The 144179-nt window shown below is 43.3% G+C and overlaps 6 protein-coding genes and 2 pseudogenes across 9 annotated transcripts; 4 read left to right on the forward strand and 4 right to left on the reverse strand.

Moving 5' to 3' along the window:
* Positions 1-23949: 23949 nt before the first annotated feature.
* Positions 23950-26516, reverse strand: LOC133891746 (rac-like GTP-binding protein 7). The gene is made up of 7 exons (XM_062332486.1): positions 26248-26516; positions 26034-26121; positions 25546-25655; positions 25378-25441; positions 25114-25178; positions 24860-24925; positions 23950-24530 (listed from the first exon to the last, which is right to left on the reverse strand). Exons 1-7 carry the CDS (start codon positions 26344-26346, stop codon positions 24429-24431), a joined length of 594 nt encoding a protein of 197 aa, XP_062188470.1. The 5' UTR covers positions 26347-26516; the 3' UTR covers positions 23950-24428.
* Positions 26517-28841: 2325 nt separating this feature from the next.
* LOC133891762 (uncharacterized) lies at positions 28842-31947 on the reverse strand. Of its 2 annotated transcripts, none has more exons than XM_062332506.1 (4): positions 31585-31947; positions 30167-30246; positions 30028-30086; positions 28842-29263 (listed from the first exon to the last, which is right to left on the reverse strand). In XM_062332506.1, exons 1-4 carry the CDS (start codon positions 31873-31875, stop codon positions 28959-28961), a joined length of 735 nt encoding a protein of 244 aa, XP_062188490.1. In that variant the 5' UTR covers positions 31876-31947; the 3' UTR covers positions 28842-28958. The 2 variants fall into 2 exon arrangements, with proteins under 2 accessions (XP_062188490.1, XP_062188491.1); XM_062332507.1 differs by having other exon boundaries at positions 29082-29258.
* Positions 31948-57449: 25502 nt separating this feature from the next.
* Positions 57450-61064, reverse strand: LOC133890897 (pentatricopeptide repeat-containing protein At4g17616). The gene is made up of 2 exons (XM_062331523.1): positions 60198-61064; positions 57450-60093 (listed from the first exon to the last, which is right to left on the reverse strand). Exons 1-2 carry the CDS (start codon positions 60273-60275, stop codon positions 58102-58104), a joined length of 2070 nt encoding a protein of 689 aa, XP_062187507.1. The 5' UTR covers positions 60276-61064; the 3' UTR covers positions 57450-58101.
* A 33-nt stretch (positions 61065-61097) lies between these two features.
* Positions 61098-65118, forward strand: LOC133890898 (protein FAR1-RELATED SEQUENCE 6-like; annotated as a pseudogene).
* A 3467-nt stretch (positions 65119-68585) lies between these two features.
* On the forward strand, positions 68586-69986 carry LOC133891307 (protein EXORDIUM-like 7). Its single transcript, XM_062332025.1, has one exon. It carries the CDS (start codon positions 68603-68605, stop codon positions 69623-69625), a length of 1023 nt encoding a protein of 340 aa, XP_062188009.1. The 5' UTR covers positions 68586-68602; the 3' UTR covers positions 69626-69986.
* A 16698-nt stretch (positions 69987-86684) lies between these two features.
* LOC133891717 (uncharacterized) lies at positions 86685-90952 on the forward strand. Of its 2 annotated transcripts, XM_062332455.1 has the most exons (4): positions 86685-87659; positions 87774-88194; positions 89107-89432; positions 90674-90952. In XM_062332455.1, exons 1-4 carry the CDS (start codon positions 87147-87149, stop codon positions 90722-90724), a joined length of 1311 nt encoding a protein of 436 aa, XP_062188439.1. In that variant the 5' UTR covers positions 86685-87146; the 3' UTR covers positions 90725-90952. The 2 variants fall into 2 exon arrangements, with proteins under 2 accessions (XP_062188439.1, XP_062188438.1); XM_062332454.1 differs by having other exon boundaries at positions 86685-88194.
* A 7358-nt stretch (positions 90953-98310) lies between these two features.
* LOC133890519 (protein CHROMATIN REMODELING 4-like) lies at positions 98311-114163 on the reverse strand. 2 transcript variants are annotated; one of them, XM_062330913.1, is made up of 11 exons: positions 113783-114163; positions 112257-112502; positions 109891-109992; positions 109119-109796; positions 108266-108316; positions 105381-108089; positions 104964-105118; positions 104088-104202; positions 101656-101723; positions 100929-101538; positions 98311-100635 (listed from the first exon to the last, which is right to left on the reverse strand). In XM_062330913.1, exons 2-11 carry the CDS (start codon positions 112473-112475, stop codon positions 98599-98601), a joined length of 6744 nt encoding a protein of 2247 aa, XP_062186897.1. In that variant the 5' UTR covers positions 112476-112502; positions 113783-114163; the 3' UTR covers positions 98311-98598. The 2 variants fall into 2 exon arrangements, with proteins under 2 accessions (XP_062186897.1, XP_062186898.1); XM_062330914.1 differs by lacking the exon at positions 113783-114163 and adding an exon at positions 112591-113696.
* Positions 114164-118277: 4114 nt separating this feature from the next.
* On the forward strand, positions 118278-128259 carry LOC133890161 (peptide-N(4)-(N-acetyl-beta-glucosaminyl)asparagine amidase-like; annotated as a pseudogene).
* Positions 128260-144179: the final 15920 nt, after the last annotated feature.

Consider the following 144179-nt stretch of genomic DNA (forward strand, 5'->3'; position numbering starts at 1 on the left):
TTATCCTTGGTTATCGAGATAAAAAACGAGTAGCAGCAGGAGAAGAAAGAAGGAAGAACAAGACGATAGGAGCTAGGTAAAAAAATAGTAGATGCATGTTGGTATTTGATCAATTGTTTGATGTTCTCAATCGGTCATGATCCTCTCATATTTAAAGAGTAGCAGGTCTTAGCCGTAAGAGATCAGGATTCCTAATTCAAACCGAACGAGACTTACGATATGTTTCGTCTATGCCTACCTAATCTCTAAATTTATATAACAAACATATATTTCCTATATGAACACTTAAAACTCACATATATTTACCCGAATACGCTTTAATGTAGTTCGGTCTTCTTATATTCGACCAACACTTCTATCGATTCGGAGACCAACTGCATGAACAAACCATGATAACTGGTTGCCTGATCATTCATCATGACCACTGATCGTGTTCACTAGTTTGAAATTACTATTCATTGGTATGAAATCACTGTTTCCTGGTTAGAGGTTGCTGTTTATTGGCCAAAAATTACTGTTCACCTGGTCGAGCACTATTTTGCCTGGTCGGTTACTGTTCATACAGTCGTGTTACTATTCATTTTCTGGTCATGGGACTATTTATCTGGTCACGGTACCAGTCGTCGCTGCAATGGCATCTATAAATACCAAATCTTATTATCAACATATGCCTCCCTCTGTTTTTTTTTTGTATGGGTAAAGCTTGCATACTAAAAAATACATCCATACGCAATAATCATGAACAGCTTATTATCTATTTCCATCCATCATTTAGGACGATGATAAATGATACGTCAGCTATGTATGCTTTTAGGGCGATAATAAATAAACATCGGCCATATATCTTATGCTCTCCTAATAATGTTTCTAATACAGCTGTAAAAGCCAATCCTATGTACCTTGCCTTGGCAATACCTGACTAAACTGTAAAGATTTATAAAACAGCATCCAAGGATCACACCAAAATCAAAAAAAATAATCAAACATACCTGAGCATAGTTTCCACGATGAGGACATCGGTGGAACAGGTAATGAACACAGATGATGTGGCTGCCAAAGGTTTTGATGATCGTGTGCAAACCTGTGATTTTGTGGTTGTTTCTTGGATTCCTTCATCTTCAAATTTGCCTTCGGTGTAGTTCTAGCAATGGATGCTTGAACACTACCCTTAGTCTGAACTTATGTGCTACCTTTAGGAATCCACATCTTCTTCTTGTAACTAACCACATCAAGCTCGTGCTTTTGATTAGTCACATCAATTGCCTTCTTACTTTCTTGCTTTGAACCTGAACTGGAACACATGCATTCGGCTGCATCATTTATCATTGAGCTACTGGACCTTTCCTTTTTGCTAAGCCTGATGTCAATAATTCTTCTTCTATGTGTTGCTTTTACTTGTCGCATACTAATGTAGGAGCTCGAACCAGATGTGTGTTTGGACCTACATAGCTCTTTCAAATGAATTCACACTTATCAGCTCCTTAGGTACAATAGTTAGCTTCTCATCTCTTGACGGTAAATCTAAACTCTTATCCTTATTACCATCCCTTTTAACATGATAAACTTGTTTGATCACTTTCCTCTTCCTTTGATTTTTGGATCGATTTCTTTGATCAAAACGGTCATCTCTAGGATGAGATATTCTATCAAACACTAGTGACCTAGGTGTTGTCCGCCCTGGATGGAATAACTCAAAAGGTATCGGAGGTGATGTCGATGGACCATACCAGCCCCACGGTGGACAAGGAGGAAATATTATAGGAAGAGGCCCCCACGGCACGGGCATTGATGGCCCAAAAGGAGGATATGGCACTGCTGCATGAAATCCTTCCCATCGCCGATCTCGACCACCAAACTCATACTTTGGAGGTGCTCTCAGCTGGTTAAAATTATCAAACCAACCAACAGCATTCGGGCCAGCTTTCTTCCTCTCATACTTAGCTAGAAGTTGTTTGAATGCCACCTTCGGCTTTGCATTTGGTACAGCTCTAGCAGTTGATGCTTGAACCTTAAACTTAGTTTTAATATTCTGACTACCTTTAGGGACCCAAACCATCTTCTTATTGTTGCCTATAATGTTGTTAGCTTTACTAGTTCTATCATTATTAATATTTCTAACTATTGCGACATTCTTGCCTTTTGTTGTATCAGCCTATTTTGGCCGAATCAACACTTTCTTATTTTCACTACCAGACATACTTACAGGGAGAGATTGCGTATCTACTTTATGCCCTCTGTCTCTAGATGGTTTGCAAACTTCAATCGACCATAACTAATAGCCGATTGTACTTGCCGGCGGAACACATTGCAATCATTAGTAGTATGAGTAAATAAATTATGCCATTTGCAATACGTACGCTGTCCTAATTCTTCACATGAAGGTATAACATGATGACCAAGTATCTAATATGTTTCTCTTATAATAAACTATCAAAAATCTGGTCACACATGTTAAAATCAAATGTATAGTTTTTCTTTCTTAGCCGATTCCTTTGCGGAGATGGTTTCAAAGCTAAACAAACAAATGGTTCAGATTTGATATTAACCCACTCAGCTACACATTTACTTGTATTCATCTTGTCCGATATCTTAGAGTTATCTTCTACTATATTAATATCGGTCTCTTCAAATTTCAGCTTCGACCTTGTATCTCTAAATCCAAAATAATCACAAAACTTATGCTCCATTTGTGACCAAGTGTAGATCGAGTGTAGAACAAGTAAAGTAATCCATATAAATATACTATCTAGCAAAGATGATGATAGGAATAATCCTAACTTGAATGTATTACCATTATCAGCCTTCCTATATGACACAATAACTTGGCCGACGAATCCCCTGATGATTCTACTATCTTTACCCGTGAATTTTGCAAGTTCTTGCACTTTAAAACCCCACGGGCATGGAACCGTATTACTATGATCATTAATGAACCGTTGGTATGCGATAGTAATCAGCCTTGTGATATTCATACTCGAACCTAATTATTTGCTTACATTATCCTCTTTACCCAATCTTTCAGAATCATAAAGCATAGAGTCTATAATATCATATTTGGAAGTAGATAACGTAATTTCATATCGTACCTCTTTTAGCAGGGCATCAATGGATGAAATCTCTTTTATTAATGACACAATGCTTTGTCTTTTGATAGCACGAAAGTAGCTCCTTCCGATGTTCTTGCAATTCCGCTTCAATCGCGCTATTGTCTCCTTCAGATAATTCATTAAGCGTAGATTTGTTACCACTATTTACATCAACTATGACCGAAACACCTTTATTTCAGTCTTGATCATCAATTGTTTTAGCGCAAAAATCAGATGGTAGCACCATAGCTTCCTTTATCTCAAGCATAGCCGTCAATTCAACAGTAGTCGGCTTTTGTTCTTTACTTTCAATTACAACCGACTCATCTTTTTTTAAAATCGACTTTGACTCCACATTTGAATTATAGGAACTCACAATCTTCCACACTGAATCAATTAATTCTTTTCTACCTTTAGACCCCAAAAATATTTCACATAAACTACGTGCTTCATCTATGTTCATGTCAGGTTGCCCTCCCCCCCTGGTACTTTTAGGCTCTATATGTTGCTTGGCTGTGAGCTGAGTAGACACAGAATCAGCTTGTTGTTTTGGGCTAAAAATATGTGGCTTTAGGGTATCACAAGAATACGACGTTGTGGGCTGCACATATGATATATCTTGTTGGGGAACACTGAAATAAATTTTCGGCAATGGATTACAAGGAATACAGGAAATTTGGGGTAGTGTGGGAGATACACTATATGCTACAGTGTTGTACGGAGGTACATGCATACTTGCTGAATTCTCATCTATACGGCCCATCAGTGGTGTATGGAGCCGAATTATACACATTAGGTGTTGCCTATGGTGTTGAAAAAGCATAGGGTGTAACCTCCGTTCTAGTGACGTATGGTGTAGCATATGGTGATTCAATATAATTAGCCGAATGATCAACATTACTACGGCCATACATCTCATTTATTGGTATAACTTGTTGTGTATGCATAAACGGTGAAACACTTGCCGATGAATCAAGAGGTCCAATTTCTTGTTGTACACTACTAAAATTATTAACAAGTTATGGCTCATAATTATTGGCCGAACCCATCATATCAATTATGTTGTAATGATTATTCATTGGTATGCTAGTTTGTGACACACTAGGTGATGCAAATATTGCTGATGAATTAGGAGGTACAGATTCTTGCTGCATGCTACTAATATTATTAAAATTTGATGTACTGGTATTATTCAACATGGTATATTGTATACCATTACCACCATATAATCCTTGCACAATACTTTCATGACTATAGAACACAGGCATAGCAGCATTAACAGATATATTTAATGTACTTGCAAATTGTACCTCAGTCGTGGTGTAGATGGATGGCGTGATAAAGTTGTTGGAGTTGATCTCGAGTTCATATTGTGCCATGGCTGAAGAAGTCGATTCCCCAGCGGAGTCGCCAAAATGTGTTGGCACAAAAATATGGATGCTCGCGCCAACACACGAGCACCTCGTGTGCAATCCATAGCACCACGTGCAGTTTGTTCAACAACGGAGATAACTATTGCGCTTTCGCGGCAACGAGCGACTGATTTACAAGCAAACCGGCAACAGATAACTAACCCAGCGAGTAGCACCAGGGAAGCCCAGTGTGGCACTACGACGATGGATCTTCGTCAGCAAATCACACCCGGGAGGGACCCCGTTAGGGCACGAGTAGCCGGCGGCTTTTCCTTGGTCGTCGAGATCAAGAACGAGTAGCGGCAAGAAGAGGAAGAAGGAGGAACAGGACTACAAGAGCTAGGAAGAAAAATAGTAGATGCATGTTGGTATTTGATCGGTTGTTTGATATCCTCAATCGGCCATGACCCCCTCATATTTAAAGGGCAGCAGGTCTTAGCCGTAAGAGATCAGGACTCCTAATTCAAACCGAACGAGATTTACAGATATGACTCGGTCATGCCTACCTAATCTCCAAATTTTCTGTAATAAACATATATTTCCTATTTGAACAGATAAAACTCCCATATATATACCCGAATACGCTTTAATGTAGTTTGGCCTTCTTATATTTGACCAACTCTTCCATCTGTCTGGAGACCAACTGCATGAACAAACCATAATCACTGGTCGCCTGGTTATTTGTCATGACCACTGATCATGTTCACTGTTCTGAAATCACTATTCACCTGGTCGAGCACTATTTGTCTGGTTGATCACTGTTCATCCAGTCGTGGTACTGTTCATCTGGTCATGGTACTATTTATTTAGTCACAATACTGTTAATCTGGTCACCTATTAAGTTAGTCGTCGCTGCAATAGCCACTATAAATACCAAATCTTATCATCAACAACCAGTATAGCTGCAGCATATATTTTTAATGGATTGTCCCTGTTATAAAAGAAAAAAAAAAGAGAAGGACTCTGCGTCAACAGAATTTTAAGATAATGAAAAGTAAAAAATCACATTAACTTCTAAAATTGACCAAGAGCATAAAAAACGAAGATTGGCCTGCTTATTGGAGGTTAGAATTGAGAAGCAGAGCCACAACTTCCAAATAAACGACAAATATTTGGTCACCACAGTCAGGTCTAGGCCACCTGGTGGCCAAGGAGGGAACCTATGCCTCCATTGAGGTTTCACATGGAGGATTGCAGCCGAAAACTCGATAGGAATTTTATGGTGGGTGTGGGAGTAGATAGACGGAAGATACCTCTCTTTGAATTCATGCCTTAATAAGTGATCATACATATTGTCTGGTTTTGGGAACTTTTTCTCATTCTTGCAATCATAACATGGACACTACATTATTGTTCTACCCCGACCTTCCATATCCACCACCGCAGCACTCATGAAAGACTTCACCCGGCTCATGTACTCCTTACAAGTACGACAATCAAGGTACATCCAACTTCGGTTTGTCATCTACAAATTAAAAGAATATTCATTGTTAATAGAAATGACAGAGTACATACAATTGAATAAGTATAAAAAGTCTAACTAAATTTAACTAAATTAAGTGTGTGCATGTGTTCTAGTGAGATTCAAGCCAACAATTAACATCCAAATATGATTCATGTTATCTATAGCGAAGGATCCTAATTTTTACATAGGCAAAGATATGTCCTAATCTCATTCAAGGACATGTGGCCCGAGTGGGTTTCTATGCTCTTGTATTATTCTAGAGAAAATTTTGGCAGCATCTCCCGCTGTTCTCCAAATACACGTCTCGACAATGAGCCAAGAGGGTATGTATCCAGAGAACAATATGAAGATTTGAAAGTGCACCTAGGCCCCCTAAGTGGGTTTTGCTGATTAGTGACAAACGATTAAGGGACTAATGAGTTTATTTAGATTATGAATAGGTTTTAGTCCCATTGGTGAATTTAATGGACGTTGGCATCCCTCAAAAAGAAAAGAGAAGCGGATTGTAGTTGCTCAATAGGTTTTAATTGATTTTATCTTTTGAATTTGAGTTTAGAAATGCCATACTATCAAGAGGGATTCATTTGATAGTCTTGATGGTGTCTTAGTACTCAAAGTGTCCTTTAAGAACCAAAAGATGAGAGACACAGTCACCCACGGACACCGGGAAAAGGGCTGAGTTGCCTGAGTCCGGAGTCTCCGGGTTGGGCTGGATACTTCGGGGTCTGGAATTTTAGCCCGGAGTCTCCGAGTGAGACTCTGCCAGAGAGTCTTGGTTAATCTTTAAATGTTTTAGGCCGGAGTCTCCGGGTTGGGCCGGAGTCTCCGGGGTTCTAGTATTTTGGCCGGAATCTTCGAGTAAAACTCCACCAGAGAGTCTAGGTTAGCCCTTAAAATGTTTAAGGTCGGAGTCTCCGGACAAGCTCGGAGTCTCCGGGTCAGTTCAAATTTCGCCGTAATGGCTAGTTTCTGACAGCGTTCTGTGCTCGAGTTTCTGTGTTAGCCGGAGTCTCCGAGTGAGTCCGGATACTCCAGTAAAAGTCAACCAGCACAGTAACGATTAGTTTTTGGGGGAAGGGTATAAATACCCCTTCTCCCCCTCCAATTGAATGCTGCTGCTTTTCCTGAGCTACTTGTGGACAAACACCTTCAAAGCATTCAAGAGCCCTCCCAAACCCCATCTAGAGCCTTGTTTCTTGCTAGACTTGAGATTTAGGGTTTGGTGAGTGAGATTAAGAGCTTGAGAGCAAAAGGCAAATCTTTGAGCATTCGAGTTATCGTCAAGCTTTCGATTCGCAATCTTTTACTCTTGGAGCTTCGTGCTCCTAGATGGTGAGGCGTCGCCCGTAAAGCACCAAAGATTTGTGGAGTACCATGGGAAGTTTGTAATCCATCATCAAGTTGAGTAAGAACCCTAGCTTGATCTTTGTGGTCGCTAGGAGAGGATAGGGTTGAAAGAGACTCGGCTCTTTGTGAGCTTCTCAACGGAGACATAGGCACTTCTTTATGGAGTGACCGAACTTCGGGATAAATTCTTTGTCTCCTTTACATTCTTGCAAAGTTACTTTGTTCTAGTTGTTTTTGGGGATTCTCCCAATCTTTGTGCTTGTGAGTCTCTAGCTGCAGATTCTTGTTGAGAAGAAGCTCATACACCCAGTAGGACCTGTGGTGACCTTTAGATCATATAAAATTTCTCTCAACTTACTTTGATTTCGCGCTCCTGTATAGGCTGGATAATCCGGGTTAGATCGGATACTCCGGACCTCGGAGTATCCGGACTCGACAGGAGTATCCGGGTCTGTTTTAATCTGCTGCAAAGTTTTAAATTTCAGGAACGCCTATTCACCCCCACCTCTAGTCGACATCAAGTACATTCAAGATTGCCACCAAAATTCTCTCTAGAAAAGAGCACAAAAACCTACTCGAGACACATATAAAGATTTGGGAGAAGGAGCACAATTGTTGATTCCAACTCAATCCTTAGAATCTACCATATAGGAGCAAAAAGGAGGAGGACAAAAGGGGGATGTAAACCTGCAAATGCCAAGGGACAATCCACATGTATCAAGATTTGAGAGAAGGAGCAGTAAAATTGTTGATTCCAACTCAAACCCTATATTCCACCAAATAGGAGCAAGAGGAGGAGGAAAGCTAGGGGATGCAAACCTTCAAAGGCCAAGGGACAATCCAAACTTCAAATCACCAAGATTTTTGTTGGTCTTTAACCGAATCGCCACAAAATTGCCCCATGTGACTAGTAGTCGGCGGTCAGACACTATCTATGCGAGCTGCTCAGTGTAGAAACCGAAAATAGGAATTACTCATTAGTGGCGGGTAACAAAAATAGTTGTTACTAATGACTCAATCAGTAGTGATGGGTGTAGTTATCACCCATCACTGATGAGTTGTCCCGGAACTATGCTGCATAGAGGCTATCTTTTGTGATGTGTGCCGTCTCTATCCATCACTAATGACTCTATCATTAGTGATGAGCATTCATATGAGTTGTCACTGCGGTCTTTAGTGATGGGTGATTTCCTCTCCCATCACTAATGACATGCCATTAGTGGCGGGTCTTGACCGGGTCCCAGCCCGGGGTCACATTAGTGATGAGTTGTCGCTAGAACATTAGTGATAGTTTTTGAGTGGCCATCACTAATGCGGTGTCTCCTATGTTCGTTTCTTTTGTGCTGCCAGCTGTTGCATCCGACCACACGACCATCGTGCCATCCGATAATGCGGCTCTCATGCGGTCCTATGACACGACAAATGTGAAGTCCGACAACATGTCTCTCATGCCGTTCGATAAATTGCCATGTGTTATGCTATGAATTAGATCCAGACCCTAAATGTACAAGACTAAGTCTCGTAGGATTATTTTCCATCCTAACTCTGTTGTATGGGTACAACGCATGTGCCAGCACCAGGGAGCTGGTACCTGGCCGCTCCATTCTACTTGCCCTTGCCATTTGTGTTGGTTGGTCAACTGGAATGTAGTAAGGGTGGAGCAAGGATGACACCGTCAAGGAGTGTCATAAGACCAACTAACCTTATTTTTGTGTGGTTCCTACACAAATACAAAGGGTCTATTTATTTCAGCTGTGGCTTTTGGGCTTTTACTGAAAGTTGGCTTCTAGCTTTTGACTTTTTACTGTTGGCTTTTACAAGATTTTTTAGCTTCTCAGCACACCGAAAACCAGAGAAGCACCTCTTAACTAGCTTTTTAGCTTTTAGTTCATTTCATTAGAAGCCAACTTTTCAGCTTTTCAAAAGCTAGCTTTTTAGAACCCTGTTTGTTTCAGCTTTTAGCTTCTGCAGAAGCTAGTCAAAAGCTGAAACAAACATGGCCAAAGTTTTGAGTAGGAGTTTTACAAATGTCATCTTTGAAGTGGCATGGATCCAAATGTAACAAAAGGTGAATCTAGATAGCACCCAGATGTTTTTTGGACCCAACCACTACAAGAATTTAATTTTTCCTATAGTTTTGATAGTTTTAATACTCTTCAGTATTTTTCTTGAGTACCTGGAAGTTTTTCTCGTAACAAAACACCAACAACATCACATAAAACAAGCTCATTTCCCACAGTACTTAGATAGTAGTAGTGAACACCATGATTTTTAGATATTAGACCTGAACCAACTGCTTATATTTGAAGTAACTAAGAAAATTACTTCACTGTTCAGTTTCATTTTGCCTAAAAACACTTGAACATCTATTTGAGTATTTATTTGATTTGATTCATGAAGTCAATAAGTGTATCTACCTATTGACTTATACTACCATTACTTGAATATCACATCAAACAAATGATTGACTACCTACAACTTATAGGCATGAGAAAAAAATGTTGAAGAGGTTAAAAACACATGAATTTTTCTCACTTCGTCCTTGGTAGACACAACAGAAGAAGAAAAGCAGTGAAGGAAAAAAAATATACTCTCGCATGATACTTAGCAATACTTGAAAAATAAAATACAATAAATGTCATCTGAGCCTCGAAAGCAATCTGGACTCTCTGGATCCATTTCGAGCCCTAGGCCTAGGGTCAAAGTTGATCTGAGTTGACTTCCGCCCCTCGTCTCCCGGCAGCTCAGCACACACCCTTGTCCCTTATCATGATCGGCGAGTTGGTAGTGGGCGTGAGAGATGAGCAGATACTGCTTCGACTACATTAGATGGCTACCGTGGCTTTGGCTATTATTACCGCGTGACTGAGTATTAATATCATTCCGTAAACAATTATTCAGCAAGAGTTAGTTACTTGTCAAAATTAGGACAACTAAGCTAGATTAAGTTATGTTTGCTTGTATGTAATCATGATTAAGGATGTAATCCGGTTGGGAGCATATACCCACCATGGCGTGAAGAACATGTACTCTCTATTATGCTATTTTCTACAGAATAGCCAAGATGAATGGAATCCTTCATTCGTCTCAACTTTCCCCCTTCCAATTTCTCTGAATCTTTGCTTGTTCTTGCTAGATTGCGTCCCCAATTCGTTCAATTGAGTCATGGGCCTGTCAATTGGTATCAAAGCTAGACGTTTCTCAGATCATTTGGTGACTCCATCGATCACCAGCGAGGGTTGCTCGGTGCATGTCTGGGTGTAAAATTCTGTGAGCTAGAGGTTATCAGAGTTGGGAGGCGACGACGATGAGGTGGATTCAGACCAAGGTTGCTAAGCAAGTCCTAGTGTAGAATTCCAGAGTCGATCTCCATCTCAGGCAGCAGTAGAAGCTCACAGGGTGGATCTACATGGGGAGGAGTCTAACTCTGAGACGATACATTATATAATCAAGGTATGACTCATTACACAAAGACATCAGCGAGTGACATGTCTTTAGGAGTTGCCACCAAGCCACCAAGGCGAGGTCTCACCACTAACCTTTCTTCCAATCATTTATACGGTGTCTTCACTTTGGAGCTTTAGTCACAAAGACAAGGGTCTTCACGTCCCCGCACAATCTTCTTGCCGCCGCTCCACACCAAGTCGGAGGGTCAACAAGTTACCAGTGAGTCACCAAGACTCTAAGGTGTCAAAGTACCTCTCGGTACACGGTTGGATAACTCCTAGGTGGAGGTGAGCCACTCTGAAACCCTAGCTGCAACCCTCCCCATGATCTCCCAAAACCATAGCTGCGCGCGTGGTGCTAGCAAACCGGCACCTGACGATCCTTCCCAATACGTATAGATACCATAGAGGCACTGCTGCTATTGTGGCGTTGATCTCTCAATGTGAATATCGTGACATACTGCTCGGTTAGTCGAGAACTTGTTCAGCTTGTCAACATACCTACTCGGTGCTGGTCGCAAAGCACGATGCGACCACTCGGAAATAGTCGAGGAACATGGTGCGACCACTCAGAACTGATCGAGGAACACGGAGCGACCACTCAAAACTGGTCGAGGAACACGATACAACCACTAGAAACTGGTCGAGAACTCGATGAACCTGCTCGGAGCTGGTCGAGAAACTAGTCGAGGAGTATGACCGTTTGTGTGGAGCTAGTCGTGGAGCTGATCGAGGAGTTGTTCAAGAAGGTTGACACGCATGATGTTGGATCGGTCTACTGCAACTCTTCTTCCTTTTCATTGCGTGTCGATGGTAACAATCTATGTCCTACTAGCATTGTTTCCTTGTTGAATATGGTAGATTTTTTTTTATTTTATAGTAGCGTAGCCTACCTGCTCCCTAACAATTTCAACTACTACATATCCTTGGAGGATAGGAACAGACCGAGGCACTTAATGACATAGAAATGTTCAGTGAAGTGATTATAATCAAGGGCTCATGGAAATACCATTGAGGCACTTAACGACATAGAAATGTTTAGTGAAGTGATTGTAACCAAGGGCTCAAGGAAATACCCTTGAAGGGAAGAAAATGTACTTACAATAACATGCAGTAGCCTCTTCTGAATAGCTTGATTGGAGCTTCCTACCTTAGCAAATTGGATTACTGACTATCCCAATACCCTCCTCCTTCCTCTTCCTAAACCTACATCGGATCATACCCCTTGTTTTGTCCAAATTGGCACCAAAATTCTGAAAGCTTAGATTTTCAAGTTTGAGGCTTTATTGAAATTGTTGAAGGAGCTTGGAGGGCTCCTACCAGGGAAACTAATAGTGCCAAGGTTATCTCTACAAAGTTTAAACTGTTTAGAAGGGTGCTAAAGAGGTGGAGCAAAAGCTTGTCGCACAACATATGTAATAAGGTCCTTCAAGTGTTGGAGTTAATTGAAGAGAGGAAACAACTCTTCATCCAAAAGAACAATTTTAGAGCGATTCTAAAGAAACATATCATCAAGCTTCTCCATTGCAAAAATGAATATTGGAGAAAAATGTATACTATCTGTATCGGGGGTTAATCCCTGACAATGTATCCAGGGTATGTCAAACGATGGGTGCGGTGATCAACGTTTCCGGTGGTTGTTGGTGTATGTGTGTCAAAGGAACACAAGAACATTAGGATTTATCTAGGTTCAGACCTCATCTAGGATAACAACCCTATGTCTTGTGTATTTTCTTATGAGTTGGATAAACTCATCCAGAGTGTTCTCCTTTACAAGCCCGGTCATTCCCCCTTTATATAGCAGAAGGTGAGGTGTACATACAAGCAGACCGTGTTAAATACGGTGGCTGCCTTATACCTGACGAAAACATCTACTCCTAGGTCATCATTACAGGGAGTGGGCACGCTCGGCCTGCCTTGGTCGTTCTGCATGCCCTGTCCCATCCGTCAAATGCTGTCACATCTGCCTGCAAGCTCGTCACGCTCGCTTGCCAGACCGTCCCATAGTATGGTCCATGACTTTGTCCGTCGAAAGGATGTCTAGGGAAGGAAAATGCAGGAGTGGATGGCATTAAATGCCATTCGACTGGTTAGGTGTGTACGTGCCCTGTGACCAGCAGGAGATGGTCGCCGGGTTTCCATCTACGATCATGGGACTGGCTACGCGAGCCCCACATGGTCGTGTAGTGGGGCTATGGTTTTGAAAATATCAACTACCAGCTGGTATCTATCGGTGTGGGCCCCCCTGATAGGGGACCCCTTATTCTTTACAACGACAGTAGACCCCAAGCTCCATCACTGATGGGGTAGACTGAGTGATTCATTGCATGGTTCTGAGGTTGTTGGACACCATTCAGCTGTGCTCGGGCCTGTTCAAATCACTTCGGCCCCGTGTGAGCATAAGTTCACCCAGGGAGTGGTCGTTGACACGCCCCGCTTTTGTGGTCGACTTGGGAAACCTCATCTCAAGGGGAGTTTAAACATCCAGATAGAGAGAGAAATCATGAGGGGAGAGAAAAATGTGAATGACAGAGAATCATTGGAGAGAGAAACATTAAATATCGTTGGATCCGAGGGAGCTTCAGTTCCCCACACGTGGCCTTTCGAATTTTGAACCGACTGGACTCCGTGACTATTGGGATATCACGCCGGCCCTATAAATTGGAAAGCCAAAGGTTCCCTATGAATCCTTTCACCGCCTCCCATAGCTTTCAAGCCTTTGTGCTCAGAGCCCATCTTCTCTGTCCCCGTTCTTGCACCCGCAATGGTGCCGCGCACCGGCAATGAGCCAAATTTCCCTAAATCCAAGTGCAACACGATGAGGATGAAGCAAATGCGCGACAACCAATAGCCCCCTCACCACTTGTCCTCGGGGTACTGAGCCGATGAGAGCGTACCAACCCCCCATCAGGGGGAGATCATGATGTTTGTCTCCATTTTCTTGGCTGGCCTTATGCTGCCCTTCTCTGAATTCTTCATCATCGTCATTTCCTTCTATGAGATCTGCCACCTCCACCTCAACCCTAATTTCATTATCGTGCTGAGTGTCTTTTCTCATATGTGTAAGAATTTCATCGGGGTCGAGCCACGTCTCGATCTCTTCAGGTTTTTCTACACTATTAGGTTTTAGACCGGGCCAGCCATCGAAAGCTGCAGGTTTCGTCTCCATAACAGTGTCGTAGGCTCCTACCTTGATATGGGTCTCAAGTCATCGTGATCGGGCTGGAGGGAGGATTGGTTCAACCTCATTACCGAAGACTCTTTGGACAACATCCGTGTGCTGAGCAAACCGACACAAGTCACCGAGAACTGGGGGAATGCCTGCCATGACAACTCTAAAGCTTATGACCCTCACCAAATGGGTCAAGCAGCTTGGAGATGCTTGGCTGACGGGATCAGACATTGCCCATGATTTCATCAAACGACAGTTCTGCCCCTTGCGGAGGAGAGTGCATCCGACATATTGAAAGTACTTGATGTCGACTAGAGTAGGGGTGAATAGTCATTTCTAAAAAATAAAACTTTGCAGCGGATCAGACAACGTCCGGAAACTCTGGCTCAATCCGGATACTCCAGGTTTCGAAGTATCCGAGTTCACCCGGATTATCCAGACTATACAGGAACTCGAAATCAAAGTAAATCTAAGCAAGTCTAGTTTGGTCTACGAGTTACCACATGCTCTATAAGATGTATATGCTCCTTTTCAACAACAACCTGCACTCAAATACTCACAAGTAACAAGATTGAGGCAAATCCCTAAATATCAACTTGAATGAGTAAAATGCAAGAAAGTAATGGAGACAATGATTTATTCCCGAAGTTTGGCCACCTCACAAAGAAGTGCCTACGTCTCCGTTGAGGAGCTCACAAAGAGTCGGGTCTCTTTCAACCCTATCCTCACCCAAGCGACCACAAAGATAGAGATAGGGTTCTTACTCAAATCAAGAGTGATACAAACTTCCCGTGGCACTCCACAAAGATTGGGTGCTCTACGGGTGACTCCTTGCCATCTAGAAGCACGAAGCTTCAAGAGTAAAAAATGCAAATCACAGCTTGGCAAAGAACTCAAATGCTCAAAGATTGAATTTTTGCTCTCTTGCTCTAGATTTCACTCCCCAAACCCTAACTCTCAAATCTTGAAAAGATCAAAGCATCGGAGGGATTTGGGAGGGCTATTGAATGCTTTTAAGGTGTTTGTTCGCAGGTAGCTCAGCAACATTAAATGGAGGGGGTGAATAGGTATTTATACCCTTCCCCTAAAAACTAGCCGTTACAGTGCTTTTCGAATAGACCCAGAGTATCCGGGTTCACCCGGAGACTCCGGGTAGCATAGAAACACACGCATCAACCCTGTCAAAAACTAGATGTTACAGGACTTTTACACTGACCCGGAGTATCCGGGTTCACCCGGAGACTCCGGGTAACACTTATGAAACAGCCGTGATCTCAATCCGGAGGATGTCCAGAAGGTCCGGAAGTATCAAGACCCGGAGACTCCGGACCAACCCAGAGACTCTGGCTTTAGCACCTTCGACGGACAGAGACTCTTTCTCAGAGTCTCACTCGGAGACTCCGGGACACTAACAGAATCTGGAGTATCCGAGCTAACCCGGAGACTCCGGGTTCAGACAACTCTGCCATTTTTTGCTCCAGTGTCCGTGAGTGATTGTGTCTCTCAATTTTTGGTTCTAAAAAGATACTTTGAGCACTGAGACACCAACAAGACTATAAAAATGCATCCCTCTTGATAGTACGGTATTCCTAAACTCAAGTTTAAAAGTAAAAAATAATTAAACCTTACTGAGTTTCTTCATGCCGCTTCTCTTTTCTTTTTGAGGGACGCCAACTTCTTTTAATCTTTTCAATGGGACTAAAACCTGTTCATAATCTCGATAAACTCATTAGTCCCTTAATTGTTTGTCATCAATTAGCCAAAACCCACAAAGGGGCCTAGATGCACTTTCACATATCAATACACCGGAGGCGACGATGACACTCGAGAGAGTTCCATAGATAACCCCTTCGTCGTTTCCTGGGCACTTATTGTTGGTCGTGTGGACTCTTGTTGTTCATCACATGACACCTTAAGTATCCTTACTTTCCAGATCTTCCTGACGAGGCCATTAACTCGTGAGGCAAATTCCTAATGGCGGCTGCCCTTATGAAAGATGGCCCTCCACGTGGTGCCCCTTCGCTATGTGATCTCCCTTCGTTAGAGACGGCTCAAATTAGACATGTATGTTTAGCATTTTCTCGAAAATTTCATATCCAACCCTTCTCTTGGGTGAAGGTTACATGGTTCATGTCACTGCAGGGTCTCCCTGAGGTCGACGTCCTGTGCCTGGTGATTAACGAGGTCATGGGGGTTGTCTGGGAAATCAACTCCAGTGCCCACCACCCAGTACTGCTCTGGTCGGTAGTCAATCTGGTCATGGTGATGATCAAGCTGCTCATAATAGGATATCACCACTGGTGGAGGCCTTATGAGCGATGTCGGTCAACAAAGGGTTGACCAACCTTACCCCAACTAGACTTGTTCCGATCAGGCTCACACCGATCAGACTCCCTCTGACCAAACCCACTCCAACCAGACTCGCCCCGACCAACATCACCTTAACCAAGCTGGGGGCGGGCAGGCTGCAACTGGCCAAGGCACTACACCAACGAGGAAGAGAGTGGTAGAGGACTTGTCTTTCATCGAAGCGTCCAAACGTGCCTATCGGACACCTGTCACCGGCGGCTTCACGAGGACGAGACTCATGCTCACCCCTCCTCCCATGCGGTAAGTTTCCTAGTTAGGTGTAGATGTCTTGGAATTTTTCTTTCTTTTTTTACTCAGTGATCCGTTGTTGCTGCAGGTTCTCGACCCTACCATAGGCCCTGGCCCCCTAGCCTCCTCCAGCGCCTCAGCAAGATGCTCCAACCCCCCAGCCTCTAGTAGCTCTGACATCGGGAGCATTGGCTATGACTTCCGCATTTGTGGAGCCGGTCGTGGAGCTAGTTCTAGCCTTCAACCTACTTTCCTTGGCCGCCAGTCTTCCTGCCTCCATCCGAAGACTGATCGTAGAGAACAAGGTGGCAGACAGCAAGTACACCGAGCTGGAGAGGTTGGTGGCCGAAGAGAAGGAGGCGAGGTGCTTACTTCAGTGGGAAAATGCTAAGCTTCAATAGGAAAATACCACGCTCACTACTGAACATTCTCAGCTCAAGGAGGATGAGCGAAAGACCCGTGGTATTCTTGAGGAAGCCTTTAAGGCAATCCGGCGACCCCTGAGGAGCATCTAACTGAACGTCAATTACCTGAAGGACAAAAGGTTCGCTCAGGGCTGGGCCTATGCCATCCACATCCTGACAGAGAAATTTTCCCAACTCCTGGGCATCTTGGTGACGAGGACCCCGGAAGACATGATGACAGCAGTGAAAGCCACGTTAGCGTACGTTCTCAGGTGTTATCGCTGTCACGATCCCAACTTCAACCTCGTGAGCATCCAGGAAGGGGCCATGACCGCCGGTCCCATAGCCATGGAGAGGCTAGAAGCTGAGTGTCAAGGGTCGGTGGATTTCGTAGGGTCTATCTTTCAAGTGGAGAACATCGAGGAGGCCGTAGAAGAATAAACCTCAAACTATAATTTGGGCTTGTATTATGCACGAATAAAGCTTTTATTTCTCTCATAATCTTGTGTCACTGCTATCGTCATAGAGTTCAATAATTAACCACCCCGTCTACTCACTCTGAGCCCTCGACCATGCCTGTTTGACAATGTTGATGACCAGTGTAGTCTGGAAGCAGTGGCCGAGTATGAGCTTAGGTTTGCGTTCGAGTGAGAGATCCTGCAAAGCGATCTTTGAGGTGTATTGTCCCTACCACCATTAAGCCACGTGTAGTCATAGGCCAGCCAAGTGAGACTCGACCAGCTGACTCCTGCGTGGTTTGCGACATGTTTCTGTGACCAGCTTGTCAGAAAGAGTTGTTGGTGGTGAAGAGAGACTTAGAGTGAGTGATGAGGGAGGACGACCAGTGGCGAGCGTGTTTCTATGACCGTCTCAGTCAGGCGTTCACCCCCTTTGATGCACTACTTCAGACCACTGGCATTCAGATCCTCTCCACTCCTGGAGACAGCGTAACTAGTCATGTCGATTGGTTCTTAGTGGCCTCCGAGGAGGCGGGTGCGCTCGAGCAGAGGCTATGCAGGAACATCAGTGACCACTTGTTTACGATCATAATCCACGATGCCTGCCTTGCCTTCTCTTGTGTTAGTGTGCATTTCCCTGACCTAGACCTTGTTTCGGCAACCTCTAAAGGTTTCGTCGGTGTCCGAAAGACCACAAAGTAGGTTCACGACCTTATGGGGTCATTTCTTTATGCGGCTCAATCTCTGCTTTGGTTCGAACAGTTTGACTCGTAGAGGAACATATTTGGATCCTAGGGATAACGAATAAAATTGTTAGAAACAGCCCTGGGTATTACCCGAGCAGTTATTTTGTAATGCAAGGACATGCTTTTATGTAAACTTTTCCCGTGTTCATGTAGCGAGTTTGTTCTGAGTGCTTGTTTCATTTAGAGGGGACCAAGCCTTTCCGTACCACTCACTAGTTAGGTTTATGGTGACTAGGACAACTCTTGGCACGGCAAGTCCTTCGGTGGAGACCAACGCTCGACATGAGTTAGGGCTTGTAACTTTGTGGTTGTTACCCTCCCCCCATATCCTTGAAACTGCGCAAGTGGAAATTTGAATCCCCACTCAAACGGTTTGGTACTCACCATATGAGCGAATAAGCAAAATAACTAGCATCATGGAAAAAAAAAGGAAAAAAGGACTTTATAATCAAAATTGCTCTAGTCCACATGGTCAACACTTAGAATCGAAAACACTCACCAGCCGGTGGGAGACTGTTCCTTTTATGGAAATCCTGCAAAACAGAGAGTCTAATTCTTGAATCAGAAAAACTTATTAGCCATGTTCTACGCTCGTCTGAAAGATCCTCAAAATAGAGAAACAAGCTTGTCTACGAGTAACCCTACACATAGAACCTACGAAACTGGGCCATTTTCCAAGAGCTGTGCAATTCATGGCCATCCTCCATGATTAACTTGACCGCACCAGATCGGGTAACATCGACCACCTTGTAGGGTCCTCCTACTTAGGGAGAGCTTATTCCGGCCTGCCTTATTTTGAATTTGCCTAAGGATGAGGTCGTCTACGATCAGTGTCTGCTCCCGCACCTTGTGGTCATGATACCATCTGAAGCTTTGTTGATATCAGGCTACTCAAATTAGAGCACAATCATAAAACTCTTCGATCAGGTTTATTTCATCCTCTTATTTTGCCACCAGGTTGCGGTTCGACTAGCTGGTCACTTGGGAAGACTGAAGGGTGATTTCGGAGAGGAGCATTGCTTCTGCACTGAAGACCAAGAAAAAAAGGAGTTTTGATTGTATCCCTGCTGGGGGTCATTCACAACGACCAGAATACTGTGGGGAGATCATCCACCCAACGTCTTAAATAGCTCTTAAGCTGATCGAAGACCTGGATTTTGATCCCTTGTAATTTTATCCCATTTGTACTTTCGACATGTCCATTACTTTGGGGGTGTGCCACCAATGCAAAGCAAACCTTGGTCTCCATCTCTTCGCAATAGTCTCGGAAAGCACTACTGGCAAACTGAACCTCGTTGTCCTTAATTATGAGGTTTATATTGCCAAACCGCACTACCAGCCCCGATATGAACTTGATCGTTGTTGTGGCGGTGATCTTCCTGACGGGCTCGGCTTAGATCTACTTAGTGAATTTGTCGACTGCCACAAATAAGAATTCAAAACCGCCTAGGGCTTTATGGAACGGTCCCACGATATTGAGCCCCTAGACAGTAAAATGCCAAGAGAGTAGTGTGATTTGCAGTGCTTGGGCTGGTAGGTTGGTATGTCAGCCATGATACTAACATGACTCGTATTATTTCACCAGCTCGCAAGCATCCTAAAGGGCAGTGGGCTAATAGAATCCTTACCAAAATGTTTTTCTTACCAGAGTGCGGTATGAAGCGTGGCTACCACATATGCCTCCGTGGATATCAGAGAGCATTGTGCTCCCCTCTTCCTGAGTGGTGCATTTCAGTAAAAGGTCATTGCTCCCCTTGTGGTAAAGGGGTCCCTCTACTAGGGAGTATCTACGGGCTTGCCACGTGACCTTTTTTGCTAATACATCATCGTTAGGGACTGCTTGATTATGAAGGTAGTCTAAGATATGATCTATCCAGGTCATACCCGAATCGAGCAGGACGACCATATGATAGCCACCTGAGATCAACTGCACCAAAGGAGGTGTTGCCACAAAAGGTGTTGTCTCTTGTTCTCTGTTTCCAAGCGGAGCATCCCCTTCACCTTGTCTCGAGACTACGGTGGATGATCGTATGAGTCTTTCTTCAAAGACTCTGACTGGGACAAGTTCACGAGAAGAAGTTAGACAGGCCAGCTCATTGGAGAGGAAGTTATCCTTGCAAGGGATATGATTGACTTCAAAACTGATAAAGTGTTGCTCTAGTCTTCTCACTTCAGCGAGGTATGTCGCCGTTGTTGGATTAGAGCATTGAAACTCCTTTTGCACTTGGTTGACAACTAGTACTGAGTTCCCAATCGCTAGTAGGTGCTTTATCCTAAGTGCGGAGGCTGCTCGCATTCCGGACAAGAGGTCCTCATACTCTGCAATATTATTAGTGGCCATAAAATATAATTGAACTACGTACCTGAGGATGTCGCCAATCGATGAAGTCTAGACCACTCTAGCCCCCGCTTCCTTCAGCATGAACGATCCATCTAAGTGCATGGTCTAGTGCTCGTAAACCTCTGGTCATTGTTCCTACACGTGCTCAACGAACGACCACTCGGCCACAAAATCAATCAACGCCTGAGACTTGATAGCTGTTCGGAGGATGAACTGACTATCGAACTCTCTGAGCTCTACTACCCATTTTGTTGTTCTTCCTGTCGCATCCCTGCTATAGAGAATTTCTCTAATGAGGAGCGATGATATTACCTTGACTTTTTAGGCTTAGAAGTAGTGTCTGAGTTTGCAAGAGGCCATCAGTATAGCGTAAAGTAGCTTCTGAGCCTGTGGGTACTTAGTCTTCGCATCGTGTAGGACCTCACTGACATAGTACACTGGTCGCTTAATACTTTCTCATTCGACGACCAAGATCACGCTCACAACCTAGGGGTAGTTGCAACATAGAGCAAGAGTTCCTTGTCTGATTGAGGAGTGGTCAATACAGGAGGCGGTGAGACTTACCTTTTAAGATCTTGGAAAGCAGCATCCACATTCAATGTCCACTGAAAGTGGTAGTTTTTCTTCAGAAGTTTGAAGAGTGGCAACCCCTTTTCCCCAGCCTCAAGATGAACCTACTCAAAGCTGTCACATATCCAGTTAGTTTCTAGACTTACTTTAACCTGGTCAGGATCTCATCTGGCCGACGGCCCTGATCTTGTCAGGGTTTGCTTCTATTTCTCGGCTAGACACGAGGAAGCCGGACAACTTCCCTGATGATACTCCGAACATGCATTTCTCTGGGTTCAGCTTCATGTAGTACTTTCGAAGGTTGTCTAACATTTCCTGGAGGTCTACGATCAGGTCGTCCTTGGACCTACTTTTTACGACCACATCATCAACATATGTCTCGACGTTCCTACCGAGCTTTGGTCGAAGAATAAGCTGAATACACCACTAATAAGTGGCATCAGCGCTCTTCAAACCAAAAGGCATTTTTACATAATAAAAGACCCTGAAGGGCGTTACAAAAGCAGTATTCACTTCATGTTCCCTACACATGCTAATTTGATAGTACCCTGAGCGGGCATCTAAGAAGCTTAACAGATCGCTACTGGTGGTTGAGTCAACAGGCTAGTCGATCCAGGGGAGCGGGAAGAGATCTTTTGGGCATGCTTTATTGAGGTCAGTGAAGTCGACTCACATCCTCCACTTACCATTGGGTTTATGGACCATGATTGGGTTAGCCAGCCACTCTAGGTATTGCACCTCCTGGATGAAGCTTCCTTCCAGGAGCTTATCGATCTCCTCAAAGTGCTTCCTTTCGTTCAGTTGGGAACTGACACGCCTTTTGCTTTACTAGTCGCTTGTCTGATCGCATTGATAATTTGTGCTCGATCACATTCCTAGGGACTATGGGCATATCAGAAGGATTCCAAGAAAAGACATATGCATTCACTCGGAGGAAAATCATGAGCATGAGTTCCTATTTGGAGTTTAGGTTAGCCCCTATCTAGACCATCCTGGATGGGTCGAGGTCGTTTAGGCAAACATTCCTAAGTCGGTCATCTGGACTGGTGACAACATGGACCTTCATCGGGTGACCACTGGGCCCGTCATTCTCGGGTTGTGGCTCAGGAGTTAGCTCGACCATGTCAATGCTCCTCTTGTCGTAGTACATGATTGTCTTTGCGTTGCCAAAAATAGTGATGGCTCCCTCCGGGTTAGGGATCTTGATTGCCTGGTAAACGTAGTGGGCAATGGCTATGAATTGGGCTATCGTCGGTCACCCTAGGATCGTGTTGTAAGCGGTCCCAAAGTTCGCCACATCGAATATGACTTTTTTGGTCCTGAAGTTACTCGGTGAGCCAAAGATGACGAGCAGCTCGATTTACCCCGATGTGAAGAAGGGAGGAGATGATTTAAACACGCTCCTCGTAATCTGTAGGGTGTTCAACGCATCGGCAAAGAGTAGGTTGACGGAACTCCCTCCATTGACCAGTACGCGACCAAGTCAGATGTTCTAAAATGTGGGTTCGACCACAATGGGATAGCAACCAGGACATCTAACACCGGGGTGGTCTGCCTGGGTGAAGGTGAGGGGTACCTCTGACCACTTCAGACGCGGGCTTAGGCCCGGCGTGGTCGCCCACACCTCATGGATCACTGACTTGTATCCCCTGTTCGAGAAATAAATTGTGTCACTCCCAAAGATATGGTGGACCATGTGATCGGTCTGCTGGAAACCAAGAACCGACTGGTTGGGGTCGACCCCATCCTCATCATTGTTGTCGTGCCTGGGTTTATGTTCCCTAAGCTCCTTGTCGGTGATAACCCACACGACCTTACATTCGGTCGGGTTGTGGGCGTCTATGCGATGGATCGGGCAGTAGCCTTGGCCCTTCTTTCTGTCCTTTTTCTCGAAGCACCGGCGCAGTTGGTCAGACTTCTTGACCGCCATGACATCGGGCCGTCCTACATTGTGTTTGCTCTTTTTCTCCTTCTGGCCGACCCCTTTGAAAGAGGCGGGCTCGTTGGAGGTCAGTTGTGGCTTTGGGCTATTCTGACGCTCTCAGGCATTAGCCACCTACGTTCACTTGTCCACGAGTTCAAAGAGCTCGGTGGTACTCCGAACTTCCTTGGTGGTCAGCTTTTCAACCACCAAGGAAGTTCAAGAAATGCTTGTCTATCATCAGGAATGATTTCTATAGTCTCTGCGATGATTTCGGGAAGACATATCAATCCAGATGAACTTCCATATCCTCCTCTCTGAACAAGCCTTTTAGGAATTAACAGCACTTTATTCAAAACTAGAGGCCCTTTAGAGTCTGTCCGACCAAGAGGACCAATGGCACTACATTTGGGGTTCGCAGAGTATACACAGCTAAATTCCCTTCGATGGGATACAATCACCCAGTCCTCTTTCCTGGATCTGGAAATTGAAGTGTAGCATAAAACTAAAAGTTTTTGCTTGGCTACACCTAATGGACCGGGAATATCCTAAGAAGAAACTGTCTAAAAATTGAGAGAAATAACTACAATTGTGTTTCTTTGCAATGACAACACTGGGGAAACTGCCGTCCACCTCTTCCTGGACTGCCCCTTTGCGACTTCCTGGAAATTCCTTGGTGTGCATTAGGACCAAAACCTTCGGTTCTTTCCAATGCTTGAGAAGGCAAAGTTGGAGTTTCACGCACCCTTCTTCATGGATATCTTCATTATTACAGCTTGGTGCATCTGAAAACAAAGGAATGATTTCATCTCTAAAAACATTCTCATTCCCCCTTCTTTCCATGTTTGGAAAGAGTCTTGTAAAAGAAGTAGACTTGCAATATTTAGGATGAGTGTGTCGCTAAGATTTCTAGTCTCTTCTTAGATTTCCCTGGGTGTATAAGCCTCCCCTCCCCCCCCCCCCCCTATTTTTCTCTCTTTGTACAGTTCTCTCCTTTCCCTTAAAAAACACACGTAAAGTCTGATGTAGCCCTTTTTCGGCCTGATGCAGGGTAGGCAGTGCGCTCGATTACTTGCAAAGATCACAACAGAACACATTGTGTGCCTTCAAGAAAAAGAAAGACTACACACTGCGACTGAAGCGTACAAGTTACACAAGTCCAATCAGTGAATGGAAAGTAGGAATGAATGCATCAGTTCACTCCCAACACAGCAAATTAACCGTACAAGAAAGAGAGAGAAAAAGTAAGCAATAGATTCCTAATTTCCCACAGGAATGCCAATCTGAACGAAGGACTCATTTGTAATTAGCACACTCAAGAGTATTGACTGCATACACAAGGAGCACTGGACGGGCCAACCAAACATAACCCCGACAGGATCTAGCAGCAACGCAACACAAACACAGACAATAGAATGCAAGAACTGCCCTGCAATTGTAACATCCTTTTGTTGCTGCTGGCTCATAGAATCCAGCAACTCCTCTGCTTCCGGGCGCTCTTCTTCTTCGGCTTCGGCGGGCACAGCACGACCTTGATCGCAGAGTCGAACACCGCCTTCACATTCTGTTATCATCCATGGAGAAACCAGCGTTAGAACCAGACGTAACCGGCCAGAAACCAGAACGGGAATTAATATCAGCGCGATTTTCGGCTGATTTTGCCAACTTCGGTCAGGACAACTCAGATATATATTCACTGCTTTTGTACTTTGCACTCTGTCCCCGTTGCTTCTCAGTTCTCTAATCAGCTTTACAGCAACACAAGGTGTACTCGATCTTACTATTACTACTATAAGGTGTGCGGATCAATAATGTTGCTGTACTGAATCACTGAGCACTACTGAAGTATTACCAGTACCAACCAGTTGTGAGCAGTCCACATCCATACCATACCTGTTGCGTCTTGGAGCTGCATTCGATGTACGCCGCTGCGCCTATCATCCTCTTCAGCTCCTCACCCTGTTCATGAGCAGAGCAGGAAGAAATTGTGAGCCCAGATGCTGTTGCAACAATCTTTGTGCTTACACGTGTGACATCGCAAATGGTTGCCATGCGTATGAACAAAGCATAGCATTTACAAGATGACTACGAAATCGCATCAATGAGCATGCATGTTAGATGCCATTATGTATTTCTGTTGAACTTACCTGCGCGGTTGAGATAGGTGCTAAACCAGGGTGGTCCAGGAAGAACTGCTTGTCCTCGAGCAAGTCTGCAAGTACTCACTCATTCTCAGTTTCTGTGCCATGTTCTGATTTGGGTAGAGTTCATACATTATGACTTAGAGAAGCCTAATTTGTTATTGAACAATGATATATGTACTACCGGATTCTGACATCCAGTCATATTTAAAAACTGAAGTTTTATTTTGACTTTTTAGTTGGTTTGAAAAGTCTGGGTTGTTTGCTTACCAAGCTTTGTTCCAACTAACACAATTGGCACATTTGGAGCATAGTGCCTCAGCTCTGGTATCCACTGCTCAATATCGGGGAAAAAGAATTTCCAAAATTAGGTGAGAGTGTTAAAGAAAAAAGAAAATTTGATCTTTCAGCAACTTTTAGAAGGAAAAAAATTGTCACCTTCTTGTGAATATTCTCATAGCTGGCTTTGCTAATGAGAGAAAATGCTAACAGAAAGACGTCAGCGCCTCTGTAGCTAAGGGGCCTCAGCCGGTTGTAGTCCTCTTGTCCTGCAAAAGGCCAACCAAACTGTAAGAACAACACAATTTTTTTTTGTTTTTGTATCATAAGAAAAAGGCTCTTAGGCACATTTTCCTATTATTCAGATAAAACAGTAGCGAGTACTACAATTATAATCGCCTAATTACTCCTAAAATAGCTATTGAATCTGAGTATACTGTGGGCCTTCCCGATCATTGTCTCTAGATTATGAGTTTTCAGGAAATGAGTAAGGACATTAAGAGGCTGTCTGGCACAAATAATCAGGAAACTCACAACCAATTGGCAAAAACATGACACCTCTTACTAAAAGATATTCAGGTTACCCAAGAAATGTTCAGAAAAATCTGAAAACTAGCGCACCAGATACTGAAGGTCAGCCTACATACCAGCGGTATCCCAGAGGCCGAGGTTCACCGTGCTGCCGTCGACGACGACGTTGGCGCTGAAGTTGTCGAACACCGTGGGCACGTAATCCTATCATCGGCCACACAAGAAGATTCAGCGACCAAGAACGAACACTGCTCGGCTCCTTTCAGCTGCAGCAGCAGCAGCAGCAGAGAGAAGCGGCAACCAAAAAAAAAAAAAAAGAATTACACTGACCGTGGGGAAGGTGTTGCTGGTGTAGGAAATGAGCATGCAAGTCTTGCCGACGGCGCCGTCGCCGACCGTCACGCACTTGATGAACCTCGCCGTGCTCATCGTCCTTGCTTCCCTCCTTCCCCTGGCCTGCGAGCTGCCTGCTGTCCTCACCCTGCTGCTGCTGTTGGTTGTGATGGATGCCTGCCTGCCTGGTCTCGGTTGGTCTGGTGGTTATGGGCAGATGATCGAAGCAGAGCTACATGTATATATTTATATATATACATGCATGGTTGTCTCGAACGGCCTTGACAATTACTCAAAGGATGATAAAAGGGGAGAAACTTGCTTAGTGGGACAAAGGGACAGAGTGGCCTGAGTGGGCATTCTGTTGGTTGGCCAAGTGCTGCGCTGTGGTGTGGGGCATCATGTCATCTCACTCTCAACTCCCCGACTCAATCTCTCAAGAACAGCGGATGATGAATCATGCATGCGTGCTCGCTTCGCATCGCACCACCAAATCGGCCGTCAAATGGAGCGCATAATGCCGTTGGTTGGGCCTTGGCCACAACTAATCATTAGTTTAAGCAACACAACACAGCTCAACTGTACGTAGTGAATGAAGTATTAAAGTGGTAGTACAAAGTTCCTGGATTTAGGGGATCATTGTCATTTCATAATTAAGATGCTATGTCGTTTTAGAATACGTGCCGTAAGATTTTAAAAAATTTAACCACTAATATACACGGAAGTGGTGATGTTCGTCGCATGAACATGTTATTGTTAGATATATATATATATATAAATACATCTATATATATATATATATATATATATATCATGAAAAGTACTATTAAATCATTGTATTTTAAAAAACTTGTAGATGCATTTACTTAGGAAAAAGTAATGGTTAAAGGTGTATATTGGAGATAATGTGGATGCCAATCTCTAATATCGATGTCAATAAGACGAGTAACAAAAAACAGATGGAGTATTTTGGGGAAAGAAAATAGCAAGTCGACATGGCTAGCTAGGAAAGTGCACGCGTGCGCATGCCATTATGGTGAAGACGCGGCATTAGTCAGAGGTATATAAGTGGTGAATTATATGTTAGATTTCCTTCTTCTTTTTTGTACTTTTGTGTGCTGAGGTGCCTGAGCAGGTTGTGAAGGCAATAATTGATTGTAGAAGCACCACAAATAGAAATAGCTGATATGAAAAACCAGTCTCCGTTTAGATGGTTAATGGCGGAATTTTGGCTCCTTGGGTGTATCAGTGAGTGAATTTTTTTTTTATATAGACAGTTGACAGCGAGGTGTTTATGGTAATTCTATCTTTCTTTAAGCTCCGTATCTTTGTTCTTCATTAGACGTTATGTGGGTGCGTGCGTGTGATGCTATGGGTACTACGTCTACCCGTTGTAAGGATGTTTTACAAAATAGCTTACGTCGCCGTCGTTTTGTTTTCTGAGCAGTGCTGCCGCCGTTGCTTGCCTTTGGGTGCAAGGCCCAGCCCGGCGCCGGAAGCCGCTCTACCACGGCATCATCAGACCAAATCAAGCTCGTCTCCTTTGCCTAAGTAGTGCCGGTTGGTTAATCGCGGCACTCGAGATGCGTTGCAATGGTGCGAGTGCGCGGCGGCCACGGATCTTCTATGGACGAATGTATATACATGCACCCGTGTAACATATAGTACTCATCAAACAGTCAATCCATCTCCATGCTGATATAGTGATATGCTTGGGTATCTGCAATGCGGACATGTGGCCGGCGGAGCCAGAAATGGCCTTGCGGTCTTAATTTTCAAGCTTACCGTGAGCTTTTGGTCACATGTCAAACACATATTCGCAATGGGAGCATAGCAATTCTAACAAGATAACTTGGGGTTCAATAATATTCGAGTCCCACGATTTTGATCGTACCTACGTGTTCGAGCATATTCCAGATAAGCATGATGCTACGGAGACCGGCTATCATTTTGTTTATACCTTGTCCTAATCTAGTTTCAAATTTTGGAGAGACGACGGATACCGGCACATTTCTGGATGCACCGGATATCATGTGGCAGAGCCGTATTGTTTGGTCATAGGAGTGCATCTCCATGATCCATTTTTATCATGTGGCCTGGGCCCCCTTCCCTGCAAATGCACCGTCCTAATTGTCAAATTACTATGGTCGGCAAAACCGAATGAACCTGGAAAAGCAATTCTAAGGAAATGGCTATTAAGTTTTGTGCATTCTTAAGGTTTGAATTCGCTTTACTTTAATTAAGTGAACACTCATGTGGATTAACATATCCTGTTCTCCTTCATCTTGCGTAAGGCATGCATAAATGCTCCAGTCGTTACGGAGTAATTTGAATTCAATTTCCTGACCTTCGAATAAAAATCGTTCAAGTAAACACAAGAAATTGTGCTGATGCCATCAAAGCGTCACATGGAGAAGATGGTGAGGTTAGGCTGTGTTGTTCCGTCTCATTCCAACCAGATTGTTCGTCTGCTTTCTCACACAATTTCTAGTACCGTTTTCCGCTCAACAAACGTCAGATCAGGTCCAAAGCACCAACGCCCAACGGCAACAGCTGATGTCCACCACAAAATGAGCTGATTTCAGCTGAAATTCATCAAAGTGAACAACTTCTGCTTCCACCAAATTATTAAAGATCAATATGTCAATACAACAAAAGTGCCGACATGGATCTAAAAAGGCTAGAAGGAAACGATACAACAAACGAGCTCACATGGTTGGCATGTCAAGCACTTGAAGGACATCTTTGAACTCAAACTCGTGTGTCTCTTTGTTGAAGCGCTCAACAAGTTTGTACCTCACGTCATTCAGGTAGAAAGAGTGAGCAGTATCTATAAGACACTTCGCCTCTGAATCAGTTAGTTTACTCGTGAAAACAACGTCTCCTCGAATAAGCACCGTGTCCTTGGTGTCTGCGAACTCTGTATAATGAGTGACTGTATAGTAAGGGCTTGCTTGAGTTCCTCTAGCTTTGTAGTCTTCAAGTCCTGTGAAGATCATGTATGGCATCTGGACTGGGACATTGAATCGAAAATGAAGGAAACAGTAAGTTCAAAAATTTACAAATAATGAACACTGCAAATTCTAATGAACTAATGTTAAAATCAATTAGGCCACCTACTACAATAAGCTCAAAAACAGTAGGTGGTGCAAATATAGTTTTCCCTTGACAGGTAAACTTAACACTAGATGCTCTATAAACGGGCCATTTCCAGTTAAATTATTTATCGCACGAATGAAAAGTTTTACATAGTTAATGCTCTTTTCCTCTTCAACAATGCCACTTCAAAAAAAGGAGGAAAAGCTAATCTGTTATTGCAATACCCTGAGAATATGGACACCATAAACATTAAGTTTAATGGCCGTATTTAGATGCATTAATCATGGAACTTCTGTTAACTGCTAGAATCAATCCTTGGCTTGTGTATTATAATGTGTGCATACTTAAAAAGATGAAACATAGAAGCAACTTTTCTTGAGCGTAAGAGCAATAACATCAACCATGTTGATGTCAATATGACAATATCATATCATAATTCAACTTCCTAGTTATATACTTTGTATTGCAAGGGCTGTATTTGATGACCCCATTTACCCATGGTTAACAAAACACTTAACAGAGAATTAGGCAATTTCACAATAAAGAGGCACAATTTAAGAATGACCAAAGCCAGCTACATTCGTACTGGCTATATCCAACCGAAAAAATATGAAAACAAAAATAAACAATGACTAGGTTAACAAAATTCCAATATCTATCAAAGAATTGAGTACTAACCTTGCATGAACATAGTGGTGTATCCACTTCCCTTCCACAAAGGAACAACAAAGTGCCGGCTACAACACGAATAAAATTAGCCCAGAAAATACATAGCCATGGCAAACTCTGCAAATAACTCAAATCAAAGAATAAATACCATGTAGCTGATCTTTGTTCCAAGAGGTGGTAAAGCTTTGTTTTCATAGATGCACCTATATGACCTCTTCCCAAATGATACTAATATTCAAGGAAAAAAAAAGAGTAACGCAAGTCACGAACACAAAATATCAGGACAAATGCTAGTTAACATTACAAATGCAATAGTTAGCATGCAAAATGCTGAAGAATGAAAGCTAATGTTATAATGGCATAAAACGTAATAAAACAATTTAATAAACAATGGCAATAGAATATTACTGTCTTCTTTTTTTGCTGATTTTGTATTACATATTACAGTCAAATTATTTTTGCTGAATTTTTTACAGGGCAATATGAGAGAGGTGGAACTCGCAGTATTAGCCTTGTGTATAGAAGTTCTAAAGATCAGATAATATCCTCCCCAACCTACATGAAAGCAATGCATAATATTTAAATCCTATGGTAAAAAGTAGGGGTTTAAGAATCACGTATGCAAACCATTCTAATTTTATTCCATTGCCACTCATACCCTCAACAAATTATGTTTCTCTTCAAGTTGATTGTGGTACTAAAATTCTACAACAAAAGGTATAACAAAATGCACCGATGTTCAAAGTATTGTGGTAGTGTTATTTTGCTTTCCATTGAGCCAAGTAAGGATATGGTGGCATGTTGCTCTTTTGATCCCAGTGTTGAACCACAGCTCACATGCCCAATCCCCTCAACATTTGGTCCAAAAAAGCACAATAAGAGGTCAGAGGCTCAGAGCACATGCCAGTAGTGTTCTACGATAGTTGGACAAATGCTGTCAAATAGTGATACTCTTGGAATGGAAACAGTGAATGCGTAACTAGAATGATGTTGTGGAGTCAGCAGCATATTTTTTTTTTTTTACTTGTTTCCATGGCTGAAGAGGTAGGCCAAACTCAAATGTACATTGAAATTGCTTGAGACAGTGTATCCTACTCAAATTCACTTAACACCAAGGAAGTTGAGTTCAACGCAGCTTTCTAAATGGCCAATTTTACAGAAGTATCATCTCTATGCATACACTTTTATTTCTTGCTTGAAACATGAGGGAGGGAATGAATCTACTTGCAGGCTGACTGCTATGTTCTTCCAATAGCAGTAATTTAATTATAAGCGTCCACATTATCAAAGATCCTAGAGAGTCCTTTCCAATTGAACATACATGACAAAGGTCTGCACATTCCATGAATTAGTCTTTGTTTCCTTCCATCTCTTCCAGTTAACAAATCATTCAGATACCTTACAAAAACAATCCGTTTCAGGGACCGTGCTTCAAATGTTACCAAGCATGCGCAGCAAATATCAAATTTCGATGGTTATCTACGACGCCCATCAGAGGGGATCTCATCAATGCTTAACAAGAAACGAAATGAAAGGAAATGACCAATGAGAGAGGCAGGGACTTACGTCATCCCAGGCGGCGACTAGGTGCTCGGGGGAGAGGCCCTTGGCGCGCTCGACGTCGAGGATTGATTCCAGAGGCTTCGGCTGCAACGGGGTGAACCCGCTCGCGAACTGGGAGTAGCCCCTCCGCTGCTGCGGCGGCCACCGGACGAGGTCGAGGCCGGCCGGCGCGGCGGTTGGATGCGGCGCGGGAGGGGCGGGCCAGCCGCCGCAGGAGACCGCAGCGAGGCCGCGGAGGGAGGTGGAGGCGGACGCTGCGGCGGAACGCAGGAGTCCCAGGGGTAGCCGCCGCATGGCCGGAGCACGGAGATCGGAGGTGGTGCTGGTGAAGGGTTTTTTTGGCTGGTTCACTCAACCACTTCACGTGTTTTTGAAGCGTGAACACAAGTTTTGAGTTTATGAACAGTTCTGGAAGATTAACTCTATTTTGAACTTTCTTCCATTTTCAATTACCTATAAATTTGAATTTGGAACATATAGTAAAAATTTTGAGATTTTTTTATGCACATGTTGAACACTTATATCATGAAACATTGAAATCTATATACCTTTGATATAAAAGAAAATGTTGAAATCATTGTGGTGTGCATTATGCACGTTTTATATAAAAAAAAATAAAATTCAACTAATCTTAGCGCGTAAAGAAATATATACCTTGATGCTAGATCAACCTTAGCATAAAGTGGACTTAAAAAACTGTCACATGTTGCAAGATAAATGTACAATGAGGTGACTGTCGATAGTATTTATTGGTTAGAAAGATAGTACTTATGTATGCTCGATTTTTATTAGTGCAAAGTAGGAAAATAGCAGGAATTAATGAAAATGACTTAGAGTCTCTTTTATTTAGTTTTTTTTCTCACTTTTGAGATTGGTTGTAAATTTATTTTTTGGCATACTTGTGCCTATGTTCTGTAGGCACATTTAAACTGATTATCGAAAACAATAACATAATAGACTAGTTACCCCAAGTACAAAACAAATACCATGTTATACTGCGAGCAGTTTCAAAATTTCGGCCATTAATATCCATAAAGATATTTTGATCACTTTCATATGAATGTCAATGGTATAGAGCCTCACAAAAAAGTTGTATAAGACCTTCAAATTTCTCTAAAGATAATCCGGGTTAAACACTCTTTTTTTTTTACTAACAATGTGAATCTGAAAGAGTAACCAAATCCTGAAGCAATGTAGAAATGTTATGCATTTGATATCGATGAACAAAATCCTTTGTTACTCTAAACATGACTCCTGATGCAAAATCTTTATTAGACATCACATCTAACTCATGACAAAAATGTTACAATTTAGACCTCAATTTTTTTTTTCTTGAAACCGATCCAGAATAGTCTATAGCTCAATTAAAGTCCGAATCATGAAAAAATCTACCAATACACTCCGCATAATTATATAAGAACCCTAGCGAAAGAGAACCACAAGAAAGTTCCCCAGCACTGCATATAAATATAAGAATAAAGGAAGAGAAACTAACCAAGTCGAGAAAGTGGCATCCATCCTTTAAAAAGTACAAACAGTATGAAATATTGACACTGGAAGTGAACAGATCATCCAAATAAACCGGTGCTACTCCTGGTATCATGTAAAATACTCCAAAGATACGCAACACAGATGCATCAATTATGTATCTCCGGCTTTCCGATACTACTGGAGGGGATAGATAAGCCATATCAAATATGTACAGGGGATGTGACTGCGCCATGCAAAGCCCAAAATATGCAAAATCACTTTTCAGATGATACTACTAGCCTGAACACACCATCTGAGTCACATTTATTTTAAAAGGATTCACATCAATACCTACGTAGATTTCAAAATATAAAAAAAAACTAAAAAAGACTACTTTTAGAAATTCTAGCAATTTTTAAGGACTCAAAGAAATTCCAAAAAATCTAGGAAAATTCACTAAAATTCCTCTCATGTGGCGTATTAATTTATAAAATCATTTTTATCCCCAGGTTACTTAGTAAAAAAATAAGTTTCTTTGCAATGCTTCATTTACATACATTTTTATCATTTCATATGATATGCTCTTTTTAATTCAATTTGAATTAAAAAAATTGAAGCATGCACAAATTCATCCAAACTCTTATAAAATACATATAAATATGAATTTGCACAATTTAGAGTGTGACATAAATAAAAAAAGAAATGTCGACAATCGGACAAGTACCTACATAAAATTACATATCTCGGAGATACCCCTCCTATTCCTTTTCTTCTCCTCCTTCGCTTTCTTTGACTTGTCATACCCCTGTGCCAAAGACAAGTATCGGCAGGTATCTCGAAAATTGCAGGCATTTGTCTTTGGCGCAGGGGTGTGACAGGTCAAAGAAAGCGAAGAAGAGAAGAAAAAGAAGACGAGGGGTATCTCGGAGACATGTAATTTTGTGTAGGTACTTATTCGATTGTCGATATTTCTTTTTTATTTGATGTCACACTCTAAATTTGTGCATGCTTCAATTTTTTTGAATTCAAATTGAATTAAAAGAGCATATCATATGAAATATAAAAATGCATACAAATAGAACATTGCAAAGAAACTTATTTTTTCAAGTAACCTAGGATTGAAAATAATTTTAGAAATTAGTAAGTCACATGAGAGGAATTTTAGTGAATTTTCCTAAATTTTTGGGAATTTTTTTAGGCCTTAAAAATTACTAGAAGTTCTAAAGTAGTCCTCTATGAAATTTTTTTATTTTGAAACCTACATGGATAATTGATGTGAATCCTTTTAAAATAGATTCATCATGAATTATAGGATTTAAAAAAGTTTCATTAATTTTAGTGCACCGCAACCCCATTGTCAAATAGAGAAATAGGAACGAGAAAATCTGGGAAAAAAAATCGGAAAACATGTTATTACTGTTCATCCGAGTTTTCTACTTTAGAATGCGACTGCTCGGGGGTACTGTAGCAAAAATAAAAAATAGTTTGCACATCTTGGGTCTGTGAAAAAATAAGCAAAAAGTATTAAAAAATAGTTTCCGTGTCCTGGTCCTATGAAAAATAGTTTTTGCGTCCTAGTCTCGTGAAAATTACTATTTTCTCGTCGTGGCAGTGCGAAAAACCTTTTTTCGCAGGATCAGGATGCAAATATGTATTATTTTTGTAATTTTGTGTAATATTTTTGAAATTACTGTAGACACAATAATATTTTTTAAAAAATCCTTCTTTCTCGAATGGTGAGATCTGGATATTCCTGGAGACACAATAAAAATGAATTCCATATAAAATTTGGGTTAGTTTTCGGACACTTCTATCGAGTCACTGGCTGTCATGTAATGCAGTGACAATTTTCTCTGTGTATTCTGTGTTATGTAAAAAGAAGTGTTAGCTAGACCTACACAACTAGGGCTCGTTTGGTTAGGTACGGATTAGACCTGGCAAGTAATTTAGTTCATTTACATCACCAATCTAAATGGGTTGGGTACTCCTATCCAAACATGCCTTAGGGGCGTGTTTGGATGAGGGAGATGGGCACAAAAATATTTAGAAGTCCTGAGGATTTTGGATCCAAATAGACAAACAGGGTGGTTGTCGGTGTATCAGGAACCGGGGGTCTCTGAATCCCGAGATCAGGCCGGCCGTCCGTCACGTGTCACCATCCCGCAAGGTCCCCATGCAGGATGAGAAAAATTTAAGTTCCGGGAGAAGGTGCTCGGGGCCACAGCCTCTGTTTCCCGAGCACCCCAGTTCCCCGATGACCCGCAGAGTCCAAGTACCGGGAAGAAAGTGCTCGGGAAGGTGCCCGCTCGCCCCCGAGTACCATAGTCCCCCGATGGGCCGAACAGCCAAGTACTCGGGAGAGAGTGCTCGGGGCTGCACGTGGCGGCCCCCGAGCACTCGGTTCCCCGAAGGTTCTACAGGAGTGCTCGGGGCTGCGCGTGGCAGGCCCCGAGCACTCGGTTCCCCGAAGGTTCTACAGGAGCGCTCGGGAGAGAGTGCTCAGGGCTGCACGTGGCGGCCCCCGAGCACTCGGTTCCCCGAAGGTTCTACATGAGTGCTCGGGAGAGAGTGCTTGGAGCTGCACGTGGCGGCCCCCGAGCACTCGGTTCCCCGAAGGTTTGCGCAAGATCACCCGACGCCCCGACGACCCAGAAGGACCCATCGGCGAGGTGTCAACCAGTCAAAGGTCCGAAGCTGCATTTAATGGGCATGCGCGGCCTGACATCCTGACATCCTGACATTCCCAACTGCCCACGCCGCAGTGTCAGTCCCTGCCATGCTTTGGCAGAGGGGCGTGGGTCCATTAATTGCACGGGTCCCATCCCGTATCACCTGGGGTATCTCGGGATAACGTTGTTAGGATCAAAGCGTTCCACCTGCCACCCTGCCCTGACAGAAGAACAAGACAGGGTGGGCGTGCCGGGTGCCTCTGTGGCTGCCCGGTGGGCCCTCTCAACGGCGCCGGGACGTCCACAGTGGCGGGTGGTCGGATGCGCGCCGTGTTTTTTTCACCGCCCCTGTCACTTCGCCCAGAGGGAATGATGACGCCTTTCTCCGTGGCGTCTTGGAACTCACGCCCCCTCTTTCCCATTTGTGGTAAGTCGAGGTCGGCGTGTGTATAAAAGGAAGGGATGGATAACACAGGAAGGCATGCTTGAATACCAGACATTCCCCAATCCTCACAAGAAACCTCGAAGAACACCACAAGCAAGCTCGAGTAGAGCTAGAACAAGGGAGCCTCAAGCTCTCTGTTAGACGGTACACCCTTGTAACCAGACACATCCTTGAAGGATTCCCTTCAAGGAAGGATATTGCATCCACACAAGAGTAGGGTATTATGCCCCCGTGCGGCCCGAACCTGTCTAAACCCCGGTGCATTTATTTCTTTTTGCACTAGGTCGATCATCCCCCATCACCGGCCGTTGCATTTATTTTCGCTTCCATTTATTTCCCCGACCAACTCGTTCAGGATCATCCCCCCGGCCGAATCTTTAAAAAGGGGTCTCTCGGGATCCCTGCGACATGAGTTCATCCTCCGACAGCTGGCGCGCCAGGTAGGGGGGAATATCCCTGAATTTGTTCGTTTGCTTTCTTCCACATGAAAAGATGGCTGGTGGGCACCGTCTCCAGCGTTCCGGCTCCACTTCCAGTGACGGAGCGCTGCCCGACGCCCAAGAGGGCCCAGTCGCTGCTGCATTCCAACAGCAGCCACTATCCACGCGCGCGGTTTTTCCCTCCCAAGGGGACCAAGGCGCTGGGCCCAGTAGGGCCGCCGCCGCCGCCGCTGATGCACTTTCCGACCCCCAGCAGGAGGTCGAGACCCCGGCCGCCAGGTCCGCCTCTGGACAGCGCCGGGTGCCGCTTCGGCGCAGACTCGCGTTCAGCGAGGCCACCCCGGGGAGCGCGCTGCTTGCAGCGCATGCTCTCCTCAGGCACCCGCCCGTCCAGGCCACGCCGAACACTCCGGAAGGCCGGTGGATCCAAGATGTCGTTGCCTTGGTCGGCACTGCTCGCCGCCAGGTACTGGCCGGGAGTCCTCGCACCACCACCCAGCGTGGCGCTGCCAGAACTGGCTCCTCAACGGGCAACGTCCGCACGGGCCGGGGGGCCTCCAGGCGGAGTGCCGTCCCCCTGGCCGTGTCCGAAGCCCGGGACCTCCGCTTGCGTCTTAACGAGCGGAGGGGCCACGAGGACCCTCGTGTCACTCTCGAGCGCCAGCGGGAAACCCAGCAGGAGGCCGAGGCAGAGGACCAGGCTTCCTCTTTCCCAGCCCACGATCGCCGGGAATCCCCGGCTCGCCAGCATTCGCCACCAAGGACTCCCGCTCGCGCTGCGGGGTACGGCACCGGTTGCCGTGCCTTTGCCGCTGAGCTCCGTCGGGTCAAGTGGCCCTCCAAGTTCCGCCCCGAGCTGCCGGAGAAGTACGACGGGTCCATCGACCCCGTCGAGTTCCTCCAGATCTACACAACGGCCGTTCAAGCGGCCGAAGGCAGCGAAAATGTGATGGCAAACTATTTTCATGTTGCCTTGAGGGGCTCTGCCCGCTCCTGGCTTATGACCTCTGCCACCAGTTTGTGGCCAACTTTCAGGGCACATTCACGCGCCCCGGTTTGGAGTGCGACCTCCACGCCGTCAAGCAACAGGAGGTGGAGACGCTGCGGCGCTTTATACAGCGTTTCAGCCAGGTCCGCAACACCATCCCGCGGGTGGCCCCCCACGCTGTATTGTCACTTTCCGGCAGGGCGTCCGCGACAAGCGGATGCTCGAAAAGCTAGGTACGCACGAGATCGAAACCACTGCGGAGCTCTTCGCACTGGCCGATAAGTGCGCCAAAGCTGCGGAGGCCAGGGCGTGGCATGCTCCCCGCCCCGCCGCCGACCACCTAAGTTCTTCCCGCTCCGACAAGCGGGAAAAGAAGAAGAGAAGGAAGCGCGAGGCTGCTCCCGTCAAGCCGGCCCAGGGCCCCGCCCATAGGCCGGCTCAAGAGCCCGACCGCCGGCAAGAGCGCCGGGCGGGCGCCGACAGACGGCCCGCACCCGCAAGGGCCCCTGCCAGGGCCCCTCCCCGGGCCCCCGTGCCCGCAAGGGCCCCGGCACTAGCTAGGGCACCGGCTCTAGCAAGAGCCTCGGCCCCCGGCCGGGCTCCTGCTCCAGCGAGGGTCCCCGCTCCCGCGGGGCCCGAGCCAGGCAAATGGTGCCCCATACACCAGACCAGATGGCACGACCTCACGGAGTGTCGTACGGTCAAAGGACTCGTCGAGCAGCGCCAGAGGGAGCGCGACGAGTCCCGCGGAGGAGGCGATGCTGAGGTCGCCCCCGACAACGCCGAGCTCGGTTTCCAGGAGCCCGAGCATGCCGTCGCCTTCATCGACGGAGACGCCTACACGCCTTCCTCGCGCCGTGGCATCAAGGTCATGCGACGCGAGGTGTGCTCGGCAACCCCGAGCGAAGAGGCCACTAGGCCCCTGAGGTGGTCGGACGCTCCGATCACATTCAGCATGGCCGACCACCCCCGCGAGTACTGCAGCCGTGGGGCGACTACCCCTGGTGGTGTCCCCCACTATCTGCAATGTTAAGGTCGGCAGAGTGCTGATCGACGGTGGTGCAGACCTCAACCTCCTCTCCAAGGAGGCTTTTGAGAAGCTGCAGGTGTCCTCCAGGCGCCTAAGGCCGTCGCTCCCCTTCTGCGGAGTGACCCCCGGGCACTCCCTGCCCCTCGGGCAGGTCGAGTTGCCCGTGACCTTCGGGAGTCGGGACAACTTCCGCACGGAGTGCGTCCTCTTCGACGTCGCGGAGCTCCCTCTCCCCTACAACGCCATCCTCGGGCGTCCGGCACTCGCCAAGTTCATGATGGCCGTGCACTACGTATATCTCACGGTTAAGATGCCGGGCCCCGCGGGCCCCATCTCCGTGATCGCCGACTCCGGCGGCGCCGTCTCCTGCGTTGAGCAGTCATACATGGCTCTGGTTTTAGCGCAGGCTGAGGTCGAAGGCTCTACAGGGGGCCCGGGACCCTCTTCATCCAAACCCCAACTCACCGCCGACGCCTCTGTTGTGAGATGCTCGATTGTGCGAGAAAAAGTTCGCCCTCTCATTTTCCCCGCTGATAAAAGAATCCCAATCGGTATGCATGCGGGCAGTTGCCGCTGACTTACGTCCGGCATGGTAGGCTGTGGTGTTCGGTGTCGTGGTAGGCTCCCAGGCACTACCGAGTTCCGGGGCGCTCTGGGTAATCCTATCGCTCGAGCTGCTCGAGTAGTCCGGAGCTCAGGCCCCCGGAGCGGGCTGTCGGTGCTCGGTCTGGTCTGTCATACCCGGGCGCCACTGAACCATAGGACCTCTGGGTTATGCCTCTGTCCACTCTCATCCGCCGGTTTGGGTATTCAAGAGGTCTCGGGTCGAAAACGAGAGCAGTCTATAACAAGTACCGCACTGACAGAGTGCACCAGGCAAAGAAATTCCCTATTCTCTCTTAAGTCACAGGCCGACAATCAAGAGCAACTCGACCGCGAGGGCTTCGATGCCCCGGTCGCTGGTCGGCCCTAAGGGTCCTCGGGTGGTCCTACCACTTAGGCATGAGTGGTCGAGATCACCCGACCCCGGGATCCTCGCGTGCCCCTGGGCGCTCGGGCACTCCGGCTGAAGGAACCAAGTCCCCGGGCACCCCGAGCTCGGAAGCACACACCCCTCCTGGATCGGTTGGCCGAAAGGCCAACAGCTGTCCTGTGAGTGGTTAAATTCAGACAAATTTGCGTTCAATAATTTTATGTTCCCGAGTCATCCTCGGGGGCCCTCGCATTTTAATCTGCTCGGCGAGATGATCTCCTCGCGCACAAAACCCTACCGTGTGTCTACTTTTTCCGGGAACAACAGAGCGGTTCGTAGAAAGGAGTACCGCGCGTACGGTAATGTCTGACCGAAGCCCTTCGTGGTGGTCGTGGTGTTCGGTCCGCTTTTAAGGACCCCGAGCACTACCGAGTCCTCGGGTGCCCTGGGTAATCCTATCGCTCGAGCTGCTCGAGTAGTCCGGAGCTCAGGCCTCGGGGGCGGGCAATCAGTGCTCGGTCCGGTCCATCTTAAGCCCGGGCACCACCGGACCACGGGGACTCTTGGTCACATTGCCGCCCGCACGCGTCTCCTGTCTACTAACTGAGTGGTCGCGAGGTGAAAAAGTGTTCACCGGTCACGGCGTGTTCCGTGCTGGATCGATCTATCTCCCGAGCAAGGAAGTTCGTGTCTTTGTCTTTCAACTTAGACGATGCGGACTCGCGAGGGCTCGAGGGCTGAACGCGCCAACAACAACGATCGGGACAACTTCTTTCTCGGGGATGGAAAGGTCGGGAACGGTCCGACTGAGTACTCCCCGGGGCTTCAAGGCAAAACATCGGAAGCAACATTAAGTACTCAAGAACACTGGAGTTGCGAGCCCAAAGAAAAGCTGCCATTATATTCACAAGGCAAATACAAGCATTTCTGAGGGATCACTCCCATATTTACATCCGTCAAGACAACAACAAAAGAAAGAAAAACGACTACAAAAAGCCTAGTCGGCGACGGAGGCGATGTCCGAGTCTTCTGAGTCGTCCCCGGGGGCTGGCGGCGGCGGCACTTCCCGCCTAAAGCCGGCCGCCACTTCGGCAGCGGTACTCCGAACCGCTTCCCGGGCGGCCTCTCCCTCGGCTTCAACCACTCCTTCCTGCGCCGGCTCCAGCGGGAAGTTCGGGTCTCTGCTTCGGTAGCAGGCCAGGACGTGCTCGGCCACCGCATGGGCCAAGCCGCGTCCCTCCCGGGCGGCGAGTTCCTGGACGGCCCAGGGCAGGGCCTCGAGGCGCTCGCAGACCTGCTGAAGCCCTAAGACTTGTCGTGCGGGGCTGTCACTCTTCTGGTCTTCGACGAGCCGTCCGAGACCGCCCTTCTCCACGGCCCGCCGCATCCGCCGGAGTATATCCTCCAACATGGGCTGCAGGTTGACCCGCGAGACGAACGCGGTCTCGAGCTTCTCCTTGGCAGCCCGCAGCTGCGTCTCAAGTCCCTGGTCCCCGGCCGGGCCAGAAGAACCGCCGTCGGTTGCAGAGCTGGCAGCTTGCTTCGTCTGCGCCACCAGCTCGGACAAGGCGCGCTCACGGGCGGTTAACTCCGCCTCGTGCTTCGTGTTCTCCTCCGCCCTGGTGGCGGCGGCCGCTGCCGCCGCGGCAGCCTCGCCCTCTCGACGGCTCAGCTCCCCCTCCCGACGGGCCAGCGCGTCCTCTTGTTGGGCCAGCAAGTCCTCCGGGCACCTAGATCCGCCACCGTGATCTCATTGTCCACCTCCCGAAGGGAGATGTCCTCCTCCCAACGGCGGATATCTTCTCTGATCTTTCGGAGGTCGTCTTCCCAGCGTTGGAGGTCGGTGCGCATCTGTTCGGCCTCGCCCTCCCGACGGGTCAGCTCGGCCCGCAGCTCCTCCACCGCCTGCTCGCGGACTGCGACCGCTGCCTCCTTCTCCTGCGCTTACCCCATCCTAGCAAGGGCCTCGGCAGCCTGCTGCCTCGATGCCTCAGCCAGGCGGGCGGCGTCTTCTCGCTCCCGCGTGGCTTCCGCCCGCGCGGCCTTCAAAATCTCTTGTTCCCCCGCGACCTCCGCGCGGGTATCTTCCAGGAGCTTCTGCTCCCGCGCAGCCGCCGCGCGGGCCTCCTCCTGGGCGCTCGCGAGCTGCGCCCTCTCCGAAGTCAGCCAGGCGCGCTCAGCTTCGAGCTGCCCCGCCTTCGCGTCCACTGCCGCGCCCAGTCGCCCGACCGCCACCTGGACGCCTTCGATCGCGGCCAGGAGGGGGTCGGCGGGCTGGCTGGGCGCCGGTGGAGCATCGGCCTCCCCGCAGATCGCCTCCGGGGGGTCCGAAGTCTCCATAGGATGCCACACCACCATCCGCCCCGGGCTCTGCCTGCCCGTGGTAGGTTCCGCCGGTGCCGAAGACTCGGACGGCGGCCGCATTCCCGCATCGGCCGCTGCGTCCGCCGGCCCCGGCAAGGCCACTGCCTCCACCATCATCCGCCCCGGGCTCTGCGTGCCCGGGGTAGGTTCCACCAGCGCCGAGGGCTCGGACGACTGCTCCGTCCTCCTCTCGGCCGCCGCTTCCGCCGTCCTCCCGGTGGCCGCCACGACTGTTGGCGCCCCCGCCGTCACTGCGTCCGCCTGCCTCGACGCGGCCGGCGAGCTTGGCTCTGGCCTCGGTGCCCGCGCCCCTTCAATCGCGGTGGCGCCCGCGGTTGGCCTGCGGGAGATAGGCGAAGATCAAAATCGAAGCTCAGTTCGGGCAAGGAGTGCCCAAGAAAGAGCAAAGAAGGAAACTTACCCGGTCGTCGTCCCCCGATACTGCCATTTGGCCGCCGGGAGCCTGAAGTCCGGGTCCGGCGGCGCCGGCCCGGAGTCCTCCCGTCACCTCTTCCGCTGGGGGCTCGGTGGGGCCGCCGCGCGACTCTCGGGTGCCGGCCCAGGCCCCATCCGCACGAGTCGCGGCTCCAGGACCGGGAATGCCGCCGCTGCTGATGGCGATGGCGGAGAGTCCGGCACTGAAATGAGGACTCGGGACGCTTCCCCCGATCCCCCGGCGCCACCACCACTGTAGTGTCGGCGGTGCCCTCCTCTCTGGCGCGGCAGCTGCTGCCCGCAGCGGCCCCGTCGCCAGCTTGCGCCGAGCTGTTTGTAGCCTCCTCGCAGAGCAGCTCGTCCAACCCAGGGAGCTCGGAGGCCTCAGGGCTCCGGCTCCTCGGCCGGTCCACGAGCCCCTGGGCATGGAACTCCGACAGCTGCGCCATGATCGCCACCCGATCGGGATTGGCGCAGAGCGCCATCTCCGGCCACGGGAGTTCCGCCTGGCTCATGTCTTCTACTCCGGTGATCACTCGGGTCATGCCCCTCAGCTCCGCCGAGCCCAGGTCCCAGCTTGCGCCGATTTGGGTCTGAGTGATGTCCTTCGGCCCGGTGTAGAACCAGCACAGCCGGGCCCGCTCCCGCAGGGGCGCCAGACGACGGCGCAGGAAGTCCACCACCACCATGACTGAGGTCAGCCCGGAGTCGCGCAGGAGCCGGATGCGCTCAAACACCGGCTCCAACCTCGCGTCCTCTGACGGCGGCACCTCCCACGTCGACCTCCGAGGTTCCGCCGCCGCTTCTGGTAGATCGAGACGCTCGTGGGGGTCGACGTCGACGAAGAACCAGTCCCGTCGCCATTCCTCCCACTTGCTGCGCAGTACCTGGGGGATGTAGTGCTCCCCCAAGCCGTCTCGTAGCCGAAGGTTACAGCACCCCGCGACATCCGCCGTGGAGTGCCCTCTCTTCTTCCCCACCGGCCGCAAGACGAAGAAGTGTCGTAGCAGCGTCACCGAAGGCGCCACCCCCACGAACATCTCGCAGAGGTGCGCGAAGACCGCCAACACCACGACGGAGTTGGGGCTCAAGTGCACCAACTGGATGCCGTAGGTCTCGAGCACCTGGAGGAAGAAGGTGGAGAACGGCGGCACCAACCCCGCCGCCACGAAAGAGGTGAAGAGAACAATCCGCCCGGGAACGGTTGTCGCCGGTGTCAGGCTCGCCGGCGTCACCACCACAGCTCCCTCTTACCCCTCGGGCACCAACAACTTCCTGATCTTGGCCGCCGCCTCTTCGTTACTCAGATGAGACTCCGGCAGAATGCTGTTCGGAGCCTTGTCCCGACGGCCTCCTCTGACCCTCGGCATCTCGGCAGGAGTGGAGGTGCTTTGGTGGTGGAGAAAGGGAAGGAGAAGTGCTCCGGTCGCCTGAAAGTTTCCTAAGGGCTTCGGAGCACGAAGGAGGCAAGAGCAGGAGTGCAAGAAGGCGTAAAGAGGGAGACGGACCGATCCCCTCCCCCTTTTATATCTCAACCCCAAAGGTTCGCGCAAGATCACCCGACGCCCCGACGACCCAGAAGGACCCGTCGGCGAGGTGTCAACCAGTCAAAGGTCCGAAGCTGTATTTAATGGGCATGCGCGGCCTGACATCCTGACATCCTGACATTCCCAACTGCCCACGCCGCAGTGTCAGTCCCTGCCATGCTTTGGCAGAGGGGCGTGGGTCCATTAATTGCACGGGTCCCGTCCCGTATCACCCGGGGTATCTCGGGATAACGTTGCCAGGATCAAAGCGTTCCGCCTGCCACCCTGCCCTGACAGAAGAACAAGACAGGGTGGGCGCACCGAGTGCCTCTGTGGCCGCCCGGTGGGCCCTCTCAACGGCGCTGGGACGTCCACAGTGGCGGGTGGTCGGATGCGCGCCGCGTTTTTTCCACCGCCCCTGTCACTTCGCCCAGAGGGAATGATGACGCCTTTCTCCGTGGCGTCTTGGAACTCGCGCCCCCTCTTTCCCATTTGTGGTAAGTCGAGGTCGGCGTGTGTATAAAAGGAAGGGATGGATAACACAGGAAGGCATGCTTGAATACCAGACATTCCCCAATCCTCACAAGAAACCTCGAAGAACACCACAAGCAAGCTCGAGTAGAGCTAGAACAAGGGAGCCTCAAGCTCTCTGTTAGACGGTACACCCTTGTAACCAGACACATCCTTGAAGGATTCCCTTCAAGGAAGGATATTGCATCCACACAGGAGTAGGGTATTACGCCCCCGTGCGGCCCGAACCTGTCTAAACCCCGGTGCATTTATTTCTTTTTACACTAGGTCGATCATCCCCACCACCGGCCGTTGCATTTATTTCAGCTTCCATTTATTTCCCCGACGAACTCGTTCAGGATCATCCCCCGGCCGAATCTTTAAAAAGGGGTCTCTCGGGATCCCTGCGACAGGAGTTCATCCTCCGACAGTGGTGAATCGTACATTTACATTGCTCACTGACAAATAATCAGGTAATTATATTGTACATTCTAAAGATGACCTTAGACCATCTCTGACTATTTTTCTTTCATTTCCTTCTCTTCATTCCGTTCCTTTTGTGATTACCCTTCATGTTCTTATTCCTATTATTTTTTCTTATCACAGCTTCCTTTCGAAGAAATTTGTAAAGAGAAAGGAGATAGAATCCCAGTGTGAAAAAAAATGATCTTGAAAATATATTTGTAAATAGAACCGTGAAGAAAAATCATTAGAGCATTGAAAAGAATGAAAATCGTTTCACGAAGAGAATATGACTCACAAAAGAAATTTGTTAAAGATAATCTTATAGCCTCATAAAACTAATTGTATGAACCAGCACAACGACAAGACTGCATTAACATGTATGACAGGGCACACTAGCAGTTGCACGGGCTGTAATCCACGGATGAAAATTGTATAAGGCCTGCTCTCAGGTAATCCGCGTGAGACCTCCATCTGCGTCCTTCATACCGTGATCGGACGGCGCACGCGTGCGCCGGGGCGCGCGTGGGCTGCGCACGGAAGACGCGTGTCGAGCAGCGACGAGGGTCTCCGCGGAGGACCCGCCCTTATACAATTTCCTTCCGTAATCCGCAGGTCACACACACAGAAAAATGCTTACTGCATTTCGAGTATCCAAGTATTGCCCAATAAACTGTATATCCAGGTAAGTGCAATTGCACATAATTTCTTAACTCTTATCATACAGTCTACGAGGCAATGAGCAGGATTTATGTTGTCTAGTTACTTGCTTGATAGCTTCTGCTATGCATCTGAATAACACCCATAAAATCCAATTGAAGACATGATAAAATAGAAATCTCATTCAAGAAACGTAATAAAATACTGATACAAACGCTTGTTAGGCCATACAACAAAATAAAATGCAATGCAACATCGCGATAATATTTAACCTGGTAAAGGAACAGTAGAAGCCGTTAGGTCTCTAACTTGGTAGGCATGTGCTAAGAGAAGCTGGGCAACTTCTGAACTCATCTTTTTGACAATAGCTTTTGCACTTGTGGCCGTCAAAAATAAACTCGGAACACTTTCCAATTTCAAATCCACATCTTCCCCCGTGGTCAAGATATTTTTAATGAGAAATTGCAATTCCACATGTTGATGCAACATGATTATAATGGCAGTTCAACTAATTTTTATCCATGTATCAATAACAGTTGTAAAACTACCCATAAAAAGAATAATTAATCAACAATCATTATCGTAGCCAAGCTGACAGCTGATACTACTAAGTCTGCGAAAGGACAGCATAAGCTGCAACAACTAAAATTGTTTTTATCTTTACCAGATTAAAAAAACTCATTTTGAAGATATACAGTGTTTCAAATCCTTCATGAAAAAGGAAAGGAGTTAATTCAGATCATTACAGCGCAAATATAAACTGGAGAGACTGTTTAATAGATAAGTCAAATTGGATCAACTGGAGAACACTAGTGGCACCACCGTTAGCATAAAACCAAAATGAGTAGAACAAGTAGCATGCTGAAACACCAAACAGCTGCTTATAGGCCGCCCCAGGCCCTAGCAAGCATTTCTTGAATCGAAGTAATGCTACTTGGCACATGAGGCTTTTGGACAAGGAAGTGAGGTGATTGAAGAGTAAATTTAGAATACCTTGCCACAATATTTTGAAAAGTATTGCAAAATAATCTCCAACTTCCATTCCACAGAGGCCTGTTACAATTAATTAATTAGAGTAGTCGGAAAATGAGCTGTGCAAATAGATGCCAAGTTAATAGTATTGTTTTATATTAACTTTTTCAATTTTGTTTTTCTTTAGCACCCATTGCAGCTATTGAAAAGGCATCACTTACTCTTAATTTTTTTTAGAGAAACTATTCTATCATATTAATCATACCCACCATATACAACATATGAAACAATATTATAACAAGAACATAAATAAGCATCCTAGATAATCAAATTAACTATGACATAATATGCTTCTTGCCCTCGTGGCCAACATGCTTGAAGCCTCCATATTCATATACTAAGCTATTACACCTATTAGCTAATAATGTACTTACATAAGGATATCAAGCATCATAAGTCAACACAGGCTATTATACAATAACATGATAACCCATTGCTATAATTTTAAGCATGACACGTATGACATGAAAATTACATACATGCATCACATACACAAATATGAGCCTTACTATTCACATCATTTTGTGCAAAAACAAGTTAAGCGTAGAACCGATTGTACCACATGATATGAATATGTCCTGATGATGGGTAGTATAGAACTACCGTATCTAGATCCGCTAGGGTTTCCTATATTCTCGGGGCATACATCTGTGCCTGGGAATGAAATCCTTAAACATATGAAAACTTTCCGTAGGTATCCAAAATATTTCATAAATAAAAAAGTTTATCACTAAGAATGACAAGAAAGAAGTCCAGAGATCATACGATAACCCCTATATATACACGTAGCTAGGGGACCTACGGAGGAACAAGTCTATCAACGATTGGTGAACCGTCAATCTTACAAATTTATAGAATAGATGAGGGATGTATTGAGTAGACGAATCAAAGAGAACGCATAGGAGTTTTATACAGGTTCAGGCCTCCCTTAAGATAATAGCCCTATGTCCTTTTTACAATGGGTGGATGGCTAGCCTAGATTGTTCTAATCTAGTCGAACGACTTCCTTGCATGTAATGACTTCAATCTCAGTTGTCCTCCATAGGATCCCTAGGCTCTGCATATATAGGGGGCATCATATGGCTTCTGGAGTCATCCTTACAGTTTTTGGAGATAAACTTCCCTATTTATGTGATATCCTAGGTATCTGTAGGCGAGTTACCATGCATCCAATGATTCCCTTCTCAGAGATAAATATATGCCCAAGAATTATGAAAAATCCTAAGGTATCTATATATTGTAGTTCTGTACTGCTCTCTTTTTACTGAGAAATATGAAATAAAAAAGTGAAGTAAGGGTGCCCCATAGATATTTGATCTTGCCTCATGTCCCCCCCCCCCTATTTTAGGGAAATTTTTGATGAAAAAAAGAATGATGAATTTACCCATTCATTGAACCCTAGTTCGGGACTGAGGGGCTCGAACCCGCAGCATCCGCCTTGACAGGGCGGTGCTCTGACCAATTGAACTACAATCCCTGCGGCTAATATGAAATGAGGCTGTGATGGATCAAGAAACATATCCTAGTCAAGGATGGCATCTAGACAAGTTGCCTCTCTGAGTGATAACTCGGGCTTCCGAGTAGGATGTACGTCTATCCGAGTTTCTGGTTGTCATTGGGTCATCTAATCAAGATATTATGCCTTCTTCAGGTAACTCCATGAGCCTCCAGGTAATGACCTCATCCAAGTAGGAAATCCGGATCAGCCGATAAGCATCGTCCTAACTTCTCAGGATTCCGAAAAGGTTGGCACAGAAGATCATAGCTCCGAGTAGTCGAAGAATCATCGAGTACGCTTAGGCTTTCTTCTATATCCCGTGCATGGAAATAGAAACTTATTCTTTTGTTAGTAAAAAACAAAAAAATAATGTAAATAAAAATAATGGGACTTCTTGGGAACTCGATATCGATAACCTAACATGCCTAGTGCTACTTGCTTCCTCCTTCAGCTAGGGTAGGATGACTTCATTACTAATTGGAGAACTTAATCGGGTCAGCCCTAGGTCCAACGTGAGTGGGAGGCGTCATAGCCGCCGAGCACTCGAGGATGCGATAGGGAACTATCCAAATAGTATTCGAGCTAATCATTAGAACGGTCATTATCCATAATTACACCCACATTGATTAACTGAAATACAATTTCGGTAGTCCCAGCATGTGTTTACTTTCAGGATCGAAATGCACACCTTTACAATAAGCACATCATCACAAGGTATGATAAAGAGCGAGTAATTAAATTCAGTTACAAGTCTTTAAATAGATTAAATTTTATAACAAAATACATAACCCAAACATTTGTTAGAGTAGTTACGCAGTGGAATAAGTTACATGACGACAAAAGATGGATAGCGTCATCTGCCCGAAAGCGCCACCCTAAAATAACAACACTCGAGTAGAATGACACTACCCCTGCCCGTCGCCAACATCGACAAACGTAAAGTAGCTAAAAACTAAATCTTCCACACCTAAAAAACAAACAAAACACGTGAGTACGAAGGTACTCGCAAGACTTAATCCATAATAGACACTTATAAATAGCTCGACTCCAATGAGAATGCATATGGATAATTAGCAATGACTCGGCCACAAAGGTAAGTAATTTCATATGTAAAAGGGATTTGAACTCAAGTGTAAGCATCTACACCTAACCAAAACACCCTTATATCCCGAGATCATTAACATAATAAAATTGTAACTTGTACCATATCAACTCCTTGTCAACACCACCAACCACTTTCCAACATACCATCACACATCCCCGATATCGAAGACTTTACGATTGATGCAAATAGACAAAAGCATACTCATAACCGAGAGTGTGGCAATTCAAATTATTCTTACACCCTGCAGGGGAGTAGCTCTTTACCCACACGACACAAGGACCATTCGGCTTATGTCACCCGCTAAAGTGCACACAAGGGGGTACCCATATCAACCTTTGCTAATTGAGCCCTGACCGTTTGAACATACACCTATAAGTACAGAGGTCCACTAGTACTACTCCCGGAGCACCCTAGTTACGTCTAAAGGTATGGAGGTAACTAGAATTACTCATCGAGCAAACTAGATACCTCTATAAGCCTATTATGCCCATAACACCTTTACGACGTTACCTCTACAAGCCTATTATGCCCACGATACCATAGACCCACAAGCCAAAAGGTCACGGCTACAAAAGTTATTCGGCTTATCTACCATTATATCGACATGTGGTAAGTACAGAAAGTGCTAAAGCCAACTACAACAACAGACGATGCTTAATCGATTCAAGCGAGCCTATAGCATCCGAGACTCCCTTCTCAAGCCATCCCTACTGCCCGCCCGAATCTCATCTCATCCTCACTGACTTACGCATTCCGCCATCATTATTGTCTTTGTGAATAAAAGTAAGTTCTAAGCTCATAAACGATGCTCAAACTACCGCTCGACTTCTACCAATGACCTAAGCATTGCTAAGCATAACATATTCATTTTAAGTTAGACCATTGAGTGCTATACCCAAGGTTACAATGGATCAAAGGATAACAATACCAAGAAAGGGTAATGCAATAATTAGGACTACTCCCAAAACCCGATATTTAACTAACCAATCATGCAAGACATACATATAGCATAACTTATCAATTTAACACACCATATGATCCAAAGTAATAGGATGAGTATGCTTAGATGCTTGCCTTGTGGTTAAACTTGATCATAATTCACAGCAATGAAATACGGATCGCCCTCGATCACACTCACGTTATCCTCTGGTCCTTTGTTCACTAAAGAAGAACATGTGCAATGATGAGCATAAAAGAGATTCAATGAAAAGTGCTACATGATGCATAACAGTAGGGGATGCATCCTAATACCAAGCCAAGAGTACAAGACATACAAAGGAACAAAGCAGTTTATGAACTAAACTTCACTGAAAAACTGACAGGCATTCGGAGTATCCGGGTTCCACCGGAACCTCCGGGTTCGGACCCTTTGGGTTGGGGTGAAACTTCTGGGTCAACCTCCTGTTTGAGTTCTCAGTTAATTCTAAACTCAAAATAATTTGGAACCTCTGGGCTAGGCCGGACCCTCCGGGTTTGGTCGGATTGTTCGGGTTTTACTCCGAGCAAGGGTGCTCAGTTAATTTTAACCTGAATTACCTGGAACCTATGGGTGCACCCGGACACTCTGGGTTCAGGCAAACTTGCAACTCGCAATGATTTACTCGATCGATTCATCGTGCATGTAAAAGTTTATCCCACCCAAACATGTATAAGGACCAATGTAAGGATTCTAAACTCAATTTACACGCTAAACAACCTGAAAACTCAAGTAGATTTGACCGGGCTCACCTGAAACCTCCGGGTTCCTACAAACTCATGTTTGTGACGATTTGTCGCTTGATTCAACTTGCATGTTGAAATCCAAACCACATCAACATGCAATGGCACTAAGGCATTGGTTCTAAACCTAATTCACTCACTCTACACACTCGATTCACTAGCTACCATATCCATTCTCCTCCTACCATATCCATTTCATCAAGAACATAAGGTGTGTTGCAAACCCTTAATTTGCAACCTCTAAACTTAAATTCATCCATCCTAAAATGTGCATTCCCACCAAAGAAACCTACGAGAACTCACCCAAGGTTCTTGTTGTAATCGGAGACCTTCGATGTGGAACAAAATGAAGGGAAATGCTCGGAGAAGAGAAAACCCCTCTACTGCAATTTCAGTGAGGAAAGGTGACGAATTTGAGTTGCCAAACCTTCAAATCTTCATGCATGCAAACAAGAGTTAGATGGATGGGAAGCTGAGGATGAGGGGAAAATAGCAGTATAACATGCATACCTCAAATCCTAGTCCTTGAGGTGGGATTTGTGTGGAAAGTGAGAAAGTTTGAGAGAGGGAAGGAGAAGAGGTGCTGATGTTCTTGCCCCTTTATGTTGACCAGTTGAGAGAGATAGACAGAGAGAGAGAGAGCAAGAGTGAGTGAGTGAGAAGAGAGGGGGTGGGGCTGCTGGTGGTGCCCAAGAGAGGGAGGGTGAGGTGTGGGGCTGACTAGTGGGTCCCACGTGTTAGAGAGACACACGCTTCAGCTGCACAACATTTCTAAGAAAAGAATCGCGCAATGATTGTAACGACATGAACCCATTTTAAATGAATTCGCCCACAACGCATAAGCGAAGATTAAACTAAAGAACATTTGCATCGGGTATTTTTCAAAATACATAGCCATTATCAAACCATCATTTTAATTAACAAGCAAATCCAAAATGCTAACAATTAAACATGATGCTTATGTTGCTTATGATGCATGATTATACTTAATGACATGATTAAGGAATTGGGATGTGACAGGAACCATTTTCACATCCCGCGAAGTCATATGAACATCATCGCCACACGAAGGAAGTTGTTTTGGCACATGCACAATATGTTGTCGTTAGTTCTTGGTATATAGTATCCATCCAGTCTCAACTGGTTATCTAGGAAGAAAACTCAGATAGATAGTAAAAAATAATAAGATAAAAACTGTTGACCGACCATTATGAATTAGCTAGCTAGGGTAAGCAAAAAGAATTAAACGCTCATACTTCCCTTTGGTTGTAGAAACTCTTGTTTCCTGAAGTCCATTCCTGTGTGACCTTGTCTGGGCTTATCCGGATGCATGCAATAGGTAGAGGTACCTAGATTGTGGCTTACTGCCGATGTACCCATCTTACGGGTGCTAGGCATTGAGTTTAGGGAAGAGAAAAAAAGAACACAATGAGATTCTAGTGATCTACAGGAAATATGAACCTTTACTAGTGTAAACTTACTCTTAGTACTTACACATAAAACTTTTATAGTTGGTCGATGTTCTAAGAATATTGAAGACTCGTCCATCCTCCATTGCTATGAGACCAAGGGCGAGCAGAGTTAGCCACCATGTAGAGACCCTCCCACTTTAGAGATAGCATATTTTTGTTATGTTGGCTCTGAACAGGTCATAGAACTAGGTTTCCAGCTTGGAGGGTCTGTTGTCGAACGTCCTGGCCGTAGTAGCTCCGGGGGGATTTTGATATTTGGCTGATCTTATCAGCACTAGAGTCCCTTCTTGGTAGAGATACTGAAGGAGATGAAAAGTAACTTGAAGCCTCTGGACGCTGCCAGGAAGGGACCCCAAAATATCCAGACCCCAAGTCGTGAAAGGCCACGACAAGGGGGTCGTTTGTCGAGCTTGAGTGGGTTGATGGACATGTCTGTTGTAGGGGTCGCATATGGGCCTCATGTAGAAGGAGGAGCATCTTGGCTGTTGCGTATCTGTAGCGTTGAGCCCCATGTTGATGATTAGGAGATGTTGGATCCTGCACTCTGTTAGGGTTTTGGATATGGAGAGGTGTGGTCAGCGGAAGCTGGCTGTCACTCGAAACCGGAGCGGTAGGGATTTACGCGTTTGTAGGATCATCATCACGAAAGACTGGATTGTCATCCCCGTCTCTAATGGCAAAGACTTCTCAGGGGCAATCCCCACCGGATGAGGAGTCTAGATCTATCATGGATTTTTATCGGATTGCTCCAGGTAGGTATCTCGACAATCCATGTTGTCGAAAGCTGCGGGTGAGGAACTTGACTTGTGGTGAATATCGTATTCCCGGTTGTCTTGGTAGTTGAGTGGTTCGAACTCGATGTCGTAGTTCTTGGCACATTGATCCATGAAGCAACTCACCTCATCACTAGAATCATCATCACATAGTTCTTCATCAAAATTTACCCGATTGATCGCCGGTTCATCAGTGGAAAGGGTGAAGTTTTCATAGAACCCCTCGTCCGAGAAGCTGATCATTGAGGCAGGCTTGGGCGAAGTCGACGGCATGTCATGTATGAAATTTTCAACACTTATTGTCATGATCCTCACGGACGGCGCTAACTGTCAACGATTGGTGAATCGTCGATATTACAAATATGTAGAATAAATAGGGAATATCTCAAGTAGATGAATCAAAGAGCACACAGAGGGTTTTTTATACAGGTTCAGACTTGCCTTAGAATAATAGTCATACATCCAATTTGTTTTGTATCGATCTTTGAAACTATTACAATGGGGTGTGTGGCTAGTCTAGATGGATCTAACCTAGTCGGATAGCTTTCTTGCGTGTAATGGCTTCAATCTCAGTTGTCCTCCGCAGGGTCCCTAGGCTCTGCATATATAGAGGGTGTTGTATGGCCTCTAGAGTCATCCTTCTCATTCTTGGAGATAAACTTCCCTATTTATGAGATATCCTGGATATCTGCATGTGGTTTCCAGGAATTTCCTTCTCAAAGATAAAGATATGCCTCAAGAATGATGAAAAACTCTAGGGTATTCAGATATGGTAGTTCTATACTACTCATCGTCAAAGTCCATTCAAGCCATTCAAGTCATGCAGATCCTTTCAAGCCCATAGAAGTCTCAAGCTCTCAGGCCCCCTGTACTTTCGAGACTACTCGCAAGGGAGCCAATTGATATTTTGTCACCACCAAGAAGTGGCTTCGCTTATTTGCTACTCTGGCGCACATTCATCGACTCAAATGGTCCCATATTTTATTGACATGAGTGACATCATAATCAAAGAGTCAACATTTTCAATAGCAAATCATCAATTTATTCCTTGCACAGAGCCTTCAACTAGATTTAGATCTATCTAGGATAGCCAAGACCCCCCTATAAACAGTCTCAAGAAATCAATACAAAACAAACATGATGTAGTGCTATTATCCTAAAGAAAGCATGAACGTGTATAAACCTTTGTGTGTGACGTGTGATTCGGTGACATGAAGTATCCCCTACTTCATCTACAAGTTCGTAAGATTAGTGGTTTACAAATCGTCGACAGTTGGCACCATCCATGAGGAATATGACCAAAGACATCGGATCTTCGACACACAAGATGCCATCGACTTCACCCAAGTTTGCACCGAGGATAGTCTTCTCGGACGAGGGGTTCTATGATAACTTTACCCCTCAACCGACAACGAGTTGGTAGTTGATTGGGTGGACCTCGACGACGACCTTACTAGCGATGACTTCAGGGATGAGGTAAGTTGGTTTATGGATAAGTGCGCTAAAGATTATGGCATATAGTTTGAACTGCTATGTGCCTAAGACGAACGCGTAAGCGACGTTTGCTGCAAGTTGGAATCATCCCCGTAGCTTCTAACAACATGGATTGTCCAAGTACCTACCTAGAGATTTCCTCCAATGACAAATCCATGATGGATCTAGACTCCTCCTCCTCTGGAGATTACCCTCGAGAAGTTTTCGCCATCAGAGATGGGGATGCTGGTCCATCCAATCATGATGACAATGATCCCGCAAACACACGGGACCCCGCTGCTTCGGTTGTGGGAAACACCAGCCAGCCTCCGCTGATGATAACTCCTCCGATCCCAAAGCCCAATAGGATCCAAGATCTAGCATCTCCTGACCATGAACTGAGAACTCAACGCTTCGGATCTACAGTGGCATAGAGAATCCTCCTTCTACAGGAGGCCCTCCGATAACCTCCCACTACATACCTGACTACCTCTAGCGGCAAGGACTGGATCAACTCAATGACTGATCTAGCTAAAGAAGCTGTCCTCCAGGCCGAGAACTCTCATCTAGCTGAACCTGAGCATAGTTCTAATCAGGGGAAGTCTCGCGCTGATCCTTCCTGTGATGACTTAGATCTGGAAAGACACAACCCTTGGAACAAGACAGTTCGGGAAGACAATCGAGCGCCTAGCTACTGCAAAACCTCGTTGATCAGGAACCACCCCATAAACGATCTGCACTAGATAGAACTTGGATGTGTGTTGTCAATGATGATTTCATGTTGAATTCAATATTTTTTAGATAATTGAAGTACAATTTCTCCGGACTTTGCACCAATAGAGGTCGAAGAAGTTGTATTTCCCTTATCTAAAAAATCATATTGAAAATTTTGACACACAACTGAGGCACAAATGAATAAATTTTGTTGTCTTTCCTTTGCGCAATATAGTCGTCCAAAGAACCGATTTCTAATATAGTGCTATATTTTAGTGGACTAGTTTTCTTGGAAAATGACGATATTGATGGCTAGATGTAGTTTGGCAATAATGATTTTGTATTTTACGTAGCTTATCTGATGCAAGGTTTCACTAATGATGTTTTCAAGTTGATTTGATGACCACAATTAAGAATTCATATTAGGGCAGATTGCACCTGGGCAGATAGGAGAGGAAGGTGCATTGGTTTGGTGCCACCTTTCTTCTCCCTCTGCTTTGATGAAATTTCCTCTGGTAGGATTAGTCACCAAACTTGGAGAGATCAAAGCATGGTAGATTTCACCAGGGGCATTGGAGCCACCCTCCTCTCCCTCTGCTTCGGTGAAATTTCCTCAGCCAAACATAGGATTAGCCATAGAAATATTTTAGAGAGAGCTCAACGTACATGCACATATTCTATAATGATGGAGATGTAGTCCTCCTAAATGATGTTGATGTATATAATGTTACATATTAATGCCCAATTTTCAATTTGTACATGTATAAATGATGAAACCATATGTGACATGTGATGATTACCTGTGTATGTGAAGGAAGATGAGCTATATATGTACCATTTATGTTGTTTTTTTATCAGGTGTGGAAGTATCATTGTTGGTTCGTGGTTCGATCAGGTAGTGATAGTGGCGACGTCGCTACTAGTTCGTGGCTTAAATAGACAGTGATAGTGAAGATATCACTACCAGTTTGTGGTTCAAATAGGCAGTTATAGTGGTGATATCACTATCAGTTTGTGGTTTGACTAGGTAGTGATAGTGATGATATCGTTGTCGATTCGTGGCTCAAACTGGCAAGGGAAGTAGTGATGTTAGTGCCGGTTCGTGGTTCAAACAGGCAATGATAATGGCAATATCATTACTGATTTTTAGCTCAAACCATCAATGAAAGTAGTGATGTCAGTGTCCGTTCGTGGCTCAAACCAGTGGTGATAGTGATGCTATAAGTGCCAATTTGTGTCTCAAACCGGCAATGATATTGGGCTAACATTGACGGTTCTGCAACCGGCATTGATACTCACAAACTATCACTGCCGATTACGCAGTGCTGGTTCAAAAACCGACAATGATGGCGGTTCTGAACTGATAATGATGGTGGTTTCTATACTAGTGATAGAGCATATTTGTTTTCTTTGCTTAGTAGATGAGAAATCATATTTGATTCTCTTGCTTGGTTCGAGTTTGCGCAAGGATTTCTTTGCATTTGCTGGAGAGCGGCTCCTCCTCGAGTAAGGTTTGTCTTGCCCTGGCGAAGAAACCAAATGCCCTATAGTTGCCACCAGCTTTTCGTTCTAAAATAGTTCTCACCTAATTATAATCTTTACAAATTTAGTCAATAATATTGGGCTCGAGCATAACAAAGAAAAAAGTTCTCCCGAAAAGGCGATACAGCATTACACTACAGATGTGTTTGGATTGGTTTATGGAATTGGACTGCATCGTGTGAATTTCTTTCTAATAACGTATGCATTTGTTAATTGTGTTTGAAGGTCGTATTGTGAATTTCTTCCTAATAACTTAATACAGAGAACACTGCAATTTGAATTTGTATTGTATTTCAGCCCCCCCCCCCCCCCCGCGTCTAATTATGTTGCATTGAGAATTTTTCATTGCGATGGGACATTTGTACTGTATGTGTTTTGAACATGATGTGTAATGGGAGGATATGTAGCCTTCTTCAATTGGCATTGTGAATGAAATATATTGCCAAATTGTCAACAATTTTCCTCATAGTATAAGCCTGACTGCCGTTATGACGATATTCAGAATTTGTTTTTATGCAGTTTTGAATCACGAATAAGAACTAATGGCTTTGTGAATTAACAGATTCCTTTGTGCGCAATCCTTAGCGCTAAGAAGTAATACATGTAGGAAAATAAGTTTTCAGCATTTTCGTACAAGGTCCTAAAACACATCTAACAGAAGAACAGAGAATTACTGTACAAATTCTAGATGCAATGTCCTCAAATTCAACTTCATGCATGACTTCCTCCTTTCCTCCCTCCATGATTCTCTTTGCTCTGCGACTGAATTCAAATTCTATCCAGAAGTTGCACCTTAATGCCACAGATTGAAACATACAAAAAACTCAAATGACATCAATCCAATGTCAACTCCACCATGCGCACACAGCCGCACACACAAGTTGAGCTCAGCTAGCACCACGGCTTGCTGGATTCCATGGGGCAACTACACTGCCGCCCACATGCCAAAATTCGCCGTGACCCTAGCACTGAAGCTCCTGCTCCAAAGAGAGCCCAGCCCAGTGCCGCAACACCTCTTCGCCTTCTCAAGCCTAGCCTAGTGCTACTGTCCATGTGATGCTCAGGTCCAGGTGGCAACTGGCAAGTCATGCGCATTGCTTCGACCGACAAGTTGCCAAAGGGTGTCTTCGGTTCAATTTGCAAGTGTGAGGGATCAAACCTTAAGGACAAAAGTGACCCTTTTGCCAAACTTAAGGGGCTAATTTGGTCAGTAGGCCTATCTACTTAATGCCTGCCCATGACCTAAAAGCTTGGACATGTTCAATTCTTTTGCTCTGAGCTTCTGTTTTATCATGCAACGAATTCAAATTTCTATACAGATTCTTATGTAGCTTCAGGAAGACATGCCTGTACTTCCACTTGTCACAGTAAAATTTATGGTTTGACATATAACCTATGACCTCCATGACCCTTGAAAAATATCCACCTTTAAGGAAATTCAAAACCAAGCAGTCAAGCAAGTCCATGTCCACATCTAGCTCACCATATTCAAGTCTGCGCTTTATTTCTCCCCAAAGTATGGTGATCTCCCTATGCATGTCCATTGAAGAATAACCACACAGTATGTGGCAAAAAGTATGACAAGTGGGCCTAATATTTTGCTCTCTCATGCGCTTATATGTGCACAGAGCATCTTCCATCATTTTTGCCTTGCAGAAGAAAAGAATTGAATTATTGAACTCTAGTGTCAAGTGGTCTCCAGGGTTGTAATGTTCAAATTCTTTGACCAAAGTGGCAAACAAAGATGAATAAATGAGGGGCATATCATCCTTCACTATTTTGGCAATATTCTTTATGGTGAATGACGAATTAGTATGAATATCATCCATGGTAGATGCTATCTTTTGTATCTGTTGGAGAAGCCCATTGAATTCTTCTGATTTATTCTCCTTCTCATATGCTCTCAGAAGAGAAATGTAACTACTAATCCCGACGGGGATCCCGGTTGACTCTAGATCATCCAGGATATCATGAGCAGCATGCAACCATCCCATCTGAATGCATGCATTGATCACATCCAGAGGAGAAATTCCGTTTAGATCTTCGTTATGTAATGTAATAAGAAAGCTAGACAGTGTATGCATATTCCTTGCTTTCACACAGCCTATAATAAGTTTTGCAAGAGCCTTTTCACTATGAAGAAGATTTCCATCAATAAGAATAACCAGGCTGAATTTGCTTTCTGTATCCAAAACAAAACCTTTGTCCACTTTTCTGGGGTCAAACATTATTCTATATCCTGTTTTTAGATTAGCAGAGCCAATTTGTATCATAGCTTGTTTCTGTAAACCACTGCTGAAGAAAACACCAGGCTTTCGTAGCCGATGCAGATCGATTAACAATTTTGCAGCAGCATCCATGTCATTATATTTGAAGTGCATACTCAATAGACTGTCATAAAAATGCTGATAGTACTGAAGAAATGGCAAATTTGTTAAAGAGTCTATGCTTCTTTTCATGTGCATCAACTCATCTCGTTGGCCAACCATCTCAAAGACACGGCTAGTGATCACCACTGTGTTTACATCAGCCACAACTCCGATCAATGACATTAGCTCCATTATTTTCTGGGCCTTGATCATGCAGTTGAAGTTCACACATGACTCCAAAACCACATTGAACAAGGTGACATTGTTCTTTATTGGATCCAATCTTTTCAGTTGCCGTCTATCTGTAATATGGCCCAAGAAACACTCACAAGTCTCAGCCAGAACATCAGCAGCAAGATAGGATCCCATCTGTGACTTCACCATATGCAGAAACGCCATGCTCAGCATATCAACATCAGGAAGCTTTCCACTCTCCAATATGATCCTCAGGACCGTGGAGGCCGGAACAGGCATCTGATCTCTCGCAAGCGCCAATGCTAACCGCATCAGCGAGCCACCATTAAGAAGATTGATGTTAATTTGATTAACTGAGAGAACCATGTCAAATGCCCTCTGAAGCCACCTCCGGCTAGATGCATAGGACAACGACATGATCATGCTGTTCAGTACGCGTGGCTCAGGAAGACCGTGCAGTTTCTTGTAACTGCCAAATGCCTGCAGCGCTTCATCGATATTGCCATCCTTCATAGCACCGTCTATCTTCCTCAACAGAGTTTCACGGGACGGTGCTTCCCAAGGCAGAATCTTGCTGGAACTAGTGCTTGAGGAGAGATACCGGAAAGCAAGAGCGCATTGCCTCATCCATGGCCCGCAGCCATTGTCCTGAAACAACAACACAAGTATGCATCTTATTTCTTATTCACTACAAAAGCATGTGGACTATGAACAAGTACACTCCAAATTATTTCCGAATAGAGTGTTCTTACAGGCAAGGAAGCTTCGGCAGCGCCAGAAACCAACGCGAGGCAGCGGTAGCGGTGGCACGCCTGAAACAAGCTCCTCATTGCCAATGCCCGGGTGGAAGTTAAGTGCTAACGCCGGGCATGAGTGTTCAGTTAAAAACGCACCCGGTTCTTGGAACAAGTAGAAGAAGAACGGGAACAATGGATGGATGGGGTTAGGCTAGCAGGGTACCACAGAGCAATCAAATCGGCAACTAACTGGATGGAGAGGGAGAAAGAGTGGGACTCGATAGCTCACTCTCACTGCAAAGAAAGATGGAATCCTGAGCAGAGCACTCCTAACCAAGGTAAGTGCAAACCACCCGAGTCCGGAAGGATCCCGGATCCACGTCGGTCAGGAACAGGGGGGGAGGACGAACGCCGGCGACTGCGAGCAAAGGACTCGAGGCGGCGTGATCCGGTGAACGGACGAATGCCTAGGCCGGAGGGCGGCGGCGCCGGCGAAGGGAGGGTTTCTTTGGTGATGATGCGATGCGAGTGACACTCTGACACGAACAGGGGGTATCGACAGCCGTGCGATCGCGGCACAGCCGATCTGCAGCCGTCAGATTAAGGATATCGATAGCCGTCAGGTCGCTGGCTGGTGGGGTCAAGCCTCCAGGTCCATCCATTCTCTCTCCTCTCTCTCTCTCTCTCTCCCGCCGCATCCACTCGCCACGCCTCGGCTCCGCCGCGCGCTCACCTCCCCGCCGCCTCACCCCGGCTCCGCTGCTGAGCTCACATAGCAACGCCCGCGCGCCTCTCCTCGCTGCCGCGCATCGCATCGTGGCCCCCCACGCACACGCGCGCCTCCCCTCGTCGGAGTAGGAACGAACGCCGCCGCAACCCCCCCACAAGTAAAATTAACATTTCATTTCAGTCAAAGTTCACTTTGAGTGACAGTTTGTTTTCCGAGTAGTTTTATTTATATTTTAAATTGGAAATTTCGAACTGAAAGTTTGGCGTTTAAGCTAAAAAGTGTCGATTTCAATCGTTTGTATGTTCCAATCTGGAGAATGAAACTATTGATTTATCACTTAAAAATCCATGTTTGATGGCACCATTAGTGCGTATTTTGTGAGTTGTGACAGATGTGTCCTAATTGTGAGTAATGACTTATATCACTCTGTTTTCCTACTGAAATGTGTTGGGTAAACCATTTGAGGTACTTTTGCACAATTGATAAATTTATCGTACTTCAAAATAAAACACCTCATAGAATTGCGATCCTACATCTTCCAATTTCCAGAAAATGATCCCACTATGGTTATGATCCTGGCAACCTTCGTTCGGTACAGGTTGGTGTTCGTGGCCATGCTACTGATGCGATAGGTAACCTGTTAAATTAATTTGTTTCACATCACGGTCTATGCTTCCTCTTCCACCAAGGCCTGTTAGGTAACTGTTAGAAAGAAAGTATTAGCACCATTAAAGATGAAGTTCTGCCTTTTTTTTACCCCTAGAAAAGTTGCATACCCTAAGAAGGTTTTATTGTAACAACTACTCCGATTGTTTTCATAAGTCATTTTAGACTTATAAATTAGTGTTACTAGCATGAATAAATGAGCAATTTTGTCCAACGTGGGAATAATCTAAGGGCAATGTGGTCATTTCATCTACTTTCTTATTTCCAGTGAACAAGTCTAAAGCCACTTATATTTGCAATCGGATAGTGTGAAATTCCAGTGCTGCTGTCTTCTCCAATTCATCCAACTTAATATGTGACAATGCACACAAAGTTCCATAGCTGTGCTCATCATGCTTCTGTAAGAATATCTGTACAACATTTATGATACAGTTGTTCTATTTTCAGTCTAACCTAAAAATTTGGGACCAATGGAAGAGGAAGAATATAGCACCGAATCATCTAATGAAGAAGATGTGCAGGAATATGGTGAGAGAAGGAAATGCTGCTGAGAGTGATGTCTTCAAACCAGTTGATATAGATCCGGCATTTTTACCAAAAGTAGGGATGATATTTGACTCAGAGGAAGATGCCTTTCAGTTCTATGTGGCATATGGCTATAACGCAGGTTTTGGTATTACAAGACGGTCCAACAATACCTTTGATGGTTTCCACTATCGCTCTACATTCATATGTTCTAAAGGAGGGCAATCTAGACTGAGATCTGGTGTGACAAGACCTGCAAGAAAGCGAAGCACGAAGACTGGCTGCAAGGCTAAGATGATTGTTAAGGATGCCCATTTTCAAAATCGCTGGGAAGTTATTGTTCTTGAGTTGGAGCACAACCATCCAATGGATCCGAATTTGCTTAAATTTAAGAGGCATTTGAAGAACTCTCCTTTCTCTCAAAATCCACCCCGTATATCTGAGTCTGAGGCACCACAGAGCAGCTCAGCTGCTGCACTTCAAGCAGAGGTGGTGATAGTGGTAGAACTTCATCTACACAGATTGAATTCAAAACCAAGATAGACAGAAATAGGAAACTGAAGCTCGTGGAAGGAGATTTAGGGGCCTTATTGGGGTTTTTTAACAAAATGCAAGACCAAAACCCATGTTTCTTTTACAATTTAAATATGAATGAACAAGGGCAGCTAAGGAATGTCTTTTGGGCTGATGCCAAATCACGTAGGGCAGCTAAGGAATGTCTTTTGGGCTGATGCCAAATCACGTAGTTCTTACAGTTACTTTGGTGATGTTGTTGCTATTAATGTCACAAACTTTAGTGATCAGTATGATATGCAGTTTGTGTCATTTGTGGGCACTAACCACCACGCTCAGCTAGTGTTACTAGGTTGTGGCCTTCTTGCTGGTAGATCTCTTGGAGCTTATGTGTGGCTTTTTGATACATGGTTAAGATGCATGAATGCCAAGCCACCACATTCAATAATTACCAACTATTTTCATGATGTCACAATAGCTATTAAAAAGGTGTTCCCTAATTCACGGCACCGTTTTTGCCTTTGGCACATCTTAAATGAGCTTCCTGAAAAGTTGGAGGAAATGGAAAAGAAGGATGAAGTTATTTCTACATTCAGCACATTAGCCTATGATTCTGTTTCCATGGCTGACTTTGACAAAGAGTGGCAAGAAATGATCCAACAATTTCATTTAGAGGGAAATGAATGGTTGTCCAAACTATATGGTTTCAGGATGCAGTGGGCTCCTGTTTACGTGAAGGATTCATTTTAGGCAGGAATGTTTGTTACAGACAGAAGTGATAGCGTAACTAACTATCTGGTTGACGTCGGGAACCTCTTTGAAAATGTTTGTAGAGCAGTATGAGGAAGCTGTTAAAAGTAAGTTGGAAAAGGAATCTTATGAGGATTTACGATCATCTCAGATGAGGCCACCAATGATGACTGGGTTGCCTGTTTTTCTTTTTTCCATTCATCATTATTCTATTTATTCTGACTTGGAAGAGCAAGCAGCGAAGGTGTACACTGCAGAAATCTTTCAGAAGTTCTTAAATGAAATAGGGCATTCATTTCATTGCAATGATATACTTGAACGGAGTGATTCAGTGGTTACATATGTAGTTTCGGAGCATGTAAATCAAACAAACAAGGTAGATTACAAAGTTGCTTATGACAATGTTGAAGATGACATATGGTGCCTCTGCCGGTTGTTCCAATCCAAAGGTATATTGTGTAGGCATGCACTCACTGTACTGAGTCAGGAGCTTGTACTGATGATTCCGCCAAAGTACATCATTCACCGCTGGTGCAAGGATTGTAAACAAATCTGTGCTTCCATATCCCAGCCTGTCTCAGCAGGTAATCGGGAATTGGGAAGCTATGATGATCTCTACAAACTTGGCCACCAATACTTTGGAGAAGTTGTGGAATTTGGTTCCATGAACTTGGAATCAAAAGAATATGCTTTGTCCATCATGAGGGAAATCATGGATAAAGTGATTTCCTATGAAAAGTCACTAAGAGATCAAAGGGTTGACAATCATGTTTCTGCTGCCAATTTTGCATACAATCCTGTGAATGAGGATTTTACTGATGATGCATTGCCCATCTCTCTTAGTACAAAGGGCTGGGATCTTACGCAAGGCCAATCCAAACGTTCCCGCAAGAAGAAACTGGTGACCCCAACTGTTCTTGATACCTTGAAAAAGAAAACTAAAAGGGCATATAACAAGAGGAGGAATGCCACCGCAAACACCCTAAACACAGCGGTCACAGCAACTGACAGCGTAACTGACGGCACAAATGTATGTGTTGTTATTAAATTTGTACATTTTACTTTTTTAGACCAGATTTGTACACTTGACTAAAAAGTTATGTTTTGGTTGTTCTGAAAATATAGGTGTTTTTTGTTTTCATTAGGTCCAGCAGAATCCTGTAAATGAGGGGTGGCCATTAACATCAACTGGTGCTCCGGAAACTTTCCCTTATGGAGTAAGCTCAAATATATCCTTCTCATTTTCTCTTCTCTTTGCTCTTTCTGGACTTAGTGGAATTCACACATACTAACATTCATTTTTAAATATGTTTGCTTTGTAGGTGGAGACCATTTCATTTGATTTGTCACAATACAACAATGCGCCAAGCTTCCATTGGCCTGAAAGCAGTAGCAGGTCTCAGCTTCAGTGAGAGAAGGCAACAGTAAGAAGTTCTGACAGACTCACAGTTGGACAAATTAGTGGTCATAGATCAGGTTTGGCCTTGATGCTTCTTTCCTGGGAATCCGTGACTGCCTGAACGAAGGTGGAAAAAAAGGATCAGATTTGGTGAAAAGCAGTAAAATCTACTGACTTCTAACTAATTTGGTCTAAATTGGTTCGGACTGATATGTGATGACAACTAGCCACCGCACATCTAATTGCTCATCTGTACATAATCATTTCCCTTTTTTCCTTTTTGGACATTTGCAGGTCCCATTAGGTTTATCTGAATTCACTTAAATCTTATTTGAATAATTTGGCTTGATGTTTCCCTGTGTAGTCCTCATGAAATGTGCACGGTGCATTGTATGCCCTTCTATGAATTCGTTTGCCCAGGGATGGCGGGTTTCAGGCTTGCGACATGTTTTTTTGTCCGTGCTGTATAATAGGAACTGTCTTGTTTCACACAATTTTTGCAATGCCTTAGTTATGATAAAATTCAAGTGATATTCCATTTGAGTGACTTCATTTGGTATGGTGAACTGGTTGGTATACTGGATTTAATTCTGTGGTTGTGTTATTGTTGAGGTAAGCATGTAATTGGATCTTTTTTGCCTGAGTGTTATTCTACATTCTTCCCTTGCTGGAAATTCCTGGTAAGCCTGGAATGCAGCAAGTTGATCCCAGGAGCTATCTGAGCCTGGTGCATATGAATCTGGTCAAGAACATGTCTAGGGAATTGAGATACTAACCTATCAGTTTGCTCTCTTCAGGAACAGCTGGCGCTGCTGCTTCCCAAGGTTGACCTAGGCCACTTGTGGTGCTCCTTCAGCTCCGGTCGTCGAGCTCATGCCGCCATCGATGCTCCTGATCTCACCATCGGATCCGGCCGGTAGCAGATTCCTCTCCGTCGGTCCCGTCCGTGAGGTCCAGGCGTTAAACTGAAGCCATCACATGCCATCTCATAAATTCTGATGCCTCTCATCCACATTCATCTGCCATATACTCCTATGGTCCATAGCGCCATAGTTCAATCCTATGGCGCCATGGCATTATCACCCTCGTCCATCCATCAGGTGGCGTGGTGGCTCCTCCGTTCATGCCGTTATCGCTCTGTCTCTGTTCTGTTGCAGTCACTTTGGCCTCACTCTTTCACTTGGGGGAAGTAATGTATCGTAGTATAAAAAGCTGGACGGGTGCAGATGCAATGATGAGTTTGAGAGACAGAGAGAAAGATGGACATTGGAAACGGAAGCAGGAAATGTGCAGGAAACTGAAGATGAGTGTGGCAGTAGAGGTGTATAGAATGATGCAAAAGGCTTTCAAATTGCAGGGCTCACATGCTGCTCCTTGAGAAAATCACCTGTGCTTCCAGCAAGATTGCAAGAATCTCTCTCTCTCTCTCTCTCTCTCCTCTGCGTGGTGGAATTGGGTGACAGTGCTTTGTGAGTTTTGAGGTGGCAATAAAAGACAGCCATGATAGCTTCTCACCGCCGCGGCCGGGATGGCCCACACGTCATCCGCACTGGTTCTGTTCTAGAATGAAGAGCTGCAGCTTTGAGCTGCGTGCAACCGTTGACGTGTAGTCGGTCCGTGGCAAACATCAAGTAGGTCAGTCCAGCACAGGACCGAAAAAGATCAAGCAGGAAGCCTCCTGGTAGGCAGAAGATCGGATGGGATTTAATCCAGTATGATAAAAAGATAAATTAAACAATCTTTTTATATGAATTTGAGGGCGTGTAAGGATCTATTTAGTTTGTTACCGTAGTGTGACCAATATAGTCAAGCTAAAATTTGGTAGCTTTGACTAAATTTGACGACTATTTGGTTAGGTGTAAAAATTTGGTTTACCATCTTTCTCATTTAACCACCTAGTTTATTTTGAAGATCATTGTTGATCAAAACATTGGCTACCAACTTGGTGGCCCTGATTTTGGCAAGTCAAAGTTTGGCGTGACCTCCATATAACAATTTTGTGTTTACATCAAACAGCTCCTAAATCCCTATCTACCCAGACCAAGGTTCAACTTACTGTTACTAGAACAGTTACCAAGGTATAGTGGTTACTGAAAATTCACGATAACCGCTGTAACCGCTCGAAATTTGAATAAAATTCGGACAAAATTTGTTTGATAAAATTTAAAATTTGAGAAAAAAATCGTGGAATTGACCTCTCGGTTTGGACCGGTTACCAAGCGATTTTCTCGGTTTATCGAAAGGTTTTCTTTAATTTTTCGTATTGTCGGTAACCGTTCGGTTTTCTCGATTTATCGAGCGGTTTTCTCGATTTTAAGTAAAGTTCAACAAAATATCCAAAAATTATCTCAATCTTGTAAAATTAATAACTAATTCATCTGAGTTTCAAATCAAGTGAAACAAATTTTGTTAGTTTCCTTGTAACATGATCTACATGATAAAAGAATTTATACTCATAAAAAAGTTCAAAATTTTTTGTGAGAAAATGTATTTTTTAAACCAAGTTAAATGCATAGTTTACTCTTTGCTAATCCAAAAATCGTGAAACTAATTGTGTTAGTCTTCTTACATAATCCTATGTCTTTTAAAAATACATAAACTCATGAATTAGTTATTGTAACATGCAGGATTGTATAAATGTGTTGCGACTAGATTAATTCATAATTGGCCCATTACACCTCAAAAATTAGTGAAATCACTTTTATTAGTTTATTTATACTATGATTTACGTAGAAAAAATAATAGTAGATATGAAAAAGTTAATTACAGTGCAATTTCTTAACATATTCACTTTATGCTTGTGAACTTTGTAAAAATCATAGAGAAATTAATAAAATTCTAAATAAAGTAAAATCAATTTTAAAGATCCTCTTAAGATACGTTCTACACAAGAAAAATATGTGTTTGTATGTTAAGTTTTTTCTTAACGTGAGGTAATAACTGAGCCGCACGCTTCAACTTTTTTTTTTCAAACTTCCTCCCGATAGAATATAATGCAAACGATATTATTTTTGAATGTTTTTTCCACAGAAGGTCTTATAATTGTGTCTAGTTTTGTTTAGAATTTTTCTAAATTTTTTTGAACTTTTTTATTTTTTTAAATTTTTGAATTCAAATTCGGTTACCGTTTGGTTTCTGAAACCGAGCAGGACCGAGATGCCCGCTTATCGCGTATTTTGGTTGGTTACCGACGAATTTTCGAACCCTGACCCAGACCAACCAGAATGAGATCTTGGCAATCTCATCTCACCTGAAATAATCGGAGATAAACATGGAGATAGAGAAAAAACAATGTTAACTCAAGAAGCACAAAACACACGGAGATAGAGAATAAAAGCACATGAATAAAATTGTTACATTCATTCCATATGATTTTATTAAAGCTAAAAATATAAGAAACCTAATTTCTCCATATCTATCTCAAAATAAACAACTCAGACAAACCAAACCGTGATCTCAAATAAAAGGACATTATTAGGATACGGTCGGTTGGTCCTGATACAAGAATTTCATGTCCATGTTACATTCAACTGTGTAAATCCTATAAAATTTCCGTGTTCCAACTGAAGTATTTTGAAAAGTGTTATACTCATTCCATATTTTGTTGTGTTCTTTAGTTGACGTGTGGACACCTGTTCTACGCCAAATTTAAAAAGTGTTTCTAAATTTATTAGTATTTTGAAAACATAAATACAATTTTCACTGTATCAATGCGATTGGTATATTTATGAGTGTGCTCAACTCAAAAAAAAAAAATCGTGACGATTCAAACTCAAAGACCACAAAAATCCCAGCTCGCTCGCTCACTCCAGTCTTCACTCCACTCGTCCCACCAAAATGGGGAGGCTGCTCCCTCGCCACCCCTCGCTCCTCCTCGCCGCCGCCGCCGCCCTCGCCGCGATCTGGAGCTCCAGCAGCCTCGCCGTCGTGCGGTGCGCGCCGGTGTACGGCCCCGACTACCTGGTGGACGGGAACCAGCTGGTGGACATGCAGTACCACATGGGCCCCGTCGTGTCCGGGTCGCCGACCAACCTGTACCTCATCTGGTACGGCCGGTGGGAGCCCGCCGCGCAGGCCGTGCTCCGGGACTTCCTCGCCTCCCTCTCCACCCCCGCACCGTTCCCGGCCGTCTCCGACTGGTGGTCCCGCACGCCGCGGATGTACACGGACCAGACGGGCGCCAACGTGACGGCGGCCTTCGCCGTCGCCGGGGAGCACTTCGACGCGGGATACTCCCACGGCGCCTCGCTGCGGCGCATCGACGTGCAGTCGGTGATCCGGTCGGCGGTGTACGCGTACCCGGACCCGCTGCCGCTGGACCCCTACAGCGGCGCGTACCTGGTGCTGACCTCGGCGGACGTGCAGATGGACGAGTTCTGCCGCGCCGTCTGCGGCTTCCACTACTTCACCTTCGCGTCCGTGGTCGGGGTCACCGTGCCGTACGCGTGGGTCGGGAACAGCGGCACGCAGTGCCCGGGCCAGTGCGCGTACCCGTTCGCCGCCGCGCAGTACGGCGCTGGCACTGCGGGAGGGCAAGTGGTGCTGCGACCGCCGAACGGCGACGTCGGCGTGGACGGGATGGTGATCGTGCTGGGGCACGAGCTGGCGGAGATGGCCACCAACCCGCTGGTGAACGCGTGGTACGCCGGGGACACGCCCACGGCGCCCACGGAGATCGCCGACCTCTGCCTCGGCGTGTACGGCGACGGCGGCGGAGGCGGCGGGCTCGTCGGGAACGTGTCCCGCGCGCCCGACGGCAGCGCCTACAACGTCAACGGCGTCAACGGCCGGCGTTTCCTGGTCCAGTGGCTCTGGAACCCCGTCCGCGGCGCCTGCTACGGCCCCAACGCCAGCAACTGACGCCTTCCTCCTTGGACCAGTTCATGCCATCCTGCTCGATGGCATTGCTGCAATCAATGGCGATTCAGTGGATGGGTATATCATGGATCCAAAGCTCGATCACGAAACACCGCTCCGGCTCGATCTGAGACTCTGCGGGTTTAATTCGGTTACATTACATGATGATCTGTATGGATTTTTTATCAGTAGGAAACAAGGAGAAGATGCAATTTTTTCATTTTATTTGCACTTGCATTCTGCGGCGTGAATTTAACTTATGATCAATTTGGAGGTGCAATGCATGTACTAATGCACTACTAGAACTTGCACATCGTTTGAAGCTTTCTCCTGCCTGGTGAACAGAGTGATTGCTTTCTTCTTTCCCCCCTTTTGACTCTGCTTTAGTTTCAGCAATCATGGTAACTCTGCAGTTTGGTCTCCTTGCCTCGGTCTCCCATGATGATGCTCTTTTTTTTCTTTCCTTTTCTTCTGAATTATTTTCACATTGGCTTTGGGAGATTTTTTTTATTAAAGTTCTAGCTTGTACTATTAGGGATGAAAACGGGAATGGTCGGGAAAACCCCCTAACCGTTTTCATTTTCACATTTTCTCTCGAAAACAGAATCGAAAACGGGAAAGCCGGAAACGGGTACGAACTCGGGAATGTCAGGATATAAAAAACGAACCAATCCGAACATAAATATGCGGGTATCAGTCAGGAACCGATAATTTAAAATAAGAACACCGATCCGTATAATAATAATTTAAAGCATCAACACGATACATAATTAATTCACACCAATAAAAATAATTTATATCATACACAGGTGAACCACGTAATGATATAAGTATTAACTGAAAAATAACTATCATGTCGTAACTCGAGTACTCGACATAACATACAATCACACAAAGATTAGGATTGGAGGTGGTGCAAGAGCTTGAACAACATCGGTAGGTCAGTAGCTGACTAAGACTGGACCACTGGGATCTAGTTGAACTTTGGGATAGGAGTTATGTTTGGACTGACTAGCCGGGCTTGGCATGTGGGCTATATTGTGATTTGTGAAGTTGGGTCTCAATTAAAAAAAGAAAAATTCTAAATTAAAAACAGAAAATCCGAAAACGGTCGGGAAAACCCCGTAACCGTTTTTATTTTCACATTTTCTTTCGAAAACAGAATCGAAAACGGATGAAAAAATATAGAAAACGGATCGGAATGGAACGGAATTTATCCCGTCCGTTTTCATCCGTTTTCATCCCTATGTACTACTGTGTAATTGAAGTCACTACCAAAATGCACTGCAATTGCAGTCATGTCAAAGCATACATATTCCCCCAAACTCCAAGAACACGACTGTATAAAGTCCCCATCAAACACAACATCTCAGTCTCATCGGGCACGCTATTAGCGGCCACGCCAAAGCACAAACTCGTTTATGATCAATGAATCAAAGCAGCATGTGCCCCAATAAAAAAATTGCAGTCACTGCTAGTTGCAGCAAGACAACCAATTGAGCTACTGTTGCTACTGCTCAAGGATTCAGTGTCTGCCACAACCCAAGAAAGAGAGACACAGCCAGTCCACAGCAGAACTCAAGGATCAAATGTTCAGTAATTCATCCATTTAATCATCACACCTGTGCTGGTTTTCGTTCCTTCTTTCCAGAATCACTGACTGCAACCCATCCAACAGTCAGGACTCAAATGCCATTATCAAGTTCATCACCAATAGATCATTCATCTGCAATTTACAAAAAGGGACAACAGAAACCAAGAGCAGTTGCTCATTCATACAGATAACATTATCCAGCTAGTTCTTCTCTTCTTCCAAAGTGAACAAGTCAAATATTCAGAAAAGAGCGATAAAAGGTTCAACATCCACAAAGAAAATAACTTTCACTAGCATTTCTTAAGCATGCCACTGCCATGCATCGAGACCACATAGAGTCATTAAGTATTCGGAAGAGTAATTAAGGTTCATCATGCAGATGGAAATTTAAACTTAAACTAGGACAAAACTAACAGCCCTGAGAGAAATGCTAAAACAAGTTGATTAATTCAACTGATGCATGATGCTTTCGGATGACACTCCAGAATGTCGCTTCGCTCGCTTTCCAAATGGTTCGCATGGTAAACTTGGAGATGAACTTCTTTGCCCTCAGCTGAAAAAGAATGTTGGGAAAAATCAAAGAACAAATAAACAATCATTGCACTGTATAGTTGTTGGACAAACTATTCTAAAATGGAAAGATGGTTTAGCACAAGCATAGTAGATATAGACCACAGTATGCAATTAATAAGAAACTAGAGAAATCATAACATAAAACCAAAAGTTTGGGTAGTAAACTCCATTAACATCTAAAATGATAAAACGTTATCTAGATAACTGGAGCACAGTGGTGCCAGCTTGAAAACAAACTCTTAAAAAGGCATCATATGGTCACTGAGGCGATTGACACAGACGGTGCTACGAAGCCAAGAACATGAGCAATAGCAGCGATGCTAAGACGAGTAAGCCAAGAAAATTAACGATGGTGAGCAACAGAACATGAGAAATGCTAAGACGAGCAAGCCCAAGAACATTAACGATAGGACACTTTGATGGCAGGGGAAAACATTCACCTCGTTGCCGTGGCCACACTTCTTCTTAAGGCAGTTTTTGGACCTGAGGGAAGGCGCGCGTAACACCTGCAAAGGCATTACAAGCGCAACATTTTAATTTTAAGCCAAAGAAAGATGCTGAACATGCAAAGAAAAAAATGGCAGGTCAAAAGGAACTATGCATGGCTTCTGGTATCTAAGGTTTACTATGTAACCGATTCATCGCCTTTGCTAGGTGCTAATCAACACACATGACCATAATGCAAACGAGTAGAAACAGACTTCTTATTTCAATGAACAAAATGATACAGGTCAATCAACTCAACCTAAACTAGACCATGCATGCACATACCACAAAATGCATGCATGGATCTTGCATATATATGGGGCGATTACTTTTTTACCACCCTCCCGGATGACACACTCTGAAACACCACCCTACCGGATGTTCTCCCCTATTTACCACCCGGGCTCACGTGAATACACTGTTATCGTTATGATCAGTACCCGAGAGCTAAAAAAATATACCAAAAAATGTGTCAATTTTTGTACATACTCTATAATTCATAAGCAACCCATTTTAACTAGATTCGCCTAAAAATCTTATGTAGAATTCAAACTAAAATTCTCTAAAATGTGCTACTTTTGCAACTTCTAGCAATTTTAGGCCTCACAAAAAATTCCAAAAAATCTGAAAAAAATCACTAATATTCCTCTAATGTGATGTACTAATTTATAAAATTATTTCTCACCCTAGGTTATAAGTGTAAATCCGTCAGCGCACTTGCCACAGCGGCAAAGGCATGCGTCATGATCGTGATGAAGACACTGATGGGGATCGTCATCGACGTAGACCCCGCTGGCACCGTAGTTGTTCCCTTTGGTTGCACCTCTCATGTCCTTGTCATGATGAAGGCAGCACTGTCCGTGGTGGGGGAGATCGCGGTCGTTACGAGCACCACCACGATGGCGCTGTCATCCTACTTTCGGCCTGGAGGTGACTAGGCTTCGATTGACTTCTTCCCCAGCTCATCGTTAACTCATGTTGTTTTTGACCCAATGCTTGCCGAACTAGATTCTCTCTTCACCTCTGCAGGTTTCAAATGCCAGCTGCATAGCATGCTTGGCCCTCCAGTGGCCTCCCCACCCATGACAACATCTCACGTCGTCTCTGTAGAGGCTGCGACTGCCACTATGGATGCTTCCATCACTCTCGTCGTCCAAGACGGTGAAGTGCTTGCAGGATGGAGGGCCCCTACATCAAGTCTTGACAGTCCCCCGGTGCCTTTTCCAGTGTACACTCCATCTCAGGAAGCTATTCGGTCTACGCGGGAGGAGGGTTGCTTGGTACTCGCTGATCCAGTCGTGGATGTTTTAGGGGAGAGCAACACCCAGGTACCGAGTGTAGTTCCTTTTATGCAATAAGTTACTGAACCCTTGGATGATCCGCTCATTTCAAATCCTCCACAGTCTCCAAATCCACCTTTGGCCAGGAAAAAGAGAGCAAATGACATGTTTTTGACACCATCTAGAAGTAGCGAATGTCTCAAATCGAGATACACATTGGGAAAATCTTCTATGCAGCTCACCACTGAAGTTTTGGCAAAGAAACTAGGATCTCCTTCACCTAATGCTTTCAAAGTAGAGTTGTTTAACAATTATTTGCAGATGTTTGATAAGCCGCTGGAGCACCAGACCATGATGGCCATTGTGGAGCTGGTGGAAAATGGGCTGAGAAATCAAGTTGAAATATGCCTTAGTTTATATGTGATGAGTGATTGACAAGATTGTCGATTTGGTTTGTCAAGTTTTGGATTGCTTGAGCTTGGTTTGAGTTTTTTGATTATGGACTAATTGGAGTTAGAGTTGGAGAAATGTGTTTGCTTGTCTCATGGTGTGCAGGTGATGGATGCAACTTGACGGTCGATGGCGGATGATCGGAGCTAAGCGGGTGCTTAGTGCAGACGATCAAGAAGGCCGGACGGAGTCAAGAGTGATCCTAGCTATACACGTGGAGGTCAAGCAAAGCATGAAACGGAGGATGAAGATGGCGTGTTGACAAAGTCAAGCGAAAAGAATACCGGTGCAAGTGACATGGCGGCTTGAGGGATCGGGAGCGGGAGAGACTTGTCGATGGTCAGGATCGCAAGATGAAGTATGCATGTCGACATCAGAGCACTTGCTTAAGGTGTAAGCAAGTGACGAGACACGTTTTGAGAAGCATGCAAAGGGTTTCATGATTGGGCCTCAAAACCGTGAGAGGACTAGAGGAGTATGTGGCACCGTCATGAAGCTTGCGTCGAGGCGAAGCTAAGTCGTGAAGACGTCGCAGCAGTTCGATGGACGGAGCAAGAAATAGACCAAAATACCCTCGGTGGTAGGTAGGAATGTACTACAAGAGATAGGTGTTTTGGTAACAAGTTAGAAAAATTAGGGGTAGGACAATGAGAAAGTTTAAACCAGCCATTTGAGTCATTTGTGCCACCCATTTGAGAGCCTAGTGCTAGGATTTTAGAAAAGAGGAATGATAAGTGCTTAGCCTATATAATTGGTGTGAGTTTTGAGAGGAAAATCTTTTTAATTTGTTTAAAATAGAGCTGACCTCTTTGAATAATGAAGTTTATGATTTTGTATATGCTTGAATTCCCCTCCTTTTAGTTTTACTCTATTAGTTCCCTTTTTTTGCAAGTTTTCGATCTCGGTTGCGATTTTCGTTTTCGTGCTTGAGCTGAATTTTTTTTACGTTGTTGGAGTTAATCTTCTAGTTGCTAGAGGCATAAAATTCGCGTACAAAATTACACAATTGGGTATTGAATCATTTGCCTCTAATCTATCAACTTGAAGGTTTTCTTTACCCGGTGATCATCTCCTTGAGTTTGTGAGGAACAGTCCAAACAGTATTCTAATTAATCACATGAGAATCATTATTTATAATCACAACCTCAGTGATTAACCAGAATACCATACCGGTAGTCCCGGCACGTGTTTTGTGCACAAGATCAGAACATATGCATTTCCAACATGCATATCACAACATAGCTTAAGAAAGAGCAAGCAATAAAAGTTATATTACAAGTTCTTAAGCATGCAACCATTTGCAACAGTTTACGCAAAGAGAAACTACGCAGCGGAAAATAAAACCTTAACAACAACAAAAGGAGAGTGGAACCATATGCACTTAGGCTCCACCCCAAAAGCTACGCCTCACCAGAGTAGGATGCACTACTCTTGCTCACCACCTGCATCGGCGAGCACGAAGTAGCCAAACACCGCATCACCCTCACCAGCAGAACCTGAAAGCGTAGGCATGAGTACGAAGGTACTTGCAAGACTTAATCCATATAGAGCACATATACTTAGCTCGACTCCAAGGATTATGCATTGAGATGTTAGCAAGAGTAGGCCACAAGGTTAAGTAAAACATATGCGGTAAGCAACCTAGATATATATGTGTGAGCATCTATACTTAACTCAAAAACAATTATCTTTCTACCCTGTAAACCACAACTTGAACATGTATGTATAGTAACCACAGTACCTTATCGACAAACCACCAACCAAAACATCACACCGTAACCTTATCCCACATTCGTAAACTCTACGACCGATACAAATGAAACAATAGCATGCTCATGACCGAGAACGCGGCAATTCGAATTGTTCTTACACCCTGCAGGGGGTACAACTTTACCCACACGACTTAAGAACCATACGGCTTGTGCTACTTACGAAAGTACACACAAGGGGGTACTCGAGTCAACCTTTCTCATACCCGGAACCACCCACTTGCAATGCCCCTATGGCACCAGGGTTACCGCGAGCGTGTCCCGGACACCTCCGGCTCCCCGCCACCTTACTTCTCCTTTTCTTTTTCTCTTACGCGTCATAGAGCCGCAAGGCAAGTGTCAGCACGGCATATGATAATCGGCTTACCTTACCATTAGATTAACATGTGGTGAGTACGGTAAGTGCTAGAGCTAACTGTACCGACGGACGGCCTTAAACGATGCAAGCGGTCTATGGCATCCGGGCTCCTCTCCCAAACTACCCAAAGGACTCCTCCTGGGCAGAAGATACCCCTAACACCGCCCACATCTCGCCTCAATCTCACATCTCAACCATCCATCTCAACCTCATCTTTGTGTCTAGGAACAGTGATTAAGCCCTAGGCTCGCAAACAACGGTAGCACCGTCGCTCGACTTCTACTGAGGACCTAAGCATCGCTAAGCATTTTGAATAATCCTTGAAGCTAGACCACAACTATATTTTCAAGGCTACAAGGATTAGGATTTATCAAGAAGTCAAGGTAGAGATAATGCATCAACATAGGTTCTACCCATATCAGCCCGACACTGGACTCAACACATGCAAACATATATAAAGCATAATTTATCAATTTTAGACTCCATTTAATTTGAACAAAGGGTGCAGTATGCTTAGATGCTTGCCTGGCTACTCCGAGGTTTGCCTCATACTTCCCGAACAGAACTTGCAGAAGTGGTGTGCCTCGGTGTCACCCTCTATCACACTCGCGTCACGCTCTGATTCTTCGTTCACTACTGAAAAACGCATACAATGATGAGCACGAATGACATGCAATGATGGATGCTCCACAGTGCATGACAAGGTGGAGATGAAATGCATCATGACATGAGTTTTAAAGCCTCAAAAAAAATTTAATTTGGATTAATGTTAAGCATCTACTCATTTTCCTAGATTAATTAAGCTTAACACAAAGCTTAACCCTAAATAGGAATTTAATCATATCTAACATGAGGGTGATTATTTTTAATGATCAGGAAAACAATTAACAAGATTTACAAAATTGATTACCAATATTTAATTATGGATTAATGAAGCTCAAACCTATTTTATTAACCCATGCAATTTAAATACACATTTCATAGCTCCCAGTATTTTTAATATGTAGATAATGTCATACAAATCTAATAAAATTGGTTTCACAATTTTTGGAGCAATATTTATTTTTCTACACATTAAACAATGTTTCAGCCGATTTATCAACTGAAAACAATCTATTTCGCGATTTTTGAATTAACCGGATTATGAAATGCTCTAAATCCTTTTTGTACCCAGTGGTCCTCACCGCTGAAACCGCGCCATCACAGTGAGGCCAAGGCAGATCTTCCATCAAACCATGGCGAGGTTCACTTCCAAAACTAAAATGTCGCCTAGAGGGGGGGGGGTGAATAGGCGAAATCTAAAAATTCTACAAACTTAAAACAGCGGATTAGAAAAGTTCGGACCTTCCGCACTTTTGTCCGGAACCTCCGCACTTGTCCGGAGGTTCCGAAGAAAAGTGCGGATACTCCGGACTTTTGAGGAAGTTTGAACTAGAGCTAAATCTAAGATAATGAGCGACAAGTTTATTAGTTACCAAGCATCAGTAGATGTATAACAACTTATAAAACCAAATACCTGCAGCTCAAACTTTGCAACGAGATAGATCGGGTATAAACCCTAGAATTCTATTCAAACGAAAGATTATAAACAAATGCTAGAAATTGAACAAAGTTGACACAAGAATTTCTTTACCGAAGTTCGGCCACTCCACAAAGAAGTGCCTACGTCTTCGTTGAGGAGCTCACAAAGAGCCGGGTCTTTTCTAACCCTATCCTCACCAACGCAACCACAAAGATCGAACTTCGAATTTCTTACTCAACTTGTCGGGGTGATACAAACTTCCCGAGGCTCACCACAAACTTGGGAGCTCAACGGACAATGCCTTGCCGTCTAGGTGGACGAACCACCAAGAGTAAAGAACTTGAAACCACCGGCTTGACGAAGAAACGAGTGCTCAAAAGATGGCTTTGTACTTCACTAGCACTCTTGCTTAAATTCACTCAACCCTAGCAAAGATCTTAACAAGAATCACAAAAGGGGAGTGGAAAGGAGATTTTAATGTGCTAGAAGCCTTTTGTCTCAAAGCTGGTCCGAATTAAAGGGCTCAGGTGCTGTTGCATTGAAGGGTGTGGGGTTTTTATACTCCACACTAAAAAACTAGCCGTTATGCTTTGAAAAGTGCGGACCCTCCGCAGAAAAGTGCGGACCTTCCACAGTTAGCTGAGAACTCACTAAAGTGCGGACCCTCCGCAAAAAAGTGTGGACCTTCCGCACAAGTGCGGATACTCCACAGAAAAGTGCGGACCTTCCGCATTTTTTTGAAACAAAAGTTTTAGGACTAACTTTCTATGACTCTCATGGGTTTGTTTGGACTTTTGAGCACTGTCTCTGTACAACCAAGTAGATTTCATGTCCCCCTTTATAGTACGGCATCCTAAACTCAAATATAAAGCATAAAAGAATTTAAAAAGCATAGGAGCCAAGTCGCTTTCCTTTATCCATTTTTTGGGGGTTCACAACGCGTCACGTTTCTTACTTGATGGAACTAACACATGTCCATAACTCATAAAACTCATTAGTTCTTTAATTGTTTTGTCATTATCACCAAAACCCACTTGGGGGCCTAGATGCACTTTCAAAAACCAAGGTCGTCGACCAAGATTCCCCTGGGTGCCTTCTGGCCAACAACCGGTGAGGGCTTTTCGCCGGCGGTGGTGACCAGCGACACTGGCAACACATTTTAGGAGACATATAAGGAGATGCAAACCTTAAAATTGTCAACTCATCCATGATTTTTGGGCTAGCATCTCTCAAAAGGAAAGTCCCTATCTGAGGTTCTGGGCAGCGTCTAGGCCCAATCATAGTAGCAACCTAGTGGTAAGAAAATCCCCATAATCATGTAGGATGTTGGAGGGAAGGAATCTTCTGCATTCACGCATAAGGTGGAGATTGCCTTCCAATGTTCATCCTCTGCAAGCATCGCTACTCACCATCCTTCGGCAGTGGCACCTCCCAACCCAAGACTAGAAGACCGTCTCTGTCAGCGCATAACTCGCGCTCGTACACAGAGGTGGTCATGGACTCATGGCTGGCCGAGGGCTTGGCACACCGGCCGACGACATCAAAATGATATCGGGTGACGACATCAATTCAGCGCGTAGTGCAATGAATCCTCTAGCCGCCCTACGCTGATGTTTGGCGTGGGGCGAGGAAGTGGGAACGGCTTTGGTGGCTATGACAATACACAAGGCACTGGCCCAGGGCACGAACCTAGGGCCGCTTTCAGCTCCCATGGCAGCCTGCCAGGAGGTGGCTTCGGTGCCCATGGTGCATCTCATTCAAGGGCTTCGCAAGTGCAACCCCTAATCTTTCAATCCCTCTCTTCAGCTAATGTGGCCAGCGCCAATGCAGGTTTTCGTGGACAAGTTGGACCCACACTACTTAAAAAAGTCTAATCACAACTGGTTTCAAACTGCCATCATGGCCGGTTTTGCTCCCGGTAGTGAACACTCGACAGTGATAGTCGAGTGTTATTAAGAAACCAGGTTGAAATGTGTCTTAGTTTATTTATGATAAATGATTGACAAGGCTGTGGATTTGGTTTGTTGATTTGTAGGATTACATAAGTATGTAGATGTGTTGCAATTATGATCATAATTAACCAAAGTTGCAAAGAAAAATATAATTAGCATTTTTGTCTCTAAGTCAGGAAAATTGTATATGCTGGATGATCTAGCATTGGGGCATTTGAATGCGTCGGATGGTCCGACACTCATAAAGTTTTCACGCTGGAGCATTTCAAGCTAGAGGCAAAAATTGAAGTGAACACCGGAAGGTCCGGCGATGTAATGATGTGAACATCGGAGCTTTTCTTGCAGAGAGGTTGCAAACTAGCTCTGGTGAACTTATACTCACCAAATCATTCGATGCTCAAAGGGATGAACACCGGATGTTTTAACGGAGCATTTCTTGCAGAGAGGTTGCAAGATGGCTGATCCAAAGATGAAGTATATGCCAGATGGTCTGGCGATGAGATGATGAACACTCCGAAGTATTTCTTGCAGAGAGGTTGCAAGATTGCCGGTCTACTGGATTGAACGTGCCAAATGATTCGACGCTGAGGAGATGGTAACGCCAGAACATCTGGCGTTCACGTTTTCTTTGCGATGTCTCTTTCAACAAAATTTTTCATTTATTCTAACTAAAGATGGAGTTGGAGATATGTGTTTACTTGTCATGTGTTGTGAATGTGATGGATGCACTTTGGCGGCCGATGACGGGATGATCGAGGCCAAGCGGGGTGTTTGATGCCAGACGATCGAGAAGGCCAAGTGGATTCAAGGGTCATCCTAGCTATGCATGTAGAGATCAAGCAAAGCATGTGAAAATAGATGGATACGACGTGTTAATAAAGTCAAGTGTAGGGGATGCCGGTGTAAGTGACAAGATGGTCTGAGAGATCCAGAGCGAGAGAGACTTGCTGGCAGTTAATATCGTAAGATAGAGTACACGCATCAATATTTGAACGCTTCCTAAGGTGTAAGCAAGTGGTGGTAAGTCATACTTTGAGAAGCGTGTAAGGCGGTTTCATGGTTTAGCCTCAAAACCATGTAAGGATGGAGTGAACATGGCATCATAGTGAAACTTGCGTCGAGGTAAACCTAAGTCATGAAGAAGCCACGACTGTTCGATGGACAAAGAGAAAAATGAACCAAAATACCCCGGTGGTAGGTATGAGGTTATTGGAAGAGAGGGGTATTTTAGGAATAAGGAAGCTTAAGAGCTAAGAAACCTCACTAGATCTATAAATAGAGTAGGGTTGTAGGAGAGGTTTGAGCCAGCCATTTGAGTTTATATGCTAGGGTTTTAGAGGAAAGGAAAGATCAGATATTAGCCTTTGTAATAGGTGAGAGCTTTTTGTGAGAAAAATACCTTGTAATCTGTCGAAAAGAGGGTTTTCCTTTGGAAGAAATGAGGTGCACGTTTCCTCCGATACTTGTATTCATCTCCTTCTAGTTTCTCTCTATTGGCTCACTTACTTTGTTGCGGGTTTTTACCTTTTTTGTTGTGATTTTTGTTTTGGTTGTTGAGCTGAAATTTTCTCATTTTGGGATGTTGTTCTTCTTGTTGCTAGAAGCATAAAATTCGTATACAAATATATACAGGTGGGTCTTGAATTCTCTTGTCTCTAAATCATCAACTTGGATAATCTCTTCTTCCAGTGATCTTTATTTTATCAAAGATTTTTTCCTTCAAATTGCTATCTTTTGTGGCGATAACCCGTGGAATGAGTATCAATGAAACCTATGGTTAATGTACATCCATGAGAGCCATGGTCTCTCTTGAAATTTTTTGTAGCAACTTGTTTCTCTCTGGTTTTTTCTTTTGCTCTTAGTTTTGAGGTGCGTTGGGTGACCAAAATAGGAGAAGGTCATTCGTTTCAAAAGAAATTTGTGAAGCATCTATTCACACCCCTCCCTCTATTTGCCATTCTTGGTCCTATAGTTATCATTGCTGATCCCCAACCACTAGTAAAGCCTCCTTCACAAAACAAAAAAAAAGTGACAATCTGGCTCGAATCGAGCCGGAGCCACCATGCGTGCCAGCTTAGCCACCCCCGCTGTGCGACCTCCGCCGCTGTCGTGCCGACTCGAAAAAGAAAAATCAACACCTTGAATAGATGAACTCATTTCTCCCCTTTTGTTCATATGGAACACAAAAATTACAAGGAATCATGAGAGCATTATCTATACATATATAGAGGGTAACAAGCAAACATGAACAAAACATAATTTCTCTAAAAACTCATGAGAGCACTTCGGTGGGCAGATGCGGGAGCGCTAGCCGCCGTAGTCGTGGTATCCAGGTGCGACCACCATGGGTTGAGGTCCAGCATACACGCCTTGTTGACGGCGGGCAGATGCGGGAGCACCAGCTGTCGTAGTCATGGGCACCTACATCCAATCCAATGGGAAACAGATCAAGAATCAGGATGAGTGGACGTCCATGTACTAGATGGAAATGTGGTTGAGCTTGCCAGCCAGCAACGCGAGGAGCGGCGGGAGAGAGATGTGCGCCAGGTGAGGAGGGGCACCGCTGAGGAGGTGCGCCGCCGAGGCGACAAGTGGCGGAGGAGGGCCGGCCTACAGTAGAGAGGGGTGCCGGCTAAGGAGGCGCGCCATCGAGGCGAGGGGTGGCGGAGGAGGGTCTGAGATGACGGGGGTGGAGGTGGGTCTGAGGCGAGAGTATTCCAAAATTTTTGGTTCGCGCCCTAGGGTTATACGTGAATTCAAGGTCATAGTCGGTTTTCTTGAATACCCGTATATGGTAGAATGAGACTCACAAACGATTTTTGTCTTAAAATCGTCTGTGTACCCCAGATGGTCTGACTTATACACACCAGATGGTCCATCGTATACATCTGATGCTTTGTCGGAGTAAAGTCCAGAAGTTTTCTATTGAGTGGAAAATGGGCTTATACACGCTGGATGGTCCAGCCTGTACATCTTGATGCTTCACTTGAGTAAAGTCCAGAAGTTTTTTGTTGAGTGAAAAATGGATTTATACACGCCGTATGGGCCGGTGTGTACATATGATACTTCATCGGAGTAAATTCCAATCCGGTGTATACATTTGATGCTTCATCGGGTGGTCCAGCGTTTGTATCTAATGCTTCACCGAAATAAAGTCCAGAAGTTTTCTGTTGAGTGGAAAATGGACTTATACACACCGGATGGTTCGACATATACATCTGACTCTACTCAATTGACAATAGCTAACTAATTGACAAGAGCTAGCTACCAGGCAGTCGTACCTTTGGACAACGGGTGGGCCTCGATTTGCAAGGGAGATATGTGGAGAGACCGGCTCGGCCTCACCTTTCCTTGCAGCCCTCCCCTTTCCCCTTTGCTTCCCCTCCCCTGTCTCTTCCCTTCCCTTCCCCTCCCTCCCTCCCTCCCTCCCCCCCCCCCCCCCTTCTCACGCGGCAAAAAAATTGCCGCCACCCGGGAGGCAGTCGCACGGTCAACGTGACAATTAGGACGCGGGTCGGTGCATGGTGAAATATAGGCAACCGTAGATAGTTCACGTCCAAACCCGTCTCCAATATGACCACATATGGTTTTTGGGGAAACCGTCTGTAATATTTTAGATGGGTGTACATTAAACTCATCTGTAACTTATCCACGGATGGTTTTCCCTAGTAAACCGTCTGTGGCCTTCAGATGGTTTTCATTGAAAACTGATGAGATATGCAGAAATCAGAGATGACATGTTTCTACCACAGACATTTTTTGTTAGATATCGTCTATGACGTCCCTCTTAGTGACGGTTCAAAAAAACATATGTGATCTGCCGTCTGTAATGGGCATTTTTGTAGTAGTGGTATAAAATATAGGATATTTTCTTTTACCGTCAATGGTGATTAGAGAAGAAAAATGACCGGATTGATAGTATAAGTGACGTACTATTAAGAGGGGTTGATATTCGTTTAATTGAGGTATCAAAGTGCTATAATTGCTCAAACTTCCATTTCATCTTGAGTGAGTAATTTACTTTGAGAAGAACTGGAAAACTGCCTTTTCGAAGTTATGAGTACCTGGTGATATGACTATCAGGGGTCGACGGTCTGACTGTTGTATGCGCAAAGGCAAACGTTCAAAGTCATATTGCTCATGGTCTGACCGAGGGTTGTGCCAGTCTGACCACCATAGGGAACAAAGAGTTTGGACTCTTTGTTATGGCGGGCGGTCTGACCGTGGGCATGTCGATCTGATCACCTGGGGAACATAGGATTTTGATCCTCTGTTCAGGGCTCATGGTATGACCATGCCTAGTGGCTATCTGACCGCCGGTTCAATTTCAGCTCAGAGTCAAAGTAGTCACTGTGCTGATATAGCCGTTGGGCTAGTGACGGTCTGACCGCTAGTTGCGCAGAAGTGTTAGACTTCGGGTAACGGCTATATTTTGGGTTGTAGCCTATAAATAGTCCTCTTACTAGTTCAAGGGGACTCTCTAGCACTTCATTTCTGATCTCTTGAGCTCTTGGCTTCCTTCTCTCCCTCTCTTGGTTTAGTGATTGCATCTTTGAGAGTGTGAAAGCATCTAGTGTATTTCTTTGTAGCGTTTGAAATTTTGTGGCACTAGTGATCCTTCAAACAAATATCATTAACTTGTTACTCTTGGATGTTGTCGCCTCCTAGACAGCTTAGAGGTGGTTACACCATTGAACCCTTCAAATAAGTTTGTGAAGGAGCCCCGATGGTGATTGTGAGAGGCTTTAAGCATGCCTCACTGGAGCGTTAAAGTGCTACTCTAGTGAAATTGAGGTATTGACTAGTTCATTGCTCTAATCAGGCTTAAGATCAAGTTGCTTGGTGTGAGCATCTTCTCGTAGTGAGCATTTCATAGTTGATAGAGGAACAGTTAGAAACTTGAACTCACCTCAATGTGAATTAGGGGTGATAGGTGAATGACCGATAATATGGAATAAAATTCATTATCTCTTGGTGTGAGCATCTTCTCGTAGTGAGCATTTCATAGTTGATAGAGGAACAGTTAGAAACTTGAACTCACCTCAATGTGGATTACGGGTGATAGGTGAATGACCGATAACATGGAATAAAATTCATTATCTCTTCCAAGTGATATCTCTTTTGCTATTTACATTAATGCAATTTACCTTATACAATTTATCTTCTTAGAATATAAATTGTTGCATGTCACCCTAAGATTGCAAACCTTGGTATAGTTGTAGTCACTTTATTTTGCTCTAGTAATCTCTAGTTTAATTTCCACAAGTTTTATTTTATCACTTAGTAATTAGTTTTTGAAACCACCTATTCACCTCCTTCTAGTCGATATCCTTGATCCTACCGTGGGCTCCTCTCTCTCCCTCCCTCCCTCTCTCCATATCTACATCAAGGAGCTCCTACCTTGTCCCCACCTTTGATTGTGCCATGTGTTGTGCTTTGGTTGATGGTGATGTCTCTCTCTGTATACAATAATTTTATAGTTCCCATACAAATGGAATGATATTTGTTGGAGTACCTCGACGAGCTATAGTTGCTCTTTGGTCGGATAAGTTGACCTCTTGAGGTGATTGGGTTGTATCCATGATCAACCATCATATTGCAGTATGATGCTTCTAATGTTGCATGATTTATTATCCATTTGTTGAAGAGAATCAATGTGTTACATATTTGTTTACAAAATGTTACAACTATTGTTTTAGAATATTTCAGTTTTCTCATCTTGTTAAATTGCCTTCTTCAAGGGGATGAGAAATGTTTCAATTTTTTCTCTCGAATTCATAGTCTTTTTTTCACAAGTATGCTTATAATTATTGCAAACGGTGTTTTCCAATGTTGCTTTGGATCATCACTGAATTTTATCGCAAACATGTTAAAGTGTGGTGCCTTCTGAAATGTTGTGGAATATTAACTAAATTTTTTGTGGGGTTTTAATACAACTGATGTAAGCAGGCAACTAAAATGTTGTGTCAAACACGAGGAAGTAACAGGGCACAAATATATTTGTTGTAGTGAGATTTTTTTTCTATTAGAATTGAAGGAAAGATTAAGAGAAATAAGGCAATGTTGTGGGCAACAAACGAGTTTGTTGTGATGGGATCGTAGTCTATCGGGATCAAAGGGCAAACTCAAGTGTAATGAAGCAATGTTGCGGGTAACAAACGAGAATGTTGCGGTTGGATTTTTTTGGTTAAGATTGGATAAGAGTTTTTTTAATGGAAAATAAATTCCATTAGACCTCAAGCTTAGCTAAATTACTAGTCACATGACTGGTTATAACATCTGAAAACTGATCTAGCCATATAATAGGATCATCCTCACCTAGGCTATCATCATATATTGCTAGAGTATTTACCATCGAGTTACAATCATGGGTAAAGTAAAATACCCCTGCTTCAGTGAAGTGTATCGATATCATACTTCGTGCCTCTATCGTCAAAACCCATCGAGGAGAAAGATCAAAAGTAGTTTCCTTCCTAGCATCAATGAGATTTTACGCATCAGACTCAAGAATAATTCTAGTTATACCACGTATACTTACTTGACGAAGAGCTACCAGTGCTGCTTCCAATTCCTCATGTAAGACATTACTAACTCTTTTGATTTTTTCTACACTTGCTGCTTAAATCTTGCTCATCTCATCACCAATATCAAAGGCCTGTCCTCCTAATTTGTTTTCCTTATTAAAAAGCCATCAATGGCTACTTTCAATGCCTGACAACATTGGATAATAGGTGATCCAATAGTTACCGAAACGCTAGCGCGTCCAAAAGAAATACGGAGTATATTTGACTACACATCGTCTAGATCATTCCGAAATGTAGGGTTCTGAATCCACGAGGGAAAACGGAGAGCGGTCCTTCTAAAATTGTTTAGGATCTGGTTTTCCCCCGCCGTCAGATGCCTACTTCGAACTCTCGTCTCCTCGGAATCTCGGATGTGTTATTTTCGACACAAAAAAAAAAAAAACTCGGATGTGCCACTTCGGCGGCCTCCAGCCTCCAGGCACATCTCGCCGGCGGCCGGGCCGTCGCACCCTCCTTCTCCCGGCGGCTCGCCGTTCGTCTCAGAGTTCTTCCCTCTTCTACTTTACCGAAGGCCCGCTGTCGCCTCGAACCCCGTTCCCTCCCCGTCGTCATCCATCGTCCTCCTCCTCCCTCCTCTACTTGACCGGAGTGGAGTGGGGATCCGTCCGGACCAGGGTGGTTTCTTCTTTCCTTGGTAAGGAAACCTAGCTTGCTTGGATGGATTCTTGTTCTAAGAGCTCTGTTCTGGGGTTTGTTCTGGGTAATCAAATCCCAATCTTTAGTCGCGGATTTGGTTGCTGCGTGCTACCGTTGTGATCTAATCCATCCGGACATTGTTCTGATTCGACTTCTAATTCGATCTCAGTTGATCCCCATAGGAAGTATTAAGCGTCTTTAATCCTAAACTAGGACTACCAATAACAGTTTATTTTCCGAAAAGAAAAATATTGGGGGTTCAGCCGACTGAACCCCCATGCTCTGAACTGAACTGAATATCCAAGAACAGACCGGCTCCAATGGATGACGCTGCAGGGAACATTCTCGCGCTTCTCTGCCGTGTACGCCTTGTTGATCTCATGGCCCATGAGGGCCTCCCTTCTGACAATTACAGGATATCTGTATCTACTCTGACGCAGTCGCTGGCTCAATATTCAGCAGCCATCATTCAGCTGCCTTCCGCTGATGGTGCCTTGTTGAGATCAGGCTTGGAATCTGCTCGCCTTTTCTTCCTTCAGCTGGGGTACAATTTGAGCGAGGTTGACCACTCGGATGATGCCCATGAATGGTGCAAGACCTCTGGTTATTATGCGGATCCTCAAATGTGGCTGGAAAAGTATGATTACAGGCCTGGTATTACTGTGACAGAGCCCAATGGTGCGATGGAATTGCCTCCGTCGGGGCTACCTGATATATTTTCAGTGTTCGGGAAAGTTTCTCGAGATATTTTGGATGCAATCAGCTTCTTGTTGAATTTACGTAGCTGTGCATTTACTGAGATACTCGACAACATACCGTTGAGAAGCCAGGAGGTATCATCTTCCGTTCTCTCAGCATGTTGTCATTCAAGGCCGTCCTTTGAAGGAGCACAGCAGCATAGCATTGCTTCTCAAGATGGTGAACATTTGCTCATGTTTTCTGAGCAGGACCAAACAATTGATAAGACTTTGCTTACCCTTGTTAAGTCGGATAGGTCAGGCCTGTATATCAAAGACTTACACGGACATTGGATTCTTGTTGATGGGGATCTTGGTCCACATGATGTTGTCGTCTATCCTGGCCTTGCACTTTATCAGGAAACTGCTGGCTATGTAAATCCAGCTGTACACAAGACAGAGGTTGGAGATTTACAGGGATGTATGTCCGGGCGATGTTCTTTGGTGTTCAAGCTCATGCCTAGATCAGTTGGAAGGCTGTGTGGTTCAGAGATGAGAGCTGCTGGCCATGGCATTGATGCTCAGTTTCAGGTCCCCATACCGGTTAATGATTTCATGAAGACAGATCATTCTGCCAATCAACTTCTTCCAAAGAACACTGAACCATCATCACATGCAGAACAGGATTCACGTAAGTTAGTGCCTCCCAGTCTTTACTATATGCAAATTATACATGAGCTGCTGCTGTGCCTCATGTCATGATGCTCTCTCCTCCATGCCAACCTCATTAAATCAGAGTGCATGGTAATATGTGTGTTAACATTTGCTGGTTACTTGGTTCAGAAGAAAAAAACTGCTTAGTGGCACCAATTGCTCCACCTGCCTCACATGTAACCATTTGTTGAACTAACATCTGCTGCATCTGTTACATTTTGTTGTTAATATGTTCTCAATATTATATATGATACATAATGAGATGTGGCTCAACATAAGTCCAATTCATCAAATATGAACCCTGGGCTCGATTATATCCCACGTGAATGAAAACACCCTTGTTCAGAGAAAAGAAAGGAGGCCCACAACAAAAACAATCATATTCTTTATAGGCTGCATATCATTAATATTAACATAGAATAGGGTCTAGACCATACCTAGGTTTAGAGTGATCTAGTCTATGCCAAGTTCATTTGCATAGTGATATAGTAAGACATCTCACTGATTTTAAACTTGATAAATCGAATCATGACCTTTACAATCATGGTATCATATGGTAACACAGTAGTATATCGGATGTCACAGAATTTGGAATAGAGTGAACCTGATGCATAGGCAGCTTAATCATTGTGTATTACAAGATACACTTTCTTTATTTGTACTCTTGTATGACTCTTAATCCAAGGTCGTGTGTAATAAAACCATTTTTTTAAAAGGATATACTTGATAATACCTTTGGACCATATTAATGGGAAAATATGCTAAATCTGAATGTGATTGATTCATTTTTTATGATTTTTGTATTGTAAAACTTGGGGCCTGGACCTCATAAAAATCTTTTTTTATTGCAATAACTTGTATTGATGGCTTGTTCAATTGTTTGGTATAGCATCATTTAATTCTGTGATGAAGAAAAAAAAGGGAAATACAAGAACAAAGCCACTCCCTCCTTCTAAAAGACTTCGCCTAGAGGCACAAAGGGTTCTCAAGGAGCATGTCCAGGACATTGCAGACAAGAAAGGCATCAAGCTGAGATTTTGCATTCTCAAAGAATGTGAAAGCCACATCCGATCGTTGGACAGTCCATGCGAGAACATCAGAATTGAAATTGGATGGCCACAAGGTTTTCCATTTGTCCATCCACATGACCTCCCGAACAAGGCAAAGCTTGGGTTTATAGAAGCTTATGATGGACTGCCTCCCAGCAAGAATGGAGTTAAGTTTTACTGAACCACAATAAGTGCATTCTCCTTTTAATGTTCTTCATTGTAGCACGGTGAAGGTATAATAGTGCTTAGGTTTCAGAATTGTTTACATTTTGGTGGTACAACATACAAGCTGGAGAGCCGTTTGAAAGTGAAAGCCATATTACATATATACATTAGGGACAATATTTTGCAGTACCGCGTGAGGTTGTGATCTACAATGTTATGTGAGACAAGGATCCAAAAACTGGTTTACTAATTTACCAGTTCAGGTTGGTACGACCGCTAACCAACGGTAACCGGCTGGTTAACAGTATTTTTCCCGTCTAGTATGGTTAGCAATTTTTATATTGTTGCTTTTACACATTGTTTCCTCAAAATATTGTGTTTCATAATCATTAGCACTAACATTACATCAAAATTTGTATGAAATCATTAGCACTGATATTACATCAAAATCTGTCGGGCAGGGTGTTTACTGGTCCAGGCCGGTATGACCAATGTAACCGGCCGGTTACCACTGGTTTTTTTTGTCCCCTGATGTAAGGTACCCAATTAGGTACATCTTGCAGAAGCAGCCTGAGAACAGTTTTTACATCTCAGCCTGAGGACAACTTTTTCTCTATTTTGTCAGTCCTCTTGCATTGTGGATCGCACTCTGTTTGCTCCTACCACTACCAGTTTCCAAACCCAACTGTTCCACTGTTCCCATTTCACCTCGGTAAAGTCAGTAATTTGTACTGATTTAGCCCTGTGCTACCGCTGATTTGGCCCTGTGCTACCGCTGTCATATACCTCGGTAAAGTCAGTAATTTGTACTGATTTGGCCCTGTGCTACCGCTGTCATATACCTGTCCTGAAAACTTGCACTTCAACGGCACCCAACCTTCCAAATGACATTTATGAAGTGTAGTGACATCCAATTCAGAGTGATTCTGTTCTGTGTTCCTGCTATCAGCGTCGTGGCTCTGAGCTTTCCCTAGAGTTCAATACACTCGAGTAGCAGCTGTAAAAGGCCATGTCTGATGTCATCTATCCATCTATTTTCAGCCATGGCCACTTACAGTGAGTTGTTTTTAAACTGGAATATTGGCATAATTTCTTAAGCTATCAAGCCATCGAGAGGTCCAGTTACACTGTTGCGCACTTGAGCTGTTGTTGACTATGCATTTAACCATTCTTAAAAAAATCCCGGTGCTTTTACATGATACTGAGTACTAACATAACGTAAATGAATTCTTTCTTCTGCAGGAGCTAGCCTCAGTAAATTTTGATGTATTACCAACCTTGAATATGTTTTGAATTGCCAAGGCTGGTCAGCAGTTTCATCTTATCTTCATGTTGACGAAGTAGCAATGTATACTGACACCAAATAACGTGGATACATAACTGTAGGTTCAGAATGTGTAAATGCACACACCTATTGTTTAGATTGAAACGGTGCCTACTATTTTCTAAATTCCAAATTGCAATAATTCATGATATTTCTTCTGAATGAAATGAAGAGGGGCATAAGATTTTGACGAGTTAGTTACGATGCAGAGTGACCCCAAGCTGAAAATTGCTTGTAAGTCAGCCTTTATTTTTTGTGTTAATTTAATTTTTACCACTCGATTGAAATCTCTTACTCCCTCAGATCACAAACATAAGTCCATAGAGCCTTCTCCTAAATGCATTAAATATAAGTCTATCATCATAACTCTGATGCACATTTTTGCTTCATTCTTCTGTATCTGTTCCTGCTTAAATGCACCATAATCAATATAGTAAATTTGTCATCCACCTGAGCTCTAGCAATAATTGAAAAACAATAGGGCCATTGTACCACTCACCTTAATTCTTGTGCCCAAGTCCAAATGGACTAATTTGGGATAAGCGCGAGTATCATTTTTGCCACTGGAGGGGGAGTTTGGATTCACATTTCAGCGAGATAGGTCGATTATAAAAAGAGAGAAATTTGGAGATGAGATGAATTTGGAAAGCATTGGTGAAAAGGAAGCGAGTATCCCTAACTTTTAACCATTTTGTTTGAAAATCCAGGGCTGCCCAGATGACATTGCGATGCCTTCTTTGCTTTTCGTGAGTAGTCTTTTGTTTCCCCAAGTAAATGTTGTTGGCGCGGCATGGTGCATAAATGTTGATGGTAATAAACCATCGATTTTGCTGATGTAGAGATCCGTGTCGCATGTCATGGTACGGCGACTAAAAGAATGTTAACTACAAACTACCACATTTGGCATACAAGCTGAGTTGCCGGATTGCTACATTCTCAAAACGACGGAAACATGGTGCCATTTGGCTGAGCTCTGAAGCTGGCGGTTCTTAGCTGATGCTGGGGGAAAAGCACCAGCGTAATACCTTGCACTTCAGATTCTCGCTCTGCTGATGCTGGGGAAGGAAAAAAGAACTGTCCAAACAGGCCATGTCTATTGAGCCGACCCGAGACCTACCACGGTAGGCACAACCTGATCTTAGGTGGGTCAGATTGTGCCTGAGCCCAGCGCGTGGCACGCGGTGCCGGCACGACACGGCCTGGCTTGGCACGCTAGCAGCCCAGTGAGGCACGATTGGTGCAGCACGCCATGGCTGGCCCAGCGTTTAGCCGTTGGCTCCTAGGGCTAACCCTGCTAGGTACAGACAGGCACGCGGGGGCACATCCAAGTTAACGGGTTGAATAGGCTGCGTCCAGACCGTTTAACCCGTTAACCTATTATTTTTAAATTTTCAAGTAGTTTTGTGGCCATTTGGGTTAAAAAAATTCAAAAAAAAAATTACAAAATCATTATTTTTCACCTATAAATAGAGGACTACCCTGCCCTTCCATCCCACACTAGTAACAACATTTGTTCTCTTGTTTCCTCCTCTCATTCTTGTCTCAAAGTTCTTGAGAATTTGCGATAATTTGATAAAATTAGTTTGAATTGTTAAAAAAAATCCGAGAAATTTCAAAACCATCATCCTGCTGTCTTGAAGAAATCTTGATGATTTTTTGCATCGTTATTCTAACTTGTTTCTTCATTCTTTGTTTTATTATTTGATTATTTCTAACTTCGAATATTTGAATTTTTTGTAGTGTCATGCGACATTGATCATGGGCGTCAATGATCATGATCATGACAATACGTCTATCGATCATGATTTTTTTCTTCAAGGACTCGCAAGATACTACAACCCCTTTGATAACAGTGCTACAGATGAAGAAGGATCTAACGGTGAACCTCTAGTTAGTTCACATGTAGTAGCACCTCCATCGTCAGGCTCTATAAGTGCACACACATCAGCAAGCACCGACTTTAAAAAATCAAGAACCGGTACTTCCGAAGTTTGGCAAAACTTTGAAATGTTCTACAGAGAGGAAGATAGGGTAAGTGTCAGGTATATTAGATGTTATATTTGCAAACATGAATTATTTTCAAAGCCCTCAGGTAGAACGGAACACTTAAAAAGGCACACCATAACTTGCAAGCAAAAGAGTGGAGCAGCCATGAAGCAGGCGGTGCTGCAGTACAACCACGACGGCTATATTCGTCATTGGGAGTATGACTCTATCAATGCTTGAAAGAGCTATACCGCTTCATTACAAGAGCAGATCTACCATTTAACATCAGTGAGTCTGCTGCATTTAAAGATTACATTAAGCAAGCTCATAGTTCTAGGTTCAAGCATGTTTTTAAATAGACAACTACTAGGAAATTGGTAAAATACTACAATGTGTGTTATAGCAAGTTTTAAAAAATATTATAAATATGTACATTTTCAGTTGCTTTGACCTCGAACATATGGGCATGTAGGGTTAGAGAAGATTATCTTAGTGTGGTTGCTCATTTTGTTAATAATGATTGAAAACTAGAAAGTAGAATAATAGGCTTTTAGTTAATTCATAATGCATATATCGGTGAAAATATTGCTGAAAAAATATCTCAAGTAGTTGAAGATTTTGGGCTCATAAATAAAATATTTCCTATCACTTTAGATAATACCGGTGCAAAATGTAGAGTAATGAATATTCTTACTTCATTGTTTAGTATATATGCGCAATCTTTCTTATTACATCAACATTGTGCTTATCACATTATTAATCTTATAGTAAAATCCGATTTAAAGATGTTGGCACAATATCTAGATAATTTTCGTACTGCAATAAATTTTATAAACTCCTCTAACCAACGTATTGTAGCATATAAGCAGTATTGTGTTGTAATAGGTATGTGTTCATGTAAGTTTGCTATAGATATACCGGTAAAATGGAACTCTACTTTCTTGATGCTTAAAAATATTATATCATATAAGAGCATATTTGGTGTGTTAATTCATACACACTATCATCAGCATAGGTCAAATTTTACTCACAGAAGCACATTGGTATGTTGCCGGAAGGATACTAAAGTTTCTTGAATTTTGTTATGATTGAACTATGAGTTTATCAGGAGTTTATCATCTAACATCTTGTTTAGTAGTGTATAATACTTTTAAAATTGCTACTCATTTAAATAGCTATGAAAATGATAATCTTTTAAGAGATTGTGTAGTTTCTATGAAATCTAAAATTTTAAAATATTGGAAAAAAATTCCTTTATTGTATATATTTGTCTTTATTTTAGATCCTAGAGCTAAAATTGCAGGTTCTGTAGAATCCTCACAATTCTAGGTGATGCTCTTGACCATGATTATTTTACTTATTATATTAATATTTTTTCTAAATTATTCGATATTTATAATATATATGAAACACATAATGCTAAAGTTCACCTGCAACGATCTCCACTAGCACCCATAACAAGTAAGAAGACGGCTACATGGGGAAAAAATATTTTGTGTAGGTTCTTCATTAAGAAGTTCAAACTATTTATCACGATAGTTTACGAGCGTTGGAATTTCAGCATCCGGATGAGAGCTAACAACCTTCATCAACAACAACGTTATCAGCCATGAAAAAAAAAATTAACATATTGCAATGGTGGCACGAGCACAAGACGATTTATCTAGTGCTTTCACTATTAGCATAAGATTTATTAACTATGAGGAACCGTCCAAATAGTATTCTAATTAATCACTAAGTCAATCACTGACACGATCATGACTTCAGCGATTAAACAGAATACCGCTCCGGTAGTCCCGCCATGTGTTTTGTGCCCAAGGATCGGAACACATGCCTTCCAACATATACATCACAACATAGCTTAATAAAAAGCGAGTAATAAACATTTATATTACAAGTATTAAGCATGCAACTGATTTCAACAATTTACAATAAAAACGAGCTAGGAGGAGATAAAACCTCTCAACTCCTAATCACAAAAGAACTATGCAGCGGAAAGTTAAACTTATAAACAACAAAAGAGAACGGCACCACATGCCCTTAGGCACCGTCTCAAAAATACTATTTTCAGAGTAGGACGCACTACTCTTACCCGCCACCAAGATCGGCAGGCACGAAGTAGCCAAAAACAGCCTCTTCCTCAGCAGCAGAAGTACCTGAAAGCGCAGGCATGAGTACAAAGGTACTCGCAAGGCTCAAACCATATAGAGCACATATACATAGCTCGACTCCAAGGATTATGCATTGATCATTAGCAAGGATGAGCCATAGGTTAGGTAAAATATATGCACTAAGCATCCTAGACATATTTGTAAGCGACTGAAACTTAACCAAAATACATGAAAACTACCCTGCAACTAATAACTGAATAAGTGTAACTGTAACCAACATATGTATCAATAAGTAACAAGAATCAACATCACCATCTCCCACATATCGACCCACAAATCATACTTGAAACTCTACGAACGATGCAGATGGACAGAAGCATGCTCATGACCGAGAACGCGGCAGTTCGAACCGTTTATACACCCTGTAGAGGGATGCTATTGGACCCACACGACATGAGGACCATTCGGCTTGTGCCACTGGCCAAAGTGCACACAAGGAGGTACTCGTGACAACATTTTCCAACCAACTCCAACCGTTTGGATCATGCATCGCTCGGCATGGCGGTACTAGAACTACTCTCGAAGCAAACTAGTACTGCTACAAGCCCGCCCGCTCACACCGTCGATGTCCATACCCAAAAAGCCACAGCTGCGAAGGTATTCGGCTCGCCTTACCATTAGATCGACATGTGGTGAGTAAGCTAAGTGTTAAAGCCAGGAACACCGACGATCGGTGCTTAACCGGCGTAAAGCAGTATACGGTGTCCGGTTCCCTCTACCGACCTACCCAAGGAAACTCTACATCCGGGCAGGACAAAACACCTCCTAGCACCGTCCATACCTCGTCTCATACTCACCACTCATACAACCATCTCAACCTCAATAAGTGTATGTAATCATAAGAAGGTCCTATACTCGCAAATAATACGATGCGCCGTCGTTCGACTTCTACCGAATGACCTAAGCATGGCTAAGCATATAAGTCGAACTCATACCTAAATATTGACAACATATCAAGGCTACAAGGAATGTAAATACACAAATATTCAAAGTAGAAGAATGCAATCGGCATAGGTTCTACCCATTGATACCCGACACTGACTCACTAAACATGCATACATACATAAGCATATTTCATCAATTTTAAACTTATCCAATTACACAAGATTGATCAATATGCTTAGTTGTTTGCCTTGATGCACTGGCTCAAATAGGTGGGGCGCGTCGGGATCGTCCTGAGCTTCCGGGATCGACGGACCGGTGTGCTCTATGAAACATAACGCGTGCAATGATAAGCATGAATGAAATGCAACAATATATGCCACAAGGCTCATATGAAGAAATGCCAAAAAAAAATGCCACATAATGCAAGGAAACAATTTTTCTAGATAGAACAAGTCATAAGGAGACTAGCAAAATTGGTTTCATAATTTTTGGAGCTACGGAGAATTTATTATGAATTTTACAACTTTTGGACCGCCTGATGAATAGTGACTACAGAAGTTCCACAGAATTCTGCAGAAGTTCCGGACTGCGAAACCCCCGGAAAATGGTCCGGAACTTCCAGACTGTCCAGAAAAGCTCCATTTTGGGGAAAAACTTTGTAAAATCGATTTGCAATCCTCTTTAATCCAAAGGGAAACATGTTTGAAATGGTTTATGGAGTCTAGAATTCACTCATCAACCTAGCAACTTGATTCACAACCCAAATCTCATCTAAATTCTCATTTTGGTCCAAAACTTTAAAACTCATGAATTTTGCTCCAATTCAAAATCGGCCACCAAAATCACGAATTCATGCCATGTGAAGCCTAAGGGACTTACCCAAGATGCTTGTGGAGTTGGGTGACCGCCCGGGAATGGAGGAAACGCTCGGGAGACGAAGAATTCCGGTATTCTTCACGTTTCAACCCTAATCACCAAAAATCATCAAAATCGGCTCGAAGCCTTCGGGAAAACGAAAATGAATTGGATGGACGAGTAGCTTATGAGCTCGTGATCGCGTAGGTACCACATACTCACCTCAAATCCTTCTCTTGAGGTCGGATTTTGAGAGAGAAGGAGAGAGTGAGCTTGAGGGAGAGGGAGGGGAGCTGCTGCTGCTCCTGCAGCTCGGGTGGGGACGTGGGGAGTGAGAGGAGGAGAGAGAGAGGGCAGGTGGGGTGCTTCCCACTTGAGAGAGGGAGTGGGTAAGGTATGGAGCCCACGTGTTAGAGAAAGGAATCTGTTTTGACTGCAAATTCAACTCTTTTCTCTCCTGAATTTTCTTCTCTCATCTAATTGACTTTTAACGAAGTGCATTAGCGTTCTGAATTACAATTACGCAAAATTAAATATAATGCTTAAGAAGCATGATTATGCTTAATTGCGTGATTAAGAATTTGGGACGTGACATTAACGGTCTTCGTATCTATAGTTTCTTTGGAGGTTGCCTTCAGTATTATTGGAACGATAATCGAAGAGAGACGAACAAGTCTCATAAATAAGATGGTGGAAATAATAACCATAATAAAAGACTGGGAACAAGCTGAAACGTAGATGCAACACATTGCATAAAACACTGAGCTTGATGATTTATTCAAAAATATGTATCTAAATGTTGATGAGAACATGTAATTTCTAATTTTTTGAGTTAGGTTATACTCTCTATTTTTCCTTTGCTAGAAAGTTTTTTAACGAGGCAACCTATCAATAAACCTCATTTTAGAATTACTTATTTATCCCTATTATTTTTTATTTTTTAATAATTTTTCTTTATTTTTTTAAATAACTCTATCACCCACCTCTCATCTTAGCCTATAAATAGCCATCATTTTAAACTCTCAGTAATCTCATTGATCATTCACCTCTCTTTTTCTACTTACTAGCCAGTAGTCACTTGCCCACTTCAACGAATCAATTATATATTTCCATTCATAAATCAAGACGTCAAGAACTCGCGTGCATGGTCTAGTATGATAACATTTTGAAAATATCTTTAGAGAAATAAACGGAGAACAAGTAAGATTTGATGATATATGCAGCCATAAATTATATATTATGTCTACAAATAAAACAGGACACTTGAGAAAGTATATTACATATTAAAAAATATAGAGTTTCTAAACTTACCGAGGCTGTCAGGCCATGCCCAGCGAGGCCCATACCAGACCGGCTCTACAAAGCATTTGGACAGCACTTAAAAAAACCAATGAAACACCTTGTGCTACAGAGCCCAGCTCTGAAACAAATCCAGCTTCTAAAGCACAAAATGAGGTTTACTGCCGATTTGCGAATCAACCTTCAAGTATGTTCTGTCCTGACTGATAATTTGCAGACAGAAAAGACCGACCAATACACAACTGTGCAAGGCTGATCCATGAACACATCAGCTCCAAAACATACATCTCGATACAACAGCAGGGGAACGTCAAGAGTTTTATGTTCTGAGAGACCACTACAAAGAGCAGTGCAATAGGTAACAGCGTCAAAATAGTTGCTTAGCCATATACGCATAAATAAATGAATAGTGGTCTACACAGCCAACACCAGGTTAGCAAATATACATTTCATGTATACATGTTTTAAGAGTTGCTCCCGCTGGACTAGCGCCGACCTACTACTGCTAAAAGGTACTAGTCCTTGGATTTTACTCTATCTGCACTAAAGCATACAAAACACAAGATCATGCAGACTGGAAACACTGGGAAAGGGAAAATCCCGGCCCTAAATGGCAGAAGAAGACATGTGGAGCTAATCGCTCCAGCCTAATGCGCATCTGAGATGATTTCGTCCACTTTATCTTCATCGACTACTTGAGCAAAAACTGAATGTGATGCATCCGAGTCCCTGCTCTCGAGAGCCTCCGGGCTCCCGGTGCTTCCCTCGTTGTCTAGTGGATTCTCCTGTTTCAAGCCCTCATCATCACATAGTGCGGGTCCTGCAGCTGCTCTGCTGCTTGTCCCAGGTGCATCATCGGCGGCTGGCGATGCAGAAAATGCCGTAGCTGAATTATCTGATTCTGGCAATCTGCCTTTCTGAGGGCTGGGATCAGGAGTATCCACTAGCCTATGAGATCCACTAGCCTTGTCATCCGTAGCGGAGAATCCAGTTCTCCGGCAATCAGGAACCTCCGTCTTGGACATGCAAGTGGCCTCAATAGCTTCTGAACCTTCCACAGTTTGGTGTGATTCTTCAAACGCAGGAGGTAACTCATCCTGCCCCTGACTGCTTGATGAAGATGATGATGGAGAGTTCAAGTTGAGTGGCGGGGCACCATCATTACAATCAACTGCAGGAGGGACGGGTGAAGCTTCAATGAATGGGGGTACTGAAGGAGTAGTGTCCTGATCACCTCGGCCAGATATGATTTTGGAATGATCTACATGGGAGGTACCTTGCTGAACCTTGCGGGGTGTCCTCTTCTTTGAAGTAATCCTTGGGTCCTTCGGGAGAGAGAGACGAGGCCCTGGGATCAGGAATGGAGGTATTGCCGGTTTTTGTTCTCCAAGAAGTAGGCACACAGATTGAGCAATTGCTGAAACAGTTGCCGGTAGCTCGCGTTCAGGTGGCTTAGGTGGAGGAGCACGTACAGCCTCCTGAAGCCAATGAGGTAGCTTGTTTGATTTTGAACTCCCAAAGTCGCTAGAATTCTCAAGCAGAGAATTTGAGTGGTTTGTGCGGTTGAGATTCATCTCAATGGGTTGTTTTCCTAACATCATACGACGCTGCATCTCATGAAGCAAATTCATCTGCCCATCTGAAACACCATGAAGAACGTTCTCACGAGAGCTTGAGCCAGTTTCACTCTGCTGAATGGAATTATTGTTTTTTTGGTTTATGGGCAATGAACCAATGCTTTCATTCATAAAAGGATTTGGCATAAAGGGTGGGACCAGTCCAACATCAAGTTTCTGCAGTTTGTCAAATGTGCTGCCAGGAAGATCTCCAACATAAGTTGATCTATGCTTGAAATCCTGCCATGGCATCTGTGTTGCGCCACCCTCAATTGAGTTCATGTAATTAGCAGCATCAACATGAGGAAATCTGGACAGTATATCACTGGAACCTAACTGAATATCAGTGAAGTGGGACTGTAACTTAGGCTGCTCCATCCTCACTTTGGAAGAGTTACTTTCATTCAGTGCCCGAGACATCATTGCATCAGATATTCCAGGAAATGATGTAGACCTGTCACATCTGGTGGCTGTAGACATTGGTTCCTCTATAATTTTCTGCTCCTCCAACATCCATCTCGAGGTCAGCTCTTCACTAGTTCGGTTATTCAGAAACTTCAACTTTGGATCTCGAAGCATGGCATCCCAATTACCCCTTCCATGCCTACGAACTCCGATCCACAGAGCATCAAGTTCATCTTCTGACCAATAATCTAGTTTTGACCTCTTCAAGAATTTGCTACTGGCATACTGAGCACGCATCATTATATTGTCCAAAACCTTCTTGTGATTTTCAGGCATGGCTGAATGGATTGGTTGCACTGGGTTAAGACCCAGGCCTGGAAGGAGACCAGACATAAGTGACTTTTGCTTCGAAGTACCAGCTATATCTGCCATGAAGTTGGGTAACAATGAACTATTTGGAAACTCTGGGACAGAATTACGAACATAATCCTTATTAGTGCCCAGTGACAAGTTGGGAAATATATCTGGTATAGACTTCATATGCTTAAGTGGAATGTTGTCTTCCAGACCGAAGCTCGGAAGACCCAACTTCCCTTGGAATGAAGCAATGGAAGGTAAAGGATTTTCAGCAGGATCACAACCCGTCCCAGATATAGGAGGAATCTGCACACAAGAACCATGTTATTTCTCTTGCTCAGCAGTGTAGCCCTTAACTTGATAAAAATAAATGGCATGCTACTCTCAAGAATGACTTTTTTTCGCTTTAGTAACAGTATATCTGTAAAATCAAATGTTGAAAATAGGGCTTTGTTGCATACAAACAAAGTGAACTATCTTAACTTTTTTACTTCTGAAGGAACATATAAAGAATGATAAAGTGAATAACTGACTACGAATGATTCAGAGGACTAGGTGCCAAAAGAAGTGGCAATGCCAAAAAAGAGAAAGGGACATACAGGATTGAAGGGGAAATAACTATCTGGGATGATGTTATTTAGTCTCCGCAAAGCATCCTCAGATGCCCCAGGAAAGATGGCCTTATCAGGAGCTGATGGGGCTTCATTTCTCTGCTCTCTAGAATGCACAGCAGCAGGAGTTGACAGCTGTTTGTTGGGTACATCACCACTAGGCCTTTTTTGCTCTTTCATGCTTGGCCCACAAATTGAGTTTTTGTATGAGTTCACCTGATCAGCATTTGGAGCACAAAGGCCAAGTACAGGTAAGAGGTGGTTTGGAGTCCCTGAATTTAAGATATCGTTGGCCTTTGAGTGGTGCTTGGATGAAACAGCATTCCCAGGAATCCTGGCATAAAAATCTTGAGGGATTTCAGCATATCTCTTTGATTTCTTTGAGGATTGCCTCATTTCTGTAGTTGATTCACTGAAGCGTTTAGCCCCAGATGGCTGTGAAGAATCTGGGTCTTCTACAATTATCAAAGGATTTAGAGCATGTTCATCAGCAATAGAATCATATGATTTCATGAACTCTTCAAGTTTATCATCAGCATAGCTCTTGATTGTGTGGCGCTGAGCAATCCTTTCCTTTTGTCTAGCTCGAAGCCTTCCACTGTTAAAACCAGATGTAAATCAGTGCCTGAAGATAGAAATTGTACATGTGCAAGCTAGAGTATAGGCCCAATCCTGTAGCATGGCAGAGAGGGATAGGATGGGGAAGAGAGCATACTATTTTTCCTTCAAGGCCAGTCCAGCTGCAGTATATTCTCTCTTTGGTTCATCCCCCTCATCAGAGTCCTGTATATCAATATCAGCAAATCAATGCACAATTGCATAAACTGTTGGAATATTATCATGGGAGGGAAGTAGCAAATGAAAAGTAACAATACAGACAAATACCTTTGTAAAACGTGCAATATTACTCAGGATCAATTAAACTATTAAGAAGTATGTGCTATCTATGTGAATTATAAGGAAAAACGTAGACTTTCAGGTAAGCAAAATCCTTTCTTACACTAAAGTTGACTCCTAATGCAGCATCCAAGCTGTGCCACATCACCTCCAAAATTACAGCCATTGGATTCGACTAAAATAGAATATTAATCACCAGATCTTAAATACTTAACAGATATTTTTGGTTAGACATCTTTTCGTTTAAACAGTGGAAGTTTGTGAAACCGTATACATACATTCACAGAAAGTCATCCATTCGTGAAAGATGCATTTCTATGGCATCCCTTAGAAATTATAAATGTCCAAAATTGTTGATAAAGGTAAACACCATTCCAGGAACCACAAAGCACATGTCGCTGGTTCCTTCATCTATTTGATTCTTCAATACAGTAAGTTTGTATGATCTGAAGTAAACTATTGAGACTGTTCTTCCACTTTATCACTAGAATCAAACAAATAAGTGTATCTTGTTGAGTTCACAAATAAGCATGAGTAGAAAAGAATGCATTAGATCCTCATAAGCCTTGTTTCATGGTTAATTCTTCCCTATGATCATGCTTACAGATGTAATATGGTATGCAAGCATGGACATAACTTTTTGTAAATAATGACCTGTCATTAAACCGAGCATGCCTGAGACAATAAAGCTCCTTATTTTTGCACAGCATATCCTACCAAACACACAGTCCCGTGGAGTTCCGAAACCGGAAATTCACATTGTTTTTATATACCATACCAGGAAGAACATAAAACGTGAGAAGGAATCACAAAGAAACTAAATTAAAATTTGTGAACTGCTTTGAGAAAAAGCAACGAAATCAGCCCAAATGCATAAGAAGCTAGAGAATATGCTTTGACGGACTCACAATTTCACGGCAAACAAGCCACAAGCTAAACTTGCTCTGGGAAATCCTAGTGATACATCTTGTGACTTGGCATGGGAAACATTATTGAATGAACAGATGTACCATATCACGCTCCCCACTACCACCTAGATCTGCCTCAGCGATAGCTGAAAGAAACTCTGAGGATAGAGGGGCATGGTTGAGAGCTAATGGACAGGGGCAATGGAGATGAGGAATTGAGAAAGTGTTTTGAAGCTCAGATACAGATTGTTATGCGTGCATATATAAAAGTAAACTTTTTGCAAAACTCAATGTCCATAGGAATGTAATTGATATGCCACAAACAATGAATTGTGGTAGCTAAAATGCAAAGATCTATTCCTTCCATCCTCAAATAATTGGCATAGTTATTAGAACTGGACCAGCGACTAAATCATCAGTTCACCACTTCGAGTTCTGGCTGGTGATAAAATGGTCCGAACATTGGGTGAAAACTTTTTAAATAATTTAAACTAGATACACAAACACTAGTATCAAGGTTCATATGTAGCTTAGAACCATCCTGACAAAATGTAGACTGGTCCAGTTGGTTTCCGTCCCTTGCGCGTGAGTGGAGAGGTATTTTAGTAGAAAACTGCTGCCCTTTAGACTTCATAGTAACAAGGCGAGTAGGTAACTAGGTATAATATTCAACTCCTCCCCACCGCAAGAAATTAAAATAATATTTTGCCTAGATTTTGGAGCCAAAAGATCCTTTAGAGGAACTGAACCAGAACATTTCCTAGGGCCTAGGCATACTTTCCTATACAACCAACTATTGATTACGGATTGCACATAACATTTCAACTTTATGCAGAATAACTAAGGTGTCAATGAAATGGCCATGGTGCCATAACCCCCAATATCCAAACATACTAGTGCTTTCTCTAAAATAAAATGAATTCTCACACATTCCCATTCATCATACAAACATTAACTGCAATACAAACCATATGAAGTAATTCAGCAAGGGTATAATACAAAGAAAGGAGTCAGACGTGCGTCAAAATAGTATGGCGACACATAATTTACAGAAAAATCCAAATTGCTGAAATGACTTCACTTTGTAACCAGAGAGATGCCCAAGCGTTTGCACTTGTGATATTATTGAAGGATATTTTTGTCACATTTTAGCACAAATATGTTTCTGGTCAGAAGTGTCAAGTATTTGATAACGGAGTATCACTAGCTAGGACAGACCAATGAGATTTTTACCAGTCAGATATAGTTAGCATGCAGTAGTAAAAAAGCGGTAAAGCAATCATCATTGTTTCCTGATGAAAAGAGTAGAAATATGCACAAGGTAAGTTCAGCACAAAAGTACCTCACTTAAAGCTTCACTAGGAAGTGTTGCGAATGTTTCCCTGTAAGAAACGGCCTTCCTTAAACGTTTGCCTCGACCAAGAGATGCCTCCTCTTCAATTTGATATTGTTCCCATCTGAAATAACATTAATTTTGCATTTATAATCAATCGTCATGGTCAAAATGCGAGAGAAAGAGAGCACACTAAGCAAGCGGACACATAATCGTAATTACTAGAGAAACCTTGACCTTTTGTTGTCTCACCTAAAAATATTTAAGTAGATAATTTCTGGTTGTGAAATTTTTCCAAGGTTCTAGTGAGGTTTCAATGCCCATACGGACACCAGTGCCTGTTTATTCTGTGCAACTGCAAATTTCAACTAGTGAATCGTGCACTTATCACAAATGGGGAATGATCCATATATGTAAATTTGTTTCCCCTAAAAAGTTTGACTCCACTGTGATGGCATAGAGCATAAAAATTAATAAGCTGACATTGATTGTGCATACATGCTATCATTGAAGTATTTATTCTTTCACTTTTTTCCTTTTTGGCTCGATAGGTTGTAAACTAAACAAGAAAAGATAAACATGGGGAGCAAGAACAATCGGGTGAGGGTATACTTTTTTTAAAAAAAAATGAAGGAAGTGTTTTTCATCAGTAAGCCCATCACATTGCACTTCCTTAACCCCCTGAATGGTCTATTGAATTTTGTCCCTGCCACACAGTTGGGCAATGCAAATCTTGACGGGCTTACATCATATGCTCACAAGGAAAATAAACAATTAAGGCCACCTTCGTGCATCTCAGTTACACTTTAGGAGGCATCCCCCTTCCCCACCCCAAAAAAAAAATGCAGACACGAGATAATGAGTAGGTATGGTATTACAGAGTACCTGACACGTAAAAGTTTGTCCCATTCGTTTTCTTCTGCACGAGTAGCAGCACCTTGCTTTGGTTCAGATGCCTGCTCGCACCCATCATCGTCAATATGTGGGATATCATCGTTGGTACCAGGATCATCATTCAGCTCATCATTCCAATCTATTGACTGCTTAAGGGAGGGAAGTAATGAGAAAAGAATTAATAAAGATCTCCAGAGAGAAGCTATCGATGAAGTAAAACCTACATCACGATAGCAGTGGTATCCACCAAATAAAAGAAAATGGAACTGTCAGTGTTCCATTTGGTGCCAGGCGCTAGTGAAAAGTAACAACAATTTTGACACATGGACAAGAACATATTCTTGATATCATAATTTACCAAAAAAGAGTAATTGCATATATAGTCACCATTTGTACAGATTCAATTACCTTTACAGTACCAAGCATATCGTTGTCCAAGTCCGCATCAGTGCTTTCCACCACTGTTGATGGTAGGTTCGATCTATCAAGCAGCTTCATGATAGCATTTTCATCCCAAACAAATTTGGTAGAACTACCAACACATTTGTCCTCGTAAACATCACCTAGGCCACCGGTTCTTCTTCTATGCTTGAAATCAACATCAGCTATAGCACCAGAAGCTTCATTGCTATCTTCACCATTCGCATGATCGCTATTCCTGAAGAGTTCCTCTGTTCCCCAACGAATGATATCTTCCACTTCTTTCTGTGATTCGGATTTGTTAACAAAAAGTTGATCAAGCATCAATTTCTTCTTGGCAAGTTGCAAGATACGCTCTTCAACACTAGCACGCACTACAAGCCTGTAAACTAGAAGTCTTTTTGATTGTCCAATTCTGTGTGCCCTATTCATTGCCTGTATATCAGCATGCGGGTTGAAATCTGAATCATATATGATAACAGTATCTGCCGTTGCCAGATTAATCCCGAGACCACATGATCGTGTAGAAAGCAAGAAAACAAAACGTGTTTTATCCTGATTAAAACGAGCAATAGCTGCCTGGCGCTCTGCCACAGATACCGAACCATCAACTCTTTCAAATGTCTTTGGACCAAACTCTAAAGTCAGATAATCTTCAAGGATGTCAAGAAGTTTCGTCATCTGAGAAAAAATAAGGACACGATGACCATCCTTGTGTAAAATTTTAAGCATAGAGTGCAACAAAGTTAATTTTGCTGAGGCCTTTATACGCATTTCATGCAGAAACTCTGGTGAGCCAGATTCAGGTTCAGTTCCAGAAATAAGATATGGATGGTTGCAAACTTTCCGAAGCTGCATTACAATGTTCAGCAATGACTGATGAGCACCACCTTTTCCAATGTTGCGCAGTACTTGGTAGTTCTTTGTAAGCATAGCACGGTAGTATTCAGCCTGGATTGATGTCAATTCAACAGGTACCATTCGCTCGGTCTTCGGGGGGATATTTTGCATTGCATCTTTTTTCAACCTACGAAGCATATGTGGAGCTACAAGTTTTTTCAACTCCTCTACTTTTTCTGCCGTTGTAAGGTCATTAAACTTCTCCTCAAATGAAGATAGAGAAGGGAAAGAAGCAGGCTGTAAGAAGTTCAGTAAGTTATACATTTCACCAATGTTATTCTGTAAGGGAGTTCCAGTCAACAAAACCCTGTGCTGAAATGATAATGAATTAAGCAAACTAAAGAGTTTGCTGCTAGAATTCTTCAGACGATGTCCCTCATCAACTATAAGAACTTCCCATGAGACAGAACGAAGATATGCAGCATCAACAAGTACCATTTCGTAAGTGGTGAGCAAAACGTTGAACTTGTGCGGCTTCTTGGTTTTACCTATCTGGCTTGCATCACCAACATGCCACTCATATTGACGAATGATAGATCTTGCCCGTGCAGAGCCATGATACTCCACAACATTTAAATGAGGAGCCCAAGATGCAAATTCAGCCATCCAATTGGGCATAGTAGAAAGAGGAACCAAGACAATACATGGCAAATTAATCTTGAATTCACAACATAAGGATGATAGAAAAGCACAAGCCGACACCGTCTTTCCAAGACCCATCTCATCAGCAAGGATAACATTTTTTGACTTGTACCAACATTTACGTAGCCAGTTTAATGCTTCCAGTTGATGAGGGAAGAGCATGCCTCCCTGAAGTTCTTTTGGTTGATCAACCAACACATTAAGCTCTTGGCGGTTCCTTGGATTTGCATAATCATCTGCCATATCCTTATCCAAAGCCTGGCATTCAAATTCTTTGAACTGAGTGACCAAATGGGTATATTTCATCACAGTAGGTTCATCTAATCTTTCCCAAGTGCATTCATCATAAGGAAGACCACACCATTTGATCAAAGCCTCTTCTACTTCATCTAAGGAAGCACGAAGAGCAATAACTCTTTGTGGCTGGCACCACTGTTCCTTACAAATGTTTATCAAACTCGTTCCGTACTTTGCTTTGTAATTTTCTAGTTTTCTTTTTGCTAATATTTTTAGTTCAGATTCAGAAACCCAGCTGTTATGGATGCTTGATTTGCCAACCCACTTGACCAAAAACTCATACCCAATACCATTGTTGTCCTTTCCTGCTATTTCTTCTATTTTTCCATGCAATTTACTTTCAGCTGTATGATTTTGTTTGGTTAGGACTATTGCATCAGCTCTGGAAACTGGAAGTTTTTTATCATCCTTTTTTGCTGGCATATCAGATGTCTCATCTTCAGCATTTATTGAAGCTGTAACATTTTCTCCTGGTACTCCATCGTCTTTTATTATGATGGTTTGATCACCAGAACATACTGATACCGTCTTTTTGACTCGTTCTTGCTTCAGTGACTCCTTACTTTCACAGGATTTACCGTTTCTCTCCTTTTGCATTTCTAAATTATCCAAATGATCTTTACCACCTTGATTTGCTGAGGCATCGGCACATACATCCTCCACTGTACCATTACTAGAAGATTGTGTTCCATCATGAAATTTATGTGAAATGTCATGGCTAGTTTCTGGTCCAGTGGAATAACAAGGAGGGGCCATTTCATCGAGCTGCGAATTAGCTGATTCAAACTGCTCTGATGAAGGATGGGACAGTGGGTTGGTTTGGTTCATCTGTAGCCGACAGCCTAGGATGCGATCTACCTAAACAAAGAGCAATGTATTTTGATAATCAAATGACACAGATAATGGGACAAAGCAAAGACAAGACAATATAATGGGACAAAGCAAAGACAAGACAAAAATGCAATGTATATAGATATAGTAGTGCAACTAGTACACATTGATATCTGCAATAGTAGATAACTGCCATAACCAACCTGCTGATCCTCGTGAGGAGTCATTATTTTGTCTCCTACCACCCCCATCTCCTGCACAATTTTTCAGGTATATGAAAGGCACTCTGAGCATAGGTGTGCTACAAAGTTACTGTGCTAGAGCATTGGATAAGAGTGCATGCATCAAATAAGGTGTTCATCTTGCAATAGAACTTGCACGAATGACAAATCTTAACACACAAACAGACATTACGAAAGTAGGGAAGGCTGATCATGCTAGCAAACTAGCTGCCAAAAACAAGTATAAAAAATGCTGCCATGGACCAAATTTATATTAGATGACAAAAAAAAAAGTTATGAAGCCAGCTTTATGTTCAGGAAGTACAAAAGCAACCATTTCATTTTGGTTGCATGCTAATAATTACAAAAACATCAGCACCTCTGTCAAAATAGACAGGATGACAATAAGAGGCAAACCGAACTTAATGAAGCGATTACAGCTAAGTCCATAGATTTTCAAGGTGAGATCAAAAAGCATTATACGATACATTATAATAAGAATTGCTAGTTGGCGGTCAAAATTTTTAGTCTGTGTCCTAACTTATTCAATTTATTATAAAATAAGGGTTATAATAAAAACAAAAGGGCACAAGTGAATCACAGCAGGAAAGGTGTCAATTCTAACAAAAGAATCAGAAGAAAATAAAAATGTAGTACATATAGTAAATGTTGGCAGAACAAGAAAAAATTATATCATGAATAAACAGCATACTAGTCTGTTCAGCAAATTGCACCAATGCAGAAAAAATCACTCAGGAGCATTTCCAGGAAAAGGACATAGAAATTATATTTGCTTGTTGAAAATTAGAACCTAACAAAATATTCATTTGAATACCTCAGAGTGCTTTCTATCAACAAATTTCACTTTCTTTTTCCCTTTTTTGGTACTAGATGTAGGTGTTCTTCCATCCAACGGTTTTCTTTTTGGTGGTGATTCACTGTTATCAAGAGAAGTTGATGGTTCCGTTGAGGAAACGCTGTCATCATCTGATGTTGAATATTTGACCTTTTTTGCAACAGATCTTTTACTGTCTCTGTGCCTATTTTGCCTCCTGCTTTTAGATCTATTTGGGGACAAGTCCATGGGGCTTGGATGTTTCTTCAGTTTCAAAGCACTTCCATGTTTATCAAGTTTCTCTTCTGAAGGTTCTCCAACTTCTGACTTCAAGGGCTTAGCATTCGCCGATAATTCCTTGGTTGAGCGCTTCTTCAGATGTAATATCAGTGGCTTCTTTTTCTCAACTTCGTTATTCTTTATACTGAGGTCACCCCTTTTCAATGCACCATCACATGACTGTTTTCCTTGTTCATTTGATCCACTTTTGTCTTGTGTGGAGCTCCGGGGCTTAAAAGAGACTTTCGTATGGGAAGGTGGACTATTTGATGTAGTGCTTGTGTACATCCTCTTTGTTCTTTCATGTTTAGAAGTGTTAGCATCTGCATTACCTAATAACTTCAAGCTGCCTGTTTTTGAACGGCATCTTGGACATTGCCACTTCCCAGGCGGTGCACGCTAGATTGGAAATGGTATAATGCAAAGAGATTAAAACTGATCATTATACTGAAAATAAATAACTTTCAAATCAACAACAGTAAGTGATTCAAACCTTAAGAGGAGGATTGAGGCATTCCAAGTGGTATGTTCGTGGACAGCTATCACAACACAGCAAATTTCCACCAAGATCACATTCTACACACTCATAGAAATACTGAAGGAACAAAAGTAATGCATATAAGCATACTTGAAAAGGCATAACAGAGGTCACATACAAAATAATGAAAAAAAGGAAGTGTATAAACCTTGAATTGCAACAATATTGTAATTATTATATTGAATGTTGATAGTTGGAGAAAGATGTGATTGCAGCTGAAATTCAGTATCAATAAATGAATATATTTTTCCAGTTGCAGTTGCCAAAAAATTGTCCCCATAAGCATGTATGACAATGTACTAAGACGCGTGATTCTAGTATAGGTGCAGGCATGTATCTTCAATCAAATGGCATATGTGAGAAGGTTCACATGTTAATAAAACATGTAGAGATCGTGTGAATAGCACGGTGGTAAGACCTCCAGGTGTGAGGCTACCAACCAGGGCTCGAACCCTGGTTCTCGCCAAAAAAGGCCCCTCGCTATGTGTTCCCCGTGGTCATGGCGCGGTCACTTAGCGATAGCATGCGGGTTGTAGCCAGCTTTCAAGGCCTTTTCTCGACCTTAAATGCAATTCTTTAGGGATGTCTCTCCCCTTGGGTCGAGGTTTTTTTTAAAAAAAAAACATGTAAGCTCTTATTTATGAAAATCGAGTAAAATGCATCACATGTACATGAACTTATGAAGTGGGTGGCAACTAGGTCCAAAAATTGAAAACTAGACATTTGTGTCCACAAACTTGCAAAATCATGCAAGTTAGATCCAAAATGGTTTTACTGAGCCAAGTCGGCATTTCCTCTCTCTCCCCCTCCTTGCCTCACGCGCAGACATAGCTCACAACATACTGTTGCCTGCTATTTTCATAAACAATAAAATAACTTGTAGCCAAATCGGCCAGGTTCGACCCCGAGCAATGCACAGACAATAATGAAGTACGTACTCAATGTACCTCAGCGGCAAGGATGAGTCACTCCAACACCATCGAAGTCATCACGAAGGTAGTCATCATGGAAAAGCTCAAGATCATTCCCAAGGAACTCAAGGAGGCATCCCTTCGCATTGTGTGACAACTAGTCATCGTGTTTCACACCAATCTTTTAGTTTATTTTCCCGAATCATCCTCCTTGTCATGCTTGATTTCCAACTGTGCATCTAGTTGGCGCTTGGGTGGAACTCTCAGAGGTGGTGCACAACATACTGGTCTATGATTTCATGAAGCTAAGAATCGACTAGGACAGAATGCACGCTTCTTTCTTGGTTAATGAATGGATCCTTAATTACTAAATCTGTGATGGATTTTGTGGTGTTTGATAACTTGTGCGCACCTCCTAGATTTCAGGATTGGAATATAGTTCTTCAATCGACAGTGAGCGACAGCGAGATTAGGGGAGAGGGGTTAGGGTTCAGGGTTTCCAGGGTCCACCGGCGACCCCTGAGGTTAGAGGGAGGCTAGGGCGGTGGGCGGCAGCATGGCGATGCCGTGAGGAGACGACAGCGGGTGGCAGGTGAGTGGTGGGCGGGTTTGGTGACGGGGGCAGTGAAAACCGATTAGTTAGCACAGCAAGGGTGGCAACAGCAGATCTAGTGATGGGGATGCCGCTAGAGACGATGGAGGCGGGCAGGGCTTGTCGGCAAATCTATCCGGAGAGGGAGAGAGAGAGAGAGAGAGAGAGAGAGAGAGCACATAGGGCTGACCGGAGGTTGAAGAAAGGATATGATCCGTTGGATTTGAATCGAACGATCAGGAAGCATCGACTGTAAGTTTTGGAATTTTCGATCGCCTGAGATAGTCTCCCTAACTTGTGTACTTTGTACAAATCGATTAGCTACCACTTATGTGTGAATGTGACGATGTGGAATTACTGGCCAGGTCAGTAAATAATTTTGCATTTCAGCACCACATCAAAGCTAATCACCTACAGAGATGCCAACTCACCTTAGTAAAACCACATTTGAACCTAACCCACACGGTTTTGCAAGTTTGTGGACATAAATCTCTAGTTCTCAAGTTGCTGGACCTAGTTACACCCACCTCGCAAGTTCATGTAATTGTAATGCATTTTACTCAAAAATTTCACTTGGCTTGCTTAATTGTTTGAAAAAAAAAATCCTGAACTCTAAAAGCAAATGTTTCACCAAACTAAAGTATGTGTGATCAATGAAAAACGTCTTTAGTATAATGACCACATTATTAAATCATTGTTTTATCCTTCTGCTTGTATTCACATGGAGGCACATCATAAGATAGTAAATCACAAACAACATCTACATGAAAGGCTAACTGGTAAACTTAAAACAGTAAGGCCCTGGATGAGAAATGTACCCCATCGTGCCCTCTTATCTTCTTGGCTGATGGAGAAATGTTAGTATCATGCTTTAACTTCTTTTTGGTGGAACCATAGTTCATGGGGGAATCTGATGTTGGTGAGGTAGTCTCATTCTCATTAGATGGGCTGACTTTCAACTTGCTCCTTTTCCTTTTGTATTTCAAAACCCAATTTCCATCTGCTGCACTATCACATAAAGAACTACTCTCCTTCATCGTCAGAGCACTTGCATTACAGGCATACTGCAGTCAGCACAAGGAAGAATGCATTTCTTCATCAGTAGCCTAACTCAAAATAGACCACCATAAGGCCATAATTGAATAAGCTAACCTTTGTCGACTGTTATCTAATACATATGCCATCACAGTACCAGCGAAACCACAAGTGAGATCAAACAAAGCTCAATCAAGCATAAGAACACTCCAGAGTGCTGATGTATTAGAACAATGGGCATTTGAGGTATATGATTTTACTGAGAAATTGTATGATTTCCTCATGTCAAAATGAAGCATTAGTTAATGAACAGTTCTAGTGAAAATGAATGTAACTATCCGTTATAGTGGGTACACGATCTCGAATAAACAATTATTGAAATATATATTGCAACACACCATTGATAGCACCCTGGGGCTATTGGTTCCATTGAAGGCGTCCTTTTTATTTGTACTATATTGTTATGGAATGCAATTGCACAAATAGCAAACCAGAAATCAGAATGTAAATAAAATGAACAAAGCAAACCATTCTTTTATCATGAAAAAACAAGCTAAACAACAGAAAACAAGGCTAACCAGAACTTGCTGTCTGCCCCTTGTAAATTTGTTAATATCACATTGATACTCAAATTATAATTTTACATATAAAGGCAGAATGCAATAAATAGCGAAATCCCCATAAGGAAAGCAGCATAAGTCATTCCTCTATACTCATTAATACACAGCTAGCCGGCATTACTCGTCTCTTTGATACACCATTTCCAAAGTCACCACAAACTTTCCATGTTTCGCTGCCTTTAAACTCACATGATAAATCTGCCATAACCATAACCTAGCACAGCACAGAACTAGCACGAGAACCAGATCATGACAAACACAGGCATCACAGTTCCACTACCAGATGCTACTTTCAGTCCAGACACCCCCATGGTTCAGCTCCCGCACTGAATCTCCCTAATTTTGGCATTCACTGCCTGTAGACCCTAGTGCAGAAACTGAACAAATCAATGAACTAGCCACTCTGCACCCAGACAGACAACTAGAGGACTAACTTCCAATCGGATCATGCAAGCAGAAACACCAGGCCTCACAAAAGCACTACCGTCTCTTACACAAGCTCACGGCCGGTAACTAACTTCGCATGCTCAAACAGCATACATTCGCCTCCCACACCGACGCCCAAATCTGAATCTCCGCCGTAACCGCCCCCCCCCCCCACCCCCAACTCCATCCACCGGTAAAACCACTCTACAACGAAATCACGAACAAAACCCGCCCAAAAACCGCGCAGCAGAGATCCGCCTCACCTCCCCGTGTCGCCGAATCGAAGCCGAATCCACCAAGGCAGCGGCGGATCGCGCGCGCGGAGCGCCCTCCAAAGCCGCCGGGCGGCGCAGAGGCGGCGGCGGCGGCGGCGTCGGGGGGAATAGGGGACGACGGGGCGGCTAGGGCAGTGAGGTGGGCGAGGACGCAAATGGGGAACGGGGGCAGGAGAGCAGCGCGGCTATCGAGGGGCAGGGGGTACCATCGCATCGGGGGTTGTGGAGGGGGGCGCGTGACGAGAGGCGAGCGCTCAGCGCAGAGGGCAGGCAGAGCGCTTCACGCGTCACTTTCTGCTGCCCACCCCGGGGAGGGTGGGTGACAGGCGGGGCCCCCCGGGGACACGTGGGGGCGGGTGCGGGGAGGTGGGCGCCGCGTTCCTGGACGGCGGGGTGGGTGGGTGGCCGCGGCCCGCCGCTCCAGGCGCGGCCGCGGGCGGGGAGGGGGCGGGATTGCTGGGCGGACGGATCATTTGCGTGGGAACCTCGCCGAATTCCTCCGAGATTTTATAGGTTTGCAGAAGGTCGAAGGTTCGGCGAAAAAAAAAGAAGTTGAGGGGCTGTTTGGGTCTGGCACAAGGCAGTTAGAATTTAGTCACGTTTATAAAATTTGGTTTCTATTTGATTCGACATCAAAATTTACTTGTGTCTCGAAAAATTTAGCCAATAAAATTTTTAATGTTTAAAATAGCTGTTCTAATTTTTGGTCGGCCAAATGTAACATCAGAGGAAATTAAAACCATCCTAGTGCCAAGCAAAAGCCTAGAAAAACAATGAAGGGAAGGTACTGGGCTACTTGTAATTTGTTGGCATGAACTTCTGTCAAAAATCTACAATCAAATATAGAGTCGCAATCTCCTGAATCATTGAAAGCTCCAATGAAGTTAACAACATGGTCTAAAATATTTGAACAGCATCAAAGTTGATATGCCGGAACAACACTACAATTGAATAATAAAATATTTGAGTAAATCACCTTGGAGAAAAATATTGAAGGAGGGCATCATACTAGAGAGGGGGTCAATAACTATGGCTATTAGAAGATGATGATCGTATAATAGCTAACACCAATATAGTGATGGGGGAGAAATTGCAATAGCTAGCATGGAATGTATAATGATGCATAGTGGTCCACACGGTACACACTTAAGTGACACTTTATGGTTGCAACTGCACGGGTACTATGGTACCTATTCATCAAATTAATGGCTTCATGTACCATCTTTTACGCTATATACTCTAAGACCTCATGGTAATTAGTTATTGTTGTTGGCTGGCGCTTTAGTCCAACTCTATTCTAACATTTTTTTTTAAATTATGTACTCCTACTGTACAGCCAAGATTTCAGCGACCGCAGAGATTACAAAAATTATAAAAAATAGAGAAAGATGAGAGAATGGTTATGCTAATCCAATTATAGATAATTTGGAATCGTGGCGAAGGATAGCCGGTTAGAGTGTTACTTAGATGATGATGGTATATTTATATTTTTAAAAATGTTTAGAGTAGAGATACGAATAATGAAGGGAAAAAACACACACCAAGATTTACAACGTCAATTTGACAAATTATTATCGAAAAAGGTTAGGTCAATCCTACTGTACAGCCAAGGCTAGCTGACGTGGTGCCTGCCGATCCCGACAAAGCCAGGATTCAAAAATGCATCGGTTACAGTTCGAAATGCGCGGTAAATGACCATACCGGTGTAGCTCGGTTTCATAATACGATTGGTAATCGAATTTGGATTAAAAAAATTCAAATTGATTTTTAAAAGACTCAAAAATATTTAGAAAAAATTCTATAAAAAACTAGAGGTAACTCTAAGACAATCTGTGAAAAGAATTTTCAAACAAAATCGTTTACATCACCAAATAGCTGCTCAAACATTAGGAGTTCATAAAAATGCCAAAATTGATTAAAAGGCCGAAACGGACCGAATGCATAGTAAAATCGACCTGTTTCTACCCAACTCAAATGGATAAGGGCAACTGGCGTTCAGCTCGCGTCAGTGCACAGCTCACTTTCCCCTCGCGTTTCTCCACAGTAAAAATCAAAGAATCGTCGCCCGGCCAGCCAAATCCGCGGCAGTCCGGCGGAAATCCAGTGTTGAAGCTTCGGTTATCGAGCGATTAGCGTCGGTAATCGACCGCATCTGAGCGGTTACCGTCCGTCTTCGAAGAGTAGCACTGAGTGCCTAACGCCGAGTGATTTTCAAAGATCCTTGTTCGGTTACCGCTCATTTACTAGCAATTTTTCATGTAATTCGTTCGGTAATCGCTCTTAGGAGGTCGGTAGTTCGTTATGTGGTCAATTAGGACGAATTAGTGGTTGATTCGCTCGGTTATCGACCATTTACTAGTGATTTTTCATATAATTCGTTTGGTAATCGTTCTTAGGAGGTCGGCAATTCGTTGTGTAGTCAATTAGGACGATTTAGTGGTTGATTTGTTTGGTCATTGACCCTATTGCGTCGGTTTTTAGCCCAATGCGCATGGTTGTTACCTTGTACTGGCAAGAGTTGTTAATATTGGTAAAACTAATTGTTTCTTGAGATATTTATGCATGACTAGCAACATGATAGCACATGTTTGTCAATTTAACATGCATGAACATAATTATTAGTAGGTTAACCATTGAGATTTCTTCTTCCAATAAAGACAATACAAACTAATCGATGACGGATAGAGATGTGGTGTAGCAGCACAGGGACAATTTGGCCCTGAGGTTTAGGCGCAATTACTGCAATAAGGAAAAGAAAGGCGGTGGTGCCACAAGGTTGAAAGAACATTGGGAAGGCACGGATCGAATGTTATATATTGTGGTAGGATGCCTCCAAATGTGCGTGATTATTTTAGATGTGAGCTAGATAGGGCAAGAGATAAGAGGAATAGAAAGGCTGAGGAGAGGTTTCAGAGACACGAGTTAGTAAGAGTTCAGGTAGATTTGACAAGTGATAATGAGGACACAGAAGAAGAACATGTGCACCATGTCATAGCTCAGTCTAGCGACAAGGAAGAGTTCAAGAACAGAACATGTGAGTCCTACGAGCATGGTGCCACAGAGTTTGATGAGGAGGACATAGACAGTGACATACCCCTGCCAACTTACCTGGTGACATACACAGTGAACCCACATGATTTACAATGGTAGGCTGCTAAAGTGGTAGGTGACGCACACGGGAAAAAAGGAAGAAGCAAATGACGCATCCAAAGAAAAACAAGAAGATTAAGGGCAAGTGCAAAGCGATGAGAACACGTATATTGACCTAAAAAGCCTAACTTACCAAGAATCGAATGACAATAGCTCAAAGACAGATAACGCTGACGATGACGGTCGGGGAGGCGATGTTCCTTTATGCCCATCCTCTATCGTTGCTCCCGTACAATTCACTAGTGAGAGTTAGTTTTCTCATGCCACATAGGACCAGGACAACGGTGCCTCATCTTCACAAAGGCATGTCATACAGAGTGGCTATGATGGACCACAAGATAGTGGAAGCTATTCTAGCAACTATGGCATAGAGAGTAATTCTGGATTGTATCCGTATCACTATCCTATCTCCGATGCTCAGTGAGAGCCTCCTATTCAGTGGGTCTATGAGTGGCAAAACACTAAGTTTTATGCCGTATTACAAGGAAAATGGTCAACCACTTCTACATAAATGGCGCAAACTTGGGCAGAGTTTAAGACAAAGTTGCTATCTACACGACAAATAATGCTCATGTCCACCGAGGAGTATAATACAACCGAATTTAATCACCCCCAAGCTGGTAGTTCCGAAGGTGATGATAATTTACTTTCTGCAACTACTTTATTTTCATACCATGATATTATACTAATTTTTTTCTATCATGTAGATTGCACGTGGCGTGAATACTATGCAAACTATATTTTAAACATCGATCATCACTTTGGTAAGTACTAATGGATAGTATGTGATTGCGTTTTTAGTTTTTGTATGGACAATTCGACATGTTTATTAATTTGAGATGTTACATATGCAATGTATGCGTATATTCGATGAAACAATTATATAGTTATGTTCGTATTGCTATTAGTATCTATTTGTTTCTTTAGAAATATCTAAAATATAGTAAAGATCATGTCAATTTTTTTCTGATTAAATAAAATATAGCAAATTTCATACCATATTTGTTACTATTTTTTTCCTCTGATTTTTCTGATTTTTATTTTCCTATAAATTCATAGATTAGAATTTAAACCGGTCGGTTACCATTTCAACTCGCTCTATTTTCGATCAAAATCGCTTAGTTATTGAGCGTTTAGTTTTCTTAAAAAACTGTTCGGTCTATCGAAAAATCTCACGGGTCGACCGACTACCAAACGACAAATATAATTTTTTTTTTCTAATTTTCAAATTTTATCGAATAAATTTTAATCAAATTTCGAACGATTATCGGGATAACCGTGAACCACCGTTTACCGTTAACCTTGCACACTGCCTAATTCCTCGCCCATTTCTGAGACCCGGTCCCACCCGTCCCGCGGATCCGTTCGTACGGGTGGACACGGCAGCACAGCTGCACAGGTCTACGCGGGCGCCCGCAGGCACAGACCACGCGATGGTGGCTCGCCGGTTCGTGGTCCGGCAGGGCCCCGCCGGCGAGGGGGAGGCGGAGGAGCACGCGGTGGAGTACGACACGGAGCACGGCCTCGACGTCCTCCGCCTCCAGATCTTCTCCCTCACCTCCGTCCCGTCCGACCTCCAGAAAGTTTGCCTTCCCCGGACCCCACCCCACCCCACCGCTTCGCCGCGATCCGGCTGCTGCTGCTGCTACTCTTCTCTTCTCTGACGCGGTGCGCGCGTGCAGATCGTGGTGGAGGCCGATGGGTCCGTGGTGGACGACGGCACTGACCTGGAGGTCGTCTCCGAGCGCCTGCGCCTCGTGGCCATCGGCGAAGAGGAGCGGGAGGACGACGCGGCGGCGGAGGCGGCCAGGGCGCAGGAGAAGTCCGACAAGGAGCTCGCGAGGATGCTTCAGGTGTGCCGTCGTTGACATCCCTGATCGCTGATGGCGTCCTGCTTGGCTTTGGCTAAGTTGGGGTGATTGCAACTTGCATTGCATAGCTGGTAGGGGTCACTTGGTTCGATCGGGAATTGAATTGCGGGTTGCAGGATGATTCACGGGATTGGTTGTGTTTCAACTAGAAATGACCTGCAATTCCGTTGCACTCTGGCTTGGATGGCACATCTATTGATGATATCTAGAGTTGGTTCACATCTTTAGACACCAGACTTCTTTGCTTATTTGTTTCAGTTTAGCTGATGTTTGAATCAGGTGGGTTGGGTGGTGTATGAATTCAATACAGGTCCTGACTAGGTTGCTTCAATATTGGTTTGCAATTGGAACACTTTATGCTGTTATTTGATTGGGGAGTGAGGTCGATCAACTTTAACACCAATTTATCCGTTAAAACATGGGCATGGCACTTCAATTCATCGCAGCTTGGGTTGTGTAGTATTTTTTGTATTTTTGTACTAAAATTTCAATTGTTGGAGTTTGGTTTTGTTTGATTGTGTACTGAAAAAGAGCAGAGGTTGATTTAGGGGCAGGTCTTAAGCTGACTCTTGGAAATATTCCTTAAATGCATTCCGCAATGTATGAGATCGTCTGAAATTGGCGTGCCAGTTTAGTTCAGCATTGCAGATGCCCTAATCAGATTTATAGGGAAGCATACAACTTGGTTGGCAAGGAGAAGGCTTCCTAATTCTGTATGTGGGCCCACTATACTATTCACGCCACATGCCACACGTGTACAATACCCTGATGGGTTCACGCCACATGCCACACGTGGACAATACCCTGATGGGCCCTAATGGGCTACATGTGACAGGGTTGGAGTTTTTATTTTATTTTTTCATGGTTTTTTCTTGCCTTCGATTGTTCTAGGAAGCAATTCATTTTTAGTTTCTATGAATATGATTTTAATTGGTGCTGAACAAAATTCATAATTGTATTTAAGGTGGGGTTAATATGATTTATGAGTAAATGCAAGCTAGCTACCTCTGTATTTTACTGTAGAAAATTGATGTCATAGGTGCCACTTTTTCATGGTTAATTTTGGATGGATTCCCAAGAGGGAACAATCACTTACAAGTTGTTCTGGTGGTACCATGGAATGTTGAACCTGTTTGGATGATTACCACACTTTACCACCGATGTGGCCACCACAACTTAGCCTAAGCAAAACATATGTCTATGCTGAGTGCTAAGAAACTATGCTGCGCCACAACTGCAACTTTGAGCCAAATATAGGCCACAAAAAGGTCAAACTTGCCTAACTTTAGTGCATATTTGATTGTCACGTCTCACCTTGCCCAGCAAGATTAGTGGGCAAGAAATGCGTTTGGTTCCCTTCTCTCACCTTGCTCACCCAAGATAATCTTGCTTTTGAGAGAGCCAAATTGCTCCTCATCCAGTAGCAATGATTTCCTTGCCCACTAGGAAGAATAGGCTAGGCTAGGCAAGTAAATCAAATATGGCCTTAGTGTCACAAAGTATGGCAATCAAATGAAGTAACTCCTATTTTAAGTACTTTTTTCGTAGGGAAAAAGAAAGAAGTAGCTCCAAAGAAACAGCTATTATCATTCCCACTAGAACTACACTTCTTGAAATTTTCCTAGGCGGAAGAAGAAGCACTTCTCCTACAACAATACACTTTATTTAATGAGGGTGGAGAGGTGTTCAGACAAAGAGTCGAGCCTTACATGCACCAGGTTCTGATGGTATGGAATTAGAATGTATTTCATTTTAAAAAATTACCTTATGTTATAGGTTTTTTATATCTGGCTCTCGAATGTTGACATATTTTGGGATGTAGTATGAAGAACTAGTGCGACAAGAGGCAGCAAGGAAGACGGTTCCAATTAATGAGCTAGAGGAAAAGGCACTCGTTTCACTGGCCAAGGTTTCTCTTTCTATTTCCACTTCTGCTACTTTCTTCGTTATGTATCTCTCTCCCTCACATGTCTTAATATTTCAACATGGCTATGTGTTTAGTGGTAAAGTTTGCTTTGGTATAAGACTATAGGTTTGGCTCCAATGAAAGATGTATTTTATGATTCTCTTATCAATCTCGCCACTATGGCTTTATCTGTCTTTTTAAAAAAAATACATGGTTACAAATTGCTATATTGCATTCTATGTTTGAAGAGATGGATAGCCAGTAATTCTTACAAAAGTTTCTTTAGTAGGAAGGGAATTTCAGTCCTTCAAAAGATGAAGAGGATCATGCTTTCTGTTGCAATTGCTTTTCTGGTTTAAGAAATCATTCAGGTCGCTGAAACACTTTCATGCCTTCTTTCTCAGTCATTACTTCTGCAACTATCACCTACATTTATGTAAATTTGTATTTTTACGTAATTATTATTTAATTAGTCCATTTTACACCCCTCAACGAACTCACGTTCCTTAACTATCAAAACCAGTGTGAATAATCGCTTGGGCCATATCCATCCCGATTTTAGGTAAATGGGGTATCTCAGTGTGAAAAGATGTTCAGTCAGCTTGCCATGTCATTGTACATGGTTTGCCCTTCTTTCTTTCTTGCGCGTGCAGCCACACGTGTGCACCAGCGTACTTGTCTTTGTCCATTCCTTGGTTCTGCTCACTGCTCACCTACAGTCCACTTCTGCGCCACACCTCTGCTGCACTCCACCTTCAGCAGGCCAGCAGGCCATTGTGCTGATCACGAGCAGCTCCTAGATGAGCACCAAGCTGCTTGCTGCACCCACCACCCCTCACTGTGGCAAGAAGGTAGTGTGGCCACAGGCCAGGCGCCATAACAATAGTGGAGGTTGCTAAGACGGCAGCATAATGCTGGTAGGCTGGTAGCAAAGGTACACATGCCAAGCAGAACTTTGCAAAGTATTTTCTGCACTACTTGAAACAGCAAACTCACATCAATAGCATTGATACATTGAGTATTTAGAGGTTAACAGTTAGGGCTAATGAAAAACTCTTGTTAAGCAAAAATTTATTTGTGCATCTACCACGAGCTCATTGCTGACAAGAGAAGGTATGATTTGCACCTATTTTGTCTGTTGAGGGATGTAAGGTGGCAAGTTGGATGATTTAATAGTTGTGGACCAAAATTAAGATCTTGCAATAGTCAAGGATGGTAAAATGGACATATTCCTTTATTTAATATTCCTAACTGAAGTACTCTTTGCACTGCTAAGATTTTTTATATGTATCACTAAATTGTCATACTAGCACTGCTTCTTGTCATAGGAAACAACGTGCAGTTATACAAATGATGGGAGCTTGATCTTGTAGGCACACCAAATTATATAAACTAAGCATGTGGTCTTCTACTGTAACTGCAAGTACCATTTTGGAACATGTATAGGAACCTTGCATCTGTATTCGGAATAATACTGCTATTGGAGACATTGAACAGTGGCAAGGAGTAGATCACGTTATATGCCCAGAACAAATTATTCTGGTGATACTTACATGTCTAATACTCTAATCTTTGCCCAGCGAACATAAGACTTATGAGTGGCGCTATTTTGATCTTTTATTAATTTTATTGATTTAGAATAAGGGTTTAAATACTAGTTTGCAGTGATAATTTTGAACCCTATTATGGTGTTACCTGTGATGCTTTTACTCTGAACCCTATTATAGTGTTACCTGTGATGCTTTTACTCTGAACCTTCACTATATTTTGAAGGTAGCTCAATTCACATTCCGTATATGCGTTAGAACACCTAAGTGGCGCTCATATGCCCTCACCTTTTAACTGATGCTTATTCTTGCAGATGGGTTAATGCAGCACCTTGTGACAGCTGTGGCCGTGAGACATCCAATGTCGGAATGGGCACCCCACTTCCCTCTGAAATCGAATTCGGTGCTTCACGTGTTGAGATTTATAGGTATCAGTCAGTAGAATGTTATTCGATTTACATCTCTTATCTTTAATTTAGATGGATCATCTCCTTTCAAAGCTTTCAAACTCGGTATCTAGTGAATGATATTGTTACTACTTGAAGCCTTGTTACATATTCTGTTTTGTTTGTCCAACTCATCCCAGTCTATTCTGTTGATAAGTTGTGCTTCAGCTTTTAATCTTTGTCTAGTATAATTCTGTACTATCCCCCCCCCCCCCCCGCAACTGTACCTGCAGCATAAGACAAATCTGAGATGCATTTATAAATGTCATATCTGTCCGAATAACAATGGTTGCCAAAGTTGTGATTCTAAAGCTCAAAAGTTCTATATCACTTTTATATGGTGCTGCCTGATTTAGATCCTAATTGTTGTAGGAAATTTTGTACAGAAGCATAATATTGTAAGATTCACAATATGGATTGTGGGATCCTAACAACCTTGTGAATAAATACTAAATTGAATCAATTGATGCTGCGTTTCTGTCGCCTGTTTTCTTATACATATGACAGTGATAAATCTGATAAAATAATTCCCCCCTTGCCCCTGTGTTTTAAGTTGCGTCGTCTATCAACTGGGGAAATTGAACATAAAATGCAGGGACCAAATGCACCTTTATCCCTTATAATTCAATCCCCTCTCTCACATGTCGTTGTATGGCTAATTTCTTTACTTCATTTGCATGCACTGACATATGCTATCTTTAAGTGCATCCATTGTTCTAGTATCACTCGTTTCCCAAGGTACAGCGATCCACATAAGGTATGAGTAACCAGTCCTAGTATTTTATGATCCAGTAGGGTGCTTACTTTTGAATGTGTCCCACAAAATTTAAAATTGATGATCAAATTGTCTGTTTCAATGTTTCTTTCTTTGGAAGCTTGTACAAACTAGGAAAGGCCGCTGTGGAGAATGGGCCTATTGCTTCACATCTACTATTAAGCTTTTGGATATGAAGCCCGCTTGATTAGTTTTATAATGCTTATGCATTTGTTGCAGATAAAATGATGATTGAAATTTCTTCATAACTGGTTATCTATTTCTTAAGTTGTTTGGGTGCTTTTGGTTACCCTGTCCCTGGCTTCTGTCTTGACATTCAAATTTTGGTGAAAACTGATACATTGTTACAGATGATCTGCACTATTCGATTATCAGTCAATAGAGTGCAGTATTTTCTATTTAGATTTCTCCATCAAGATAATAATATATGCTATGTTTGAATCATAATTTTATCCAATGTCAAAATATACGGATGCAAATCTGTTTAACAATTTTCCATCTCAAAAGTTGTGTTATCTACATTCGAATTGGATTTTGATAAATCTACATACATAATTGTTGCAGCATGTTAGTCTAACTAAACGAATATTCCCTTTTCTAAATTTGATGTCATTGTTTGTCCCTTGTTTCCCATAAAAAATATGTTCTTTGAGCATCGTTCACAATATATTATAGTTATTCTATGTGTTAGATGTGAGAATATGTCATCATTGCCTAGCTAGTGTACAACTGTGATGTCTGAATCCTTCCAAATTGAGCTGGAATTAGATTTTAATCTATGTGATGTTAATATGTTATGTGAGAGAATCTGTTTGATCTAATTCAGTTTTCTTGCCTTTTATACATAAAATCTAATATGTTGTGGTAGGAAGCTATGATTGTGCATAAATCTTCTAGTTCAGTAGTGCTAGGCCATTTGTAAGCAGTGCTAAAAATAGCAACCAAGAGGTCTAATTTGTGAGGTCTGAACATAGTCTCTTAGCATTCAGACGATCTTTGTGAATATTACTGATATATAAGATGTTGATGTACCAAACACTCAACAAGACTCTTGATTGATATGTGTATTATGGGGTAAACAGATTCCAGGTTCTGTTCTTGTGATACTTTCATCCCCATCATATGGCTTTCACGCAGTTCAATTATTTTCTCCAATTTCATGTTTGACACTCTCGTGCCTTTCTCTGTATTCTGTATTGCTGCTATTCTCTTGTTAGTGGGCCCAATTTTATGTTGTCCACTGGTTACTAGTCCTTGCTTTTGTCTAATTCAGTTAAATATGCTAATGTAAAGATGAAACAGTAACTTTTTTTTTGCTATTGTAGTCAATAGATTGATATGGCTTACCTATGTATAATTTATAGATTCTGGATTTCACTGATCATGTGTGGACGGAATGTTTTTCAAACTTGTACGGGAGGTCAGTAGAACATACCCTCTACTGTTACGTTTCAAGTTGGTATTCCAGTACCCTTATTCTTAAAGCCATTGTTCTGGAATGTTTAGATGGATGCACCTAGATCCATGCGAAGGAGTCTATTATAATCCCCTACTGTATGAGAAAGGGTAAAGTTGTCCTGCCCAACTGGTTTCTCCATATTGCATTGCTCTATCTAGAGCTTTTCTAATTCTCTGCATTTATTGATGTTGTATTGCATGGTCTAGGTGGAACAAGAAGTTAAACTATGTTATTGCGATTTCAAAAGATGGAGTACGTGATGTAACAAAACGTTACACCAGAAAGTGGCATGAGGTAGAAAATTTTGGCTTGGTTATGACCTGTGTTGAGGGTGGGTTGATGACATTTGTTTTTAGATTAAAATGTTTGATTGTTACGATCTCCTATATCATGCCCTTGCAGGTTCTCTCTAGGCGAACAGTTACGTCCGAAGATAACGTTTCGGCTATTCTAACATCTATAACAGGGAAGTATCGCGATGGAGTGTCAACTGATGCTCTCTCAATCATAGAAAACTGTGAAAAGGAAGAGTTGGAGGAACTTAGTAAATCTGCTTATCTTCAAGTTGAAACTACTTTATCTTTACCTGGAAGGTTAAGTGGTTCTGTGGAATGGAGAAAAGTGAGGTCAGAGTTGGGCCAAGCAGACTCAGTTGCTCATCCTGTCCTGTTCGGAAATGTGTGTATGTTCATGTTTCAGAAATATATGATGCTCTTTCTGCTCTTCTTTCACATTTCATGATAGAGAAATCCGTAAAGAAAGAATTATTGAAGTTTTTGATGCATTGAAGACCTTGATGCTAAATTTTAAAGATGCCAACTTTAAGAGCAAAAGAGCTACATTAGAGAACACACACCAGCTATTTGAGGAGATATTTCCTTCCATTCAAACACTATTTTATGCCATTTCGTTGAAAGAAGAACTGGGTACTGATGGACGCTGATCTGTGACTCTGGTTGGAAATGCAATACACTCATCCTTAGCGTTACCAGTTGCATTGGATGCTGTTGATGAGATATTGAGTAAATTATAAGAATAAGATCTTTTGCAAAGAAGGCAACCAGTTCCCAAGAGGCAATAGACTATGCTCAGGTTCACTCCACGCAAGCAGGGGACAACTCCCTATTGGAATTGTATGTGATGCAAACTATGAATTTTTTAGTATCCATTTATCAAAGTTTGCCCTACATTAGTGTGTTTGAGACTGTTTCAGGCAACAGCAGCTTTTGACGGCATCCATTCGTCCAAATGGGAGGAGCCTGATGGAGCCAAAGGTAATCTGGTTATAGTGAATACAATTCTGTCTTCTATTCATAGTTTTCTTATTCACATGTAGATACCTGGATGGACGCCCCAAGTCCAGCAATCCATTTCCCTTTTTCTTAATTTCTCCTCTGTACTACTGCGCTAACTACCACGTTCTTGTTGATTAATTGGAACATTTATCTTTAGTGTTTTGAATTTATATATGTACTATTGTAAACTCGAATATATGTTAATTTTTAACTTTGAATTGATTGTTTCATATTTTTGGTATTATTCAAACTTGGTCTAATGAAAATGGTGTTGTAGGAACCAGTAGTGCTCATGCTTCAGTACTTAGGTTGATTCCTTTTAATGGTAACTGTGAAGAAGTTTGAATAACATTTTCTTTTACCTTCTATCAGTTGTCTCCCTGATAGCCATTCCACTTTTCTTTCGTTAGATTAGAACTTGAAGTTTGATGATTCAGTTGGGAACTACTTGCCTTAGTATTTGTTTTTTAAACTTCTATAGAAGTTATTTATCTGCATGACCCAGTTCATTGATGCTAGATGGCAAACCTTTTCTGCTCCCCACAGCATATCTGCATGTTTTACCCACCTTAAGCTTTATTCTAATTCTTTTCACACGAGATGCTGTTCATCATTTTTTTTCAAGTTAATGTCTGGTCAATTGTTTTGCTGATGTTCTGCAGATTTTTCGTGTTGTGTTTAAGTTGTTAAAATGTGTTTCAAGAACATGCAAATGTGGGATATTATTGATTTGTTGTGGCTTACAAAGGAGTTATGCAGGATGTTGGCTGATTTATAAAATGCTTGATGGCCAAACTTGCGAGTTGGAGTCATATGATTTGATGTCAGCTAATGATGCTCCAGAGAGGGATCCAATGGACTGATAACGTAACTAAACACTTTTTTACCATGCAGAATAAAGTATTTATTAAACATTTGACATTTGCACTGGTCATCATTTCTTCATCTAACATCTTTCGTCAACTTCAAGTTGAGAACACTTGGTACTCTTATTTAATCCTAATCTGTGTGACTCTATATAGTAGTGTATGCTATTTGCCATACACATAAAATAAGCCACAACACCGTTCCTTCTATTTTTAAGTACTAATGCTTTACTTGGATCGCATAATAATTCTTTGAGGGCAACCAGTACTGCGTCTAATCTAAAGCCTACTAATTTGGTTTATCTCGAGTCTAAAAAAAACAGCTTGTAAGCTAAAAAAAAACTGTTTTGAAAACCTCACTTAAAGCTAACAGGCTCTTTATGTTTTGTTTAAGTTTATTTTGGTGTGTGATTGGCCCTAGTTGGCCTTCAAATATCTTGGTTAGCATTGTTTGTCAGAATGCAGAATGCCAGATTAGCTGTTAGGCTCACTTCCACAAGAAGTAACCTCCTCTGTAACAATTTTCCTGCACTCAGTGACTAGTCTATATTTTTGTTACTGTAAACTATATAACTTACTGACAAGATCATTAATTTGAGAAGTCATAGGAACATTGTTAACTGAAGTTTCCGGTAGACGTGCTACAAACTTTGATGGTCGGAGTTCTCGAAGGGAGTGCAGATGGAGGCTCTACCTGGAAAACAATTGATAGTCGGAGTTCTGAATTGTTCAAGAGTCGTTTCTCTAGGAAAACATTTACTGTGGACAATAGATCTAAAGCGAATGCTTTCCGGTAGGTTTTATATTACTTGCTGATGCACACTTTGTGCAGTAACTATATCTTTTCCTTCTGATCGAAATTGTTCAATTTTCCTTTGTCAGGTTTAAGTTTCTATGTGTAAGAGAATCTAATGCCAATCCAAGGTTTCAGATAGGATCCATCGACCTCTAAGGAAAAACCATGTGAACTTTCCTGTGATTGTATTTAAAGCTTTCGAAATTGGTCTCATTTCTCGAGTCTGTACGGACCAAAGGCTTATCGTAAGATAGTAATGTCAGGTTCTTGCATTCTGGAAGTAGCATTCCCTTGAATATGACAATGAATGGAAACTATTTAATCAATTACGGACATGATGAATTACTTGTGTTATTAAGTGCGTTTTAAATGGAAGTATGCATGCTTCTGAACTGCGCGCTATACATGAACGCCAACTATTATAATTGGCACATGAACATGAACCATGTGATTTTATCTCATTCTCCTACCATTTGCAATTCTACGAACTAAAAATACCAACAAACATTTCTATGTAACATTTGTAACTGAAATTTCAAACTAAATTCTAACCTTTCTAAGTGAAATTTTAAGCTAAATCCTAACATTTCTACCTCTAATCATCCAAAATTCAGCATGACATCTTCAATAATATAGCGTAGCATGACAACATAATTGATACAAGGGCATACAAGAATTTGCTCTAATGCTAACAAGCCGTCATCCAACCATCCATTCGTCTATTCATTGTTGCCTCATATCCACCATCCATCCATCCATCCATCCATTTAGAGAACTCACCGTCGGGTGAAGGAGGCCAGGAGGCACATCGGCGTGCAGTTAGAGGAGGTCCGACTCCAGTGTCCCTTGGCGTTAGCTTGGGGGCGTGGGGAGGGAGCCAGCGTGCCGGTGTGCCTTGGCATGGAGGAGGGCCATGCCTGAGCAGGGACATCAGATGATGAGGCTAGGGCATCGATGAATCGAGGCAGTCGGTTGATGAGGTCAAGGACAGGGCGTGAGGAGCCGAGACGAGCATCAGCTTGGGGGCACGGGTAGGGAGCTAGGCACCGGTGTCCCTCAATGGTGGTGGGGCTTAGGGTGTCCCTCGGATGTGGTGGGGCGCAGGGAGGGAGCTGGGCAATGACGACAATCAGGGTTGGCATGACGGCGACGGTCGGGGTAGGTTTGACAATAACGCTCGAGGAGGAGGTAGCCGTGTTGGCAACATGGAGGAGGCCAAAATAGGGGTGGGCGCTGGTGGATCTAGAGGGACCAGTGGCAGTGGCGAGGATGACATTGGGACAACGACAGACATATTGAAGGACGCCGAAGCGGCGCAAAACGTCGAGGAAGCCGGTGGCTCTGAGACTTGGTGGCATTGTTGTTGGAGAGCAATGTGTGGATCCAGCTAAGTGTGAAAGGGGTTGAGGAACTGGATAGGTTATACAAGGGCACACTATCACTGTCAGTTCTCAACTAAAACCGATAGTGATAGTCTTTCACTACTAGATGGTAATAAGAAACAACAATCCAATATATATTATAGTTGTGAACTGATAGCAAAATTATTTACATTATATATATTTAACAATATATATTTTTCTAGTATTTATTTTTTATAGTGTATTAATATAGTATATTAAAGCATTATTTAAGTATGTTAATACAATATATTAAAGCATAGTATTTACTTTATAACAATATATTAATACAAATAAAAATACATATTCTTATTTAATTTACATAAGAAAAATTAAAGCATATCCTTAATATTTTTTACACCACATACATATTTCCATTACTCCACATAATACAAGTTGAAGCATATCCTTAAAATTGTTACATATGACAAATTAACACGTTCTTAATACAAAATAAAGTATATCCTTAATTAATATGAATCATTTGGATATGTATATATTTTCTATACTTCCAATCCCAATGGGTAGACAACATGGTTGGCTTGATACGTGGTTCGAGGAAACATGTTTCTCTCTACAACATGTCCTGTAAGAGATAAAATAACTTTGGAAAACTCTTATTGGACCAACCACTGATTACCTTCTATTGTAGAGTGAAAGTATTGTATGCAACTTTAGGAGCTTTTTTTTCAGTCCGAAAATAATGGTGTTTTAGAGTCATATATCATACACCGGAACTTCTGATATTGTCTTTCACTAGTAAAATCCCCCTCTCCATCGTGCAACATCCGATGTAGATCATTTTTGTCATTGTCGACCAACCTATTAGCATCAAAATCATATCCGGTGTCAGTCAGTATATTGTTGTCTTTGTTTTCTTTGATAATGTTTTGCCCTATATGAATAATCTCTTCTCCACCGTGCGCAGTTCAATTGGTATAGCCAGGCTTAAAACCCCTTCAAATCTAGTGTGAATGAATTTTCTCTATGGTAGAAAATTATTTTTTGTTCTTGCAATCAACGAATGGACAACATATATAGTTTGACTTATACTCCATGGCTATTCTCAGAAAAAACAATCACTCCATTAATGAACTCTAGGGAGCGACAGTTCGCATTGTACATCCATTTTTGGTCAATCTACAATTAATTATAACAAACTAAATTTTAGTAAATCATAAATGTTCACAAAATGTGTTGGGGGAATGGTACCATGCTGGTTCTCTAACCCCTGATTGGCTTCGGCAATCCTTGGAGCATCCCTAATAAAGTTGGACAACGCTAATATAATAAAGAAGTGGTTCTGAAAGTTGACTTGCATATAGGTGGTTGAAACGGAGGCCAACGCCAAGAGCAAAAGCCAGAGGTCTCAGAGGGCGCACCGAAGGCTTCGAGGGGGCCTGAAGGGATGTTGGGTAGAGGACGAAGACCCAGAGGCCAAAAGCACCCTTTTGGGAGGCACAGTCAAAATCAAAGCTAAAGGTCACCTACAACCAAGTGAAGGACCTGAAGGAGAGCCCAGAGGTAATTAACCATTAGCCGAAGGGAGGCCCAAAGATTATCCGCCATTGTGTCGAAGGGTTAGCTGATACATGTTGTTGTAGACATGTGTCAGGTCTTCATTGATATAACGTTGTAACAGAGTAGTGGTTGTAATACCCCTGAAATATTCTAAGAACATTCCAAAGAATAGGGGCATTAATGTAATAATGATTGTGATGGTTGAGGTATGGTTATAAATACCCCCATCCGACTGATGTGATGGATATGAACAATCAATACACCATCAATTACCAGTTCATTATGTGAGTACTATTCATTATGTTGCAATTAAGATCCCAACATTTGGCATCGTCCGTGGCGATCTAACCCACAACCACGTGGTGATCCATCATGCTATCGAAGACTAGGAAGTGGAAAGCAAATGAGGTGAAAGACATCGAAGATGGTTCAACCATCCCAATGCAGCAAGGAGAGGCCATAGGGGCCGAAGGGACCAGAGATTCGACTAAGGCCCCCAGGCCAAAGCACCAGGAGACGGCGGAGCTGGAGCCAACGAAGCGACCGAACCGGGGGTCCAATTGGACCATGAGGCCAAAGCCCACGAAGATGACAACACTCAATATAAGCGGTAGGTGGAAGAGAAAAACAAATAGATACAAGAGTTACGCAAAGAGCTCAGGTCCCTTCGTCAGTCTATATCCTCTTAGCAAGGTCCTTCAAGGGGACTTAGCGGAAGTAGGGACCCAGAGGAAACACTTCGACAGGTGTCGGAGGAGCCCATCTGCTCACGTGCGATAGATCAAAATTTTTCGCTGTCTTTGGGTCTGCAAGAACGATCGTGGCCTTCCAATTTCAAGATGTCACGACTGCACTTGTACAATGGTGAAACAGACCCGAGGGAGTTCGACATGAGCTTCAAAGCCAGGGTGAAATCTGCTGGGGGAGCTGATTCGACTATGGCCAAGGTCTTCACTCTTGCCGTCAAAGGAATAGCTCTCTTATGGTATACTTCCCTCCCTTCGAGGAAAATATACTCTTGTGAACAGCTCCGGAAAGTATTGTTCTCGCATTTCCAGGGCAACTACACAGCTCCAGTCACCGTTGGGGATTTGTTCGTAGTAAAGCAGAAGGAGGGTGAGAGCCTAAAGGAATTCATTCATCGTTTTTGTGCGAGTGAAGTGTCAAGTGAACGGTCTTAGCGATGACATGGTGATCGACGTGGCCCGCCATGGACTTCGTGCTGGGGCGTTGGCATCGCGTCTGGCGTGGAAGCCGGCCAAGGACATCAATGAATTATTCACCAAAATGGAGGAGTACTCGAGGGCAAAAAAGGATGACCTTTGGAGGCACATTGATTGTTCGCCTGGAGGTTCGAAGCCACAAGATGAGAGAGGAAAGCAAGCCTTGAGGGAAGGAAAAAGAAGAGCGCCCAAAGAGGACCCACCAATCCGCGGATAAACATAAATCTCACCATGATTTCCATCCATTGAGAATCCATAAGCAAAGTGTGTTCAATATCGTTGAATGCCAAGATAGAAGCAAGCGGAGGGATGGGGGTTCGGTGAGGGGTTATGGGCGTGGCACTGGGTGCACCATGCCACTTTATTGCACATTGCACGACGAGGATGCCAGCCACACCACTAAGTCTTGTCCCCATGTCATGCCTTGAAGGAGGGGATGAACAAGTAATCTTTGGGGCCACATGGCTCCGGACCATCTTATGATCCTCAAGTAGTGCACCACATGGAGCCTTGAGGCAGTCCGGCCTTCGGGACCTCTTTGATGGCTCCACCTCCTGCTTACTACCCCACAACGTGGATCGGAGCGTACCCCCCACAACATTCCCAGACCCTCGAATTGCCACGACCACCACCTAGAATGACAATAGAAGCTCCATCAGAGGGGGTAAGGTCAGTACAAAGTGTGAAAGGAGCTCAAAATGTGATACTGGCTATCTCAAGTGGATCTAGTTATGACTTCAATTCCAAGAGGCAATGAAGGGAGTATGTTCAAATAGTCAATCATGTGGGAACCAGTTCCCCGTTTATCAAGTCCCAATGGTCCCACCTACCAATTACCTTTTATCAAGAAGACATGTGAGTTCTTGATTATCCGCAAACCAATGCCTTCAACATTTCGACATACATGTTTGGGTCTGAGGTACACTGAGTGTTGATAGATGGGGGTAGTTCCATAGATCTACTATTCACCAAGAGGTGTTCAATAAAACGGGAGTTGCTAGAAGCCACTTGCAACCCGCGGGGACTCTATTACAAGGCTTCAGAGGAAAGCCTATTGAAGCACTCAGACATATTTCACTCTCGGTAACCTTCGAGGAAGGAGGAAGGGTACGAATAGAGACCGTATGGTTTGACGTAGCGGATGTTCCTTACCAGTATAATGCATATTTGGGAGGGGAACCCTCCTTATCTTTGGCGCGGTCATCCATCATAGTTACTTGTGTATGAAGATGCCAAGTCCAGAGGGAGTCATTTCTGTCTAGGGGACCAAGTCATGGCCAAAAGAATTGAACATGGTTAAACTCTGGGTCAGTGAAGGATACATTGTTTTGAAAGAGAAAAAGTTTCTGTTTCGTATAGAACAAAGGCGTTGATCCATTCTAAAAAAGGGAGGAAGAGAGAGATCTCTCGTTAGGTCTTGATTTGATGTCTGAAGCAGAAGAGAAAGAGCAAGAGGAACGGTGGCGTCCTAAGAGGGAGAAGGGTAAATTAGGATACTTATAAACCTAAAATGAATTGGCTCTAAAAACTTCACAAGATAAACCTATATCAATTTCTATCTAAATGTACTTTATGTTTATCTAGCGTGTCTACTCTACCACTTAAGAGGATTGCAGCCTACTCTAGCAAGGTAAATTGTAAGTATGTGAATGCGGAAACATAAATAAGGTAGAGAGACAAACTCAGCACAAGAGATTTTTATCCCGTGGTATCGATGGAATGAATGCCACCCTTAATCCACATTGGAGCTCCACAAAGCACATGCTACCGGTTGCCAAATCTCTTCCAGTCATGGCTCTTGAGCTACTAAGTCACCAAGACAAGGTCTCAAGCATGATGAGCCATCAAGCCACCAAGACAAGGTCTCACCACGAGCCTCTCTTCTAGTCACTTATCGCCGAGATCACTTTGAAGCTTGAGCCACCAAGGTAAGAGTCTCTGCATCCCTATACACGTGTCTTGTTATCGCTCCACACTAAATCGGAGGGTCAACAAACTTGAGCCACCAAGGCTCAATATGCCGACGAGTCATAAAGACTCCAAGGTGCCGATGTACTACTCGGTACAAACTATCATCACTCCTTGATCCTTTCTTCAAGCTGCAGCACTTAGCTACAACTCACTCTATGACTATAAGCACTAAACACTCTCTAATCTTGTACTTAATCACATTAGATGATCACTTTAAGCACATGGCTTGGATGTCTTCTCAAGTGTATATGAGCTTCCTTTAGACTCTAGCACCACGCCACAACTTCAAATGACTGAGTGGAGGGGTATTTATAGCCTCAAACCCGCTAACTAGCCATTTTCCTAACGGCTCAGAAAAGCTATTAACATCGGATTATCTGGTGAGAACAATAGTACTAACATCGAATTATCCGGTGAGTACAAATTTAGAAACTAGCCATTGGAACTCCACTCACAGCCACTGTGAACACCAAATACTTTGGTGTGCCTTCAAATCCCTCACCGGACCTTCCAGTAAGTTATCTTTAGCCATCTGAACCTTTGTAGCCTCTCTGTGTACCTCCGATATTCGGTGTTCATTCTATTTACACCGGACCATTCGATGAGTTGAACATTCTCTTCTTTTCCTTGGAAATGCTTCGGTGTAACTATCTCTATGATCATCAGACTATCCGGTGAGTTGATCTTCATTCTTCAGCACTTGCAGTCACCTCTGCAAAAAATGCTCCGGTGCTATACTCCGGCGTGCACAAATCAAGCATCGGACCTTCCGGTGGTTTGATCTTCAGTCTTCTGTACTCGCATTCTTCTTTGCAAGAAATGCTCTGGTGTTACTCTGTGTAGATCACCGGACTATCCGGTGAGGTCCTCAATCTTCTCCCCCTTGTCAGAAATACTCCGGTGAGTTCAACACATAGAGCACCAAACTATCCAGTGAGGTTATCAACCTCTATGCATAATGCTATGGTGAGTGCAAACTCCTTTGCAGCGGATCTTCCAGTGAGGTCAATTCTCGTAGGACTTCTCCAATTCAATCAAACTTTGTCTCGGCTACGGTGGCTTCTTGATGTCTTGCATCCATGAGACCTACTAACATATATTCTTGACAAGTATGTTAGTTCCAATGACTATATTATCATTAATCACTAAAATCACAATCATAGTCTAATAGGACCATTTTCGCTATACTAGATGAATTCATACCTAGTCGGTGACTTCCTTGCTCGACTTCTGTTGGCTTGATTGGGTTTCTAATGACTTGTGTTCATCTGTGTTGCTTTGCCTAGGCTTCTAATGACTTGTGGTGTAACAGCCCAAAATTTCAAAACCAAGAAAAAAAACCTTTTTTCAAAGAAAATAAAAGAGTTTTCAAAAACTAAATAAAATTCCTAAGTGTGTATGTGTGCCTTTATACATATATACATATATGTGAGTATGTGTATGTTATATGTAGAAATACATATACAAATGGAGGGCTATTTTCCTATAAAAGAATATTTATAGATATATATATGTGTGTGCTTATTTGATTCTTTGAGTGATTGATTGATTTTTGTGAGTTAATATATTATATATATGGTATATATGCTGTATGTATAAATATATACATGTATATACATGAGATAAAATAGAACAGAAATAGAAAAGCCTTTTTGAGTTATTAGGCTAAAGCCCATCCTTTTTCCCTCTTTTCTCTTTGTTTGGCCCAGCTCATCTCTCCCTCTCCTCACCTCAGCTTGGCCCAGCCCCCCTCCCTGCCTCCTTTTGGGCCGCTCGCACGCCTCGGCCCAGTGCGTGCTTGACCCAGCCACTCGCCGCTGCCTCGCTGCCGAAGGCGTCTCCTGCCTTTCTGCTTCGCTCCGAGCCACTGAACTCTGGGTCCTGCCTGTCAGATTCATCCCTGGCCCAGAGTCCGTCGCACCGCTGGAGGCTGAATTGATCCCAAATCATGCTGGCCATCAAATCAGCGCCTCACCTGAATGAGAGACCATTAGGAAGCTCGTGGCACCTGATCCCAAGAGTCCCAAGACCTTTTTCTACCTTATCCCTAACCAAATCGCCTTTTAAATGAGGAGATCAAGTCTGGATTTGTGCCGTCGCCGCCATATCCTAACCCTCCCTGCCTATAAATAGCCACCCGTTGACCCTTCCCACCTTTTCCTGAGCCTATTGCCCATCAAGCAGAGGAAAATCCACTGCTAGATGGTCGTGCACCAAAGCTCCAAAGCCGTCGCCACCCTTAGCTGCTGCCAGCCCTCCTCAACCATCAATGACGATGACGTGCCCCATAGCCGAGTCCGCGGTGAGCCCCTGGTTCTATCCCGCTGCTCGTCGTTGATCATAGCGCACTGGAGCACCTGTTTTGCCGAGTCCCAAAGGTCGTCGCTACTGTACACCATCGTCAGGCCGCCCTGCCACCTCTCTGGTCGTCACAAACCGCTAGGTGAGATGGCCACCCTCTTGTGATGCTATTCCGCTGCACGCCATCAACATTAGTTCACTAGAGCACTGTTTCGACATAACTCCAGTGATGCCACCGCTATACCCGAGCTTCCTCCACCATCGATCAACTTCCCTCCGGCCACCATCTCTTCTAGCCGTCTGATGCAAAACCGATGGCCACGATTAGATCCAATCCGTACCCCTTCAGCCATCAATAGGAAACTGCCACATGTTCAAAATAATCCTAATCAGCTCTGTCTTGCCACCGTGTCATCCATGTCAGCATTTTCGCTGATGTGTCACCCATGTCATTAAACCACCTCAACCAAACAGCTCAGTCAGGGTTTATTTTCTTTTATTTATTTTAATCGCTACTATGATGTCATAATACTTAAATATTGCGCAATTAATAGTTTCTCAATGCAAAAATAATTCTAAAAAATAAGAATAAATAGGAAATTATTTTCTAATAATGTTTAATAATGTTTTATAGGTATATTTAATTCTATTTAATAGTTTTATAATTCAAATAAATGTTTGTTAATTCTATTTAATGTTTTTCCTACTATTTAGATAATTTTTTTAGAATAAAAATAATCCATAAATAGGATAAAATCTGAAATAGTTTTAGTAATGTTTAATGTTTTATGGTGTTATTTAATTATGTTTAATGTTTTATATAACTTAATAATTAAAGTAAATGCTAATAAATTCTAGAAAATAAGACGACCTTGGAAAATTTTAGAAAATTTCTAGCAACATAATTTCATATGTAGTTAATCATTTTAGTCCTGTTTTGATCTTTAGAAAATTATAACTAGCCCCGTTTCGTCCTGTTGTTTCACCGGATTATTCAGAAAAGCGTCATCTTGTATGTGATGATGTTTGTTGTGTGATATTTAGTTCTTTTTGGATCTCGGTATTTATGTGTTTCCTTTTCGCTTATTTTCACGAGTAGACGCCAACGATCCAGAGGAGCTACAAGGACTTTAAGATCAAGACTTCACTAAAGACCAAACTGAGTTGTGTGAAGGCAAGTTGTGTTCTTGAATATATCTATCCTAACTTTACAAATGCTTTATTTTACAAATATGCATGCTAATAATATATTGGGAATCCCATGAATTAGACTTTACGCTAGTTTTCCCTTATCATCCTTGTCGCTATAGTATGGTTTTGGGTTATGGAACGGTACATGATGCTTAGCCTTACTTTGGGATGGAAGTCATGATAATTGCTCTATAAAATTGATAATGGTCCTATGCAACAATGATAAAATATAATAGAATAATTTTTGTAGCAACATGGTATATGAATTTGAGCAAGTGGTATGATAAGGCTGGTATGTGATGTACGATTGGGAAAGTGGTAGTCTTGCTCAAATCTAAGGATCGGTTCATAGGGTGATCTTTCTTTATTTACAGTACAACTATAAGCCTGAAATGGGATATGCTTAGTCAAGTAATTTGCTTTACTCTTAGTATAGTGTAGACCATTTAATGGTACAGGGAATGGAAGGGATGAACTTCCTTAGATCCGTAAGGCGCAAGAGGGGGCTTCCATTGTTTAGGTGGAATCATGCGGTGGTGAAACCTTAACGGGTAGACATGTGCTGAGAGTGGTATTGTAAAGGCTTTGTAGTGATCTCCTGGCCACACACCTTATGTAGTGTGCAGTGTGCCTGATGAACACAGGCAAAATAGAAACTTAGTCACCTACTTGTGGGTGATGAAATCATGACTTGTGGATAAAGTACAAATTTTGCAGAGTTAGAACTGAATATTCGGTCGTGCTCATGGTCACGAGCGACATATAAAACCTACCATGATTATAACTTGATGTTTTGGTTAGTATGATCAACTGTGGTGGTGAAAACCATAGTTGAAGGTGTAGGTCAGTCACGATAGTGGGGATTATGGTTGAGGTGGTTTGTCAGTAGTTCAACTCTAGCGGTGGGAGCCATGGTTGAGGTGTTGGGTGTTCAACCTTGGTGGTTAGAATCTTAGTTGAGATGGTCAGTTGGTTAAGGCAGGATGGGTGGAATCTTGAGGTGGGTTGTTGTTTACAGTCATTTACTTAATTACTATTGTTTTATGGTTTAGTTTTAAGTGTAAAGCAGTTTATGCAGGTATACAATTGCATCATCTATGATTGACTTTAAAACAGTTTAAATAGTTCAAAACCAGGTAACAAGCTATATTTGGGGGGTTTTCGGTCCTAGAGGGGTTACGCCTCATTCCGCAGTCCTTATCATCATCACATCTTGGGTACCTCTAGTACCACACAACTTTTGCGGATCGAGCCAGGAATCTTATCACATTAACATGTAGTCCACACACTCACTCATCAAAACATACGCACCTAGAGTCTATTCAAGTGTGACCATGCAGTTGCATGTCTATGATTGTGGACACGGCTATTCAAATAGGTTTACACTCTACAGAGGTTATACAACTTTACCCATACCATATGCTCAGCCTTCAACCGTTGCAAGCGAAGGAGCAAATCATACCGAGACACTCCAATCACCTTTCCTATCAGGCTTTTCTACGAGATTTACCCCCAAGCGTAAGACTCCATGTACTGAAGGCTAGTCCTCTTTTTAAGCCTAGGCCGGTACTAGTAACCTTCAAATAGAGGGACAAATGGACACTTAACTGCTCACTGCTCTTAGCTTCCTAGTATGATGCCCAACTCAGTCCGGTGAATAAAAGTCAAGTCCTACCCATTCAGAACGTATGGTTGCATAGGGGTGGCTAAGCATGACGATGCAAGACTCGGTCCTTAAGCAGCCAGGGTAGGTATCTTCTGGCAATGAACATCACAGAGGTGACTCAAGCCCTTAGGAGCATCCTCATCCAGAGTACTACACCGCCTGCCCGTGCCAAACAGTTTTCACCTATTTTTACACACCTCTCACCATATCCCATATGACATCAAGGATTGCACAACCATCACAGAATTCATAACCATCAAGAATCCATGGTATATAAGTTTAACATTGACAACATTAATTCTTATCTTCGAGGAGAGATGTTTTAAAAGTGACGTCTCCGAGGAGACGTATTCAATCCTAAGCATGCTAGATATCAAGACGTCGTCTGTCATCAATATATATAACAACAGGTAATCCTAGGGTGATATGCACTTTGAATGATAACCTTTATGGCATGACAAGTATTTAATAGGATTAACTACTACAAGCAGTTTGTAAAAGCGCAATACATAGCATATGCGATATAAGTCCAGTTTTAGTTGATCATATAGATTAGTTGAAAACATAGGTTCAATATGATCAAAGTCTTTATTGTAGTCAGGATCTTCTTCGCTCCTGATGCTCCCGCGCAGCACTCGCAGAATTCTAGTGGTTCTGCAATTGCGACTACGATAAATAACGGTGACACTAGAGAATAATCAAATAACACCAAATAGAAAATCAAATGAGTCCTAATGTATATCACATTATTATGGATAGGTAGATATCGAATTTAGATGAATTTCGGCGAAAGAATCGCTGAAATTGGAGCCAGAACAGAGAAGTTATGACTCATAGCAGATTTAATCTAAAATTAAATTAGGAAATTATGAAATTGCACTATTCATAGGTGGGGCCTATAGGTGGAACCCACTGAATAGCAGCTTGGACCCACATGAATAGTACTAGTTGGGTCGTCATAATGGGCAATAGCTTGGACCACACCGGCCAATAATCTGAAATGGGTCAACATAATGGGTGCTAATTTTCCCTTCATCCGGAAGCGTTGCGTTCCTCGGAGAGGAGAAACCTTAAGATAAATAAAATCTCCAATTTTGAACTATAGTTCACGCTAACGATGATCAGTATAGCTCTTTTGACGAGACTGAGCTGTGAGTAGATGTTGAAAAATGGTTAAGACATGCTCTTTTGCCTCTTTGACTAAATCTGGGCTTAGGAAGGTCTTTCACCGGACATGGACCAACTCAACGGCGTTCGGCACCTTTGGCTATAGAGAGCTTCGAATGGCGACATCTTAATGCTTGTCTAATAACTGTTATTGTAGGAGAATTCTGGCTAGCAAATCTCCCACTTCTTTCCATATGTGAGAACACAAGCCCACAACATGTCTTTAAGGATTGGTTTACCCTCTCGGTTTGACCGTCGGTTTGGGGATGTTATGCGGTGCTATGGATGAGCTCGGTTCCCATACCTTCATGCAGGCTCTTCCAGAAATGAGAGGTGAATTGAATGCCTCGATCGGAGATGATGTTCTTCAGAATTCTATGAAGGCAAACAATTCGAGTGAGATACAATTACGCATATTGCTTAACTGAGTATGTGGTCTTGATAGACATGAAATGAGCTGACTTGGTCAACCGGTCCACAATGACCCAAATCAAGTCATACCCGTGAGATGTCTTAGGCAATCCAGTAATGAAGTCCATACCGATCTCCTCCCACTTCCAGGAGGGAATAAGTAATGGTTGGAGTGTACCAGCAGGCTTGAGGTGTTCGGCCTTCACTCTCCGGCAAACATCGCATTCAATAACATATCGAGCGATTTCACGCTTCATGCGAGTCCACCAGAATCTGGACATGAGGTCTTGGTACATCTTACTACTCCCGGGATGGATAGATAGCAAAGAATCATGAGCTTTCTCTAGAATCTTCCTTCTTAACTCCGGGACCACTAGCCTTTTCTTGAACCACAAGACACCTTCATCGTCGAAGGTGAAGCAATTGGCATGCCTCTCCTTGATCTTGTCACAGATCTTCTCCATGCCTTTGTCTATCGTCTGAGCATCCTTAATTTGGTCAAAGAGGGTAGATTTGATCTCCAAGTTGGCATGAAATCTCTCTGCAACCATCTCGAGACAAGCCTTCTAAAATCATCACAAAAACGTGGTGACTCTAGACTGGAGCAAGAGATAATTGCATTAAGCCTTTCGACTCAATGCGTCGGCGACAATGTTCACCATGCTTGGATGATAATGAACTTCCTGTTCATAATATTTGATTAGCTCGAGCCATCTTCGCTGTCTCATGTTCAGATCATCCTGAGTAAAAATGTATTTGATGCTCTTGTAATCTGTATAAATACGGTAAGGATTTCCTAGCAGATAATGTCGCCAAATGTTCAAGGCGTGTACCACTGCCAGAAGTTCTAAATTGTGAGTTAGATAATGTCGCGATCTAAATGACTTTGAAAAGCTAACAGGAGGTCGGAGACTCCGGGTCAAACTCAGAACCTCCGGGTTGTACTCCAGACGGAGGTTTTCGGTTAGCCATTTTTGAATTAACTCAGAAGGTCTGGGCTGAGTCAAGAACCTCTGGGTTAGGCTGGAATGTCCAGGTGAGATTCCGAGCCAGGGTTCTCTGCTAAATTTGAATCGAATTAACACGGACCCTCCGGGTTCAACCCGGACTATTCGGGTTGGGCGGATTATATGGATGAGGCTCCGAGCGAGGGTGGTCAGTTAAAAGCACCGCGAATTACCTGGACCCTCTGGGTTTAACCCAGACTATCTAGGTTGGGTAGATTTGCACTTCTCGATGATCTTCCTCGGCCGATTCAACTCGCATGTTAAATCTATCCTACATAAACATACATATACATTATACAAAGTGTTCTAGACTCAACTTACACCCTAAACCCTAATGATTTTTCAGTACAATTCATTGGGGGTTTTTACTGGGTTACCCGGACTATCCAGGTTCTACCTGGACTATCCGGGTTATCCAAAGAGGTTGTTTCAAGGGAGAAAACTTGGTCGATTTGATTTGTGAGCCTCTCCAAACCAAAAGGAAAAATGTTTGAGATAGTTCATAGAGTTTAGAACTCACTCTCTAACTTAGCAACGTGATTCCTAACACAAATCTCATTCGTATCCACTCTTTTTGCTCCAAAGCTCAAGACCTCGAGAACTCTGCAAACTTAGCTCAAACTCGAAATCGGCCCACCAATTCACGTATTCTTACCGAGGGAAGCCTAAGGGACTTACCCACGGTGCTTGTGGAGGTTTGTGACCACCGGGTGATGAAGGGAACGAAGAAATCGCCTAGGAAGAGGAGTCCAATCGCGGTTCCTCGTGCTTCAAGCAAAAACACCAAGAACGTTAAGAACAGCTCAAATCTTTCGGAAAAACGCAAATGAATTGGATGGATGGAAAGCTTATGAGCTAGTGATCACATGAATACCACATACGTACCTTGATTCGGCTTTTAGAGGGAGGAATCAGGGAGAAAGAGAGAGAGAGCTTGAGAGAGAGGGGGCTGCTCTCTCCTTGGCCGGTTGGAAACAGGAGGGAGTGAGAGAGCATGGTGGGAGTGAGTGAGAGCTAGGAGAGTGAGGAGAGACATGGAGTTCATGGGGGCTACTACCTCTAGAGGAGATGAGGTGGTTGGCCACCCATGTGGGCCCTACATGCTAGAAAAAGAAGCTTATTTCAACTGTGAATTTATTTCTTTCTCTCATCCAATTGACTTAAAACCAAGTGCTCTAATGCTCCAAAATAAAATTACTCAAAATTAAACCTAATGCTTATGAAGCATGATTCAGCTTAATTACGTAATTACGGCTTTAGGACGTGACATAGTTGAACACGTACATAGTTGAACACGTTGGATGGTCCGAAGCTTAGGAGGTGTGGACGCCGGATCATCCGGTGTTCATGATTTTTTTTAGATTTGTCTTAAGCTAAGGATTTCAATTTGGAACTAACTAGAGATGATTTAAGGATATGTGTTTTCTTGTCTTGTGATGTGTAGGTGATGGATGAAACTTGGTGACCAACGGTGGGATGATAGGGGCCAAGCGGGGTGCTTGGTGTCAGACAATTGAGGAGGTCGAGCGGAGTCTAGGGTGATCCTAGCTGTGCACATGGAGGTCAAGCAAAGTATGGAAGTTAAGATGAAGACGGTGTGTTGACGAAGTCAAGAAATAGGGGATATCGGTACAAGTGAAAAGGCGACCCAGATGGATCGTGAGAGGGAGAGACTTGCCGGCGGTCAAGATCGCAAGACGGATTATATGTGTGGACATCAGGATGTTTGTTTGGGGTCAGAGCAAGCGGCAATGAGTCACACTTTGAGAAGCGTGCAAGACAGTTTCGCGGTTTGGCCTCAAAACCATAAAAGGATGGAGTGCATGTGACATCGTTGTGAAGCTAGCGTCAAGGTGAAGCTAAGTTATGAATACGTCATAGCCATCCGATAAATGGAGAAAAATTTGAACAAAACTACCCCTAGTGGTTTGTGGGAGTGCATTGTTAGGGAAGGACAGTTTAGTGACAGGATTGCTTAAGAGTTAAGTAAGCCCCAATGACCTATAAATAGAGGGGTATGGTTGGTGGATGAGGATGTAGCCTTAGAGAGTTTTTGGAGAGTCTTGAGAGCCTTCCACTTATGTTGTGTGGAGAGGAAGAGATGAGTGCTTAGCCTATGTTTAGGTGAGAGCTTTTGCGAGAAAAATACTTTGTAATGTGTCAAAAGAGGGTGTTTCTCTGAGCTTAATGAAGAGAATGTTTTTGCATATGCTTGAGTTCATCTCCTTCTAGCCTCCTACTTTTTGCTCTAGTGTTTTGATGCAAGTTTTGGTATTTTCTTGTTGATTTCCATTTTCCTTGAGAGCTGCTCTTTTTGGTCGTGTAAGAGGTATTCTTTCTATTGCTAGAGGGTTAATATTCTCATATGAATTGGTCTTGAACCATCTCAACCCTTTGGATCCATCAACTTGAAGAA

Source organism: Phragmites australis, chromosome 14, assembly GCF_958298935.1.
Source record: "Phragmites australis chromosome 14, lpPhrAust1.1, whole genome shotgun sequence".
Taxonomy (NCBI): Eukaryota; Viridiplantae; Streptophyta; class Magnoliopsida; order Poales; family Poaceae; genus Phragmites; species Phragmites australis.

Coding starts and splice junctions, on each gene's coding strand:
- LOC133891746 (XM_062332486.1), bottom strand. CDS start 26,346: ATGAGCACGGCGAGGTTCATCAAGTGCGTGACGGTCGGCGACGGCGCC. Junction 24,926..25,113: donor CACCTATCTCAACCGCGCAG/GTAAGTTCAACA, acceptor GCTCATGAACAG/GGTGAGGAGCTGAAGAGGAT. Junction 24,531..24,859: donor GCAGCTCCAAGACGCAACAG/GTATGGTATGGA, acceptor GGATGATAACAG/AATGTGAAGGCGGTGTTCGA.
- LOC133891762 (XM_062332506.1), bottom strand. CDS start 31,875: ATGCGGCGGCTACCCCTGGGACTCCTGCGTTCCGCCGCAGCGTCCGCC. Junction 30,247..31,584: donor TAGTCGCCGCCTGGGATGAC/GTAAGTCCCTGC, acceptor CTTGAATATTAG/TATCATTTGGGAAGAGGTCA. Junction 29,264..30,027: donor CACCACTATGTTCATGCAAG/GTTAGTACTCAA, acceptor TCAATGTCCCAG/TCCAGATGCCATACATGATC.
- LOC133890897 (XM_062331523.1), bottom strand. CDS start 60,275: ATGAGGAGCTTGTTTCAGGCGTGCCACCGCTACCGCTGCCTCGCGTTG. Junction 60,094..60,197: donor CTGCCGAAGCTTCCTTGCCT/GTAAGAACACTC, acceptor TTGTTGTTTCAG/GACAATGGCTGCGGGCCATG.
- LOC133891307 (XM_062332025.1), top strand. CDS start 68,603: ATGGGGAGGCTGCTCCCTCGCCACCCCTCGCTCCTCCTCGCCGCCGCC.
- LOC133891717 (XM_062332454.1), top strand. CDS start 87,147: ATGGATGACGCTGCAGGGAACATTCTCGCGCTTCTCTGCCGTGTACGC. Junction 88,195..89,106: donor ACATGCAGAACAGGATTCAC/GTAAGTTAGTGC, acceptor TGTTTGGTATAG/CATCATTTAATTCTGTGATG. Junction 89,433..90,673: donor TGCCTCCCAGCAAGAATGGA/GTTAAGTTTTAC, acceptor TTTCTTCTGCAG/GAGCTAGCCTCAGTAAATTT.
- LOC133890519 (XM_062330913.1), bottom strand. CDS start 112,475: ATGAAGGAGAGTAGTTCTTTATGTGATAGTGCAGCAGATGGAAATTGG. Junction 108,090..108,265: donor CTCCTCACGAGGATCAGCAG/GTTGGTTATGGC, acceptor CTCTTTGTTTAG/GTAGATCGCATCCTAGGCTG. Junction 104,203..104,963: donor GACAAACTTTTACGTGTCAG/GTACTCTGTAAT, acceptor ATGTTATTTCAG/ATGGGAACAATATCAAATTG.